Source organism: Mesoplodon mirus (assembly GCF_964341445.2).
Source record: "Mesoplodon mirus genome assembly, chromosome: 3".
NCBI lineage: Eukaryota > Metazoa > Chordata > Mammalia > Artiodactyla > Ziphiidae > Mesoplodon > Mesoplodon mirus.
In genome coordinates, this window is record NC_138978.1 from 174,712,069 (window position 1) to 174,832,267 (window position 120,199).

At 43.4% G+C, this 120,199-nt stretch overlaps 1 protein-coding gene across 2 annotated transcripts; it reads left to right on the top strand.

The window, feature by feature from the left end:
* The first annotated feature begins 9,377 nt into the window (after window positions 1-9,377).
* ILDR2 (immunoglobulin like domain containing receptor 2) lies at window positions 9,378-68,102 on the top strand. Of its 2 annotated transcripts, XM_082614229.1 has the most exons (9): window positions 9,378-9,470; window positions 25,424-25,756; window positions 26,630-26,749; window positions 47,755-47,901; window positions 49,002-49,178; window positions 57,535-57,648; window positions 61,547-61,763; window positions 63,099-63,771; window positions 65,059-68,102. In XM_082614229.1, the coding sequence occupies exons 1-9, from the start codon at window positions 9,425-9,427 to the stop codon at window positions 65,092-65,094; spliced, it is 1,863 nt and encodes a 620-aa protein (XP_082470355.1). In that variant the 5' UTR covers window positions 9,378-9,424; the 3' UTR covers window positions 65,095-68,102. The 2 variants fall into 2 exon arrangements, with proteins under 2 accessions (XP_082470355.1, XP_082470356.1); XM_082614230.1 differs by lacking the exons at window positions 47,755-47,901; window positions 49,002-49,178.
* The last annotated feature ends 52,097 nt before the right edge of the window (window positions 68,103-120,199 follow it).

Below are 120,199 nucleotides of genomic sequence, written 5' to 3' on the forward strand. Positions count from 1 at the left end.
AAACACAGACTATTTCTAGCCCTGTGTGAATTTCAAGGATTGTTCCTTCTAATCCTTTCACGTTGTTCTTTCCCTGGCACTGTATAGTTTCCTCCCACACATGCACTGATCAGTATTCAGGAGCTCCAAGGGAGATCCTCAGCAGATTTCCAGAGCTTTTTCTTCACACTGCTCTCTCTGGTACTCTGCCCTGTAAACTCTAGCCACCCTGGCCTACCAGACACCCAACACCATCTCCTTAACCCAGGGAGACCACAGGACTCTGCCTAGGTTACCCCTCTTGATGCTGCATTCTGGATCCTCTCTCTAGGCAGCAACCTGGGGCAATCACAGGGCTCACCCTGTTTCTGTTCTTTCAAGGATTACTCATCTCCGCTTCCTGATGTCCAGTATCTGAAAACATTGTTTCATATATTTTAACCAGTTCTTTAGTTGTTTCAGGCTGCTGGATAAATTCATTTCCTGTTACTCCATCTTGGCCAAGATCGCTTTATCTTATTTTAAAAATTCAAAATAATATTTGGATTTAACTGTTAAATGTTTAAATAGGTGATCGGAGGCAAACCTCTCTGAGGAGGTGCCGTTTAAAATGAGAAAGGATGCAAAGGTACGGAGCTAGTCATGCGAAGAGCTGAAAGAAGAGCATTCCAGACAGAGGGAACAGCACATGAAAAGGCCTCACGCAATAAAGAATTTGTTGAATCCTCAGAACAAATGGAAGACTGGTTGGTGTTGCTGAAGTGTATCCAGTCAGGTGGAGAGTGGTGCATGCTGAGGATAGAGTGACCAGCAGAGATTTGGGCATGGCCAGTGTCAGGGGTTCAAGTATTACTCTAAGGACGTGGGTGGTCATTTAAGGGATTTTTTTAAAGTGTCATTATACAGTTTACAGTTTAAGAAGGTCACTCTTGATGCTAGTCTGAGAACAGGTTCAAATCAGCAAGAATGTTCACGAGGAGATGAGTTAGGAGGCTTCTTCAGGAGTCCACGTGAGATGATGATGACCTAGAACAGAGACACGGAGCAGACATGGAGAGGTGAGGACGGTTTCAATTGTACTTTGTGGAAAAACAGAACTAGCTGATGGATTGGCTGCAGAAGTAAGAGAAAGGGAGGAATCCTAGGGTTTCGACTCGGGTAACCCAGTGGCAAGTGGTGTCCTTTTGTAAAATAGCAAGGACTGTGCTAGTGCCAAAGGGGGTCCAACGCTCCTCATAATTCTATTACCTGATCCTCTCCTTCTTTGATACAATTGATTTTTTTTCCAGTTTTACTTAAGTAAAGTCCTATGTAAACAGAACAGTTTTTCCCTTTTCCCAACCACATTGATCTTCCTATTCAGAAATTCTAGAGGGGGGGCAGGTTTTTGTTGGGGGTATGCATGGCAGGGGCCAGGGGGATCAAGAATCCAGTTATGGACATGCTAATTTTGAAATGCCTATTATACAGTCAAGTGGAGATGTCAAGCAGGCAATCGGCTAAGTCTGGAGTTCTGGGCTAGAGATAGAATTTGGAAGTAAGCCACATAAAGCTGGTACTTAAATTCATGGAAATAGATGCGATTGCTTAGGCTGAGAGTGAAGACAGAAAAAAGGATCCAGGATGGAGTCCTGAGGAACACCAGCATTTAGAAGTCAGTTAGGAAAAGAAAACCCAGTAAAGGTAAGGAAGAAGGAATGTCTGAGGAAGGAGGGAGAAAACCACGGAAACTAAGAGAAGAGTTTCTAAGAGGAAGTGCTTCATTCATTTAATAAATATTAAAAAGAGTCTGCTGAGTGCTAGGCTCTATTTCAGGCACAATAATAAGTGGAACAGAACAAACCTAATAATGAGGAAGGCAGACAATAAAGAAATAAACAACTATGTATATAATAAGATGTGTGAACATCTTATTGGACAATAAGTCCAATGAAGAAAGATAATACAGGATAAGGGAATAGGGACTGATGGAGGGGACAATTTTAGGGTGGTCAGAAGAGCCTCTATTTGAAGAAATGAAATTTAAGCAAACACTAGAAGTGAGGAAGCAAACCATGAAGATGTCAGGCAAAGAGCGTTCCAGACCAAGGGAGCAGAAAGTGCAAAAACTCCAACGTGGGCACACGTCAGGGGTGTTGAAGGAATAGCAAAGTAAGTCTGTGGCTGGAGTGAAGTGAGCAAGGGGGAGAGCAGAGAGGATATTGCAGAGGGAGCTTGGGCCAAATCATACAGGGCTTATAAGGTCACTGTGAGGATTTTTGATTTCAACCTAAAGGGGTGAGAAGCCATTGGAAATTTGGATGGCTTCTACTTTTTCTTTTTAAATATTAAGTATGAGGTGTGATTTTCAGCTGAGTGTTATGAAACCACCCCAAAAGAAACAGCATTTTAGGAAAATGTTTTTCCTCATGCTATTTTTGTCCTGATGCTAGTTTAAATTAAGGCCCTGACAGTACGGTTAAAGTGCATCCTCCAACACGTGCTAATAATAATAGTAATAATAGCTAACATTCATTGAAAGCTACCGTGTCAGACTCCCTGCTAAACACTGCACAGCGTAATCTCATCTCTCCTCTTCATAACAACCCTATGAAAGAGATTCAATGATCATCCCCATTTTGCAGAGTGAGAAATTGAGGCTCAGAGTGGTAAAGTGCCTTCCCCAGGCCACACAGCCCATGAGCGGCCCTGACCTCTGTGAGATCCCTGCTTCTTTAACATACGTATTCCAAGTTGTTCATTATAGGTGCTCAAGGATGTTTATTACACGGTGCTTTGCCAAAGCAAAAAGGGGAATTTCCAAGTTCCCCATCATCTCTAGATATTGCCTGAATGCACACCACATTCTTGAGTAACTCACCCTGGAGTCTGGTTGATTCCTTGGCTTGCTCAGACTATACACACGCAACTTGTTGTCAGGTCATGTGGATTCTACTTCTTGTGTCTCCCTGTAATGTCTCTCTTACATACTATTTGCTTCTCATTCCTGCCACGCTATAGCTTAGTTCTGGTACTTGTTCCTTCTTGGGCTCTTGTGATGAGCTCTCCCATGGAAGAGGCCTCTGCCTGTTGTCTCTCTTTCCACCAGTACATCCTACATCCTGTGGCCACAATAACTTGGCTGAAATACAGGTCTGATCTTGTTCTTCTGCTTAGATATCTTTATGGGTGGTCCATTGCCTGCAGAGTTCAGTCCAGACCTGATAGCCTGGACCACCTTGGTCCGACCTCAGCCAACTTTTCCAGCCTCATTGCTGACTCATATTCCTGGCAGCTGGCCCCACTCTCATCTCGGCCCGTTGCTTATGCATCTGCACTACCTCCTGCTCCATTTCTGCTTTTAGAAATTCTGCCCAGATCATGTTTAAGACTTAGCTCAGGGGTCACCTTTTCATGAAGACATCTCTGACCAGCACTCCAGACGGGTAACTGACCCCTCTCCCTTTGTTTCCAAACCATACCTAGAACATGTCCTAATATGGGCCCTGTCACACTATCACATTTAAAGGCCATGTGTCTGTCTCTCCCCCACCCCAACACACACAAACACACACACACACACACACACACACACACACACGGCTACAACTCAACTGTAAGCTGTTTGACAGAAGAGGCTGTGACTCATTCATCTTTGAATTCCTACTCATCTTGAATTTCTAGACAGCACAGTATCTAATACAGTAGGTGCTCAGTGAATGTGTATGGAATAAATAAATGAATGCATTCAAGAAAGAGAGAAGATGAGGAAAAGGGAAGAAGGCCCTGGAACAGGTTATAATTAATTAGGCAGAAATACATATTGATCACCTCTGTGTATAGGGCACCCACTCAGAATCGGGTAGGAGTACAGAATTAACGATTCAAGAGAGAGCCTCACCCCACAACTCCAACACAAAGGTCAAGGCTGCCGTTCTTTTCTTTCTTTCTTTTTTTTTTTTGCGGCACGCGGGCCTCTCACTGTTGTGGCCTCTCCCGTTGCGGAGCACAGGCTCTGGACACGCAGGCTCAGCGGCCATGGCTCATGGGCCCAGCCACTCCGCGGCATGTGGGATCCTCCCGGGCCGGGCACGAACCCGCACCCCCTGCATCAGCAGGCAGACTCTCAACCACTGCGCCACCAGGGAAGCCCAAGGCTGCCGTTCTTTAACACTAGCTTTCCGGGGCCCGCAAATGACCCTTCCGTTGCTAGAGCTGCTTCCCCTCATGCTGTTCAGTGTTCTGACTCTGTTGTTCTAGCTGCCTTACCTGCCTGTTTTCTGGGGGTGAGGTCATTGGATGACATTCTGGCTCAGTTCCCTCTCCTGGGCTCTGTCTTTGACCCATGCCAGGGGAGAAGGCCTCTAGGAGAATGCTTAGGGCTGAGAAGCAATCTTCTGGCTTAATCGCCAAGACCTAGGACCCAAAGCCTGGATAAAATACAGAAAGACAGGCCCCCTTCATCATTCCCCCTTTGGGCTAAAGGATGCTGCTTGATCACTGGAATCTGCTCTGCTGCTAATCTGGGGGGCTGTTGATGCTGTGCTGGTTTCCTAAGGAGGCTAACACTGAAACAAAAACAAGAGTGGAAACTGGAGATAGGGCTCCTGAAAGAGAAGCGGCTTTACTTCATCTTTGGCAGAGAAATTTCTTTCACAGAGAAATTATAGGTTGAACTGTCAGTCACTAAGGGCTCCCAGGGCTTCAACTGCTGATAATTAACTTGATTAACAGCTCATGATTGAGACAATGAGTGCAGGTGTACATTTGGGGGCTTTGTATCTGGCTAAAGATACAGGCCTGACAAAACACCCATCACACCTTCTTGGTGACTCTCTCCTTCCTCCAGGGATGTCCCAGAGACTGAGTAAATTGTGGCACAGCTGTATCTTTTGTCCAAGCAACTCTTTCTGCATTGTAGAACTATTAGAGCATGTAGAAAATGTAAAGAAGAAAATATAAATGAATGTCCTACCTGAGATAACCATTATTACTCTTTTGTTGTTTCCATGATCTCTTTTAAATACCTTTTCCATATTTGAGACCATGCCCTAAATATAGGTTGATGTTCTGCTCTTTTTGTCTGCACATTATCCTTGGATAGACCTCTGTGGGGAAAGCTTAGAGAGCTAGCTCAGGTGGGAGCCGCCCACCGTTGGTGGGGTCTGGCCTCAGCACGGGGCAAGTAGACATCACGGAATTCTGCCCCCAATGCACCACCGCAGTTTGATTTGAAGCCTGAGACAGCACATTCTTGCGTTAAATCTGCTTCAAGTATGTGAAATTTTCAGTACATGCTCCCAATCTTTTACTTATTATATACTTACCACTGTTCTTGGCAATGCAGCTTTTTAAAATTCTTTGGCATCATGTGCTTTATATTTGCATTTCCTTTCTTTAAAGCATTTTCTTAATGAAACAATTTATTCTGCAATATGAAACAGCTTCCAGATTGAAAATGTTTCCAGTTTCCAGTACAGGGTGCCTAGAGTTGCCAGTATTTGTTTGTTTGTTTATTTATTTTAGTTTATCGCTTTAATTTAGATTTTTAAAAAAATTATAATTCATTGCAGGTGGTTTTGAAGATATGGGAGATGGGGAACATTAACAAACTGAAAAGGTAGCACAAGGGAAGGAAAGAGGAACAAAACTTAGTTAAGAAACATGGTATCTGTTTTAAAGTCACACCTCATAGATTTCCTCCTGGAAGAACAGATCAGAGAGAAGTAGAAATGTGATGTTATCTGTGTGCTTTAAAAAGATCTACGTTCAGCAGAATTCATGTGCATGCATGCCTATGTGCCTGCAATGAAATCATGTTTTAAAGAGGATTCAGCTGCATTATATTTATAACTATGTGGTTGCTACCAGCTACCAGCCTGTCTCCTTGCGGTGGTTCACTTCTCTTTTCTCCATGTCCTAATTCTGTCCTAAAGGGTGCAACTTTGGCACAGCCGCCTGTCAGTCCACACCCACTCCCCATCATATACAATTCCAGCTGTGGCTTCCTGGGAATCCTGGTCTGGTCCCACACAGGCCTATATTCTGACATTTTGTCTCTGGTTGCAGCAGAAAGTTTGAGGTGCTGGGGATTCGGACCCTTCCCTTGGCGGTGAAAAAGTCATCTCTATGGGGGTCCTGTCCTATTTGGCCAGGATAAACGGACAACTGGAGCTTAACCAGATCTGAATCTGAGGCTCATGTGCAAACATCAACTCAACAGCCTCCCAGAAAAACAAAAAAGTGATTAAGTAATGCTTCTTAAACATTAGTGAGCTTCAGAAGAATGTGAGGAAGGCAGTTAAAATGCAGATTTCCAGGTCCCACCCAGAATTTCTGATCTCGCCGTTTTTAGTAGAGACTGGTAATCTGCATTTAAGCAAACACTTTTATGTGATTCTGATGCCGAAGTTCAAAAACCACACTTGGAAGGGCACCAGGGTTCTGGTGTCATATCCTGCTACCTTCATCAATACAGCAAAATAATACCATTGTCCCACCCTCCTCCTACCTCCATCCTTTAGGCTGCATGTTTTGAATCATCAGGTGTACCCTTAAAGTTCCTCTTAACCCTCCATCACCTTGGTAATAACGTGCATTAGGGAGGGGTACACACCATGATTTAGTCCAGTTTAGCATCTCCTTAGGGATGGCCCAGGCTCCACCCACTCAGGAAGATGCTGATCAACTATCTCTCTAGCTAGAAGATAGACATGCAGGGTGCTACACAGAAAATACATCCCCTGGATGGTGGACAAGTCCCCTGCATTCTATGATTCACTCTGGCACAAGCTTTTCCCCAAGTGCCCTGGCTCCTTGCTGACATACAAACTCCAAGCACACATTCAAAGCTCACTTCTGTGGGCTCTCACTTTCCACTTTCCATGCACATCCAGGTTCCCTTAGCTCAGTCCATCCCCCATTTCCAATTTCTCAACTCTAATGTCCAAGTTTTGCATAAAATACCATCGTTATATATGCTTAAATACTAAACACTGTTCAAACTCTTTTATGCTCTGTGTGCATGGGCACATATGCATATACACACACACATAGTAAATGTGTGTAAATAATTTGTAGATGATACAAATACATCATCATATCAACCCTCTGGTCTAGATGTCAGTTTTATAGTGCAAAGGGAATATGCTTTGGGCCAAAAGATCTCAGTTCAAATCCTACCTTTGCCACCTGCTAGCTACCTGATCTTAAGAAGATAATTAAATTCTCTGGGCCTGAGTTTCCTCATTAGGATTAACCGAGAAAGCTTGTGAAACATCTAGGACTGTGTCTAGAACCTAATAGGAAACCCACAAATGTTAGGTATCTCCTTTATTTCGATTTTCCTCTTCCTTTCTTCCTTCCTCCCTCCCTTCCTTCCTTCCTTCCTTCCTTTCTTCCTTCCTTCCCTCCCTCCTTCCTTCCTTCTTTTGTATATGAAAGAAAATAATCCTCCAAATTTGTCTCACACAGCATATTAGTCAGGGTTCTTAATTGCAAGCTTCAGAAATCATCTCTGGCCAAAATAAGCAAAGAGAGAATTTACAAGAGGATATGGGGTGGCTCACAGAATTGCCAGGAAGGCTGAAGAGCCAGGCGTAGAAAGTGAGCTGGAACCCAGAGAGGCTACACAACCAAGAGCACAGCCCAAACCCACACATCACAGTAGTCTGATGGCCTGACCTCTGCCATGGCTGGCCTGTGAACACTGGACGCCAGCTGCCCACCTCAGCAGCAAAACTGATTCTCCGCTGTCTCTGCTTCTTGCCTCATGTGCTCCAGGTTCAAAAAGCTCTGAGTGAGAGGGTCCCCTGTTGGGGAGACTGCTCTAGACTTTTTGGCTTCCATAGTTGGGATTCCTTGAAAATAAGAAGGGAATTGCGATGTCAGGCAGCCATGAAAGACCAGAGTCAATTCTCACCATTTCTGATGTTCACATCTCATCCCCGTTTCACATATACGTTCATTCATTCCTAAGCATGTAGAGTCTCTCTCCAGGAACTCTCCTCAAGCCTAGAGCCACTCTGTTTTCAGAGGAATTTTCTACCTTTCTGCCTTGTCTCCTTTCTTTCCTCTGCCCAGAATTCCCCCTGCCCTGTCCCCTTTCCACCCCCAATCCCTCAATAGCACAAATCTTGCCCATTCTGCAAATACTAATTGAGATGTTACCCCTTCTTTACTGTGGTGTTGCCCACTCTCCCTCACTCCCCACTAAACTGCTCCTTCCTTCATGTTCTGAGGGCCCTTTCTCCAGATCTCCATCATCGCATTTGCTCTGTTTTACTACCAGTATGTGTTTTGTGTTCAATGTGCTGATCTTCCTCCCTCTCCGGGCCCCAAGATGAGGCAGGCCCTTAATGGCAGGAAGTCTGTCTTCCTCATCTTTGTAGCCTTGGTTCTTAGCACCTAGTAGATGCTTAATATGTTCGTTAACATACACATTTCTCGGTTGTCTCGAAACACATACATTTAGAATCCTTTCCTACACACACAAGATCCTTTTAAGAAATGGAGTAATCCATGTTAATGCGCCCTGCAAACTGTAAACTGTTGTACAAATGCGCCTGATTTTAGCCAAAAGGCCGAGAAGCGATTAAATGTTGGACAAATGTGAGCCGTATAATTGTTCATTTCATTCTAGTTTTACATATTTTCTGTTAAAGAGCTGCATGCCCTTATCTCATACTGCTTTAACCTCGTAATGTTTTAACAGAAAGTTTCGACGCGGGATTCCCGCCTACCTTTTCCAATTCTGCTGAGCCCCTCGGTTCCTTGCACTGTCAAAAAGGGAACCGAACGGAGGGGCAGGGGGGTCAACGAAAGCGCACACCCTTGCCAATAAGTTATGCCAAGTCCCCGCAGGTCCCTCTGTCCCAGTTCAGAATGGCCCTGGCCACGTGCGTACCCAGACTCCCCCTCCTCGAGTCCCCAACCCCGTTTCTGGCTCGGGTCCCGAACGCTGGCTTCGCTGGGAGCAGCCGCGCTGATCGCTCCCGGCTCCGCTCAGCCCGCCCTGCCGCCTCCCCCGCGCCCCCTCTTCCCCCTGTACTTTGTCACTCAGCTCTGACCTGCGGGCCGCAGGGCCGTGCACGTGACCGAGAAACTTTGGTAGCCCCGGGGCGGCTGGCGGCGGGGCCGGGAGCCGGCGGCCGAGCTCCCCCGCGCGGCGCGCTCTGCGGCCGGAAGGCGCTCGGTGGGCCAAGCTGCCTGGGCGTGCGGGTGCGCCAGCCCGCGGGGAAGGCGCCGCCGAGCGCCGCGCGGACCCCGGGAGCCCGCGGCAGCGCGCGTGCCGCCGGCGGCGCGGTCAGCCCGGGGCCCCGCCTGCGCGGCCCGGGCGGCGGCGCCCAGGGACTCCGGGGGCCCGCTCGCGCCCGCCGTCGCCTCCGCCGCTCGGTTACCTCGATCCTCTCGTCTCTGTCGCTTCCCACTTCCCTCACTCCTTAATCTGGATGGGAAGTTGGGGAAAATGGACAGGGTCGTGCTGGCGTGGGTTGCTCTCTTCTGGCTAACAGGTAAGAGGCGTTTTCTACCGAGACGGATAACTTTATATGTATTCCGGTACTGGTACTGTTCTAACCCTAGCCCACCGCACCGCACCCCCAGTTACCCCCCATTGTGCTTAAAGCTGCTTAGCAGGCTGGTGGTAAGTGGGGGGAGGGGTGTGTGTGTGTGTGTGTGTGTGTGTGTGTGTTAGAATGATGGGGGAGGCGGGGAGAAACCCGGTATCAAGTGAGCTGGATCGAGATGCAGGTGTTTTGACTCATTCGAGATATGAGATTGTTCTTTCCGGTGTGCATTTCTCCTTCCATACAACGGTTCTTCCTCGGTCTTATCTTGAGTTTGTAATGCTGTGAGTCCTGGGAAAAGCCTGGTTGGGAAAAAAAATGAAAGCTCGGAGGAAACTGATTAAGAGAACTGGTTTTCTGGGGGTTGGAAGTAAAGGAGTGTCTTCTTAATTCCTTCCCTAGAGAAGCCGGGAGCCCCAGGGGCATTCTTCAGTGGCTCCCAGGTGTGCAGGGGAGCGGGGATGAGGAAGGACATGGGGATGGAGGCTTGATTGGTTGTGGAGTTGAGGGCCCCACTCGCATTTGGTGCCATTTGGGGAGTGGTCCCATAGAAGAGAAGAGCCTTCCTTCCCCCATAAACAGGTGGGAACACCCTCTAATAAAGATAATTTGCAGAGATATTCAGAATGTAGGGCCTTGCCTTAGCATTAGAGTCACTTCTTCTAGCTGAGACCTCCGTGTTTCCCCCTCCCTTTTGGTGAACTTTCTCCCCACCCTCCTGGGGTCTGGAACGGCTCTGGTTCCCAGCACGTGTTCCCACAGGATGATCTGTGAGGTTGAGAGATAGGTGGCCAGGCTGAATGGGCAGCCCTGAGAGAGTCACAGAGCAGCCCTGCCTGGGGTGGAGGTGGAGGGGTTAGGAAGGCTTGGGTAGTCTGGACTGGGTCTGAGGCAACAATTCAAAGCAAGGTGGAACCAAGAGTTGGAGGAGAGGAACAAGGGAGCGGAGAAGTGGTGAAGACAAGATGGGGTAGTGAAAGGCAGGAGAGAAAATGGAAAATAGCACCAAGAACAAAGTAGTGTCCCCTCTGGGAGCACTGAAGACTGGGAAAAATCAAGTCAGTAGGAAAAGAGGAACAAGATAAAAATATCTAAGGCAAATGATTGAAAGAGGATAAAATACATTTAAGAAGAAAGACAAAACCACTGTGTCCCTTAGCTTCAGAATAAGATTATAGATTGCCTCAGTTTTTTTTTCTATTCCTAATGAAAGGTCCCTAACATTGGCTCTTGCCCACTGCGGGGTTTAGGTTTGGGGAGGGGTCCCTCAGCAGTTAGCCTCTTCTCTTGGCTGCTGTGAGTTCATTCCTCCCACATTATTCAAATATGAATCATCTCTAATTTCAGGGATTGCCTGATCCATGCCTCCCCACTCCCCTGGCTTCTTAGTGCCTTCTACTTCCACCCTCACTGATTCTGAATGTCCTTAATTTGCCTCTACTTCTCAGTTATCATATTTGAGGGGAACTTTGGCCTTGAACCTTTATCACCGCCTCCCTGAAGTCAGCTAGGCATCTGGGGAGGGGTCCCCAAGTCAGAGGTGCTCTTCCAGACACCCTGGGGAATACCCAAAAAGAACTCTCTAGGGATTTGCAGGGCATGGGGCAGAAGGGGAACATATAGCCCTTGCTGACAGCTTTTCATGAAATGGTCCCTGGGACCATCTAATTCAGTCTTCTCAGTTTATACAGATGGAGGCCCAGAGAGGCTATGTGCACACAGCAAGTTTGTGTTGGAGCCGGCGCTAGACCCAGTCCTCCCAAACCCCGGGCCAGTCCTGTCTGCACTCTCCTGAGCTCCCTCTCTGAGCTTTGTGGGGTGTGTGTGTGTGTGTGGGGGGGTTGTTTTTGTCTTGAGGGGAGGTGCTGCTTCATCTGGTCTGTGCCTTCTCCCATCCGCACCTGGAGAGGTTGCTCCTGCCTGGAAGCAGGCAACAGGTTAGTTATCAGGGCCATCCCAGCTGTCAGAGAGCTGGGACTTCCAGGCTCTGCAAGTGAGCCTGGCTCCAGAGATCCCACTGGCATCCCCTGGTCCCAGTCCCCCCACCCCCCGCCCCGCATCCCACCGTGGACAAGCCTCAGCAAAGTGCAGCAGCTAACAATGGCGGCTGGGGAGAGGGAGGGAGGGAAGACAGAGGAGCAGTCAAGGATGAGATGGATTCAGACTCATTGTTCACAGAGCAACCAGGAGACGGAAAGGTAAGACATTTTAGTCCAGCCCAATCAATGAATTCTGTCTTGAGGGGGTGGTGGAAGGGGAGGGAGAAAGGAAAGGACACATTAAAAATGAGTCAGAGAGCCAGGAAAAAAAACCACATTCATTCTCCCTCTCCCTCCCTTTCTCTCTCTTCTCTCTTTATCTCTTCCTCTCCTCCCCTTTCCCCCCCACCCCCCCTAGTTTCTCTCTTTTCATGCAGGCTGAGCAATTTCTAATCAACACTTCAGGCTTTTTTCCTCAGACTCTAGCAGCTCCTTCCTCGTCTTTCATTACCAAAATTCTGTATTTTTTTTCTGCTATATATTTAGCCTCATGATTTCTCATTGTCATTGTGATGCTGCTTCCTGTAATAAATTGTTTTGTTGTTGTCCTTGTCGTTTTGCACAAAACAAAATGCTTACCAGCTGCTATTTTAGCAACAGGTGCCATCTAGCAATAGACTTGAGGAGGGTTCACTCTGTCTTTGTTCTTGAATGTGGATGGCGTTTCAGCCCTTCATGGCAGCAGAGGCTGCAAGAAATGCCAGAGCTGTGGCGACACTCTGGGAGCAGGCAGTTCGTTTTCCTGGAGACTCTTTTGGGTCTCTCTGTGACGAAGAGTGCTTGTTCTATTAGCATTTCTTTTGGTACGCTTTTGGTTGTATTCATTCATTTATTCATCCTTTCTCCAAGTCTGTATTAAATTCCTGTGGTTTCTAAGTATTATGATAGGTGCTGAGAATAAAGAGAGAAAGACATAGTCCTTGCCCTCAAAGACTTGTCAGTCTACTCAGTGACTCAAATGAGTTTTTAGGTGATTTTGATATGGAGGTAAGAGGTCCTATGATAGGAGCCACGAGAGCCGCACAGCGGCTACGAGAGCACGGATGAGGCATACGTGCCTGAAACCTGGGATGGGAATGGAGCAGCTCGGAAACAAACTCCCAAAGAGGTGATGGCTGAGTTAATACATTTATTCATGCACAGTCAGCTGCTGAGTTACTGTCACATCCAGGCATTGTGTTGGGGTTAATAAGACAGCCCTGCCTTCAAGGAGCTTACAGTTTGACGGTGGAGACTCCAGTGATGGAAGGGTACAGTTATGGAGTACCCCTTACAAAGGCCATGATAGAGATCTGCACTGACTGGTGTGGGTGCCTCATGGTGGCTTCTGACCCAGCCTGCAGCAGGCAGGGAGGTATCCAGACACAGTGGCTGGTTTGGTTTGCATTCAGGTAGATGCCTGGTGACCATGAGAGGATGGGCTTGAGTATGGAGGGTTAAAGTGTAATTAGCCCTGGAGAAGAAAGAGTTGCTTTTAGAGATTCCTGACACCTTAATTTCCATTATCTCCTTTCCGATCCTTTATACTTTTCAATTTTTCTCCCTCCTCTGTTCTACTTTCCTCCATGGAAGAGACCTTTTTCATACTGGAGCATCTTCTCTCAGCATCTTGTCACAGCCCTCTCCATGTCCCACCATGCTCAGCCTGGGTGCTTCTCTCTGAACTAGGAGAGGGGGGTTGTTTCAGTATCCCCATTACTCTTTAGATTTTAGACTCATGATTCTGCTAAATGTCTAGTTTACACAGATTTAGGTATTAGTTCTAGTAGTCCTAGTGCAACACTATGCTAGTACCATGCCGTGGTCTTAGTTCAAGTGCTTAGTACAGCGTTAGTAATATTAGTACCAGGACTTAGTTAGTGGAAAGAACCCTGACCTGGGATTTGAGGATGGGGGTCCAGTCCCATCTTCTTCACAAAGTAACTGTATATCCATGGGATCTGGGTCTTATGATCAGTTTTTTTATTTTTGGCATGTAATTTTATTTTATTTTTTCATTGAGATATAATTGACATGTAACATTATATTAGTTTCGGGTGTACAACATGAGTCCATGTTTGTATATATTACGAAATGCTCACAACAATAAGTAGTTAAGGGCCTCCCTGGTGGCGCAGTGGTTGAGAGTCCGCCTGCCGATGCAGGGGATACGGGTTCGTGCCCCGGTCCGGGAGGATCCCATATGCCGCGGAGCGGCTGGGCCCGTGAGCCATGGCCGCTGGGCCTGTGCGTCCGGAGCCTGTGCTCCGCAACGGGAGAGGCCACAACAGTGAGAGGCCCGCGTACCGCAAAAAAAAAAAAAAAAAAAAAAAGTAGTTAAACATCCATCACCATTTATAGTTACAAACTTTTTTCCTGTGATAACTTTCAACATTTATTCTGTTAGCCACTTTCAAATATTCAACACAGTATTATTAACTATAGTCATCATGCTGTACATTATATCCTCAGGACTTATTTATTTTATAACTGGAAGCTTGTACACTTTGACCCCCTTCACCCACCCACCACCTCTGGCAACCACCAATCTGTTCTCTGTATCTTTGAGCTCAGTTTTTTGTTTTTGTTTGTAAAGTTTACATGTATAAGTGAGATCATACAGTATTTGTCTTTCTGACTTATTTCACTTAACGTAATGACCTCAAGGTCCATCCATGTTGTCACAAATGGCAAGATTTTATTCTTTCTTATGGCTGAATAATAGTCCATTGTGTGTACATGTATATAAATATAAATTTTATATATATATACACACACACATATAAAAAATATACATGGCACCTTCTTTATCCATTCATGAAGTGATGGACACTTAGGTTGTTTCCATATCTTGGCTATTGTAAATAAAGCTGCAGTGAACATGGGGTTGCATGTATTATAATCTTTTGAATGAGGTCACGTCTTAGGTCACTTTCAGCTCTCAGATTCTATGGTTCTGAACTTTTCTCCATTTAATTTTGATGAGTTGGAAATCAAACTTACAAAGCAATAGATCCTTAGTGAGGAGCCATGGAGGGAGCCCCATTTGTCTTCAGCCTTTCCCTGACCACTAATGATTGGAATGAAAAATGGCAGCTGGGAAGGGAGAGCTCTTGTTAGCATTTTCAGAGGAACAAGTGGAGTAGCACTGAGTGCTTGGTGGACAGCATAGGGTCTACTCTGAACAATTAAATGTAGTCATACTGGGGACTGCTGAAGCAAGGAAAGTGCTTTGGGCCAGATGAGATGAATCGTACTCTAGCCAACATGGCCCTAGAACGTCCCTTCTAGTCTCAACTTTTTGTTCCAAGACACACTCACCTCTTCACCCCTTCCAACTATTTTAGCTCTTATATCAACTTACTGCCAATCAGGAATATAAAGAAAGGTATGATCTGATTGTTGCTCTTGCTTATTTAGATACTGTAATGCTTTCTTTTCTATGTGTTAAATGGCTTTCATGGACATTATCCCTTTTGATCCTTCTAAATAAGTAAGGCTGATATTACCTACCTATACATAAAAGGGAGTAAATGACTGGTCTAAATCTATGGTATCTTACTGATTATAATAAGAAATAGTGTCACTGACTTACATATGACTTGATTGTTTCAAATGCCTGAATCCAAGAGAAACATTATTTTCTGGTTAAGGTGGGTAAAACTGGGACTCCTGATTTAAAGGAACATACATGGTGTCTATTATGGGGCATTGGGGAGTGAGGCTCAGAGTTCATAGAACTCAGGGAAATATGACAGGGAGAAGTGATAAAGAATAGCATTTAGTATTTCTAATTAAATCCTAAGATCTACAGGAAAAGAGTGAATGAGGAGTGCTCTAGTGATGAGGCACAGGAGAGCAGTGGATGTGACCCTGTGACAGCAGAGACTGCTGGCATGTCAGAGCCCCTCTGGGACTAGGGGCTGGTACTGTGCATCCAGGAGCTACACAGGATGTGACTGTGGCATATGTAGGCTTAAAATCTTGGTCTTCAAGACAGCTTTTGGCTTCCTGAGAATGAAAGAAGGCATTCTGGATAACCAGAGTTCTTTATGGGCCAAGAAACAAGGAAGAACTCAGAAGAAGAACATGCTGCTTCCCTGTTCTCCTACAGCAGCTAGAGCCCTGCAGGAAGTGGTTCTCTAAAATAGGAGTAGAACCTTCACATTCACCTGGGATCCTGTATTGTCGCTCCTCCTTTGCCCTTGGCTTATCAGGGGGCTGCTGGGGGAGAGGGATGAGGCTCAAACTGACCTGGATTTGAATACTAACCTAATAGTTTACCTTATTTTCTTTAGCTTTAAAGTGGAGAAGCTAACTTATAGGGTTGTTGTGATAATTAAAATGAAATTGTGTACAACTCCTAGCACAATATTTGGCAAATAGTAAGCTCTCAATACTTATGAACCCCAAATAGGAATATTAGTCAGCATTTTGATGCAGCAACAAGCAACTCCATAATCTCAACAGCTCACAACACCAAACATTTAGTCGCTCATGTTATATGACAGCTGCAGTCAGTTGCAGGTCAACTGTAGCCAATTGGTGGACTTGGCTCAGTTCCAAATGTCTTCTTATTCCAAGGCCCAGGATGAAGGAGCAGCCACTATCTAGGCATGCTGTTCTCATGGTGGAGGACTCAAGGTGGGTAGGGGGAGGGCACAGAGCCAAACCACACAAATGCCTTTTAAGCTTCTGCTTGGACAAGTCTTATGGCACATATACTCACATTCCATTGGCCAAAGCATGTCACATGGCCAAGCCTCTAGTCATTGGAGTAGTAAGTGTACTCTACCTACAGGGAACAATCTAAGAGTGAGGAGGGAAAACTAACTGGGAACAAATAATACAATCCATCAACTGCGTTAAATCATTCAACAAATGTATTGAGTACCTACTACGTAGCAGACTTTTTAAAAGCCTGAAGGAGAGAGCTTGTTATTAATGGCAGAGAGATGACTAAATAGGAACTTCTCAGGCAAGGTGATGTGATTCTCTAGGGTAATATGACTGTAATAAGAGCAAGAAGAAGCTTCTACAGGAAGTGATAGCTGAGGAAGTCCGGAAAGATAAGTAGGAGTTACTAGAGAAAGAGTGGGACGGAGGGAAGGGAAATTTACAGAGGAAACAGCATGTGCAAAAGCCAACAATCAAAAGAGGACATGATGTTTTTCAAAAAGTACAAATATTTTAGTATGGCTGGAGAATTTAGTGGTGCAGGAGGAATGGAAGAGAGTGGCTCCATCTGAAATGAACCCTTGTGCTTCTGAATGCCTAGAGGGAGTCTTTAAAAGGGTGAGAGTAAAGGAGTGCTGCGATCAGATGTGCATTTTAGAAATATCATTTGCACCTCAGTGTGAAGGGTAGATTAGACATAGGCAGACTTGCAGCAAAAACCAGCTAGAAGACCCTTGCAGAAAGAGAAGCAAGATATGATGAGATCCTGCAATCTTGTGGTGCGGTGGAGATGAGAGAAGTGGACAGAGTGACCAGAGATGGAGGAAGTAGTCCATAGTCCTGGGTTGGTTGGATGTGGAGGCTGAAAGACAGGAGTGTCAAAGATGCCTCCAGGTACCTGGCTTGGGTCTGCTGGGGATGCCATTTGTGGACATGAACTAATACAGGAGGAGAAACGTTTAAGGGAGGGAGAGACAGGTTCAGTTTTTTTCATTAGGTTAGTTAGAGTATAGCCTAAGATGCTATAACAAAAAGACCCTAAAGTACAGTAACTCATACAAAACTGGTTTTTTTCTCTCTCTCCTGTAACAGTAGAGATCTAGTGGGACTGAGTCTACCATTCCCCACATTTGGCTCCCAAGACTGCTCCAGTGATAGTTACTCTTCAGCAAGTAGAAGCAAGGAAAGCAGAGGGTCAGGGCAAGTAGTTTATTTTTAGAGAGGTGACATGGAAATTACACACATCACTTCTCCTCACATACCTATATCCTGAATCTAGTCCCATGGCCACAATTAGCTGTAAGGGAGGCTAGGAAATGTAGTATGTAGCTGGCTTGGCTGGCCAGATTAAAACCTGGGAAGTTCTGTTACTAAAAGAAGGGGTAAGTTAGCATCTCCATCTATAGAATGATGAGTTTGGGGTGCTTGTATAACATCCAGATGGAGAATGAAGTTATATATTTGGGTCTGGAGCTTGGGTGAGAGATCTAAACTGGAAATGCAGGTAACAAGTTGATAAAAGTGGAGAAGAGCTTTCATACAGGAGCTTTCTCTGTCCAAATGGCTGATCCATCCTAGAAGTCTGACCCACCTGAATGCATCAGGACAGCTTCCAAAGTACCTCGGCCCTGCAGGGTAGAGACTGACCTCTTTTAGTACTGCTTTAGTCGTACGGGAACAGCATGTGGGCCAGCTAGACATTACCCATGAGCTCATTTCAGATCTCTGGAAGACGAGGCAATCAGACAGAAAGGAGATATGCTTCTTGCTTTCATCTGCGCAGTGGTGGCAGAGAATGGGAAAGCATGGCTCCATGGGACACACAGAACATATGCTTAATGAATGGCAAGCTCTGTGTGCACAAGCACTAGAGTTATTGGCAGCAAATAATAACTAGGCCATGAGCAATGCCCACCTGGGTGAGGGCAGCACCAGTGTTTACTTTAGCCCCATGGAAAGGGGGGAGATACTGATGCCTTTTAGGAGTCTTGGGGAGAAAACATGCAAGAATGCTGTCATATTTTTTATTATCTCAAAATAGTACATCTGGCCACCCTAACCCTAAAATGGATCAAGCCATTAGGTACTATGGTAGCAAACAAGAGAAACTGATTCTGTCCAATTTAAGCAGGAAAGAAACTTATTGAAAGGAAGTTGAGTAACTTACAGGACTAATAGGCAAGCTGGAGAACTAGGCTTAGAAAATAGCCAAACAGCAAGGAAATGTCTACTCTTCTTGGTAAAGGCTTTTTTATTTTACTATTTAACCCAACTATATCAAGAAGATGAATGGTTTCTACTTCTGGGGGAAAAAAGGTTCAAGCTGTGTTTTGTCTTTAAAAATTGAGCCTGTGGGTCATCATTTCTCAAAATGGTTTGCTTCCCATGCTGACATTGCTACTAAGGGATGGACACGCCATGGACCAAACCTAGTGGAGATGCTCGGACACTCCTTATTCATCTCTTACACTTAGAACACCTGCCCATTAATTGTTCCTAAAACAATGTCCTAGGAAATTGGGACAGTATGTTAAAAATGTGAGGACAAAAAGATGAATTTCTTAAAGATCTAGCTTAAAGGCAGGAAAAGGAAGATGTGTATTGTCATACTGAATGAAGAAAAAACTTAGGAGTCTGAAAGCCAAGATATGCTGGTGAATGGGCAATTCTGAGGTCAAATCCCACTTCTGGGAGTTCAAGAGTTAAGGAATGGGTGAGCTTGATACAAAATTTCTAAAGATGCCTGTCTGTGGTGATGATAATTTTCCATGATCTTTAGCAGCAATCTTTGTTTCTCTAAAATGGGGCTGTGCTTATAGATCTGCCTCTCAAAGATGCTGGCAGGAATAGCTTACAACTAGTGGGAAAAAGGAACTTGCTTTGAAAAAAATGAAAGTACTAAAATAAGAACGGCATTTCTGTAGATACTGCTTTTGTTATCCTTGCAGGAACACAATTCGTCATGTATAGAATCCTTTTCTTTACATGAGAATTGGGGCAGGAACTTATTTTGCCACATGCAGTGAGGCATTGTCTGCACTTGGAGCTGATCCTCCCTGGCCTGGTGACTTGGTACCCCTGGTGACTAGCTGAGATGGGAGCTGATGCTCTGAGCTGTCACTCATCACTCTACTTCTAGGCAGCTTTCCTAGTTATTGACCAGAATCCATTCTCTGCACTGAGGACCACCTGCTAAGAAAGGCCCTTCAGATTCACTTGTTCATTTGTTCATTCCACATATTCATTCCCTAAAATAGCGCTTGCTGTATACTGAGGATACAGAATCAACCAATCCTGGTCCTTGCCCTCAGGGACCTTAGAGTTAGAAACCAAGTTTATGTTGAATTTCTCAATCTCAGAGACTGGTCTTTTAAATCTATGTTCCCAGAATGTAACATTGTATTTTAAAACATGTTTTTGAATGAATTTGTATTAGATAGCCAAGGGCAGTTTTCCTGAGGATCAGGGGCACAATAAAAACAGAAGGAATGGTCTGATGGTCTAAGAATGATGATTCCCTCCTCTGCAAATGTAGAAAACCACCTGTAATCTTCAATCTTCAATATGTCTTCTGGTGCTTCTTTCAGGAATCCTAATTTTTACAGATGTGTTCTATATAGTATGATATCGGACATACTTCACTTCACTCTTTCAAGTTTTTTGGGATACTTGCTTTACTTTGTAGGATGAAACATGGATTCTTTCCATACTTCTGTAAATGTTCTTATAAGAGCTTAAAAACACAAGTCCCTTATGGTGTCACCCCTGCCTGGACTCAGAGTCCCAGACTTCCCATTGTGCCAGCACGTGCTTGTTCATGTGTGTGCATGACACACACTCAGTGCTTCTCTCAGTCTACCTCCCAGAAACTCCTCAGTTACATGCCCTGATGTTTCCCCAGGATGGGAGGATAACATATTTATAGTCAAAGAATGGAAAACATCTTAGTATGCCTGGAACTTGTATGGGCCCAAATCATGGAGAAGACCTTACATGCTGTGTCAAGGCATTTGGGTTTTATCCTAAAAGGAATGGGAAATCATTGGAGGCCTTATAGCCTGACATGATTGGATCTGTCTTTTAAAAAAAGAATATTCTAGATAGAAAAAATGTGGAGAGTACATTGGGCTGGAAGTAGGGAGACCACAGAAGAGGCTATTACAAAACCACAAATGTAATGAGGACTTGTGTAAAGTGATAGTAAGAGCTTTGGGGCCAGTCAGCCTGGGTTCAAATCTGTCACTTGCTAACCCTGAGGTGTTTGGCAAGATACATACAGTTTCTGAGGATCAGTTTCTTCATCTGTAAATTGGGTGTAATGATAATACCTACTTTACAGGATTTTTGGAGAGAATTTATTAAGATACTCCATGAATGGCACTTAATACAATTCCTAACATACAGTAAGTGTTTCATAATCACTTCCTGGTAGAAGGAATAGAAACTTGATTTATTCCCACTAGGAGTGACCATGGGAGTAGAGAAGGGTCAAATTTGAGAGAGATTTAGAATTAGTGGCCACTGAATATGGTTAGAGCCAAAGAGGAGATCAAAGCTATGAGTTCTATCTGGGATGATAGGACAGTGAGTATACCGGCAAAAGAGCTAGGGAGACAAGAAAGACTGGTTTATAAGCAAGAGTTGAGGTGGGAAAAGAGAAGATGATGAACAAAGTTTAGATATGTTTAATTTGAAGTATCTGTTAAACGTGCAGATGAGGTTTCATGAAGTTGAGGGTCTGAGACATAACTGGTAGTTGGAACCACGGGAGAATAAGATTTCTTAGATCAAATGCACAGGTGAACATTACAAAGAGGCTGAAAATTTTTAATTTATTTACCTGGCATTCAAAGATATTCTTATTAGCCTGTATAGACTCCAGCATAAGAAGTACTAGGTTTTTGGCATCTGACAGGTGGTAACATAGAAAAACAAAAAAAAATCTATAAGAGGTGGCACCCAAGTTCAGGATACTAACCTAGCCCCAGGGCAGATCTATTGGGAATCGGAGTCAGAGGGAGGGTGTTCCCAGGCCAAATCTCAGTGTCCCTGGGGAACTGTCAATCTTGGTCCTCATCCAAATTAGCTACTATCTCTGAAGGGCCTGATCTGGGGTAGGAGTGGGTGTCCCATGAGAGGTAGTTTCTGAAGTTGGGTGGATAGCAAGATTATAGTTTCAGTTATGGATCAGTCGTGTGTGAGGATATAGGAAACAAAACCTAATCCTCAGGAGAAGGGCTTATATTAGGGCCCAGGCAAGCAGACTGGAACTCAGGGCAAGGCTTTTGTACCACCTGCAAATCAGGTGGAAACACAGTCTCACATAAACACGGGCTGAGGGAAAGACATGTGGCTCAGTGGGTGTAGGAACCCCTGCCCTCGCCCAGAACCCAGGGTTAGGGCCAGAAGAGCAATTCTAGACCTTACCCTCCAGTGGGAATGGGGTTCCTAATAGGTTTGGCCTGGGCAGGCTTGGGACCTGGGTGGCATTCATCCTACATTTTGATGCTTCTAGAGCTAACGCAGGGATTGGCATCTTCAGCTTTCTCTCTAACTCTTCACTTTTATGGTCCTCAAAGATCCAATAAACTGACATTTTCTCAAAGTTCCTAGATCTGTCCTCCCTAGCTATCCAGATCTATCCTTAGCTTAGACTCCCAAGGTTTCCATTATACCTGCATATGTATATATCTCTGTGTATGTGTACACACACTCAGGGTACCCTCTGTTTCCAGCTTCCAGGAGCAGCAACAGCTACATTTATTGAGTGCTTACTGTATACCAGTGTTATCCTAAGTGCTTAGAGTAAAATCTTTGTGTGTGTGTGTGTGTGGTACGTGGGCCTCTCACTGTTGTGGCCTCTCCCGTTGCGGGGCACAGGCTCTGGACGCGCAGGCTCAGTGGCCATGGCTCACGGGCCCAGCCGCTCTGCGGCATGTGGGATCTTCCCGGACCCGGGCACGAACCCGTGTCCCCTGCATCGGCAGGCGGACTCCCAACCACTGCGCCACCAGGGAAGCCCAGGATAAAATCTTATTTAACCCTCAAACAGCTCCATAAGATAGTTACTATTATTCTGGTTTTACCAGTAAGGAAACTGAAACTCCTAAGACTTGAGTAATTTGCCTTATGTCATGCAGCTAGGAAGTGGTAGGGCTTGGATTCTAAATTAGGACTCACTCTAAAATCCATGCCTTTAATTATCATGCTGTAAAAAGGCAGATGTTTCTGAAAACGTATTCTTTATTCTTTGGAACATGAACTTATGTGTGTGTCACAGAAGCTGTGAATTGACTAACCTCTATTAATAATTAAGGGAGTGCACAATTTTAAAAAATAATAATTAAGGGAGCTGAATGGCTTGGTCAAGTAGCTAATCCATTAACAGGGAACAGAGCTGAGGAGGAGGTTACTCTTAGTAATCATCTAATGAAGAAAACCCATACTTAACTCTCTCAAAAAAACCAAAAACAGCCCTCCCCACCCCCCAACACTTTTGTGCTGCACCTGCCTCCTTTGCTGGTTTCATTTATCTTGGAATGCTAAGGAAATGTGATTTCCCAAGAAGAGCCTGAATAGGTAGCAGAGAAGAAAGGTGGTTGGTCAACTACCAAGGCTTGTGCTGGGAACAACGCCTGTGATTGGTTATCCAGTCTCCACTACTGCTAACTGAAGACACTTCAACTCTCTGTCCCATTTTGTTACCTGGAAAACTGGAGTGTGAATAAGGTTTTGAAGAAGAATTACAAGGTTAAAAATGAATGCAATAGAATTTAAGGAGAAACTATTAAAAAAAAAAAAAAGCCTTTTCCTCATCCAGGTGTGTGAGTTAGAAAGAGTGGAATCAGCCACACCAACATTTGGGGGTGGTGAAGGGACGCAGTGGAGCCTGGGAACTAGGGTTCTTTTCTAGGAATTATTTGCCCCTCAATGGGGCTGATCTACATAATTTGGCTATAATCAAACCCATTAGTGGTGGACATTCATCGAGATTCAGGAGCCTTAGAATGGGAGGCGAGGCCAAAGGCAGGAAAGGTGAGGTAGGATTTGCATTTGAGATCTCCCCTCTACTGGTCATGGTCAAGGTTCTCTGTTATAGAGTTCACTCTCTGCAGGCGCCCAGAGAGAGAGAGAAGGTTTGTTAACAACTCTGTTGAGTAAGGAATATGAGGCTCATTTTACAGGTGAGTATTGCTTAAGAGGCTTCATTAAGGTCTCACCATTAGTACAATGGCCAGATGAGATTCAAAGCCCTATCTTTTGATGCCAGCGCTCTCTTCCTATACTATGCTGTTTATGAGTCAATTAACCAGTTTTCTCTGCAAAGTCCTAGAAATTCCCATGTTAATAGTCATTCATTTGCTCACCCATTCCTTCATTTATTCCATAGTAGCTATCGAGCACTTAGGTTCGAAACACTAAATCTCAAATATTCTGTTGCATTCTCTTCCCAATTCCATAGAATGCAGAATCCTTTTCTTCCTAACAGGAATTAGAACCTAGTTTTCACAGTGCTTTCATGGAAGGGAGACACTGGTCTGGAACTCAGAAGTAGGTACAAATATGGTATCTTGCCCTTGTTAAGAGAGCTTCTATAAAGACAGGTTCATGAATAAGTGCATGTTTGAGCTGTGAGAGTGAGTTTGCTTTGTGGGATGTCATTGGGACCATGGGCAATAGTGAAGAACAGTAGGCTTCCCCTGGAAACTAGCCCTTTCTTGTATGTCTCAAGTCCACCTGCAACTCTAGGGTGAAACTCTTTGCCTCAAGCTACCTGAAGCTGGCTTGGCAGCCTCCTGAATTCAACTCTGAACCTCTTTATCATGCCTTTCTATTCATATTCCTTTTTTCTGCCTCTCATTATTATTCTACTTCTGCTTCTAACCTCAGATCAAGCTAGAAACTCTTAACTCTCCCATTCACCTGAAGAAGTTATGTTCTCTTTGCCTGGAATTTCTAGATCTTACCATTAAGTTCATAGAAGCCCTTTGCCTCTCAAACACTCCCCTGGGCTTTCATTCACTGAAATTTCCCTCTCTTTCTTGGACACCAAGCCTCAAACTGATCTTTTTAAACACTTAAACTTCTCATCTGCTTTTTAGTCTCCCCCCACCCTGTTTTGCATTACCCTTCAAAGCTTTTGAACTTAGTCTACTGCTTTTGATCCAAAATTCTCCATTCCTCTCAAAGCCTTCTTTTCCCCTTAATCTCTGTCTCATTTGCTTGCTTGCCAGCTGGAAGGGAAGTCACTTCCTCCTGAAGTCATATGTCCTGGCTTCACTGTCCTCATTTATCAAATAGCTGTTGAGTATCTATGGGTTTCACCCAGGACAGCAAGATAAGACACATTCCTTACCTGACCCGACAAGTCTGATGGAGGCATGAAAATAAGTACAAACTTATTACAAAATTATTATAGTAAATGTCTAGAGAATGCTGGGGATACTGATGGCACAAAGGAGGAAGTGACAAATGGATCGACTGGTCACAGAAGACTTGACAAGAAGCCTTTGAATTGGTTTTGAAAGATGGAAAAGAGTTTCTCAGGAAGAGAAGTGAGGAAAAAGCATTCCATAAACAAGAAATAGCACATGCCAAGATCTAGAGGTGTGATATACCACGTCCCACTTGGGGGAACCGTTAGTTTGGTATCATCGGAGGTTGGTGCTCAAATGGAGGTGCTGCAAGACGTGAGGCAGAGGAGAAATAGTTGATGGGGCACCTTAAGTGCCTTGCCGAGAACTTTGGGTTTTATCCTGAAGGCCATGGAGGATGAGTGAAGGGTTTTAAGAAGGAGAGCCATAACAGTCAGATTTAGAAAGATAACCTGAACTTATAGCAAGGAGAATGGACTGCCTGTGGGCAACTGCCAGCAGGGAGACCAGACGAGAGATTATTGCAAAATTATAAGCAAGAAATGAGGAGAGTGTACACACAAGCAATGGTAGTGGGGTTAAAGAAGGGGAAGGAAATATTAAAGATGTTAAGAGGTCAAGTTGACATGACTTTGTGACCAGTTGGATACTGGGAGTGAAGGCAGGTTTCTGGACAAGGCAACCAGGTAGATATTGATGCTATTCATTGTGATGGAGAAAACAAGGGGAGAGACAGGTTAGGGAGGTCAGGTGGAAAGGCACACCTATGATACGTGAGGTGAGGTCCAGGATACTGATACCATTCGGACATGTTCATTCTATTTTGCAGCCGTAGCTGGAGGCCTTCAGGTCACAGTGCCCGACAAGAAGAAGGTGGCCATGCTCTTCCAGCCCACTGTGCTTCGCTGCCACTTCTCCACGTCTTCCCATCAGCCTGCAGTCGTGCAGTGGAAATTCAAGTCCTACTGCCAGGATCGCATGGGGGAATCCTTGGGCATGTCCTCTCCCCGGGCCCAATCTCTCAGCAAAAGAAACCTGGAATGGGACCCCTACTTGGATTGTTTGGACAGTAGGAGGACTGTTCGAGTGGTAGCTTCCAAACAGGGCTCGACCGTGACCCTGGGAGATTTCTACAGGGGCAGAGAGATCACAATTGTTCATGGTAATAATGTCTCTGGTTTGAATCTAGGAAAGATTGGTTCCATTCTTCCCAGATACAAGAGGATGTCAGCCTTGCACCCTTTCAGTCCCTCAAGACTTTGATTTTATGGGGGATGGGAGTATCAAGAAACCTAGCAAATTGCTTTAATGGGATGGCATGGAGAGGAAGGATGGAGGGTTGTAATATCAAGAGAAGACAGAGATGAGCTTTGGAAATAGTCTTTCATGAGCCTGACCTCCAGTCTGAGGGATTTATTATCAGAACTGAATTGAAATGGGTTCTAGTGAAAGCTTTCTCAGTCAAATACCTCGCACCTTGACACCAGCCTTTATTGCCCTTTCCTTAACTCAGAAAGCAGACTTCCCTAAGAAGTTCCTCTGCTGGGAAAAGGGATGTATGTGTACAAGTTGCAGAGCCAGGTAGATGCCATGGCCCAAGCCTCAGGTAGTTTTACAACAGTTCCACCTTTTTTTCCTGCTCCCTAAAGCTTTGGGCAAGGAAAAGTTCCAAATTTTGAAGAACTCCTGTGAACCCAGCTCATTTCCAGGAGTCCAGGTTAATTCTGGAATTTACTTGGCTTTCAAGGGCCTCTGCAGGCCTGGTTGAAAGCAGTCTTCTATTCCAGAAACCAGACTGGAACTAGACCAGTTTCTGGGGGTGCTCTAATTCTCTCCCCTTAGGGATGCTAGCTTTTCTTATTGTTTCGTTGTTTGTCTTAAATAAAGCAAACGTCTCGTCAAACACCATCCAGGGAAAGAAATAGAACACTACAGACACCCAGAAGGGCTGCGCCCCCCGCCCCCCGCTCCGTTGTTTAGTGTTTTCCTTCAGAGGACAGAGTTTAGGACCCGGTCCTTCTCTTTGTGATAACAGATGCAGATCTTCAAATTGGAAAACTCCTGTGGGGAGACAGTGGACTCTATTACTGTATCATCACCACCCCTGATGACCTGGAGGGCAAGAACGAGGACTCGGTGGAACTGCTGGTGTTGGGTAAGTGACAACCCTCAGTAACATTTTCATCTTAGACTGCTTGCACTGTTCCCTCTTCTCGCTTCTCCTCCCTGCTTGTGTCAGCAGGTTGCATGCACAGGCTTTACCTTTGGTGCACAGACAAACCAGTTTTAGAAATATGTTCTTTATGAGCAGTAGTTGTATTTATTATATTTTGTTCCTTGGTGTCTATGGCCCACTTTTTACCATTTTCCTGAATGTTTCTTCTGCTTTCTTAGTTTTTTTCCCCTCCTTTCCACTTGCACCTTTAACCCTGATTTCTCTCTGCTCTTATTCTTTACATATGCTAATGATTGAGGAAAATGCCAGAGGCCTTTGAGGCAGGGTAGAAGCTGAGAGATAAGAATTCGCTGGTGTACTAGGATCTCCTGAGACAAAGGAATTCAATTATCCCATTCAATTATCTCCACTTAAGACAATCCTAAGGAAAGATGGGTGTAAACTTTTAATAATAAAAGGTGCTCAGTGAAAAGAGCTATGGGGGAGACGTAATAGTGTTTAATTGGAAGGCAAATTTCTTGAAACCTAAAAGTGTCCAAGTTATGCGCAAAGCAAATATAACCTAATCCTTATTAATATTAGTTTCTTCATAAATGAAAACTCATTACTTTTGGCTACTTTTCTCTTTTGTGGACTGGAGGAATATCAGCGGGAGATGACCTCCTTGTATGAAACTGAAAATTGAGCACGTATTTCGTGCTCTATAAATGTTGGCTGGACACGAAAATTAGAATAAAACATACAGAAATTAAGAAAAGAAACAACATTAATTGTAGCATAAAAGGTAAATCCTTGAAGCCATTTTACATTTTTTTGTAGCTTCCAAGAAACCAGGTCTTAACAATTTGGGGGGAATATTTAAGGTGCTTTCTTTTAGAAGCAAATGAGGTTGAAGGTTAATTTTTACCCTCTGTGGGAAACTCAGTGCCCCAGGAGAAAATGGAATTTGCTTAAGATTTTTAGTTTTACTCTATCATGACTTTGGCAAATCAACCGTACTGCTTGCCTTAATTTTATAGTTTACAAAATGGATTAAGGTAATAATTATTCATTAATGATTAACCCTTTAATTAATAATAATTAGCCCTTTTTAGACAGTTAAATTAATTTCAAATACATGTTTACTCAAATACATGAGTCCAGTATATGAAGCTTAACTGCTGTGATCTGTAAAAGAATGGGAAATATGACATATATTCAAAAGGAAATAAAAATGTAAAAGGTTTATATTGACATTGTAAAAGACTACAGGGCAACCAGATTCAGGATCTGCTGTGACTCTGTAGGGAATAAAAAGATAAATTTCTGCCTAATAACACAACTCTAATGGCTAAGTTTGAAGGAACAAGTGACTCACTGAGCCTGCAATTAGCTAATTGTGAACACAGTTATTTGGCCAGTGCAACCATTTGCAGCAAAGTAATTGCCTGTGCAGGAAAAAGAGGCCAGGTAAAAGCCACTTTAAATAATTTGGTCCCAGATCTGCAAATGTGGGGAAACAAAGTGAAAGCCTTGTCATCTGAGGATGTGCTGAAGTGTATGAAGGGCATTGCTCTGGATCGAAACATACAAAGCACCTTGGGCAAAGATGCTGTCCTCAGGACCACAAGGTGGGCGAAGGGAAGACTCAGATGACAATGGTCAACAGTGATGGAAGAAAAGATAAGAACAGAAATCAGTGTTACCCTAAAAAGAACCATAAAGGGAAAGTGGGGATGCTGCAAATCAGCTCATCACAGTAGAAGCAGCATATCTGTGAGATAAACAGATACATACTAGGGGTCTTGGGGAGGAGAAACATGTAATTCTGCTATATTCCATATTAATTAGAAATTTATTATTCTAAATAATTAGAAATGTTCAAAGCATGGTAAATTTGCCATGCTAGTTGTGTTCGTTAATTAAAGGGGTTAGTTTGAAATCTATGAGGATTTTCTGGGTGCAGGAAGTACTGTATTTACCAAATGCAACATTCTGAGTCTTCTTGGTCTTGACACCCCTTTATGGAATTTTTCAAAGTACTGTCACAGTTTCAAAAATGCTAATTATTTGGTGGTTTTATCCTGCAGGCCCATTTGTTAGGTATGCTTTCTGTGTGAGACTGGGAGAGCAACCTGATTTCTGAAGTCATCCTCAAGGAGATTAAGACCTCAGTGGGAAGATAACTGAGTCCACAGTTTGCTAATTACAACCTCCATAAGCCACTGAACTTAATATGAGGAATGGTAGGAGGAATTGGCAGGATTTGGTCTAGTGAAAGAGGACTTGGGAAAGGGAGCATGGGAAGTGTCTCCAGACATCTGAAGTGAAATTGTATAGAAGAGAGATTGGAAACCTACTCTGTCTGTGTGGCTAGGTAAAACTCGAACCAGGAGCGGAAGTTACAAAGGGAGTGAGTCCATCTCAGGATAAAGAAAGAACTGTTAACAATCAGAGAGACATCTAAAGATACAATCAGTGTTCTTAGGAGTAGTAATTTCTGTATCCTTAAGAAGGTGGAAGATTTTTTATGAGTTATTATATCAGGCATTTATGTATAGGAAAAGGTGTTCAACTCAGTTATTTTTGAGTTTTCTTTCAATTTTAAAATTCTTGGTTTAAAAAGTAGATGAATGTGAATGATGTGACTACCTTGATAAATGAGAAAATGACCTCCCGGTAATTCAGTCCTCATGACAGAGATAAAAGAGTTACAGGTTGGTTACAAGAACATACAGGGTGGTGCTCACTCACAGGAAGCCAGCAGGAATGAACTGTGGTCTTTTGCAGAAGGTCAGGGTTAAAAGGACTAATTCCACAAGAAGGAGAATAAACTTTTGATGAAGGCTTGAAGGAGCTGAAACTTGAGCTCTTCTTCAAGGATGATCAGGACATGGGGAGTAGAAAGCTGGTTGGAATTTCAAATGACCAATTAGTAAGGAAAGCTCGTTCAAGGGATAAATCAGAGGCAAAGTTAGGAAGAATTTTGTTTTCTCATTATACTCACAAAGGTAAAGATGAGAAAGTTGATGGAGCAAGATTATGAAGTGTCTTATGTGTCAGACTAAGAAGTTTGCACGTCATCTGAAGACTTTGGGGAACCAGTAAAGAAACCATAACAGAGGAATGAAATTAGATCTCAGGGTCAAAACAATAATTAGCAGCAGGGTGGACAATGCATTAGAGAGGAGTGCTAGAACAGAGGGATGGGTTATGGGGAGGTACAGCAGCACGGGTGAAAGGGTATGAGATTCTGAAGCAGAGTAATGAGAACAAACAACACAGAAACATTTCTAAGATGGAAGTGATGGATCTTGGTGACTAATGCATTAAAAAAAATGAGAGAGAGGGATGAGTCAAAAGGACACCATGGTTTCTAGCTAGCTGGGTAGCCAACCGTTCCGTCAACCGGGAGAGAGGCCACAGTTTGGAAAGCAGGTTGGAGGGGCAGGAGAATGAGTTTGGTTAAAAAAAAAAAAAAAAAAAAAAAGGTACAAATGAACTTATTTACAAAACAGAAATAGTCACAGATGCAGAAAACATGTGGAATATGAGAGGCCTGTGGGACACCAAGGTGGAGATGTCTTGCTGACAATTAGAAATATAGGTCTGGAACTCAGTGGAGAAACTAGGATTAGAGATAATAGATTTGAGAGTCATGAATGAGAGTCACAACCATGGAAGACTAGATGAGTCACCCAAGAAGATTATATAAAATGAAAAGGGTCAAGGACAGAACCTTATCAGTCTTATATTCTAGTTTGACTTCATGTGAGTGGCCACACGGGTACTGCATGTGTATTTGTCTTGATTTCCCCTATGACATCGGACGCTTCTCACTAGCACTGGAACATGAGCTCTTCAGGGGCAAGAACCAGTTCTCATTCATCTTTCTATCTGCAATGCTTAGCAGAGTGTCTAGAATAAAGAAGCTTGAATGACTGTTTTTTTTAAATGATAAATGGGCAGAATCTGTAATATTTACTTTGTGCCTCTTAAATGTTAATCAGTGCTGAGTATATATTTGTTGACTTATGAAGTATTTATATAATAAATGTCTACAGTCTCAAGTGATATATAACATGGTTTAATCATCGGTCATGATTCTTTATCTGGGTATTTTAATTTTTACTAGTGACAGAACCATCCGGGACTATGGTTGAAAGCAACAGAAGTAGACTTTGGCTAACCTAAGCAGGAAAGGAATTCATTGGAAGGATATCAAAATTGAAAGAAAGGCTGGAAAATCAGTCTCCAAAAAGGATAATATATTAGGGTAACACTTACTAGCTTCTGTAAAAACAACCCCTAAATCTCAGTGACTTGCCACCACAGAAGTTCATTACGTCATCTTGTCATAGTCAGATGTGGGTTAGGAGGCTTTTACCTGGGGAGCTCCCTTCCAAGTATGGTGTAGGGGTCTAGGCTTCTCCATTGTTTTAGTTTGCTGTATTGGAGAACTTTGCTCCTGGCTGCACAGAAAGAAAAAGTAAGGAAGGTCATTCATGGGGGACTTTTTAAGGGTCAGGTCTGTCAGTGACATGGGTTACTTCTCCTGTTATTTTGTGTCCAGGAAGAAAGTAAAAATGTTTTGATGAACACAGCACCATTCCTGCCCCACCAGAGATGCTCCAGGGTCTATGTAGCAAGAATTAATAGACAATGTATTTAGGGCTCCATGGACATTAAAAAAATCAACTCATCTCTTTTTTTCTGATCTTACATTTTCTCACTCAAGAATCAGTCTCAGGAGAGAGAGTCCAGCTGGTCCAGTTGGGTAGGTGTCCACTGCTTAGCATTAGGAGATTAGAGGCTCTTGGTGGCTAATCCATCAAGATACGGAGAAGAATTAATTCCCCAAAGTAAACCGGGGCACTGTTACAAAAAAAAGGGAGAATGGATGTGAGGTGCCCCAAAAAGCAATAAATATCCACCAAAGTGATGCCATTACTACATCTACTACTAACATTAATGTACACTGATAATAATTTGACTTCACAAAATTTTTCTATTATAACCTTGTAATGTAGGAGAGCAGGCATTATTTCCCTTGTTTTCCAAATGAAGAAATTAATGTTCAGGTTTTGTAATTATTATCCCCTTCAAAAAAATGTGTCTTTGATCAAACCCAAGTGTTTTGATTCCCAGCCTCATCTCTTTCCACGATACCACACGACCTGTCTATATTAAGAAGCTATAGAATGCTCCCCTGCATAAGTCATGTTTTTAAAAATGTTGTTGCTGCTTTAGGCCATAGGTAAAGGTTTTTACTTGTCCCAGATCTGCTTTAGTATCTCATTTCATTTCTCAGTGAAACCTATAACCAATGCCTGTAACCACTAACCTGGGCCCTCACTTCCAAGACATAGCTGTTTTTGTCCAGATTGCGTACTTCCCCACTGGGCGTGACCCACCTTCTTTTCCCCATACATCTGAACCATCTACAAATCGCTTCAGATGCTTCTTTCAGAGGTTTCAGAAATATCCAGAGATGTGATTCAGAGAAATGGGAGGATAACTGCTGATTCAACACTAAATGCAAACACTATACTGAAAACTCTTTAGTCTCTTTTTGATGATTCAGAGGTAGAGTCATTCTGAAGCTGGAAATGCACATGGTGTTTAGGGTGCTTTGAGATGACAGTGACAGGTACCTTAGAAATATTTAGACAGATGTCTGGGATCGTAGGGCCATACCAGAAGACAGTCACAGAAGGTGGAAGTGTCCAGAAATCTGCCACCCTGAGATTAGACATTGGTCTAGGATCAGTGGCGGGAACAGTCTGTTTATAACCTGGAACCATGCCACTGTTTGGATAGGAATAAAGTTCCCTTGGTCAGCTCCAGCTGGCAGGAAAAGGACTTCACCATTCAGGAAGGCTCAAGTAGGGAAGTTGTTGTTTTAAAATCTGAAAGCAGCTCGCCTTGTTCTTATTTCTTTCTATGCACAATATAAGGGCCTGACCCCTTCTTTCTGATGTGTCATGTGGTAGCTTGTTTTTTAAGGGCCAAGTAGATAAAGGAGGGCAAGGGCCCCAGTGGAAATATGGCTGGATGAACACTTGTGCCTCTGGACCGAGAAAAGAATAACAGGACATGAGCCACGAGTGTTCAGAATTAGAGCTAAGAAAGACTTTCCTAATGGTAAGTAACAAGTTTTGGAAATTATGGTTGGTTGAAGGAGATTATAGAGACTCCATCTCTGATGAGCTTTCAACATGGAACAGGTTCTCTTGTCCAAAATATTAGGATAAACAAGATGGCTTTAGCATTCTTTCTATAATTTTGCCTTTATCTAAAAGATCCACAGATTGCAGAATTAATTCTCTGTATAGGGTGAAGCCCCAAATACTGCTGTCCTGTTTTGTTTTAATATTGTTTCTGTTTTAGAAAAAATGATACGTTTATTATAAAAATTTCAAACCAAATGGAAAAAGAAGAAAATCCCTCTTCAAACTCTCACCATCAGAGCTAACTATTGTGTTCTTCAGAACTCTTTTCATTGCAAGGGATAGATTCTCAAACTGGCTTAGGGGACCTTTTTGGCTCAGGTAACCAATAAGTCCAAGGGTATTCCTAGCTTCAAGCATGGCTGTGTTCAGATTATGTTTTACAGAATCTCTATCTCCTCTGTGTTAGCTGCATTCTTGGGCAGGCTGTCTCCAAACCTGGCCCCTAGCAGGTCTTTAACACCTTTGCTCTCAGGAGGATAAACTGCCTCTCTCCACAGTGTCAGCAAACATCCTGTTGTTGGGGGGTGGCGTGTAGGGTACCACCAGCCCCAAATGAACCATATGAATTGAAGGCAAAAGGGTAAAGGACTAGCTTCCTAAAGAGAAGTTGGACATTTGTTTCCAAATGAAGAAGAAAAGAATGCCAGGCAGGCAAAAACACACACTGTTAATATTTTGTGGAATTCATCAATTTCTGCTTCTTTTTAGGCCAAATGCCATGCTATTTCAGGAGGCCAGAAATAGGCTTGCTCCCAGCAGGTCCTTGTGAGTAGGCGCTAAGTTGGGATTGATTATTCCCTGTGAAGAATAATGCCACAGAATGTGAAGGTAATGCCACAGAATTACCTTTGTTTTCCTGTCGTGCTTCTATTTTTCCTTCCATTTCCTCCCGTGACTTATCCAGAAGTAAACATATATTACCCAGACAAGAGGTGGAGAAACAGGCATGCAGTCATTTAAAAAAAATCACATTATTCACAATACTGCGCCTGAAAGTGTTATTCCGGTCTAAAATTAACCTTTCTGCCCATTAATATTAAAAAGCCATTAAGAACATAATAAGAAATCAGGGAGTTCTTGGGAGGGGACATCTCGGGATTTGTGATGGGCTTTAGGGATTTTTGATGGAAGTCTGCTTCTATGGCTGTGGAGAAATACTCAGGCACTCACCCCCGTGTCATTGCTGCCTCAATTTGAATCCTGTCCTACCCCCACCCCCAGGTGGAGTTCTGGCTGTTTAGAAAGGCTACTTGTTGCCAAGACTCCCCTCCTCTTCCTCTTTACCAGCCCTAGCCTGTGCTGCTAACCAGGAGATTTGCCGATTTAAAGGGCTTCAGCTCAGAGAGTTCCCATGGCAACAGCCTCCTCCTCGGAGGTCTTTGTTGCCTGCTCAAACTTTGATCTCTGAGAGTGGCTGCTGCTGTTTCTCTCAAAGATTTACAAACAGAGGAAGAGGGGGAAAGAATTGGAGGAGAAGAAAGAGAAGTTGACTCCTGGCAAAAGGGAGAGAAGGAATTAATTACCGAGTCACACTCTAGCCATAAATCTGGGGGTTACTCCTTTGGAATATCTTTCAATTTGGGCTGTGCCCACATTTTCCTTTGCAGACTTGATTATACTTCAGATGTCTTGGCTTCACATGAAAGACGTCAAGGGGAGTTGATTCCTCTAGGAGGACGGACCTACCCTATCTATCTTCAGATTTCCTGAAGAGCTGATATAACGGCACTGCCGCCCATGAAAGGGGGGACACAAAACTTATAATGGGAGGGAGCTTTTTAGGCCTCAGCCCCGCTGGCTTTTCTCCCAGCCCTCTCCTAGTTCTGGCCCACTCTGCCCTGAGCTTACCTAGATGCCTCTATTGGTTTTGGTTTTGAGAAGAACCAGAAAACTGTTGAAGGGGTGGAGGAGAAGGCGGAGGCAGAAAAGTCAACCAGGCATCAACTGGCATCTGATTCTGGTTAATGGCTGCCAAAAATGAGCTTTCTACCATCTGAGCAGTGGAGTGGGGTTTGGGGTTGCTCCAAAGACTAGGGATCATGCCTTTTACCCTTTGCAGGAAGCCTCTTCTGGCCTTCAGACCTCTCCACAGCATAATCACAACCTTGCTGTTTGACAGGCACCATGAGATAGAGTCAGTTTTGCTTCAAGCGTGATTTGTATTTGAATTATGATTTCACTTTTAACCAATCTCTTTTGCACACCATGTCCCTAGCACAGTGAGGATACAAAATTTTAAAATGGCACTGTTTTGTCCCTATGAAAATTACTGTCTTTTGGTAAAGATAAGCATTATATTTCTGAAGCAATGAGAGAACGATACAAGAAAAGATTAAAACTATATTTGAGGGCTTCCCTGGTGGCGCAGTGGTTGAGAGTCCACCTGCCGATGCAGGGGACGCGGGTTCGTGCCCCGGTCCAGGAAGATCCCACATGCCGCGGAGCGGCTGGGGCCCGTGAGCCATGGTCGCTGAGCGTGCGCATCCGGAGCCTGTGCTCCGCAACGGGAGAGGCCACAACAGTGAGAGGCCCGCGTACCGCAAAAAAAAAACAACAACTATATTTGATATTAAATATCTAGGCTACTAATTCTCAAGAGGGGCCTCTTTGGACCCCCCCAGGAGATACTTGGCAATGTCTGGAAACATTGTGGTTGTCCCGTCTTGTGGGGTACCATGGCATCTAGTGGATAGAGACCAAGGAGGCTGTTGAATATCCTACAACACACAGGGCAGCCCTCCTACCCCCAACAAAGGATTATCTGGCCCCAAACGTGAATAGTGCCAAGGTTGCAAAACCCTGATCTTGACCAAAGGTCAATCTGGACACTGGATAAGGTCCACCGTGAAGAGCACGGGTTTTGGGGTCAGATATCTGTGGACTCAGTGCAGCAATATAACCTCCAGTAAGTCAATGTTGACGAGTCTCGGTTTCCTCATCTGTAAAAATGGGGGAGGGAAAATGAAAGTCACATGGAAGACCTAGTATGAGGATTAAATAACACAGAATAGGAACTCAGTAAATGTCAGTTCCCTTCTCCTACCGTTTCCTATACCCCACATCTCATTGCCAGGATGTCATCCCTAATTTGAGGGAACCCTCTTTAGGGAATTCTGTGTTCCGGGACTCCTCCTAGAGAGCTGATTTTCTTTTAGCCCATTCCATGGGCAGAGGCTTTAATGAGCCATCTGTTAACTGGCAATCCTATTACTAATAGATTCATGTTTTCTCAGTGACATCTGTGCAGTGCCTTGTGAGTGGTGACCCTAATCAGGCCTGTGGGAATCTTCCTGCTAGTGGGTTTCAGGGTGTTGTGTCCCAGCATGCTGACGTTTGGTTGCCATGTTTTGGTAGCTGTTGGAAGCCCCCGTTTCTCAGTTAATTACAGGGTGTTTACTACCTAACCTAAATACAAGGATTAGGTCACAGAGGCCATTTGATGAAGTCTGGAAGGGTTTGGGGAACATCTAAGACTTGGATTAGGATCTGGATGGGCCTGGAAAGACTTTTGATAGTGTGACCTTATCATTTATTGTCCAAATTAGAATACTCTTGAGAGTGAAAAGGGGAGACTTTTAATAATTTATGTCAAGACAACAGGCATACTGGTATGATGGTCACCCCATCTTTAGAGCTGATCACCTGGAAAGTTCTTTTTTTGATTGAAGAGAACAGAAGATCCAGAGGAGCTGGGATCAAATTAGTTTCAGCTCACCTTCACCTGCTGCACCCTGGATGTTAGCTGGCATTCTAATTATGGGGACCTAGGGATGTGCACATCTCCATTCATTGACTAGAAGCAAAGGGGCCCAGCAAAGAGGTGGTGGTTTGCAGTAACAGTTGTTCACTGAAAAACGTGTGCTGAGATTTCTGACGGGTAAACGATGTCCTTTCAGGTTCTTCACTGCCCTGGGTTGTGAAGAGAAAAAACGAGGTGCTGAAGGCGCCGTTTACCCTCCCCTCACCCCCAGCCACCCAGTCCCGCTCTGCGACTGCTTCCCCCCTCCCGGCCCCCGCTCCCTCGAAGCCTTTATCCCGCCTCACTATTTTTGCTTCACTTGTTGCTCATCACTGTGGGAGGAAACTCGGCCTTCAATTAGTGAGCATTCCTGAAGCCCGCGGTTGCCGTGGTTACCCAGGCGGGAGCTGGAGCAGCTGGGTCAGCCCGCCGGCCGCATTGTAGTCGACAGAGCCGGGAGGCGGCAAAAATGCGAAGCCGGTGCGCGGGAGGGAGGGGACGGGCCCCGCCGAGGGGAGGCCCTGGAGGCCCGCGGGAGAGCGGGTGTCGCCGAAAATCGGCTCAGCCCTGGAAAGAAAGAATGGCAGCCCTTGAAAGCCGGTCAGGAGACAGCCATGGCATTTTTCTCCAAAGCCAGCTGCCGCTCTTCAAGTGTGCAGGTTTGAGTTCACACGGTGCAGAGCCTCAGAATTTGCTCTGGGAAATGCTCCATGCTCAAGCCCCTCACACCGAGAGGGGGCTGGCCACGGAGGAAAGGGCAGGGACTCTGACAATCCGAGACCTACCAAGCTGTGTGCCCCTCCGTGTCTGCCGTGGACCACCTGGGCTTTTTGGGTTAAGGAAACTAGCCGTTCTTGATATCTTTGCATCTGAAGTGTCTGTACTGATGGTCTGATGGTTGGAGCAGAGGGAGCTCAGGAAATCACACTGGGCACCAAGAAACTCAATTTCCTCCCTCCATTAAATCCCACCCTGCTCCATATCATTTTGGAATCAAATCTAACTGTCTTAGTCATTTCATCTCAGGCCAAGTTGAGCACGTTATATTACTAATAACACTTTGCATCCACTCACTCTTGAGGGCTAGGGGGTTGGATCACTATAGCACTTTGCAAAGGCAGAGTGCTTTGCAATCATTTTTATTATTGTTTATTAGTTTATAGCAGCATGGTGAATGCCTTTTAATTAGCTCATACTGTGTTATGATGTATTCAGTAATCATTTTCTGGTCACAGCTTTAAAAGGTGCTGAAATGGTTAACCATCTCCAACACTCCTATATCCAGACATTATACTTTAATTATGTAAGTAGAGCAGTAATGCCACACAAATGTCTGTGTTGCTCACTGCAGATACTAGGAGATTAGAAATGCTGCACATGTCTAACATTTCTAAATTAAGAATAAGCAAAGCTTGAGGGGGAGTGAGATACTGGGGAAAAAAGATAGGGATGGGGGTGAGTAGACCCAGGTTCTACTCCTGGTTTATTAGTCAGCTGTGTGACTTTGGGTAAGATTCTTAAGCTCTCTGAGCCTCAGGTTACTGAAAACATGGAGTGGGTTATGGATTAGATGACCTCCGAGATCCTTTCTGGTAATACAATCTGATTTTAGAATTCTGTGTGAATAGAAGTCAGTGCCTTAGGCCAAGCTTATAATCACTGCTGAAAAGCCTGAAGCATTTATTAACAGTTAATTGTAGATGGTCTGATACTACTCATTTTGTGGAGAGAATTCACTGTAAGAGTTATTCACTATAAAGTGAGCTAAAACGAAAGGGACAAAGAAAAGAAACACACATGAAATGCTTAAATACATAGTTTACATATAAAAGAAAGGGAGGCTATATCCACATTTGTGATGGATAATCATAATCTTTATTTATTGAATGCATGGTTGCCATGGGAATATAGAATAAAAACAGGGATGTGTGTGCCCTTGGGAAATTTCCAATTTGGGGGGTTTCCAAACAGCCATAGAAACAACTTTACACTTAAAAGGGCCAGAGAAAAACATCTGCTCTCCTCAAAGATTTAGGAAAGAAACCTTTTAGAGGGTTAGGATCTGAGAGATCAGGGGTGGATACAGTACATCCCTGAAAATGGATCCAGGGTGTCTTAGGAAAGCCTGGAAGTGGGATGAAGCCCAGATGTCCATTAAGCAGAAGGGAGAAGAAGGGAACCTCAAGAAGCTGGGGAAGGAAAACATTCTAGATCATCCTGAACAGAAGGTTCATTTGTATGATATATTGGCAAAACTGAAAAGGACTCCAAGTTAGTACGTTTCAAAGAAATGAATGGAGAGAACTGTGCTCTCGGCAGTGTTGACATCACAAGGACAAAGGAAGTATTGTTTTCCCTTCTTTTCATAAGGTCCAATGCATTAAATAATGTGGCTTTTGTCATCAAATAATTGAGTAGCAGATCTAGGATCTGAAAACAAGTTTGTCCTACATCTAGAACTTGGACTAATGATCAGAGCTTGGATTTAAGTTTTAAGACTAGAGACGAAAACCAATTTGGGGTGCATATTGTATCTCTCTGTAATGGCTGCCTTGAAAATACCCTAGCCTTGTGGCTTTCAGCTTGTGGGGGTGGAACGAGGTGGTGCTTCAATCCTCTGAGATGGCAAGATGGCATTTGGGGATATTCCAGTGAGTAGAGGATGCTCCTGGCATTGAGCCCTGAGTCCAGGGGTGCTAAACATTCTCCATTACATAGAATAGTGCTGAATGAGTGAATGGTTCCTTCATACGCTCATTAAGAGTCCATTTGAGCTGGATAAAAGGCACTAACGAGCAGTAAATCAGAAGTCCAGCCAGAAGCCCAGCATAGAAAACAATGGGGATTTACTACTGGGAAAAGTTCAAGGTCCTGACGGGTGAGGTGCCTCCTCATGCCACGCTGTTGGGAAGGCAGAGGGGTTTCCATCCTGCTAGTGGAGGCACATGTAAAGGAATCACGGCAGCTGAGAGACAAGTGCTCTCGTGAAACCGGGAACATGGAGGAGATGCAGCCTCTCAGGGCAGTATTCTTACACGGCCCTGGCGGAACATATGTCAGAGTCTTGTAGGCTGTGTGTGGTAAGAATGTGAGTGAAGCAGAAGATTGAGAAGTTCATTAGCTGGTTATCTTAGTAAAGAAGGTAAGTACATCCTGCATTGAGGGCCTGACCGGCCAAGGAAAGGGTACCAGAACCTTGGGGAAATGTCACCAGGACATGGTTTGTTGTGAAATATGTGAAGCTAATGCCATGGGTAGGAGAGGAGTGGGAAACCAGGCAAGGACTGTGTCTCTGGGGGAAGGCCTCATGACTGGGGGAACCTGATGTCAAAAATGCAAAAAAAAAAAAAAAAAAAAAAATCGAATGAAATCGGGATTTGGCACGAAGAAAGTCCTTTGACCTTGGTAAGTCATGTGACCCAGAAGCAGAGAAGTAAAGCCGAATTCTTAGCCTCACACTGCTGGACAAGCTGCGTGGGCGAGCCTGAGGCTTTCAAGCATAGGGGTCAAGTCTTGTTCCTCTCTGCGTCTCCACCAGGCACAATATACATTTCTTTGTTGAATGAATGAATTGGAGACATTCCAGAAGTGAACTTGTTCTCAGGAATATGTACTGAGAGTTCAGTTGGGGATAACTTCAAGGTGTCCGTGGCAGAAAACAGCTGAAACAGGGAATTATATAGGTAAAATCTGTAAGTTGTTTTATTCAAAGTGATTGTTTCCGCCCTCATCATTCAACCCAAAATACATGAATGTTTTGGGCTATGATGTTTGTGACGGTATGGAATGATACTGACACTTGCATGTGTGCATGTACAAACTAGTAGTATGCCTGATTCATTTGGTCTATTCATGTGGAAATTTCTTAAAAGTAATAGATTCTGCAAGGTTTGGGGAAAACTCTTTGAAGTGCTTACGTGAAAACTGTACTTCCTACTCATAGTTTGAGCTGGGGTTTGAAAAGAGTAAATGCGGCTTTCTATTGGCTGGGTCTGTTTTCCATCCTTTTCTTAGACATTAAAGTGACTTGTAATTGCCACTCTAACTGAATCCTGGAAGAATGACAGTGATTCACAAGTGTTGGTAAAGTGCTGCTGAAATCTGGAATGTATTTACTGCAATTGTTTGGACTCTAACATCAGACCTTCATTGGATGTGACAGAATAGAATAGAGTAGAATAGGAAGAAAAGTTAGAGCATTTCTAACTGGCAACAGCATTTTTTAGGAATTGTTAAGCAAGAAGCTGGAAGCAAAATGACTTTTAGAAATATAGGATTCCAGCATAAATTCACTTTTTAAAATGCCTTTAGCTCCAGGAAAATATAGGTCATGGTATAAAAGCCAGAGAGCTTTGCTGTCTCTCTCCCTCTCTACCGTTGACATAACATAGTGGTATAATCTGCTGTCCCCAAACTCCTACTATGTTCTGAATTCTGAAGACATTTAATTTTACCCACTTTACTGCCAAAGTCTGTCACCCACACCACCCTGGGGCTAACACTACACGGGTGCATTATGGGAAGGCTTCACCATCTTCTGAAGTGTCAGCTGTTGGCTGTTGCTTCAGGGAGAATGAGAAGCTTGATGTATGTCTTTCTGATGGAGTGACAAGCTTTGTGAATCTCCTGTCCATGTTTCTTATTTTAACTTTTTCAATTACACGTGTAAAAAAAAATCTAAAAAATGAAAGCCCCTTCATTGTTCTTCCATGATGCCCATTCCAGTGCCCCAGAAATAAGGGCTAACAATTTGGTGTGTCATACTGCTGCTTTCAGGTTTTAATTTGAACATAGGTGCCTAGAATTTATATTCACTAACATTCTGTGTGCAGAAGTAGTGTCAGAACACCATCAAGGTGTTGTTCTAAACAGCATGTGGGGAAATCCAGCTTTTGTGTTTTATCCATCATAATTATATCTGTGTATATACACCCCGCAGTGGTTGCAAGCACATGACCCCTGGGTTCTATACAGTCCCCAAACATATTTTGTATGGCTTGTCCAGTGATTTTTAAAAATCTATGAAGCAGTTGCCAACATTTGAAAATCAGGATATTTCACATAAAAATCTGGGGTCTGGCTAATCTTGAAAAATAGGAAGATTTGCAACCCTGAAGACACATTTCTGTGAGGCAACAATTGGCTAGAGGTACGTAGAAGCAGCCCCTACAGACACAATATGCCATTTGCCACACACCCAGCTGCTCCCAGTTGTATTACATTTGACCAGCTGCACTTGTTTGCATTATCTACTGGTCCGTATAAATACATGGAATTGAGTTTGCAATTCTGATCACTGAGTATCAGATTTGAGAACTGAAAATGTTATGGATAGGATGACCATATAAATAATTGTCCAAATTAGAACACTTTGGAATTAAAAGGGGTGCTATTAATAATTACACCAGGACAAGAGGCATAAACCAGGACTGTCCCAGACAAACCAAGATGTATGGTCTCCCTATTTATGGATCTCTTCATTCAACCGCTTTATTTGACTAATGAGAAAATTGAGTCCTAGAAAGAGGAAGTAATCTGTCCATAGTGGTCACCAGTAAACTAATGTCAAAGCTGCCTTCAGTACCCTGGCTCCCAGTCCACTGCTTACTCCAGTAGAATATGCTCTATATAATATGTGTGAGTACCATATCCTCCTTGAATGTATGGATTTTTTTATAGTTAATTATTATCACATAGCTAATTTCCTGTGAGAAATTGTATGCAAATCGATAGCTTATATCATCAATAACATTTCTGTTATGAATGTAATTAATGATTTGGGCTACAGCACATGTAGGGATGTTTAAAACAGTGGTAGGCTTGAGAACTAGAGAGTAAACACAATAAAAGCTTCTTATTTTACTACATACAATAAGATATATTTAGAAGTACTAATTGTCCATATTAAAAAAAAACACCATTAAGTAAGCATCTGATAACTGCTTTGCTAAAAGCACAGTATACTGACTTTTTTTTTTAATATTGACTTCTTAATCATTGGCTGTTGGCTGTAATTAATACTAATTATGCCTTTAAGAGATGTCCAAGATCCCAAATCCTTGACCACCTGTCTACTGCCTTGTTGAGCTTCCAAGAGATATTTGTACAGAGAACATTCCATGTGAGGCCAATGCATGCTCTTAATCACTTGCTTGGACTTTGGCCCCAAATCCCTGTCTGGTCGCCTATCCTGGGGAAATGGACTAGACCACGTGTGAGCCTTGGGGAACCTCCTAGCCTTTCATGTTGGCTTAGGCCAAAGGCTAGCCCCTCTCTCCTTCAAGATGCCCTTTTCCAAGGACCTACTTGGCGCCCACTTGTCGTTCCAAGAGACCCTGCAAGCACCAAACCACTCTTACCGTGTCAGCTGCACAAGATGGAAGACAGAAAGAAGGAAACCCTTCTTGCCAAAATCTAAAACAGAGCTAACTTCAGGATTTCCCTGGCGGTCCAGTGGTTAAGACTACGAGCTTCTACTGCAGGGGGCACGGGTTTGATTCCTGGTTGGGAAACTAAGATCCCACATGCTGCATGGCGTGGCCAAAAAAATAACTAAATAAAAAATAAAACAGAGTTAACCTAGTGGCCCACTCCATGCTTTCTTTTCCTTGGAATGTACTCTGGTGCTGATTAACTTTTCAAATGTGGGACCATTACCCATGCAGGAGACATGACTGGGACACATTTTACCACACTGGCCTTGTATAGTTGAGGAGAGCCAAGAAAAATCAAGTGAGCAAAGAGCCCTTTTACCTGACTCCCTAACACCTTGCCCCTGCTGCAGCGTCCTCTCCTAGTGCCTTGGAAGAACTTTTTCTTTGACTTTTGTCAGAGCTGCTTTTCTATGGGGTGATTTGATAGAGGAGAGGATCAGTGACCAACTATGACCTTTAGACTCAAAATATAAACCACACACATGAGTAACTTTTTCTCTAATGCACCTCAACAAACTTCAACAGGAAAAGTTGTTTTCTAATGAACCAAAGAGACCAGACCCCTAGAGGTTTGTTTTCTAATGGTGATGTGTGGCTACAGAGCCTTTGAAGTATTAATATTTTGGCTAATTGGTACAAGTAAAAATATTATGAAGCTAATTTCATCTTTTAAAAAAAAAAACTTTTAATGTGATTACTAGAAAAGCTAAAATTACTGGTCGCTCCCATTATATTTCTGCTGGACAGAGCTGTTCTAGAAGCACGTCATGCCCATAAGTGAAGTAAGATTCAGTTGCAGGCTTAGGAACCATAGTGACCTTTTGCCATCACAAGCCTCAAAGGAAGTGAGTTTGCTAGTTGTTTCCTAGTGCAACTTGTTTCTTAGCAAGGCTGCACTGTGATAGAGAGAACCTGGTACAGGGCCAAAGTCCTATTACAGCCTTTATATTTACATGGATATGAGAACATGGTGGAAGCATTCAGCACTTCTTTCTATATAAACCAGGCTAGTTTTTAAAAGGACTAACCTCCTCCCCAACCTCTTCCAGTGTGTTGTTTCCTGCACAGCTCTTTGCTTCTCAGAGCCCCGAGGGGCACCTGTTCTGACACCAGCCCTTAAGCTTCTGTGCCATATCACGCAGAAGGCACTTGGGTCCATACCATGCCAGCTGTGGGTGCCATATGGAAAAGCCATACCATATACATATGTACAGAGTATTTCTGAAGCCAGAAGGAGTGTCGAAGAGTGTATAACTGATCTAGCTTTATCATTTCCTTGCCTTTGAAAACTTTAATCATTGAAATATCTTTAGGCTATAAATAGAATCATGTAGGGAGATAATTCTGAGTTAAAACCAAATATGTACTTTTGTTTTTATATGGACATGGGACTGTGTATGGATGTATGAAAATGTAGGTTGAACGTTTGGATACAGATGGGTTTGACTTTCCAATAATATATGTGGAGTAGGATGTATAAATGAATGGAGATGGTATATGTCAGTCTGCTCAAGCAGGTTTTTTCATATTTGAAGCAGAGATTTCCTCCTTCTGTAATAGTTGGAGAGAAATTTCTGTTTCTGTTTCTGCCTGGTTTAGGTGCAGAGTTCTTAGATGGCTGCCAAAGATTGATGGAGAAGATCATTCTCTTGACTGAGCCCAGCCTTGGTGATGTGCGTCTCATGACACAGACAGCATGGATCAATGGCCCCATGTAGGGATGGTGCTAACTGGAGCTAGGCTTCAGGCTGTGTTTTTCCTCTGGAGTAACCTCTTTACTTCTTCTTTTCCTTCCACTTCTTTTAGGCAGGACAGGGCTGCTTGCTGATCTCTTGCCCAGTTTTGCTGTGGAGATTATGCCAGGTATTCAGTCATTTAACTCTGTATTTGCTTAATTTGCTATCCCTCCATCTGTCTTGCTTCTGCATTAGTTACTAATGGCTCCTTTAGTTTATTTGTACATTTGTCTATATATGTTTGTGGTATTTTCCAGCATGAAATTAAGCCCATTGGAAGAGCCTTCAAATTGTATTTCTTCTGTTACTGGGCCCTAAAAGAATAATAGTAATTAAAACTAGGCTGAGATGGGGACCCAGTCCTTCAGTGTCAGGTATGCAGGCCTTTTCGCAATCTCAGTATCTCAGCTGCACCCAGAGAGCTATAAGTACCCTTAACGAGTGGTTATTAATCTGCATTCCTTATTCCCTAAGTTTTATGTTGACCCATTCATTAGTGTACAACCATGTTACTCTGAATTGCCTTTTCTGACGTTATCAAAACATTTTTTCAAACCTTATGAAAGCTATGCACCCCTCCTCCCTTGAAAAGTACACATTTAGAGATCTACATTGCTTTGTATACAATTTCAGGGGCTTCAGGGGCTTGGCCCCCTAAGTCCCTGGGGTCCATGGACCCTATGTCAAGGACACCTGCACTGAATGTACACCTCTGTCTTTTTATGTAGCTTCTGTTGAACATACCAGCTAGACAAGCCAACATCAGTTTGATGCTGCACTATAGCCCATCATGGAAGGAGGATTAGAGAGAAACAAGAATGAACTATGGGAAAGGACATATCCAAAGGCAAGGAATAGGAAAGGATATGAGTCAGCCTTGCTTTGGAGAGCTTCTGCCAAAGGGTTAAGAGCTGCTTACTAATTGAGAGCAAAAGAGAGAAACAAAATAATCCTGGCGATTGGTTTTGACTTGATTCAGGTTTTAAGAAGCATCCAGAGTCTTCACAGTTGAGCTTCACTAATTATTCTTCCGTGAATTCTCCTGATCCTTTCCCATTAGCTGGCCAACCCAAATACAGACATTCTTTTTACTGATGTTGATCCCAAGGACGTAAATAGATATTTCTTTATAATCCACCTTATCCAGAGTTCCATCAATTTGTACGCATTTGCTCATCACAAAAAAACAATGTTACACTGCATTGCTTCATACTAGATGTTATATCCCACAGTCCCAAGGAAAAGTTACTGTATTTTTCATATCTGGTCCTGGTCTCCTGAATTTCTCTCCCTTTTGACTCCAAGAATCCTTTCATGGATAACATTCTTTGTTTCTCCAAGGTAACCTGCCAGTCTTTTATCCTTGACTGCCTGACCCAAGTTGTAGCCACCATACCACACATCTCATCGAATCCTCAGGGCCCATATCTATCTCAGGCCGCATTGTGTTATGATGTTAGTGCTAAGGCACAGGCCAAAGCCTTCAACTATCTACTGTCCTCAGCAAGAATGCTCTCCAGAACATTCTAGCTCGGTACAAGGCCTTCTCACTTCCTGAATAGAGGGTGACCTGGTTACCTTGAATGTATTTCTGATGGGTGAGTGAGGAGGACCATTCAGGAAACGTAAGTTGTTTGTTTCCTCTCTGAGGAAATTATGTTCTAAACAAAGGTCAAATAACTTCATCATTATCACAAAACCCTTTATGTAACCAAAATATCCTATTCTCAAGCTCCAACTGAACGTTCCATTTCACTGAAGGAATATTCAATAACTGAAATTCAAACAAAACAATGTGTACTTGAAATTGATTGCAAAGGGATTTTTGGTAGATGGTTTTCAATCAAAATGAATTGCTTTAATCTTTTGCTTTGAAAGGAAATCATGGCTCATTCCAGTCCGTCCCAGGCCCCCAGTGGGACATTGGATCCTATAGCTAAGTCCCAAAAGCATGACATCAGGTCACTCCAGGGCCACAGTCATTTTCATCTAAGCCAGGTGGATTTGTTTCCTTTCTCTTAATCTCTTGGATGGGCAAATGAATTAAATGCACGTTCAGCCTCTGGCAGAGCAGGGAAAATAGCAGACGTTAACAAACATGGTCAGATATACACATGAGCGCCTTCCCAGTCATCAGGGTCCTGAGCCACTTTAGTCCATGGTTATGCTGGCTGTGTAGCGTGGTCAACTGGAGTGTGATCAAACCATTCTTGGGGAACAGGGACAGTATCTTCTCTTCGAAGCCTATGTCTCTAGTTTTCTTTAGCAAAGGGTTTTGGTCTCAGCCCTGATGCTGAGTACAGGAAAGATGTTAAGAGGCAGTCAGTAGGGAAAGCGGATGAATACACAAGGGACACGGACCACCTAAATATGTTCTGATTTAGACCATATAGACATAGAGAACTTTTTCTCGGGACTTACACTTTTAGGGACAAGATTAACTTGGCTACAAAACATACGAATTCACAGAACCCACCATTTTATAGCTCAGGAAGCAAAGTTCCCCTCTACCTAGCCAGGGATCTCTGCTCTTGTCCCATACGTGTTCTGACACTACAGTTGGTAAGGTAAGCCCTTTTTCCAGGAAGGGGCCCTAAAACTCCCCCATCACTTTGTACTTGTCCTTATGTGTGCTCAGTATGACCCCGGTAACCTTCCTTGCTCTCCACGCCCTAGCCCTGGGAGGGTCTGCACTTCTCACTCTCAGAGTTCCTCCTTAGTCTGGGGGCTCTGTGCCCTGTTACGAGATACTGTCTTCCCCCAGGTCCCTCCCACTCGCTCATCTCACAGGGAGACGCTGACGAGAGGTGCCTGTCCCGGCAGGGGCCGCCTCGAGTGTGGGTTTCTCTGTGCGTCCTTCCAGAGTGGGTGTTTGTTGGCCTGGTGATCCTGGGAGTCTTCCTCTTCTTCGTCCTGGTGGGGATCTGCTGGTGCCAGTGCTGCCCTCACAGCTGCTGTTGCTACATCCGCTGCCCATGTTGCCCAGATTCCTGCTGCTGCCCGCAGGCCTGTGAGTAAAGTGATGAGTGCGGAGATGTAGAGTGATCAAAAGAAATGTCACCTTTCCATCAGACAGCGATGTGCCCTGAGCGCCTTCTCCACCGCCTTTCCTTCCACCCCAAAAGCGATCGTTCCAGACTCTCCTCTGCTGGGAGCCCCCAGCTTCCCGAGATGACCATTCTTGTTTGCCTTCTCACCTACAGGCACCTCTCCATGCTTCTGATTTACACCTATCACCCCTGCATTTGGAATCCTCACTGACACTATTGCTGAAAGGAAGGGCAGGTTCAGGATGGTGAGGTTGTGGGGTAAGGCTTTTGCCCTCTCCTCGGGCATCCACACTAGAGAAAAGCTTCTCTGGTCATGCCTTGTGCGTGCAGAGAACTCCTCTTTTCTACCAACAGCGTGTGCAAACCACAGCCTTTGGGTCCCGTCGAGACACCGATGAGTTGTATTCACTCCTATGACAAAATGGTCCACAAAGGAACTAGTCCTCCTTTGGGGATTCACAATTTTACCTCCCTGGCCAAGCCCATATAGGCAGTAAGTTTGGCACCCTGCCATAAACATCTTGAAGGACACAATGTGTATCTTTCATATCCTTAGGAACACAACACTTTCCACGCAAAGGAGTCAGATTGTTTGCTCTGCGTTTGAGCTCATAGAGCGGGGCCGTGTGTCAGCACATAGCTGGCTTTGCCTCTCTAGAAGAGGTTAGGAGCCTCCTGGAAGCAGCTCTGGGCAGCCCCAGTGCTCGGCCTCCTCCAGAGGGGCTGAGGCAGCCTACAGCAACATGGTTAAGAGTGGGCTGCTTCTGTCACAGGGGAGGCTGCTGTGACAGCTCCCAGCACTGCTAAATTACTCAGTTGCCAGGTACTACTAAACACTGTAATTCCTTATGTCGTCGCTGGAGGAGTCCAAGAGAGTGGGGGAGAGGGGTTCCGATGAATCAATTCAGGACTAGTAGAACACACACACACACATGCACACACACACACGCCCGCGCATACATCCAGGAGCTCCCTTAAGCACACCCTCAGGAATTTTTGGTGTGAGGGTTGTGGAGGGTGGGATGATGTAATCTCTCTTGCTCTTCATCTCCCTCCACAGTGTATGAAGCAGGGAAAGCAGCAAAGGCCGGGTACCCTCCCTCTGTCTCCGGTGTCCCCGGCCCTTACTCCATCCCCTCTGTCCCCCTGGGAGGAGCCCCCGCATCTGGCGTGCTGATGGACAAGCCGCATCCGCCTCCTCTGGCACCAAGTGACTCCACTGGAGGAAGCCACAGTGGTAAATCTAGTTCCCGACTGCCCTGCCCCATGCTCCTGTCCGGCTTCCACTCTGGTTCCTTGCTGATGAGAACCATCAGTTCGGTGACGCTTCTTTGGACAATGATTATCTCCATTCTGGAAATGGGAGCCTGCCAGCTGTATCAGATATCTCCTGGAATGCATGCCAGGCTTTCCAAGGGCTGCAGGACATAGCTGCCCCTTGCTTTCTTCCCAGGTTCCTCAATAACTAAAATTATAAGAAAAAGAGGCAAGGTGTACCGCTTGCATGTTGATCATTCAATGAATAGTTATCTCTTCCCTCCCTAGTGCTCAGGACTCTACCACGTACTATGAGGAACGCTCAGAAGTGTAGGACAAGGTTTGTCTAACAAGCAGTGTGGCCCAACCAGGGAAAGAAAATGGACCTTTAGTGGGACAATTAGGTGCTAAAGCGTATGGTACTGGGAGTTCAAAGGAGAAAGAGCTGGGATGGTTACAAAGTCTTCAGGGAAGAGGGGAGATTAGAGGTGGGCCTAGAGGAATGAGAAGGATTAGGAAAGCAGAGACACACACAGGCCAGCATGGTGGAAGCCCAGAGCTACAAGAACACAGTGTGTGTATCTGACAGTGTCTAGCTTGTCTGTCTGACTGGAAGACAGTGGAAAAATATGGCGGATCCAGATTAGGGAGGGCCTTGAAACCCCTCCCAGAAGAGCTGGGGCTTGGTGCCGTAGCAAATGAGATCCACTGCAGGCAGGTTCCTGAGTGGAGAGGTGACATGTTGACAAAGCAAGTGGTAAGTAGGAGAGAGTAGAATCAGAGACCTTGAGCTGAGGTGTGACTGAAGTGGGACATGTGAGTGTCTGGATTATGATGGAGACAATGGGCGTTGAAATGAGTGGATGAATCTGAGAGATGCTTTGAAAGAGCGAGCAGTTAGATGTTAGGAGGCTTCAAAATGAGCCCAGTTGTCTAGTGGTGCATCTTCTAGACAGAAATGAGATAACTGGTAAGGAGAGTTTATCTGGATGAAGATTAGCCCCTTTGAGGGCATGATGAATTCGAGGTTGTAGGCAGGGGTAGAGGAGTATAGAGACATTACAATGTAGCCTTCCTGGAGGCATCTGAACAGGACTACAGAGTAGTAAAGGTTAGAACTGTACATGTAGTATGTTTAGGAGGTGATTTTTATTTTTTTATTTATTTATTTTTTAATTTTTTTTTTTTTTTTTGCGGTACGCGGGCCTCTCACTCTTGTGGCCTCTCCCGTTGCGGAGCACAGGCTCCGGACGCGCAGGCTCAGCGGCCATGGCCCACGGGCCCAGCCGCTCAGCGGCACATGGGATCCTCCCGGACCGGGGCACGAACCCGCGTCCCCTGCATCGGCAGGCAGACTCTCAACCACTGCGCCACCAGGGAAGTCCTAGGAGGTGATTTTTAAATCCCTAGGTGTAAGTGAGCCACTAGGGTTGATGAAACAGACATTTCTCCCCTGGAGGTATCTGGACGGCCTTCAGTGGGGAGCAGTTCATTTAATGAACTGTCAGTGCTCCACCCTGGAAGGAGTGGATATCCTCTGTGAGTAACTGGTATTCGTGTTTCTTCTCTCTCAGGAACTATTAGCAGGATTCTGACGTCTGAGACTGGGAATGAGTCACAGACTGAGAAGTAAAAGTTAATGATCAAGGACACACAGGGTATTAGACAGATAAAGACAATACAGTCCATTTCCCCGAAGGATGGAGTGGGCAAAAGAGGCATTAATAGGACTTGTCTCATGCTCTGTTTGCAGCTTGCCTTTTCCCCCCAATCTTCTGTCTCCTTCCTTCCCATCAGAACCCTTTCCCTCTTACTTTTGATTGAATGGATTCTCATAATAAAATGACTCTTATTCATAGAATGGCAAATGCTTCTTCTCTCCTGTTTTCAACCTGTTTCCAGTTCCTGCTTTTGCATGCAGTTCAGTCCTTTTGGCTCCATCCTGCCATACTAACCAACTGCAATTAGAAGTGGCTTAAAAAATAGGGAAAAAAATGATTTCACATAGCAGGAAATTCCAAGGTAAGGTGGTTCTGGGGTTGGTTAATGGAACAGTTCAGGTGGCATCACTGAAGGACCTAGTTCCTTCTATCTTGTGTTCTGGCATCCCGAGTGCATCATCGGTCCTCCCGGGCTGGCTCCCCTCCAGATTCCATAATGACTGCCACAGTCCCAGATACTAAATGCATTCAGAGATGGAAAAGTTATGCTCCTTCCTTGTGCTCCTTTTCTCAAGAGTGAGGAGAACTTTTCCAGAAGCCTCTTCCCCTTCCAGCAGACTTCTCCTTGTAATTTGATTGGCAAGAATTGTGTCCTGTCTCCATTCCTAAACCAGCTTGGCTCGGACCAACCAAGACTCATCTCTTAGGCCAAAACACCTATTCACCTTGGAAATGAACAAAGTCAGGATTCTGTTAGCAGGGGAAAGGGGGAGAATGCATAGCCAGTGCTGACCAAGCTCGTCTGGCTCATGTTATCATTTTCTGGCTCGTTGAGTCAGGAGTGAGTTCTTCATGATCCTCACTGGGCACATTTCTGTACTCATGGTCCCATGGCCAGAATTACTGATGGCCTTTGGCTATTTCTCCTTTAAGAAAAATGGCTTAAGCCACTGTTCCATGTAGATTGTTCTTTAAAGAATGTTAGAAGTGTCAAGAAATGCTGATTTATAAAGATGTAAATTTAGCCTATTGTTTTAGTTTTATGCTACTTCAATTTTAGGGTAATCATCTAGCAACAGTAATTTTTCAGATTACATTTGTACACAGTACTCTTTTGAACACTGTGTAGTTGAAAAGGCATCTTTGATGAGCTACGTATAGTATAGCCAGTTAGTTACCGAATGGGCAAGAGATACAAGGCACCCCGATTCCTTCTCCCATTCTTCATAGCAGTTACCTGCTATGTTTGTTTGTTACCTCTGTTACAAAAAAAGATGACTGTCTCCTCCTGTCCTGCTCTGGAGCCATCCCCTTCAGCTTTGTCAAGGTTCTCTCTTTGCTGAATCTCCATACCCCACCCCATGCCCACCTCACGTCTTTAGCCTTTCCTTCCTATCAGCATTCAAAACACACTCAGATCTCTCCCATTAAAATACAACAATTTGCAAAAACCCTATAGTCCTCTGATGCTACTTCCCTATCCACTTTACCCTCTTCATGGCCAAACTCCTTGATAGAGTTTTGAATCTTTAATGTCTCCATTTCCTCTCCTCAACTAACTCCTGTCTTGCTATTGCTTTCACCACTCCAAAGACCAGCGCTTGCCAAGATCACCTTATGGCTAACTCTAATGGATGCTTCTCAAAGCTTGCCCCCTTGACTTCTCAAAAGCACTTGCCACCCCTGACAACGCACTCATATTTCTTTGCCCTCCTCAACACTGTACTCTATAGTTTTTCCTACCATTTTCACTATATGCTGGCTGTTCTTTCTCTACACATCCCCCAGATGCTGGTGTTCCTGTTTGTGCAGGGTCCTCTCTCTGGAAAATCATATCTAGTCCATGGCCTCAGTCATCATCTATATGCTGATGACTGCCAGTCTTTATCTCCATCCTCCTGTTCCTCAGTCCCATATATCCACCTGCCTTCTGGACATATCCACCTTCATGTATTACAGGTACTTCCAGCTCAACATCTATCTAGGAAATGGAATTAATCTGCTGTTTCTCAACCTCAAACCAACTCCTACATTTCTTATTTTCAGTGGATGGCACTGTTATCTACTTAGTAGCCCAAATCAGAAGCAGGGACTTGATCCTTATCTCTTATCTCCTTATCTCTTCCTCTCCCTCACTTCTCTCATCCAACTGGTCACCAAGTCCTTCAGATTGGACCTCAAAATAACCTTGAATTGGTCCATCTCTACTCAACTATCCTAGTCATTGCCACCATCATCTCCCACCTTGATGAATGCAAGTATCTTGCTTGAATCCATTTTACTTTCACATCTACCTGGTCTCCACTCATCCTTCTTGCAAAAGAATTGAGTAGGCAAGTAGGGTTCTGAAATGTCATTTTTCAAACTAATAAGGATGTGTGTCTATATATATGCCTACTGTATGTATACAGAGAATATGCAAATTTTAAGCATCACTTCTCCCACAGCTGAGCTGCTGTCGCCCTGGGGGTGGAATCTGGCAGCTGTTCCATTCTCCATAAACAGCCTTCCTTAGCTTATTAAGATAGGACAGGAAGAACAAGGCTATATCCATGGATATCTGCCTTACAGACTTCTTTTGCAAGTTTTACAAATTGGATTTGGCTTTAAAGGGGAAATCAGCTGAAAAATAGTTGAGCCTTAATTGGGTCAGAAGTATCAACTCAAATCTTTTAACAATAAGAATTTTTGAAATTATAGGTTGGCATCAAAATGAATATCCCAATACTCCCTCTCCAGTAAAAATCAAAGTTGGCAAGGCTAATAAATGAGAGGAGCTGAAGTATGAAAATCCACACCAACCAAAGGACTTGGACCAGACTGAACTTCAAAAGAGAAATCAATCATCCATTGACCCTACACTGAAATATCACCAGGAAAAAAGTCATTTTCCAAAAAAATGCTGGTCTTTGGCCAATAATGTAGGACATTTCTTATAAAAATATCACCACACATCAGAGAGTTCTCTGATCTTCAGACAAATTACAGATAAAAATGGGCTTGACACCATTCTATTTGTTTTCAAATCAAGAAAAATTTAATGAATGCATACAAATTTTCTCTCAAGGAGTTTACGGTCCAGCAGAGTGGTTTCTGGGGGCTTGTAAATGGAAATCAAATGGGTGAAAAATAGAAAGGAGCATATGATAAGACTGTTCTCTGATGCCAGCTCAGAGAAGGAAAAGTCTCATCTGCTTGGAGAGATCAAGAAAGGTTTTCTGTGCTCCTGAGCATATACGTGACACAGAGCCAGGTTTTACCATGATGAGAGAATTAGTTATAGTGTGCCACCCATCGAATATACAGCTTTCAATTAAAAAAAGGAAAACCAACACCTCTTAAAGGGAGAAGTGCCTAGCTTTTTAGCTACTGAAACCAAACGGATGATGCCTCTAAAGTCTAAACATCAGTACTCTGCCTCTGTCCTTTTTGACAAAGTGGAGGGATTAAGATTTCTGAAGTCATGAGCTGGTGTGACTGAGAAATCAAAGCTGAAAGTATCTAGTACAGTGGTGTCTCTTTATAATGCCAGTACTGAAAGGCGAAGCTGCCATTGTCATTTGAGGCTGTGAATAGTTACTGTAACTTTTCAGGGGCATGATAACTTACACATACATGATCAAATCTGCCTCATAATGAGGAGTGCAATTTGTTATAATGACACAGAAAGCAATCTAAGCGCCGGTCCAAGTTGCAGTTAAGGGAGCAGTTTCCAGCTGTTGCTCAGGACGGCAGCGATCTCTCATTGCCAGGGGACAGCTGGTACATTGTTCCCTAGAGCAATACTCTTCCCCCCTTTATCTCAGTATTACTGAATGTTTGCCATACAGTGCTTCACATATTAAGAACACCTAGATAAAGCCACAGCTGCAGGTAGAGTAGACCCTTCCCTAATGCCTATAAACATGCTCATTTTCTTTACTAAAAAATAATCATCAATAAAACAACAAATCTTACCTAAACCTTGCTGCTCCCTCAAGCTACCATTCAAGCCTTCCCCTTCCTGGTGAAAATTCTCCAACAAACCCATCACATGGCCTTTGCTGCCTTATTTTGTAATTCTTTGTAATTTTTTATTCCTGATTTTCATTCATTCATTCATACAAACACATGTGTTTTGAGTGTCTGCAACGTGTCAGGTTCTATGCTAGGTGCTTAGGATGCAGAGATAAACAGAGAGAACTGGTCCTTGACCTCAGAAAGTTTACAATCTAGACAGGGAAACTACTGAAAATACTCTTTCTAAAGAAAGCATTAACCCTACCCCCAGCCCCAGGCTGGCACCAAGTCAGCTCAAGCAAACATTTAAGTGCATACTATGTATAGAACACCATCCTGGGCTTTACACTGAGCTAGAATGATAAGCATTCTTTTGCCTCAAGAATCTTGGGGAAGATTAGACATTTATACAAATCATTTGAAACCAATGAGACTATATTAAGGGCCATGATGAAAGTTCAAGGTAAATGATTTGTAAGTTAGGAGTGGGATAGAGAGAGAAGGGAAAGAACTTTTCTAGCTAGAGAAAAAGAAAGCCTTTTGGATGAGGTGTCATTTGAGCTGCCCCTAATGATTACAGAGAACTCAAAGTGCTCCACTGATTTGGTCTTTGTTGTCTCCTTTTTTCTTTTTCTTTTTGGTTTATATATTTGTCTTTTCCCTATGAGATTATTTAAAAGGTGAAAAGTATTAGCTGTAGCTTACAGACATGAAAACTGAGTCCTGGATAGGTCACCACTTATATGAGGTCCCTCAGTAAATCCAGCGGCATGCCTACAAGATGCCCAGTTCCCCATTTCCCAGCCCTGTGTTTCATCCATCAGACATAACTGCCTCAGAACAGACATAGCAGTTCCATGGGATAATTGCATTTTAAGTGAACTGTCTGTACTACGTAAACACCTCTGCAGAGATGGAAGAGTGTGTAGCTTGATAAATAAAATCATTTCTGCTAATAATTGCTTCTGCGTAGGGATTATGGATCTAACCTCCAGGAGAAGGTGTACTAAAAAGCGTGTGCTGAGATTCGTTAATTTTTTTTTAAGTAATTCCACAATTGGAGCTGAATGTGGACTGCCCATCCTGTTCTCATATAGAAAACCAGTGCACCTGCAAATGGATGTGTGGGCGTCTTCCCAGTCTTCAATGCCAGGGCTGTGATTAGAGTCTGTGGAAGATGATATTTTAATCTTCCATGTACGTGCTTGTGTGGGGGGCTCTGTCCACAGCCAGGGTAACATGACCAGAGTGCAGAAAGCAGGATTTACTCCAGAGGTGCATGCAGTCATATGGTTTCTTTATGGTATTTGCCCTACTCTGGGAACAGAGAATATTGGAGGTGGGTCATTTGCTTCCATCCCACTGTACAGTCCTGACGGGCTGTAAGGTAGGACCGTGCCTCAGATGACACTGCCTATGGCACACCTAAGAACATTTTCTACTCTGGGCTCTTCCTTTTTGTCTTCCCCTCCTATCTCTCCATACTGTCTCTGCTCCTAGACTCCAGAGAGGCAAGATGCCCAGTATGGTTGGGCTTCAGTCAGACTACAAGGTTCCAGTCCCAGAACTACCACTTATTCCTGAGCAAGTTATAAAACCTCTCTGAGCCAAAGTGTCCTCAACCATGAAATGTGGCTACTAACAGTTAACTTCCTTACGTAGTTGTGAGGAATCAATGTCCATGTAGAGCATTTAGCACAGTACCTCGCACATTTCAGTGCCCAGTTAAGTGTTGTCTATTACCCTTATTGTTCTGTTCCCATCCCATTCCTTTCACTCTTTCTTGTTTTCTCTTTCTCTTATCTGTGAAGATTGGACCTGCCCGCGTCTGGTCACCCTTGGGGCTGGTATTGGACTCGACTGATGCTTAAGTGACATGGGGCTTCAACAGCCTTTGTCCCTGACAATATGAGTGATGGGAATGTAGGAGATGGTATTATCTCTCATGCTTTAGTTTTGTTTTTTATTAAGCCCTGAAAATAACACCTGCCTGTAACCACCTAGCAGCAGGTTGAATTAATCATGTCAAAAATATGGTAATCCCTTTCCTAAGAGGAAAATGCTAAAGAGATAATAATGGAGCCATAATTAGTAATCCATGTATTTTGCATTTTATTTTGTATTAATGTGTATAAAGCCTATAATCTAATATTAGCTCTTATGCGTCACCTAGTTATGGAATTTTTGCACAATCTCCCAAGCAACTAGAGGCTTTTAGGCCACCTGTGTCAAGGTCCCTGACGTTTGGGTATCTGTTTTAAAGCTACGTGTGCTTCCACCAGGTGAAGGTATGATCCTCAGACTGTAGAGTGATCTGCGGCCCTAGTCTAGAAAGTGGTCTTTTTCTAGTGTGAGTGTCCTCCCCCAAACTTTGAGAAGATGAGCTTTAAGTAGAGCTGTAAGAGGTCAGGAGGTAGGAAGCAGAGGTTAACAAATGACTAAAAATATACTGTAATAGAATTTTGTTGTTTACCTGCCAATCCTCCATTCTAATGGAACCATCTGATAAAGGGGATCTCGTGTATGGTTCCATATATAGAACTACAGGTTACTATTTCTGGGTGATTTCAAAAAGAGTTGTTATTAGTGGGACCCATGTTTTCCACTTGGTAAAATAAATGGAAGCTGCCTTCTCCTGATTTTTTTCACCTCACCTTCTTGTCTGTTTCTCAACAGTTCGCAAAGGTTACCGCATCCAAGCTGACAAAGAGAGAGACTCCATGAAGGTCCTATACTACGTCGAGAAGGAGCTGGCTCAGTTTGATCCAGCCAGAAGGATGAGAGGCAGATGTGAGCACCTGTTAGCTTTACGTGATCTGTGCATCGTGCTGAAGGGGATTTGGGGGTGACCATACGTGGGCAGGCCTGAGCTTTCAGGGTCAGAACCAGTACGGGTGCTGGTGATACCCCCCTAAAGAAAGTAGCTTTGAGTACATAGAGGAAAGAAAAAAGGGATTCTGGTATGAAGGCTAGAGCAATCCCAGGGAACTATATTCAATATCCTGCACTAAACCATAATAGAATAAAAAAAAAAAGAATAGAGCAATCATGTACCATCTTGGTTCCTGCTGTGTCTCTCCATGGGGCAGTCAGTACTGCTGGGGCCATGCAATCCTGGGGTTGGAAATATTTTATTAAAACAGCCTTTCTCTACTACTCCCTTTAAAGTATATTCAAAATAATGACTTAGGATGTGGAAGCTTGAGTATCAGTTTTTTCCAACATGAAAGGCCCTAGCATTGAATGACAGTCCAGCTGCCCGACGTGCCCTATCAGTGAAAGTGAAAGAGCAAGTCTGCCAAAGAAATCTCGTAAAAAAGAGGCCTACATTCCTTTGAGATGCCCAGCAGCAGAGGCTGAGGGGCAAGCAAAGAGACTGCCCCCCTAGTCAAAAGAAGGTTTTAATTACTGAGTCTGTAGGTGTCAGGGCCCCAACCCTTAACTCACCCACAGCCCTTGGAGACTTTGCAGCTGACACAGCTGATGATTGATTTGGATTCCAAATTACCATCTATCGTGAGAGGCAACACAGGGCAGGTCTGACACGGACAGGCTAATTATCAGAGGGTGCTGGCAGGCCTGGGAGTGAGGTCACTACGTTTCTCTCTTTGAACCCTCCTCGCCTTGGAATCAACGAGAGACTTGATGGCATTGTTGGGGAAACAGTCCCAGACTAGAGGAGCTTTATTCAGATTAAAGACAACATATTCCTCCCAGTTTGCAATTCTAATTTCATCCTGTCTGAGTTGCATCCATTGCTGCCTCCACCCACCACACTGGTTATAAAAAGACCATCTCCAGATTGGAATGTCAGGAATGCAGATGTCACTGCACTTGACAAGCTAGTTGTAACAGTGTTGTCATGGATCCCTGTAAGGGGACAGAGACAGAGATAGTCAGAGATCAAGGAGAAAGAACCCATGGAGGAAATCTGTGAATCTCACACACACAGAAAAAGTGTAAAACGGAGGTTGAAAATAAAGGGTGGATCCCAGTTTAGGTGATGTCTTCTGTCTGCCTGGATTAAAGTGGTCTCCAAGGGCTGGCTGGCCATAAGGTAATGACCAAGGAATCTTAGAGTCCAAGGGATGGCCTGGGTCGACAGATGAGGAAACAGAAGCCGAGAGGGTTGAAGTGATAGGATCAGGACTAGAACCCAGCTCTTCTGATTCCCGTCCTGTGCCCTTTTGTTAAACTAGAAACTTTGGAGCCAACTGTGGATGGTGCCATAGCTGCAGCGGCAGTTTCTAGTCAAAGACCACAGCCTTCTAACTCATAGGACTTTAGGATGTTGGAGCTGGAAGAGACTGAGGCTGTTGAATCTACCTCCCTCATTTTACGGAAGAGGCAAGGGAGGCAGAGAGGGAAAGTCACCAGTGCCAGTGCTCAGTGTCGGGGCCAGAACCGGAGCCCGGCACTCCTGTACCTGCAGGTTGACATTACCATAACTGCAGAGAGATGAAGTAGGAATCTAGTTCTCTTTAGTTTGAGAGCTTCTATTCCTGAAGAGTAAAGTAAACCCTGGGTGGATCATGGACACAGGACACTCTTGAAGATCTCATCATAAAATGAGTCTCTTAGTTTCAGGTGCGGCAAGGGAGTAATAGATTCTGTAAGAAATAGGAGTTTCAGGGTCAGGCCCATGAATTTCCCAGCCAGTGTGATCCTCATTCGCCTGCCCCTTGTAAACAGGGGGTGGCTCTTAGGATATTTCAGTCTGGAATCAGCAAACTACAGCTCCCAGGGCACATATGTTCCACCTCCTGTTTTTGCAAGTAAATTTTCTTGGAACACAGCCATGCCAATCCACTTCTGTATTACTTATGACTCCTTTCATGTTGCAATGGCAGAGTTGAATAGTTGTGACAGTATGGCTTGCAAAGCCTACAATATTTACTATCTGGCCCTTTACAGAAAAAGTTTGCCTATCCTGCTCTAGAGTTCCATTATTAGGTGCCTGTGAAGTGGGGAATGTTGATGTTCATATTCACTGTGGCAGAAACTTTAGAGCAGCATACAGCCCGGACTATCCATCATATGAATGGTGAAACAAAGCTAGCCCTTAGTATCTGGAGAAATGAAAACTGTCCATTATTCCCTGAAGTTTAAGGAAAGGTCTGAATAAATAATGTCACTTTTCAATAAGCACACTTGGTTCATTTTAAGGCTCTCTTCTGTATGGTTCCTGGGAGATTGGAGTCTGCTAGGATCATAAGAAAAGAACGGCTCTAGATTTGATTAATCAATAGGATCTGAGTTGTTTTCCTTTAAAATAGGCACAGACTAGTCCATTCTCCTTACGGGGCAGAAAAGGCTTATAATTAGATTCTAATTCAAAACCAGCTGATCACATGACCGAACTGAACGGCATTCCTGGTCAGCCTTGTGTCCTGGTAAAACATGACAAGGAGGCTGTGTTTATGCTGTGGGGGGAGACCCTCCCTTCCCTTCATGGGTGGGAACCAGCAAAAATTCTCTGCTCCTCTAAGGACCATTGGGGATATAGGGAGGAGACGAGGTAGAGGGGAAACTGAGACACACATTTGTGCTTCCCACATCTGATCTCGGTTTACCTCTTGCTCAGCAGCCAGGCCCTACACCTTATAAATGTTGATTTTGATAACAGTTTGAAGTTCAAAGGATTTTTGGAAAACGAATGGATTCAGTTACATTACAAATAGATTCGCTAGATTTATTTTTTAAATAATGTGAAATTCAACCCATTTCAAAGTTTTATAAATAAATAGTTTCTTTTTTCTTTTTTTTCTTTCCAGACTGTGACTCTCTGGTCCTTATTCACAAGTGCTTTTGTCAAAAGCTACTTAGGCCACCCTAGGAAATGAGAAGGCTGTGACCATCCCCTCCCTCTTTACATTTTTGGGCTAGGACAAGAGTATAAGTGGAGGCCCAGAAGCCCTGAGTGCAGCCCAACCTTCCCCTTTCCTTTCCGCACCTCCAAACAGCTGCCCTGGCCACCCATGGCCCCATACTCTTTGGGGGAGTGGAAGAGGCCTACTCAGGCCCTGGAAATGGACTTGGTATTGTTTGGGGAAGATAGTCTAGGTTCCTGGATGAACATCCAGAAGGGGGGTGGATGGCCACTAGGTGTGTACACCCCCTTGGCCCTGTGGACTCCTCACTCTGTGGGGAGGGGCACAACTGCAGGAAGCTGGAATGGGGTGCCTCTAAAGCGGGGGTGTAGCACTGACTCCGAAGGCCCCATCTGGGGACTCAGCCAACAGTAGGGAAGATCCTGTGGTCTGTGGCTTCTCTCTCTTTTTGCCCCTTTTGCCTCATGCCTGGGATCATCATGGCTCATCACCAAATTAAACAACAAGAAGAAAACCATTTGAGCAAGGAGGCTGATGTATTAGGAGGAGACCAGCTGTAGAGAGCCCAAGTTCTGGGAAGCCTGCCTTAGGTGGAACAATAACAATTGTTTTCCTATTCCAAGAACAGAGCATGTAGGAAGCCTCCCTCTCTGTAGGCAAGTGGGCTTCTAGCTGGAGCCAGTTCCTGCTGAGCTAAGAACACAAATACCACTAGTTCAGGTCTACAACCCACCCTGGACAGGATTGAGGCCCTCGGGTGGGAGTTTCCCAAAGCCTCTAGTCTCAGCCGTTAACCGAGTTCCCATTCTGTTCTATGGGTAGGAAGCTCTGTCATGCCTGGGCTTTTGTCCCTGCAGATAACAACACCATCTCGGAACTCAGCTCCCTGCATGAGGAAGACAGCAGTTTCCGCCAGTCTTACCATCAGATGCGAAGCAAACAGTTCCCTGTGTCTGGGGACTTGGAAAGCAATCCTGACTACTGGTCAGGTGTCATGCGAGGCAGCAACGGGGCGAGCCGGGGGCCCTCGGCCATGGAGTATAACAAAGAGGATCTGGAGAGCTTCAGGCACAGGTGAAGATGGCTGTGGCAGGGCAACGCTGGTGCTGGGCGTGAGGGGGCAGGAGCTGGGAGGCAGGGTGCATCTGAGGCTGCTGGGACCCGACAGCATCTCTGTCTGCCCTTCTAGGTTATCCTGCCACGTCTCTCTGTTGAACATCCCTTTCCCACATTTATTAAGCAAGGGAACACTTGGGACACCATGTGCAGAAGTAATCACTCAAGGCTCTCTGAAGAGGGTACTCTGGCCCCCTTAATGAACCTTGCTAACATTTCTCTGCTCTTCTCATGTTTTATCCTATAACCTCTAAAAAACCCCACCCATCACCTCCATCATTTTTTTTTTTTTTTTTTTTTTTTTGCGGCACGCGGGCCTCTCACTGTTGTGGCCTCTCCCGTTGCGGAGCACAGGCTCCGGACGCGCAGGCTCAGCGGCCATGGCTCACGGGCCCAGCCGCTCCGCGGCATGTGGGATCTTCCCGGACCAGGGCACGAACCCGTGTGCCCTACATCGGCAGGCGGACTCTCAACCACTGCGCCACCAGGGAAGCCCACCTCCGTCATTTTTGATCATTTGTTTTGTGAAAGGTCAAATGCCAAACGTGTTATACTGTTGCATTTGAGTCTCATAATTCTAAAAAGGAGGTACCATTTTAAGTTGGAGAAACTGAAACTTACAAATGCTAAGGAACTTACCCTGGGTCACATGGCCAATGAATGCGGGGCGGCCAAGTTGTCTGTCCAGTTTTGTGTAGCCAGTGCCCACTGGATAGCACCTTCCCCACTCACCTATCCTGTATCTTGAGGGGCAGTAGATATTGCTTTTCTCTCAGAGAACCAACTGCAGGCTCCCTCTTGCCTGCCACCCCAAGAGGTAACTTGCCCTCGGCTCTGAGGAAGGAAAAGGCCTCTGTTTGTCACCAAATATTACAGGGACTCCGTGGGCCACCGCTGTGTGTACTGCAGGCCCACATCACCCACGCTGGCTTTGAGGGTGTGAGGAGGGAGTCAGGAGGCTGTCAACCAGAGGTCACATCATAATGGCCAAAAGAAGGCCCAACGTGTGTTTCAGCACCGTGTAGATCACGAAGTATTTTTATCCACACAATCCCATCTTGATTCTTAACACTAACACTCGAGATGGGCACGGCCGCCTTGAGCTTGTTGTTTGTTGATTCTGAGGCGTGAGAGATGCCCAAGGTGATTCATCCAGCCAGGAGCGGAGCCGTGGTTCGGACCTCGGTCTCCTGACAGAGGCCCCAGACACGACAGGGGCCCTTAGATCCCCGCTCAAGCTCCCTGCCTCGCGCACGGCTTACCTGGACTGACCAGCGCCTCCTCTGCCCGCAGCCAGCAGCGCTCCAAATCCGAGATGCTGTCGCGGAAGAACTTCGCCACCGGGGTACCGGCCATCTCCATGGACGAGCTGGCGGCTTTCGCTGACTCCTACGGCCCGCGGTCCCGCAGGGCGGACGGCAACAACCACGAGGCCCGGGGCGGGAGCCGCTTCGAGCGCTCAGAGGCGCGGGCGCATGGGGGCTTCTACCAGGACGGCTCGCTGGAGGAGTACTACGGGCAGCGGAGCCGCAGCCGGGAGCCCCTGACCGACGCGGACCGCGGCTGGTCCTACAGCCCCCCGCGCCGGCGGCCGCCCGACGACGCACACCTGCCCCGCCTGGTGAGCCGCACGCCGGGCGCCGCGCCCAAGTACGACCACTCGTTCCGGGGCGCCGGGGTGGAGCGGCAGGCGCTGCCCGAGGGCGCCAGCCGCGGAGGCAGCCTCGAGACGCCGTCCAAGCGGAGCGCGCAGCTCGGCCCGCGCAGCGCCTCCTACTACGCCTGGTCGCCGCCGTCCACCTACAAGGAGGGAACGCCGCAGGGCGAAGAGGAGGACGCGCCCGACGACGCGCTGCCTCCCTACAGCGAGCGCGAGCTCAGCCGGGGCCCGTCCTACCGCGGCCGTGACCTGCCCTACCACAGCAACTCGGAGAAGAAGAGGAAGAAGGAACCCGCCAAGAAGACGGTGAGGCCCAGGCAGCCTCCACGGGGTCTGGGCGGGGAGTCAGCGGGCACGATCCCTGTCCAGGAGCCGCGGGGCTGGGGAGGAGGGAGAGCTGAGAAGGAGGGCCCTACCCCAGATGCCTAGTGGGGCCCAGGTGGAGGGAGCGGGTCCTCCTGCTTGGGGAACGCAGGTGTCAGGCTGGTTTGTCCCCCGCTTCCCTCTATCCAGGACCAGGTGAGGTAAGTGAGTGTGGGCCCCTGGAGCATTGAAAAAAGGCAGAAGTAGCAGGTGCGTAGGTGTAGAGTATTCGAGGGCATTAATGACGAGCTTTAAGTAGCTTCAGGGGTTTTAGCATCAGGGTTTCTAGGGGTCATTACTACCACAGGCCTTTAGGTGGGCTTCTGAGGTCTGCGTGCAGACGATCTATGCTCTATGCATGCTTAGATGTGCCTTCCTCTCCCTCCCTTATCCCCTTTAGGGTGAGGGTTTGTAACTTGCATCAAATGCCCCAAAGAGTCCACATTCCCGAGGTTAGTAGCCATGGGTGATCATGAAGGACAGCTCACTTCTTTTTTCCTTTGACGTTTTATTGAGTGCAAACTATCCTATGCCCTGTATATGTGAAGGAAATCTTTCAGTCCCTGCCCAGCTGATTGTCTCTTCTGTAAATGGCCTTATTTAGACTTTGTTTTCTTTCTAAACGCCAAGAGCAGCCCGTTCCATCCCTCAGCCCCAACATGTGACCTCAGAGGTTGTTGGGGGACAGTCACAGATGTGGGTTTCCTAGGTGCCTTGTACTCCAGAGGCCACTCTCCAAGCCCGGATGCTTATGCCCCCTCCTCAGTTACCCCGCCTCTCCCGCCATTTTGTTTTTCATGATTCCAAGCTGGACGTTTTCTTTAGTGTGTAGTGTGGGGAGAGAACATGAACAGAAAAAGGTTCTGGCATGATGATGAACCCCTCCAAAACAAAAACTGTGATGACCAAAAGTACTGTGTGAAGGGAAGGAACTTTCAAGTGATATCAGGTTTATGGTACACCCTCTGCACTGACTGTTGTGGAACTGTAAACATTTTAGTTATCCTTAAAGGGGTGAGAAGTTATTCTGTGGCCATGGGACTAAGTTTCATGAGATGTGTGTTGTCTTCAGCACCAGTTAAGGCTTAGGGACAGTAGTCACAAGCCTAATGAAATGCCCTAAAAGTCAGGGTGTGCCAGGCTCTGAACAGGTGTGGACTCTGCCCAGGGAACCATCTGTTGTGTCGGGTTGGGTTTCTTTAATCAGGCTCTTCCTGCTCTTCCCCCCAGAGTGACTTTCCAACCAGGATGTCCCTTGTGGTCTGATGTTTGTTTTCAAGACAACTCTCTGGATGACTAGAAATCAGAAGCAGAAAACGGGAACAAGACACAAATCCAAGAAGCAGCAGGCCCGGGACCTTCTCTGGCCACCACCTTGGAAGATTTGTTGATCTTTGCTTTGGCAAGGGATGGGGGGGGCAGCCTTTAAGGGAGGCTGATTGCAAACCTCAGTGCCCATCTAACTAGTTTGAGAAACGTATCAAGAAAACAACTATGTGTGAGCACATTCCCACACATGGAGTTTCTCACCCACAGAGTTCATCCTGCCCGATCTCCTTCCTTAGCCAAACCAGGATTCCTTTTCCAATTCTGAAAGGGAGTTAGCTCTGGACTGCTAACTTCCAGATAATGCCTATACCTACAGTCTGCTTTTCTAAACCTCCTGTGCTGTGCTTAGAGACAGAATTGATTACTCCTGTTAGAAGGGGTTCACTGACAGTGGAAGATAGCTTCAGACAAAGTATACCTTTTAGCCCCATTACCTCCCAGTCACTAGTCAATGACTGTTGTTACACTGAAATCAGGCCTGTGGTGAGCTCAGCGACAGTGACCTGTGGGACAATCACAGAAATGACTTCAGTGTACTGTTCTGAATGACAGTTCCTGAGTGGCTGGAGCAAAGCAAGAGCTGTCGAAGTGGTATTTCTTCTTCCATCCTGAGAACATGAACTGCTTTTTCTCTTTTGGCACAGCGACGTCTGAGTCTTGGACATCAAGGGCTCTACCTGTCCTCCCCTCTCCTGGACTCACCACAGGTTTTGGTGCCACACGCAGAGCCCTGCCTCCCTCTGCACTCTGATTAGTTTGTCATCAGGTGCCTTTTGATAAATGATTAAAATAGACACATGAAAGAGAAGAGGGAGAAAAAGAGGAGAAGACAGTGATGCAAAATAGAGAAGAATGAGAAGGAATCTAAGAAGAAAAGAATATATTGTCTCATTATAATTTGACTATGGGCCACTTCCCTCACAGACTTCCCTGGATCTTCTGTGTGTTTTATACTTCGTTTACCGTGAGTTGTTCCTGCCACCCCAGCTTCGTCATTCCAGGACACCTGAGTGTGGGACCCTGGCCTCACCAGGCTGCCACTCTGGATGCTCTTGGGAGATGAGAGAGATTATCCTTCCTTTCTCAGGAAGGAGCACTTCCTACTCCCACCCTTGCCTAAATGATAGATTTTGCCTAAATCCCAAAGCTAGATCTCTCTGGATTTTGTAATTTGTATAGATTGTGAAAAATGGCCACTCTTCCCTTCTCATCAAGAGGTGCAGTCTGTTTCTCAACCCCTTGAATCTGGGACAGGCCATGTGATTTGACTTGGCCAGTGGCCCAATAACAGATGTGACACAAGCAGAGACTTGACAAGTTCTTGTGCATGGGGCTTGTCCTCTCTTGCTGCTCTTGGGAAACTTGCAGTCACCACCAGGTGAATGAGCCTGGGCTAGCGTGCTGCATGATGAGAGAAAGGGGCCCAGTTACCCCCATCACCCTAACTGGCAGCCTATCAACTCTCAACTGATTGCAAACACAGGAGGAAGCCCAGCCAAGACCAACAGAAGAACTGCCTACCTGAGCCCAGCCCAAATTGCTGATTCCTACTCAAGGCATGAGAAGTTGGTGCACTCTTTAAATGTTCATTTCTCTTCAAGGAAAAACTGGCTTTTTCTTCTTGTCTGAATGTTTAGCCCTAAAACCCTGACTCCATCTAACCTTAGGTATCTCTCAGTCTCCACCTTCTTTGACAGACCTTTGTCAAAGCTTTTCATCCCACACTGTTATGGTGGGATACATGATTGGGTCAAATCACTGGAGGGAAATGATGCTTGGCGCTATCCCTCTGCTCCCAGCAGCGGTCCATCCTCTATCTATGGATCCATGGACAACCTCTGAAAAAGGCTGCTTCTTCAGCATCTCCTTGGTCTCTCCAGAACTGTCTGACCGGAGCTAGGCCCTTTTCTCAGAGTACCATTCCTCTGGTATCCATTTAATTCATGGCATTTCCAAACCAGTCCTATGTGTGCAATGAAATAAAGAAGTGGCTAGGTGAGGGTCAGAAGGATGAGTTGTTATCATTGCCTGCGGGAGAACTGGGCTGCCAAAAGACTTCACAGTGGCCTTGGCCTGTGTGAGTGGAACCAGGAGAACAGTTCAGCCCAGTGCTGGCACTTCCAAGGGCTGGAAGACACAAGCCATAACCCTGGTGCTGAGTTTTAGACTTGCTGGTGTCCCTGGCCTCTGAAAGCTTTAGGTCTAGTCTGTCTTTTTGGGCCCCGATTCTGATGGAAAAGATGATTAAAACATCGTTTCTTAGTCACCAGCTTTGGATTTCAACTTGCTCAGGCAATTTTAGAGAATCTTGGGTAGCTGCAGTAGCTATTATCTCATTATACTGAGCACTGTGTCAGGCTATTCACCACCAAAGAGCCCCATAGCACCAGCTGCAGAGACCAAAAATACTGCTTTTATTAGGGGCATGTATGATTTTGGTGAAGGTTGAAGGGAGCCATGAGAAAGAATCATTAAAATTGGAAACCTGCAGTCCCCAAACAACAGAACTACAGACAGACAATAAAAAATACAAAGATGATAACAGGTTACTGAAATAACCTGGGGAGATGGGACCAGGTTGTCCTCTGAAGGGCTGCATAAATTACTCAGACCTCCAGGCCTCCAGTCGAGAGAGAAAACAGTCATTTCTGGGTATGTGGACAGGAGATAAGGTTGACTGGACAAGTAAAGACAAAGCTGGCCATCCTCGGCACCCCAGCTTTTCTCAACACATCCTTCTGTTTCTTCTCCCCTAAATAGTCTGTCCTGCATAGGAAGTGCTTATACATGTGAGCTTCCTTCCTAGGTGTTATTGGGGGTACAAGATAAGACTTGCGTAAGACTTGGTCTCTGTCCATGGGGACCCTGCCATTGAATAGGGGGAATAAGACATGCCCAAGAAAGAACTGGGAGATTTTATGCATATAATATGAAATATTGCTATGGATAAATTACAACAAACCCAGAGAATTAAAGGTTTTTAATTTAAATGGGTATATTTTGATATTTGTGTTGTGTGTGTTTGTCCACCCATCCTATTTAAAGATATGCTCAGTGATCTGAAAAGCCAATATTAAAAAGTCTGAGCTGAAAGAGGTGAGTTAGGATGGGGAGGGTTGAAAAGCAGAGGCCCCGGTGGGATGACGCGTGAGAGTGTTTGCCTGTGAGTCACAGCTGAGTCAGGGACGTGTTGGATGAGGGGGCATGGATGCAGGTGGCAGGTAGATGAACTTCTCTAGGCCATGCAGAGACTTATGAGGAAGCTGGGGACATTTGCTGGACCTAGTGCTCATGGGGGAGCTCTCCAGGGGTTCAGTTCTGCAGCCATGAGTGTTGCCGTCCACCTCCACTAATGCAGAGAATGTCTTGCAGAGATGATGGGCCACATCTCCATTCTCTGCACCTGGCATGGGACTGTGCAAACTGGGCATGAGAAGTGGCTGCCACTCTAGCCCACGGCTCTCCACGCTGAAAAGACCTAGCCACATCTGTAAATATTTCTAAATAGTCTGAAAGACTTCCTATAGGTAATCTGATGAGACCTTAGGCAGCCTTTGAGAGAGGCTAAGGACACAGATAGTGTTGTAACTCACCCCCTCTTTTCTTTATAGATGGAGAAATAAGCCATCGCTGCCATTAGTGAAGTCAAAACCCTAATTGGGTCTTTTCTGTTGGATCAGTGTTTCCCCAGATTGCCTAACCATATGAATTACTTGATTGCTGTTGGAAATGTATTGTTGGGCCCTGCCTGGGAGATTGACGGGGTGGGTCTGGGGCTAGGATTTGTACTTTTAACACATATTTCTGGAGAGTCCTATGATCACTTGTATTGGGGAAATCTTACACTAGATCATACCTCATCGTGTGCCCGAAAACACTTGGTCGTGAGGCTTCCTCAGGCTTCGAAATTTTTTCTTCAAATGTCCTGGTGAGGTCGCTCGTTCTCCCTTGGGGCTGGCAGTGTCGAACCTCCCAGCAGTCTGGCTACGATGGTGGTGACTGGTTCGCCAGGGTCCAGGGGTAGGAGAACGGTGTAAGGCAGAGAGAAAGGAGGGCTGGGAGCACGCCCCAGAAGGCTATTTCAGTTGTTCCCAGTCCTAGGATAGAGATCCTGTTGTGACCATCTCAGATCTGAGAACAAGAATTACAGGTAGTTTTCTCATTCCCTTGATGTCATTCTGAGCAAAACTTAGATCATGAAGAGAAAGAAAAGAGACCATTGGGGAACTGGCAAAAATAAATCACTTTTTGAAGCATTCAAATCTTCAGCCTGGCTGGTCAACACCTACCTCCGCCTTTAGACCCAAAGTGGGATGGGCGAGAACAATAAATTCTATGTTATATATCCTTCCAACACCAGATTTAAATGCTGCCACAATCTTACAGGGGTTTGAAATTGATTTATAAGATGTACAGATCCAGATTCACCAAAATAGGGGCAGGTACTTAAAGAAAAATGTGCCTAGTTTTTTCCCGCCAGTATCCTTCCTCTCTTCACCTGGGAAGCCGCTCCGTGAAGCTCCAAGTAAGGGGCTTTTAACAACAGAGAGGATCAAGGATAGTGTGGAGCTGCTTTAAGCAGCAGCCTGAGGGTAGTAAGAATAAAGTTTGTATTATTTTTCTGGTATATCGCTGTTTACAGACCACTTTCACATGCATTATCGCATTTGATCCTCACAGTGACCCCTGTGGTAGAGGCAGGGTGGACGTGGTGGTCCCATCAGACAATGTAAAACTGAGGCTGAAAAAGGCTAAGTGATTTGCCTATAGTCAAGTCAGTTTTAAAATCATAGAGCCAGGCCTTCTGACCGTCTGTCAAGGGTTCTTTCCAATTCCTAGAATACCGTGGAGTGGAATCAGCATCTGGGGAGAAGAGTCCTGGATGCAGTGCTCACTCATGGCATCACCGGGGTGAAGCTATGGAGACAGGCACTGTGGCTGCTTCATCCTCCTAAGCACTGGTCCCCAAATACTGCTCTAAGAGGGAGTCAGCTCTACTCAAGGAGACTTTCATTTTCATTAGCCATGCTGGAGAGGAAAAGGCTTTGATAAAAATGTGCTTCCGATGTTAGAGTCCTTCCCGAAGAGGAACTTCTGAGCCAAACTACAAATTCATCTAGACTCAGAATTCCGGGGCTTGGGGGTGACCTGCCTGGAATGAACTATCTGGCATCTTCACTGCATTTGGGGATTTTAGGTAGAACGAACAGGGGCCAGATATAGAGGGAGCCAATACAGCAGTTTAGTTAATAGTTATGTTAGGGTTTCTTGGTGAGGCTGGATACAGGTCCATGTCATCTGGCTCATTTCTTCTAGGGAGGCTAGAAGAGATACAAACTTGCCTCTTACCTTGGCTTTCAGCAAAGCCACTCTATTAACAAAGGTATTGGGCACTATCCAATGAGAATTTTCCTTGTGGGAATAAAGGAAAAGGGAATGGAAGGAACAAGAGGACGAAGAAAGGTCAGAAAGCTGCTTCATGAGCGTCACCTGCCCAGTTCTTTTTGTGCCTTGTCTGTGGCATCAAAACTGAAATATTTGTATCACTGTTGTCCGTGACTTTTCTTCAGTGTCCAACATACAAAGTGAATTTGTAACGTTTAAAGTAAATAAAGCATTTTCACCTACATTGGTTATGAAGAACTCATGATTTAGCACAACTATGCTTAATCATGAGCTGACATTAAATGACCTCAGCAGAGGAAAAAACAGTCATGCAGTACATGAGCTCCTCAGGTTGTTTTAAGCACTGTAATGGGGAATGAATACTGTGGGACTAGAGGCAAGTACTGACAGAGTGTCATGTATGTTTTTATAGATTTTAATAAGCTACGGCCCGGATACATTCTGTGGCCACTCTCACCACTCTCCACAGACTGTCTGACACTCAGGAGTTGAGGAGTGGGAAAGATGATTGGACAATGGGATGGTTCTTAGCTCATTTTCAAGAAGGGTCCAAGCATTTGCCTGCTAGAAATGGCACTTGGGGAAGGGAGGAAGGAAACTATTTGTGGGAAGACATTTTAAGTTCTGAAGAGATTTGAAAAATTCCACAGCATCATAATTTAGAGAAGGCAACTTAAAACTTTTGTTAGCAAAGGAAGTGATAAGTACCCCCAGAGAACAATTAATCCTCTCTTCTTGGCCAGGCCCTCTCAAGGGACTTCCAGACTTTAGGGTTCTGGTTGAATGGAAAATTTGTCCTTGCTTGAAGCATCTGGACTCAATTTTCTTCTTTTAATGGTTAACTTTAAAATGTTCACATGTAGATTTAATTTAAAGTTAGACACTAAAACAGTTTAACTCTGATTACCTCCTCTGAACTTTCTGCGATTTTATCCATTGCTTTAATTCTATCTTGCTTTTCAGCTTTTATAAAATACGGTGTTTGACTTATAAAGTGTTTGTTTAGAATCACCTACATGTTTTTTCTACACATCTTTTCTTCCTGCATTTCAGATCTGCTTTTGAAAACATCTCCATTCTATCCGAAGGAAGTTTTCTTTAGTGATGGTGTATTGGTAGGATACTCTGTCAGTTTGTATTTGTTTCAAACAAAATCTTTACTTCATTTTTGTTCTTGAAAGATAATTTTACTGAGTACACAATTTTAAATCAATAGTTATTTTCTCTTGACACACTGAAGATATTATTCCACTCCCTTCTGCTTTTGTTGTTGCTTTTGAGAAGCCAGTTACCAATCTAATTATCCTTCCTTTGCAAGCAATCTGTCTTGTCTCTCTGGCTATTTTTAAGATTTTCTTCTTTTTTCTAGTGTGTGTTTTTTTGTTTTGTTTTTTTTTTTTTTTGCTTAATCAACATGTGACCAGCTGTGGATTTCTTTTTACTTATTCACATTGGGATTTGTTGTGCTACCTGAATCTGTGGATTTTTCATTAATTATGGAAAGCTCTCAGCTATTAACATATCAAATATTTCTTCTCCTCTTTAAACTCTCTTTTGAGAATTCCAATTGAATGTATGTTAGACCTTTTCATTCTATTCTACATATTGCTTAAATCTATCTTTTGTATTTTTCATCTCTATCTTTCTGTGGTCTCTTCTGGGTAATTCCTTCAAGTTTATCTTCCACTTCATGACTTTTCTCTTTAGTTTCCCCTAATCTCCTTCCTTTGAGTTTTAATTTCAATTAACAAATTTTTATAAATTTTTCATTTATAAAAATTCAATTTAATTCTTTTTCAAATCTGCATGGTCATTGACGATAGTGTTTTGCTCCTTACTGTTGTATACAATTCCCTCTTATTTCTTTGAATATATTAAATGTACTAATTTTATATTTTATACCCAATAGTTCTAATATCTGCAGTCTTTGTGGGTCTAATTTTGAAGTTTGTTACTTCTGCTAACTCTCACTCATGGTTTCTTGTTTCCTTATATGTTTTGTAGTTTTTGATTGTGAATTCATGTTTGGTAAAATGTCATATTGTATTGATGCCAGTCAAGAAAGACCTTTCTTGCTCCTTACCTGTCCTCATTCTCTCCATAATAACTCCACATCTACATACATATACACAGCAACCCTGGAGGGTCCAAGAGGAATAAGTGATTGAGGGAAGAAGCAGTGGAAGTGCTTAGTGGGGAAAATCTAGAAGGTACATGCATTTCTCTCTAATGCAAGCTTCTAGAAACTTTAACTTTACAAATTGTCCAGTTTGATCATTATAAAAGAATTATTATTTTAATTATGGAAGTAAGACTATTTGGGCGAGTTAAAAGTGAACAGAATGCCATGTATTATTCAAGAGTAACCAAAGAAATTATGGATCTAGATTTCATTCAAGAAGCAAGGAAGGAGTAGACCCATAGGATGGATTAGAATTAGGCAGTTGTGGGGAAAAATCAACTATTTTACATTTTAACCCTGCTGATTTCTGTTTGCTTAATGTATATAATGTATTTTTATATACATTCAATTCAAGAAATAAAGAAGTAGGCTGATTTCAGTCTCTGAAAAAAATCTTGGTAGAGACATCCTAATAATACTCATCACACCATTTAGGTGAAAGTTACATTTCTGCTGAATTGGTATTAAGCACTTCCTGAATGTTCATCAGGTGGCCTGAAATGACTCACCAAATATGGCAGGAGGTGTAGAGGTGGCTAGCAAGTTGCTCAGAGAAGGGGAGTGAGTTAGCCTGACACGCCATCTAGTGGCACACATATAAAGGAACGCCTCTAGTGCTAACTTTCCAGGACTCAAGGTATTGAAGTGTGCCTCACAGTATCTAAGAGTTGTATCCTTAAAAAGTTGTGTATGGGGGCTTCCCTGCTGGCGCAGTGCTTGAGATTCCGCCTGCCGATGCAGGGGACATGGGTTCGTGCCCCGGTCTGGGAAGATCCCACATGCCGCGGAGTGTCTGGGCCCGTGAGCCATGGCCAAAAAAAAGTTGTGTATGAATTTACTTATGGAAAATCAAATTAAGTGCATTAGGAGTTCTTTATTTGGAAGTGGTGAGTCCTTCTGTATGTTTTGCAAGTTTAGATCTTTCCATGTTATAGTTTCAGGGTAGACTTCTGTGGGTACCACTTGGGGAAAACCTCATGTTTCTTGCTTGGTACGAAGTGGAAATGAAGCACATTCCTCCCTTGATTTAAAGCTATTTTAATGTGTTCTTTTTTAACACCATTGAAATATAAGTACTGAAGTCAGCTCAGACTCAGATGCTACAGAATTTCAGTGAAGTCAGTTTCTCATTAACAAGCAAAAATTATGTCACTGAACTGTGCAACCAAAGGATTTAAACCGTCCATTCCCTGGCCTTTGACTGTAAAAAGATGAATCAATCTCTCTCTCTCTTTCTCTCTCTCTCTCTCTCTCATTCTCGCTCTCACTCTTTCGCTCCATCTCTAAAAAAAACAAGCAGAGAAGATTCCATAGTCTCTTACATTAAAACACTTTTTATAAAAAACAATCCTTGCTCTCAAGAGATGTTTTCTTATGTTTTTTACATATCTTGTGCTGCAACCCAGCACCAATGTATTCTTGGCTTGTTTTGTTTTTTCCTGAGATGTTCAGTCTCCAGTAGAGCAAAGCCAGAGAGAGAGATATGCCAACTTCTTTTTTTTTTTTTTTTTTTCCGGTATGCGGGCCTCTCACTGTTGTGGCCTCTCCTGTTGCGGAGCACAGGCTCCGGACGCGCAGGCTCAGCAGCCATAGCTCACACCAACTTCTTTTTAGCACTGTTCTTATAAAAGCCCTTTGCTCAGCTGAATGGAATTCACTTATAATGGACATTAGTACCATCCCCTCTCTCCCATAGCCTCTTGGTGTTGCTGCAGTGGTTCAGGCAACTGGCTTTTCTTACTCCTTCATGCCAGAGAGACAGCCACTGAAGTTCCAGCTGAAGTTGCTTTCTTTTTGCAGCATTATTAGTCAAAAATCTTTTGGTTACAAATGACAGAAGCCCAGCTCAGGCTAGCTTAAGAAAAAAAAGGAAGAGATGGAGGTTGTGTATCAGAAAGATCCTGGGATAGATCATGGGATGGAAGTAGAGTTGTAGGAACTGAGGGAAAATCTGGGTTGTGATGTATTCAGATTCTCTCCCTGTCTATCACTCACATCTGTTTATCTTTTTATATCAACATTTTTCTCCCATTGAGGACAGACCTTCTGTACAAGGCAGGAATATAGTCACTAGCAGTCCAAGAGTCACAATTTTCCAGCTCACATGGCCCCAGATAGGTGAAGGGTCTTACCCGTGGGAACAATCTTGGGGAAAGGCTGTGACTGACCCATACTGAGTCATGTGCCCATCTTTGAGCTCATCCTTGTGGCCAGAGAGATGGCAAGTCCGTTTATGACTAGAAGGATGAGACTCAGTGATGGACTGGATGGTGGGATAAGAACATTTCTCCAAAGGAGGGAGGGAGGTGTTATGAATAGAAGTAGGAGAAGGGATTCTGGGCAGACAGAATACCATAACAATGGGCATCCACTACTGCATGCTGAAATATTCTTCTCCTACAGTCACAGGGCCTTGAACACCCCTCCGGTGTAATATCCCTATCCAGGGCATTAGGGGGCTGTTTTCTTTGCAATTCAGTGAAAATTCTCACCAGAGCCTTCCACATACTGGTGTATCTCCTTGCTTACACTCTGCTCATTCTAAGTTGAGAAATCTGTCTCTGCGTCACTGCCTTAGTTAAGACTTTTCATCTCTTTCCTGGGTTAGTCTAATATCCCCCTTTCTTCTCTCCCACCTCCAGTGTTGTCCCCTAATAATTCACCTTCTACTTTGTTGTCAGAAGTTCTAGCTAGTTTCAAGAGAAATACTTGGTGTTCGGCAAAGTGCCTTCTCCTTTCCTCTCCAAGCTCTACAGAACTGGGGACTTCTAGCCTCCCTATCCACCTCTTTATTTTTTTCTGTACTAGCAGGAGAGGAAAACTAACTGGATTCCTGAGAATCCCTGCAGCTCATCGGGCCACATTTCACATGTAAACGTGAGTGTTCACGGACCCCACGCTCTCTTTTCTTGTTCCACTTCCTCGTTCATTTCCTGTCTCAGGGTGGCCAGCACCTCTGTTCTTACTTCCCTCATGGGAGGGGGCAGTTGGGTAGAGTCATCACTAGGCATCTTGGCCTCAGACCAAAGCTGCATTCTCTCACAAGTTTACTGGAAACCCTGCAATTAGGGAGATATTTGTCCCTCGGAGCCCTCATTTGACTTGTACTCTTTATGTACATGTATGTGGCATTGGTCATGGGAAAACAGGGCTGTGCCCCACCAAACCTCTAATGGTACAGAGGACATTTGCTGACCAAAAAATATTTGTACATGCTCTAGAAAGTTTATTGATGTATGTATCTGTACCTATAATTTTTATGTTAGATTATGTGACTTTAAATATATCTTTTCAAAAAAATTCATTAATTCTTCTAGGCAACCAGTATCTCATACCCATCTGACCATAGATTTACACGTTCCATTCCAGCATTTGACACAGAAACTCAAACAAAATAGTGAACAAGTTTTAACAAATTTAGAGCAGCAGTTTCTTGAGGGGAACATATCCATTTATTAAGAGATATTCTCTCAAAGAAAAGCAAACACCATGTCCAAGGCCTCCGCCTGAGGAGAACTTGGAGAGCGCCCATAGAGATTCTTCAGATTTAAATAACTCAATACAACGAGGGTGGATTTTCACAATGATCCAAACTCTCGTCCTTCAGATCAGGCCTTGGGGCGTTTTCAAAAGGAAACCTCTTCTCCAGGCATTTGAGGGCTCTTGCGTCCACTTTCAGTGCTTCAGAAGGAAAAGTCTTCAAGAGCTGGCAAACAGTTCTTCATCACAGCAGATGCATCTCTCATTCCAAGAAACTTATCAACACAATTTTTTTGCTCTCAAGGAAATTTGAAACCAAATAAAATATTTTAAGTTCTTGACTTATGGAGACCTGGGGTTTTTTTGTTTTGTTTCTCACAAAGCTGCCAAATGCTCCTCAGAGCATTAGAAAGAAAGTATTAGAAAGAAAAAAGTCTACCTAAAGACTCTCACTGTAAGAACTGTAAAGGATAAAAGGGAACTACTTAACTCTGGCTTGTGGTAGAAGGCACCCTGACAGTAGGCAGTGCTGACCCACACAGAGGGCTGGGTGCTGGGGCACTGGGCTGTGTGCCATGAACTGGGTGGTTGCTGGAGCCCCTGGATCCAGGCAGAAATTTTAGCAGCACATAGATCATCCAAGAGTGAGAGCTGAACACTCTCACACAAGCTATATCACACCTTGATAATGACCCTCAGTTACGAAATTCCAGATGTGTAAATATTTCCTATTCAGAAAACTGAAATAGATAAATAAATATTTCCTAATCAGAAAACTGAAATTACGATACCTGGCAAGGCCAAAGTCTGACTTTGTCACACCCTGCTTAAAACTTCTCTGGCTCGCCACAGTCTTCTTGACACAAGGTCAAGTGCCTTAGAAAGTACACAAGGCTCTCTGTGGTCCAACCTCTTCCTGCCATTGCAGCTTCACTGCCGATTTCTACTTCAACTTCTCTGTTTTCTTTTTCTTTGCTGTGCTCTCATGCAGAATCATAAGGAGCACGTGAATACACTGTGTTGTTTTGCATCTTTGTGCCTTTATTGCAGAATGCCTTCCTCACCCTCTTTGGGCACCTCCTTACACATGTTTTAAGATTCAGTTTGGATGTCACATCCTCTAGGAATCCCTGCTCCCACCAGGCAGAGCTAAAAGCCCCAGTTCCCTGCTTCCCCGGCAGTGTTCATCCTGTCGCTGCATTCAACGTGAATTCAAAAGAATCCCTTTTTGTGTCTGTCCACCCACTGAAATGCAAGTACTTTGAAAGTATGCTTTTTTTTTTTTTTTGTCTCCTTCAGATCACTATGGTGCGTGGTACACAATAAGTTCTCCATCATTAGCTGAACTAAACCAAAGTGAGATCATGTTATGATATTCTGAAAGCTCTGATCACAGGAAGGCTGGAGAGCAATCACTCCCATGCTGGTTGAATATGCCCAAACCCTTCCATATCCAGGTCATGCTCAGCCAGGACAGATGACCTCAGTCACCTTGAGGCTTTCCTCCTAGCCATACGCTAAAGCAGAGGTTGGAAAACTTTTGAAAGGGACTTACCAAAATACTGGTCCCTTTCTCAGTGACAGGTAAGCCTAGAGGGGTTTGGAGGGCAGGAGATGGGGATTGTGTTCACCTATAAGCCATGGGCGAGAGGCCAGAGATCTTGGAGGTAGAAACACCTGAGACCCTATACTGGCTGCCAACCTCAGCTGTTCACTCCGAGGATTTATATCCATAGAGGGTTTTGATGCTGTTGTGACTGAAACTTGAAAGAAGTTACCAGTCTCTAGGCCACAAGCTGTTTGTGTGTGTTTTCATCAGCACCTAGACCAGCCATGACTATCCCCAAGCTCCTGAGAACCATGAGGATTATAAGCTATGCATCCAAGACAGAGATATCAGGATTGGACAACTCAGTGGGGCCTGGAAGACATCCTGTCCAGGTAGTGGGGGAGATGGAACACTGAGCTACTAGAGAAATCTACTCAATCTCTGACTGCCTCTGGGGCTGCTCTCTTCCTCTCCACCATATCGGAGCCTCAGTTTCTTTTAGTCTAAAAGGCAACAAATCAATGTGATAGGTAGAAAATATCGGTGTTATGAGCACCTCTTAACCTCTTTCTCTCTCAGTGTATACCATATCGGGAACAGCCAGCTCAGCATCTGCAAGTTGTGATATAAAACAAGGTAATGAGTGAAGGCAGAGCCCAGAGGATCCTGGTCTGGCTCAGTGGATTCACATGGAATGAGCAGAGTGTGGGAGAGAAAAGGGTGAAAGATAACGGTCAAGATGAGCTAGGAGATTTTGGAGAGGGGGAAGGAGATTTGGGGTGTAGGATCTTGAGGGAGATATGAAAAGAATATTTTAAAGATTTTATTATTTTATTTGTTATGAATGAAATCCCTTCTGGCATTTTTGAGGAACTTTAGTATGTGTTAAACTGGTTATAACAGAATTTTCAAATCTCCCTTCTTAGCAAGATCTCTGTCTTGTCATCTAGCACAAAGGGATTTTTTGGTGGCTTCTTTGAGGAGGTGTTTCCATGCTTAGCATGAAAACCAGGGGAAGAAAGGACAAGATGCCCTATTGTGTAAGTGAAGGATGGAGGACTGATGGTTTTGGAGATGAGCTCCAGAGAACAGCCCCTGGATCCCCAGCAATCTCCCCACATTGCAAAGCCTCTCCCTGACTCCTGTCCTCGGCCCTGGCTGTCTGGAATATTACTTCCTATTTCATACAATTTTAGATTGTTCCATGGCATGTTTATGTACATTGTTATCTGATTCATAACAAATCTGTGAGGAAAGCATAACAGGCATTTTCCCCTCTATTTTATAGATGGGAAAATGAGATCACAAAGAGGGGAATGACTTTCTGAGGTAATTTTTAAAAAGACAACAGACACTGGAACTAGCAACCAGGTATCTTGAAGCCTGGTTCATTAATCCCCATGACACTTAATTCTTTTTTTTTTTAAATTTCTCATTACTTTTTTTCCCACATCTTTATTGGAGTATAATTGCTTTACAATGGTGTGTTAGTTTCTGCTTTATAACAAAGTGAATCAGCTATACATACACATATATCCCCATATCCCCGCCCTTTTGTATCTCCCTCCCTCCCACCCTACCTATCCCACCCCTCTAGGTGGTCACAAAGCACAGAGCTGATCTCCCTGTGCTATGTGGCTGCTTCTCACTAGCTATATATTTTACATTTGGCATTGTATATATGTCCATGCCACTCTCTCACTTCATCCCAGTTTACCCTTCCCCCTCCCCATGGCCTCAAGTCCCTTCTCTACATCTGCATCTTTATTCCTGTCCTGTCCCTAGGTACTTCAGAACCTTTTTTTTTTTTTAGATTCTATATACATGTGTTAGCATATGGTATTTGTTTTTCTCTTTCTGTCTTACTTCACTCTGTATGAAAGACTCTAGGTCCATCCACCTCACTACAAATAACTCAATTTCGTTTCTTTTTATGGCTGAGTAATATTCCATTGTATATATGTGCCACATCTTCTTTATCCATTCATCTGTCAATGGACACTTAGGTTGCTTCCATGACCTGGCTATTGTAAATAGAGCTCCAATGAACATTGTGGCACATGACTCTTTTTGAATTATGGTTTTCTCAGGGTATATGCCCAGGAGTGGGATTGCTGGGTCATATGGTAGTTCTACTTTTAGCTTTTTAAGGAACCTCCATACTGTTCTCCATAGTGGCTGTGTCAATTTACATTTCCACCAAGAGTGCAAGAGGGTTCCCTTTTCTCCACACCCTCTCCAGCATTTATTGTTTGTAGATTTTTTGATGATGGCCATTCTGACTGGTGTGAGGTGATACCTCATTGTAGTTTTGATTTGCGTTTCTCCAATGATTAGTGACGTTGAGCATTCTTTCATGTGCTTGTTGGCAATATGTATGTCTTCTTTGGAGAAATGTCTGTTTTGGTCTTCTGCCCATTTTTGGACTGGGTTGTTTGTTTTTTTGATATTGAGCTGCATGGGCTGCTTATAAATTTTGGAGATTAATCCTTTGTCAGTTGCTTCATTTGCATATATTTTCTCCCATTCTGAAGGATGTCTTTTTGTCTTGTTTATGGTTTCATTTGCTGTGCAAAAGCTTTTAAGTTTCATTAGGTCCCATTTGTTTATTTTTGTTTTTATTTCCATTTCTCTAGGAGGTGGGTCAAAAAGGGTCTTGCTCTGATTTATGTCATAGAGTATTCTGCCTATGTTTTCCTCTAAGAGTTTTATAGTGTCTGGCCTTACATTTCGGTCTTTAATCCATTTTGAGTTTATTTTTGCCCATGACACTTAATTCTTGCTTCGTAAACAAGTGTAGAGATTGTGGAAGCACATATTAAAAGGGAAGTGCAGTGAAAAAGCAACATAAATGAAAGGATCTGGGAACATTGAGTGTCCATTAACCCAGGGCTGGAGGCTGATGGCCAGCTCACATGGGATGCTGGGAAGTACTTACAGACCCACTGGCAGTGAACAATGCAGAATTAAATCCCAAGAGAGGTCTATAGACTGGGACAATGGGCCATGTCTAATAGAATAAATTTAAGAGGAATAAATGCAAAGTCTTAAATTTTGATCTAAATGATAATTGCACAGGATGAGATGGGGAGAAATTGCTTAGGATCCTTTTATCTTTTTACTCAATTTGTTTTAAAAAGCATTTGTTGGTCACTCATCATGTCTACATGATGTTCTTGACCAAATAACTTCAGTAAACAAGAACCAGACCAATAAAGCCCTATTCTGCTGGAGCTCTGATTCCAGCGAGACAGACAGCCAGTATGGAGATAAAGAAATGATTTCATAAAAGTATCAGTGTAATGAATAAAATAAAGCAGAGTTACAGACATGAATTATTAAGAGGTAGGACAATAGTAGAAAGGTGGTCAGAGAAGGCCTCTCTAAGGAGGAGACATTTTCAAGCTGTTACCGGGAGGATAAGAAGGAGCCTAGATTGTGAGGATCACTGGGCAGCGTTCTAGGCAAAGGGAAAGCAAGTGCAAGAGGATGTAGGTAGGAAGGATTTCAGGATGTTTGAAGGACAGAAAGGAAGCCACTGTGGCTCAGATTAGTGAACTAGGAAGGAAGCAGGAGATGATGCTGGAGTGCCTGCAAGGGCCAGGTTATGTAGGCTTTGAAAGCCACAGTAAGCATGGCACACTGCTAATCATCCTTCCAAAATCTATTCTCCTTTTCCTCCTGGGTAAAAGACTTTAATCTGGACACCTAGCCAGACAGAGTTTCCCAGCCTTCTTTTTGTGAGGTGCAGCCATGCCACCAATGTTATTGCCAAAGGAATATGAGCAGAGGAGATGTGTGCAACACCCACCCCGCTTGATTGAAAGGAAAATGCTTATCTTTAACTTCCTCTCTTTTTCCTTCCCTTGCGTGACCAGCCATGTAAATAAGGACAATACGCTTGCTTAAGGGAGGGTGGAGAAAGAAGATGGAAGGAATCTGGGTCTCTGAAGGACCTCATGGAGCAGAATTGTCTTTCACTCTTATGTGAAAGAGAAATAAACTTCTGTCTTATTTAAGTCACTGTATTTGAGATTTTTTAAATAGTGATGTAGTCTTTACTTTAACTAAATCAATGAGATATTTGGATTTTTTTTCAAAGTGAGAAACCATTAGAAAGTTTCAAACAATGAATAACATGAACTATGTTTCCAAAAGATCATTCTGACTTCTGCATGGATAACAGATTATAGGAAGGTCAAGGTGGGAGGAGGGGAAACAGTTAGAAAGCTATTGTAGATTTTATATGAGAGATAACAGACTAAGATGGTGGCATTGGAGATGGAGGTATAGGATGGATTATGAATATATTCTGGAGGTTAGCTTGATGCTTTATTAAATTTTGGAGGTGGTGCAGGAAAAGAAAAAAACAAATATGATTCCTAAGTCTCTGACTTGAATAACTGATGAGAGAGTGATAGGATTTCCTATGGTGGAGAAGATTAAAGTACAGGGTAGGATGGGATGCTTTGGTAGCAAAAAAACCAAAAACCAAGAAAACAAAAACAAAAAAAAAACCTTGACACAAACTGGCAAAAATAATAAGCAAATTTATTAGCTTACAAAATGTAAAACAAGCTATAATGTTTGGGTGTTTCAATGGCTTAAGTATGTTATCAATGGCCTCTTTCTAACTTTCATCTTTGCCATCCAAGTTTAAGCTTCATCCTAAAGCTAATTCTCTTTGGGGTCAGCCACTGGGACAATGTGTTTCTTTGCTCATAACCAACAGGAATGGAGAGAGGAACCATTCCTCTAAGCGTATAGTACAGGTCCTTCCTGCTAGCCTGAATTTGCTGACTTAGGTCTGCCATGTTCTGATTGGTTTAAATGAATAAGGACCAGAGTTGGAGCCACTGGCATCTGAGTCATGACTGATACATGGAGAGTAGTGAGTGACACCTGGGAAAACTCAAGTTCTTTTGGGAAAGACAGGAGGAAGGATTGATTAAGAGTTTATGTGTGTGAGCTTTAGCTCTTTGTTTCTTTCTCCCCATCTGTGAAGTGGGAGAAAAATATAACTGCAGCCTTAGCAGACAGAGGAGGAGAGATTTTTGTGAAGAAAACTAGAACAAAATTCTCATTTGCACCAAGAGGGAAGGCTTGTTCTAATATCAAAGGACCCATAGAGTAAAACTGCTGCATGGATAATATAATGTGAATATCAGTGACTTCGTTTTTAAGTTTTTTAAATAGAAGTATAGTTGATTTACAATATTGTGTTAGTTTCAGGTGTACATCAAAGTGAGTCAGTTTTATTTATATATATTTACATATATTTTTATATATTTCAGATTATTTTCCATTATAGGTTATTACAAGACATTGAATATAGCTCCCTGTGCTATACAGTAGACCCTTGTTGTTTATCCATTGTATTTTATATATAGTAGTGTATGCCTGTTAATCCCAAACTCCTAATTTATCCCTCCACCACCCTTCCCATTTGGTGATCATAAGATTTCTATGACAGTGCCTTTATTTGGATGATACAATAAACTGAGACTGATGAGTCCAAGCACCCCTAGGGGAGAGCCAGAGCAGAAGACAGCAAAAGAAGACTCTTGCTGGGGGCTTCCCTGGTGGCGCAGTGGTTGAGAGTCCACCTGCCGATGCAGGAGACACGGGTTCGTGCCCCGGTCCGGGAAGATCCCACATGCCGCGGAGCAGCTGGGCCCGTGAGCCATGGCCGCTGGACCTGCACGTCCAGAGCCTGTGCTCCGCAAAAGGAAAGGCCACAACAGTGAGAGGCCCGAGTACCGCAAAAAAAAAAAAAAAAAGAAGAAGACTCTTGCTGGTCCTCATTTTCTGTGTCTTTGAAACCCAGTGTTTTGGTCTAGAAAATGATCATAAAGGATTCTAAAACTGTCTCTCTTTTGTGAGTCAAGCCTCTGGTATTTTCAGAAACCAGGCCTTGAATACGAAAAACAAACTGTGACTGTGCCGTAAGGGGCAAAAGCAGCCTTAGTCCAGGATGAGGGAGGTCAGGGAAGAGAACCAGCAAGAATAATGTGGTATCAAAAGCCACACCTGCTGTCCAGGGAGACTGATTCTGGGTGGGCAGCTTTCTTGCTTGTGAGTCTATGAGTAAGAAACTTGTTCAAAAGGTGCTCCCCATTAACCATGGAGAGGAACTGTCTGAAGAAGTTCTTGGTTAAATTTTATGATAATCCCGGAGCACCCAGTGACTATAAGATTGATGTGGGTCGGGGAAGGGGGCAGGAGTTATCCCAATCATAGGTGTGGCCACCAAGAATCTAAGTAACCAGGGGACATGAAGCACCTGGGCACTACCCAAATAGTTTGCATCAGACACATAGATAGAGTCTGAACCCCCATTAGCCCCAGATTGTACCCCCCAAGCCATCCACTCCAATTGCTAAGGATGGAAGGTGGCCAAATAGATCAGACAAAGCTATGAAGCTATCAGTGCTTCATGTCTGATTTTGAATCTTCTTTGGGTGTGCTCCACCTATCTTTTTCTATTTCTTTAGGAAGAGTTTGGTGTATTGCATTCTAAAAATCAGAGTTAAGAGTTACTACAAAGGCAGAATAAAAAAGGCAGGGAAACAGAAAAGAAGCAATCTCTACATTACCCTTAGAGATAAACTGGGCGTTTTAACATAGGAGTAACGGTAATTTACACTAGCCACACCACCCCAAAAACAAAAGGCCTGCCCTTTAACCTAGTTTTCCTACCTGTGTTGATGGGCTCACCAATCCCAGTTAGTTAACCTGAGTCCTAGAAGATCATCACAGACTTCTCTCAGCCTTCTATTCCAGCACAGGGGTGAAATGTCCAGTTGCCAGAGTCAGACTTCTTGGGTTCAAATCCCATGTTTGCTATTTTCCAGCTCTGTGGATTTAGGCAAGTCATGGAGTCTTTCTGAGGCTTGGTTTCCCCATTTTTGAATGAGCATAAGAACACCGTCTGCTTCATAGAATAGCACAGGCTGTGACACATAGCAAGAACAAAATAAATGTTAGAGTATGTTATGATGAGCCAATCAGTTACGGAGTCCTGTCGATCATACCTTTTAAATATCTCTTGTATTTATCCTCCACGGCCATCTTAAAGTGTGTGCAATGCAATGAGTTGAAAGGCTTATTTGTGGTGGGTGGGCTGCTTGTCGTGAAAGGAGAAATTAGAGAGGGAAATACACTCTCAGTGGGAAGAGCAGGAAGGGGCAGACATGGACAGCCCTGGCTTTTTGGAGGGGGTGATGGGAGAGACAGCACTGGGGTGGAGGGAATGAAAGGACGGCAATCAAGAGAAGAGAAGCTGAGAGGCTAGCACGAGTGTGGAGCTTGGGTGAAAAAGATGTCTAGAGAGAATTTTTAAAGATTTTTTTTCTGTGATGCTCCACACAAACATCTGTATTGTAAGTTCAAAAAAACTTTATAATAAAGATTTACATTATTATTCAAATCATTTGGAGTCAGATCTGGATTTTTTTTTTTAACTTTACACAGTCCAAAGATGGTCTTGGGAGTTCCCTGGTGGCCTAGTGGTTAGGATTCAGCACTTTCACTGCGGAGGCATGGGTTCAATCCCTGGTCAGGGAACCATCCCACGTGCCACACAGTACGGCCAAAATACAAAAAGAAAGAAGGCGGGTCGGGGGGAGAAAGAAAGAAAGAAAGAAGGAAAGAAAGCAAGCAAGGAAGGAAGGAAGGGTGGGAGGGAGGGAGGGAGGGAGGAAGGAAGATACTTAAAAACAAACAAACAAACAAACAAAAAAAGATGGTCCTTAACTGACCCAGTTTTACTTGGACCATGCACAGTGCCCAGATGGAACACACTGAGGGTGTTCTGAGCAGCACAGGACCAACATCTTCCCTGTGGAGACCAGACTTCTGCCTGTGCAGCCCATGACCACAGGGACTGCAGTGGCACTCCCGGCACACTACTGACACTTGTCAACCAAAATCCTTCAAGATGTTCCACATACACTATTAGCTTTGTTCTCCATAATTCACTTTTCACATGGAGGCTTCCAAAAATCTATTCCAGTCATACAGGCCTCCTTTCAGTTTCTTGAACCACCTTATTCGTAGCTTTTCTTCATTTTTAATATCTCAGTTTAAACATCCTTTCTTTGGAGAAGCCTTCCCAGTCATCCTGTCTGGTGCCTCTGTCCGTCACCTTATCTCCTTCATGGAATGTAGCATTATCTAATTAGCTTGAGTATTTATTGGTTACTTCTTTATTGTGTCTCTTCTCCAATAGGAGAGAATGTAAGCTTACCTGGAATGTAAGCTCCATGAGGACAAGAATCTTATATTTTGTTCATTTATCACTGTAGTCCAACACCTTGCTGGGAATTGCATCCTAGACAAATATTTGTTTAAAGAATTAATGTAGGGCTTCCCTGGTGGCGCAGTGGTTGAGAGTCTGCCTGCTAATGCAGGGGACACGGGTTCGAGCCCTGGTCTGGGAAGATCCCACATGCCGCAGAGCGACTAGGCCCGTGAGCCACAACTACTGAGCCTGCGCGTCTGGAGCCTGTGCTCCGCAACGAGAGAGGCCGCTATAGTGAGAGGCCCGCGCACCGCGATGAAGAGTGGCCCCCGCTTGCCACAACTAGAGAAAGCCCTCGCACAGAAACGAAGACCCAACACAGCAAAAATAAATAAATAAATTCCTACCCCCCCCCAAAAAAAAAAAAAAGAATTAATGTAAAAACAGTGAACCATAAGGATGATGTTATTTAAAACACACACACACACACATACACACACACACACACACACACACACTGGAGGGTGTTCCCTTTAATTGTCTTATTCTGCCTAGGGATAGAGGACTCAAGTAAAAGACTTAGAGTCAGAAAATATTAACACTATTGTTAACAGAGATCTCATTTCATAGATGAGAAACCTGAGGCTTATCTTATTTTATAGATAGCTGTCCAGAGCTGCACAGCTCGCTAGGGTCTGCAGTGGTTTGATTTGTGGATCCCTCAAAATAGTCACAGAACCTGTGAATGTAACCTTATTTAGAAAAAGAATCTCTGCAGATGTAATGAAGTTAAGTATCTCAAGATGAGATTATCCTGGATTATCCTGGTGGGCCCTAAATCCAATGACAAATGTCCTTATAAGAGACAGAAGGGAAGACACAGAAAGATCGAGGTGACAGCCATCTGGAGAAGGAGGCAGAGATTGGAAGTGTGCAGCCAAAATCCAAGGACCACCTAGAGCAACCAGAAACTGAAGCGTCAAGGAAACGTTCTTCCCTAGAGCCCTCAGAGAGAACACGACACTGCAGACAGATTGATTTCCAATTTCTGGTCTCCAGAACTGCGAGAGAACAAATTTCTGTTGTTTTAAGCCTTCACATTTGTGGTAGTGTATAAATGAAGGCACAGGAAACAAATACAAGGGCACAGCAAGGAACTACTAGCCATACTTCTTAACCGGTGCACTTTCCATGAGCTCCTGCTTCCCCAGGGTGACTATGAATAATTACAATATGATCAAGTTCCAAGTGAAAACCCAAACCTTTAGCCCCCAAGTCTAAAGGCACTTAACTCAGGACAAGGTACAGATCTCAAACCCAGGCAAACCCCCAAAAGCTGAAACCCAATGAGGGAATGTCTGAATTCTGAATCCAGGGAAAGTTGCTTTCTTAAGCCACCAAGAGAGGGAAACTTTGGGCTCTAAAAGTGTCCCGCCATTCAGTTAGCCATGGGCAGGCCTTGTTGCTCATGGGACCACATTTCTTCCCAACCTCCATTCCAAGAAATTGGAGCATCGAGAAACTGGGCTCAGTTTGCTCAGGTCCACCCCCAATACACAGTCCATCTCTGCACAACTGTGCTGAGCAAAGGTCCCTCTTTCAAGATTCTTCTCCATATCCTAAGGTAGGAGAATGTGCTCGAGCCAAAAGTGGACAATTTTCTCTGCCAGCTCATTAAAAATGCTGGCCAGCACACCAAGGGTCTTTAACAAGCAGTCAGTGTTTACAAGGGGATTGAAATCTAATTTCTCTTGTATAATAATAGCATTTCACAAAACTCCATGTGAAACTCTCTGAGCAGTGTTTTTCAAACTTTTTTGTGCATTTGAATGACCTGGGTATCTTGTTTAAAATGCAGATTCTAATTCAGTAGATCTTGCTCGGACCTGGATTTCTGCGTTTCTAATAGGCTCCCAAGTCATGTTGTTGCTACCAGGTTCTGAATGGTACAGAGTATCAAGGAATAGAGCCAATCCTTGCATAGTCTTTTGACAAGTGGCCGTCTTTGGAACCTCTATGGATTTGTTTTCATTCTGCTTTCGTAGAGCTTGTCTCAAAATAAAATAATTCTTCCTCTTTCCCTAGACCACATGCCCATATTCACAGAAGTGTCAGAGCAAGGGAAAAGGAGGTCGTATATGATATGTAAAGTACATATACATAAATATGAATATATACATATAAAATAATATAGATGTATATGAAACATATATATGAATGAAAGGATATGAAAAGTGCTTTAAAAATCTAGATGTTTGGCATTAATTTAAAAACCCAAAAAGAAGAAATATTTTGTTTTTTAAATCTGGTTTCTTTAATGGACAAAGTCTTGAGGACACAGTAAAAAGACTTACGACTCTTCTTGAATGTATTAACCTCTGTCAGCTCTAAGATGAATTTATATTAGGTTACCTCCTCAATTATAATTTACACAGTCACATTATCAAAAGAATTTGGTTAACATGTAAGTGTTCAAAGTCCTTCAGACTGTAAACAAGTATGTCTTTTCATCTTTATATCTTTAACACTAAGCACATACTAGGTGCTCAGATATTTGTTGGGAAGAAAAATGAACGTCTTTGGCATTTAAAAACATGAACTCTCACCATGTTATATTATGCATGAGTGATAAGACAAACTCCACCTGCAAAGGTTCACAGTTGTGCTCTCTGCATCCAGAAGAAAAGGTAGAAAGGGCAAGAGTCATGTAGGCAGATTATCAGATAAAAATCGGTGAGAGAAGAGGATGAACTGTACACAGGGCAGGGGAAGGTGTGCTTAGAGCTACCTGTTTATCCAGCTTCTCCAGATCATTGGCTCAACACTAGGGCAGGAAGGCAGTTCTGGGGGCCAGTACAGGCCAGAGTGGGAAGAGCATGAAGAGGAAGGAATAACTTGGGTGGGGTAGAAAAGACAAAGACACAGGAAGATCTGTAGAGTGGGAGGGAAGTGGATGGAGGAATAAGGAACCTTAGAGGACAACAAAGCAGAAAAATTCCTATTTCAACCTCCTGTCAATGGAGCACCCCCAAATCTTTACCTCCAGCCCAGACTCGCTCCTGGATTCTAACTGCATTGCTTTATAGACATCTCAACCCTGAAGACAATAGACACCTCAAAGGTGACAGGTGTAACACCAAATCCACTTTCCCCTGCTCTGACTCAGACCTGCATCTCCTGTTGGGTTCTTTATATTTTTAATCTGTGGAGTCATCCTTGACTTGTTCTCTTTCACCCTGCCATACAATCCTGACATTAGCTAGACAGGTTACATTTCACAGGCTAAGGGCACATTCTTCCACAAGACTGTCCTCACTTCAGGTGCCAGCCACAAGCTCAGGAGTAACCACTTCACCTGCACTCCTAACCAACTAGCTATAAATTGGAGGGTCTCCCATGACCGCTTCAGGTTTGATCATTTACTAGAACAACTCACAGAACTCAGGAAAGTGTTGTACTTCCAATTATAGTTCATGATAAAAGGATAAAAATCAGGACCAGCTCAAAGAAGAAACCACAGGACAAGGTCCCAAGTGTGAAGTTTCTGTGTCCTCAGGATGCATCGCCCTCCCAGCACATCAGTGTGCATCACCAACCGTGAAGCTCACTCAAGCCTCAGTGTCCAGAGTTTTTATTAGGGTTTCATTATAGAGGTATGATTGCTGGAATCATTGGCCATGTGACTAAATCACTCTAATCTCTCTTCCCCTCCCCAAAGTTCTCTTCCCCTCCTCAAAGCCCCAACCTCCTAATCTCATGGCTGGTCTGTCATGTGACCATGGTTGGCATGGCCAGTCCCTATCCTGAAACTCAGTGGCCCACCATGAGTCACTGTATTAGCATAAACTCAGTTGTGGTCCAAGGGGCCCATCATGAATAACAAAGACACTTGGGAAAGTCCAAAGACTTCAAGGTTACCTCTTGGAGACCAAGGGCAAAAGTCAAATTCTTCATTGTACAACACACCCCCACAGCCAATCCATTACTAAGCCATGCCAATTTCCTCCCCTACATATCTTTTCAATTCAGCTCCCCCTTTCCATCTCTACTGCCTCTTTGAGGTCCTTATTGGCTTTCATGTGGACTATAGCAAGAGCCTTTAACTGGTCACCTTACTTCAAGGTGCACTCTCCCACCAAGCCATCCTTTGCTCTACTATCAGAACTGTAATTATAAAACCTCAACCCAATCACATTCTTTTCCTGCACAAAAAGTCTCAGTGGCTCCCAACTGCTTACAGCAGCACAGCCCAACAGAAATATAATGTGAGCTTAACACATAAAAGGTTCTGGTAGTCTCATTTTTAAAAAGTGAAAAGAAACAGGTGAAGTTAATTTTAGTAATATATTTTATTTAACCAACACACCTAAAATATTATCATTTCAACATGTATTCTATCCATCTATCTACCTATCCATCTATTTTAGACTACTTCCATTTTTTAATTTACATAAATAAAATGACTAAAACAAAAAATTCTGCCCTTCAGTTGCACAGGCCATATTGCACATACTCAAGAGCCATATATGGTTCGTGGCTATCCTACTGGTCAGGTTCCTGCCCATGATGTAGCCTCCTGACTGCCTTTCATCCTGTCTCCTCCCACCCACCCCTCCTGTCCCCAGCTCAGGTACCTTTTCCTCTGGCCACACCAAATCACCACCCCAAAACAGACCAAGCTCTTTCCCACTTCACACCTTTGCACATGCTGACCTGTGTCTGACTTGTCTGCCTTAAAACCTCTGTCTCTCCCCTGTGCCAGGAATTGTCACATATATTGTTGAGTATTAAGCCCCAATTTTGTCTCCTCTGTGAAGACTTCTCAGACCCTCCAGGCTGAGTCAGTCATGCTCACCACTGAGTTTCTGTGGTGCTTTAATGCCTCTATTCAAGCAAACCATATTTTCTGCATCAAAGATTGTAACACATGATTTGATACATCAACTGACAACTAAGCAGACTCTTTGAAAATCAAGGATAAATGTTTTTTGGGATTATAGTACTTATCATGTTATATTGAAATTTTGTTCGTACATGCCTGGGTGGTTAGCTCTTCAAGGACACAGACTGTTCCTCCTCACCTTTTTTTGTTGTTGTTGTTGTTTTGCGGTACGTGGGCCTCTCACTGTTGTGGCCTCTCCCACTGCGGAGCACAGGCTCCGGACACGCAGGCTAAGTGGCCATGGCTCACGGGCCCAGCTGCTCCGCAGCATGTGGGATCCTCCCGGACCGGGGCACGAACCCGTGTCCCCTGCATCGGCAGATAGACTCTCAACCACTGCGCCACCAGGGAAGCCCTCCTCCTCCTCACCTTTGTATGCCCAGTTCTAGTTCAGTGCCTGCCAACTGTTGGCTCCTTCCCCACTGGTTAGATTAAACAGGACAGATCTCTCTCCCTGGATACAGCAAATACTCCTGGGGGCAGTAGTATGTAGACCAGTTAGTTATACATCCTGTTGTTCTTCCCCTTAACCTTCACTGCATTTTGCTTAATCAAAGCACTCTTAGAACGTTTGTTCCTATTCAAGTTATACATCATTGATGACAATGAAAATTGTTACCAATTGTACAAAGGTTTCCGATTTTGACAGAGTTCAAAGACTCAGACTAAAAAGATGAAACAAGCTTGGAAGGAGAGGCATCTTCCAACTAGAGGCTGATCAGGGAAGTTTTCTGGAGTTTCTGAGAGTGCACCTCATATAGGTACTGCTTGATTCAAGATTAAGTCTTATATATACTACCAAATGTAAAATAGACAGCTAGTGGGAAGCAGCTGCATAGCACAGGGAGATCAGCTCGGTGCTTTCTGACCACCTAAGGGGTGGGATAGAGAGGGTGGGAGGGAGATGCAAGAGGGAGGGGATGTGGGGATATATGTATATGTATAGCTGATTCACTTTTTATAAAGCAGAAACTAACACACCATTGTAAAGCAATTATACTCCAATAAAGATGTTTAAAAAAATTGAAAAATAATTTTAAAAAAGATTAAGTCATTTAAAAAATATACCATAGGATAGCTGATTTTGAAGTTTGGTAGTTTCTTACAAAACTAAACAGTCTGACCATACATTCCAGTAATCACACTCCTTGGTATTTATCCAAAGGAGTTTAAAACTTATGCGCACACAAAAATCTGCACACGGATCCTTGTTGCAATTTTATTCTTAATTGCCAAAACCTTGAGACAACCAGGCTGCCGTTCAGTAGGTGAATGGATAAATAAACTGTGGCATATGCATACAATGGAATATTATTCAGCACTAACAAGAAATGAGCTATCAAGCCGTGAAAAGACATGTAGGGATATTAAATGCATATCGCTAAGTGAAAGAAGCCAATCTGAAAAGGCTACATACTGCATGATCCCAAACACATAACATTCTGGAAAAGGCAAAACTGTAGAGACAGTAAAGAGATCAGTGGTTGCCAGGGGCTGGGGCTTAGGGAGGAGTGAGGGAGGAGTGAATGGGCAGAGCATGGAGGATGTTTAAGGCAGTGAAATTATTCTGTTTGATACTATAATGATGGAAGCATGTCCTTATGCATTGGTCAAACCCCATAGAATGTACACCAAGAATGAACCCTAATGTAAACGTGATAGGAACGAGTCAATGTAGGTTCTTGGATTGTAACTAATGTACCAATCTAAGGCTGGATGTTGATAGTGGGATATGTTGTGTATGTATGGGGGCAAGGGATATGTGGGAACCCTTTGTACTTTCTGCCCAGTTTTGCTGTGAACCTAAAACTGCTCTAAAAATAAAGTCTGTTAAACAAACAAACAACAAACACTGTAGAATGAGGAAAATTCTGTCCATGAGCTTCTATGGTGCTTGAGGAAAAAGCAGCCTTATACACTCTTCAAGGCTCAGAAGCTTTCCTGAATCTCATGCTGGGTGAGGTACGTACTCACTCCATGGACCACCCCCACCCCATGCCTTTACTTGCTCATCTCCTCTCTAGACTGCAAGACCCTTGAGGGCAGGAACTGTGTTTGATTCAGTGTTGCATCCCCATTGCCTGGTATCTATTAGATGCTTAATGCATGTGTACAATGAATCAGAGACTGTGGGCAGCTACGGAGCTGCCCTAAAACATGCTTGACTGAAGCCGTAGGTCTGGATGCCTCACAACACAGCCCTCTGGGAAAGCACCCTCTGAATCAGCAACACTCTCTCCTGAGAAAATGGGGCAACTGCTTCTGGCGGTACTGTGTTGAGTTCTGCTTGAGAGGCCATCTGAACAAAAAGCTGCTATTTCTGAAAATATCTCAAAAACAGAGAAAGTTAAAGCACCAGGTTGGCCTTCTTAACTGAAAGAAGACTCTCTAGATGAGGAAAATATTACACCAGAAAATGGGAAACTGACTAGGATCTGGCTGACCTAGTTTCAGGCCCAACTCTTTCAGTTACTGACTGTAGGAAGGTGGACACATCTGTGAGCCTGGTTCTTTGAGAATAGAACAGGCAAACCCTTGGGTTGGATGAGCCCAAATCTCTCTTTTACCTTTGTGATTTAGTACAGCCCAACAGCAAAGGAAGTACTTTTAGCCTTCATGGTCTATGTCCTCTCTGAAGCAATTTACCAGCTATCCTTGCTATATTTCCATTTGTCAACTTGTTTATAATAATCTCCATTTCATGTATGGTGCTCATAGTCTCAGTTTGCCCTCACCCACACCCCACCCTAGATTAAAGGACTCTTTATGCCCTTTTCTGCAGACTGTGTCTTCTGTGGCTCCCTTGCCATTTGAGTTTGGCCAGTGCAAAGCACTGGCCAAGATCAGAGAGCAGGAAAAGGAGGAGACCAGGGTATTTCTTCCCCATTCCTTCTCTGCTATATTAGTTTCCTATATTAGTTTTCAAAACAAATGACCACAAACTGTGTGGCTTAAAACATTAGAAATTTCTTCCCTCTCACAGCTCTGGAGGACAGATGTCTGAAATTAAGGTGCCAACAGGGTTAGTTCTTTCTGAGGCTCTTGGGGATAATGTGTTTCATGCTTTTCTCCTGGCTTCTGGTGGCTGCTGGTGATCCTTGGCATTCCTTGACCTGTAGAAGCATCACTCCAATCTCTGCCTCCATTTTCTTTTCTTTTCTTTTTTTAAATTTTATACTGGAACATAGCTCATTAACAATGTTGTGTTAGTTTCAGGTGTACAGCTAAGTGATTCAGTTATACATATACATGTATCTATTCTTTTTCAGATTCTTTTCCCATTTAGGTTATTACAGAATAGTGAGCAGAGTTCCCTGTGCTATACAGTAGGTCCTTGTTGGTTACCTATTTTAAATAGAGTAGGGTGTACACGTCAATCTTAAACTCCCAAACTATATCTCCCTCCCACCCTTCCCCCCGGTAACCATCATTTTGTTCTCTAAGTCTGTGAGTCTGTTTCTATTTTGTAAATAAGTCCACTTGTATAATTTTTTTAGATTATGCATATGAGTGATATCACATGTTATTTATCTTTCTCTGTCTGACTGACCTCACTTAGTAGGATAATCTCCAGGTCCATCCATGTCGCTGAAAATGTCTCTGCCTCCATTTTCACATGGCTCTTTCCTCTGTGTATTTCTGTGTTTCAAATCTCCCTCTCTTATCTCTTATTAGGACACCGGTCACTGGTGTCCATCCTAAATCCAGAATGATCTCATCGTGAGATACTTGAAAACATTTGAGATCCTTGAAAGACCTTATTTCCAAATAAGGTCACGTTTTTAGGTACAAAGGATTAGGACTTGGAAATATCTTTTGGGGGCTACAGTTTAACCCCTACACCTACCCTGATGTCATGCCCCAGGTAAAAGCAGAGACTTATGGAGGAGAGATGTTCTGATTCTCCTTGGTCACACTATTTCTTCTCCTTGTCCCTTTCACTCTAGGAGTGGTAATGACTTCTCATTATTGGCTGGACTCAGAGACCTTATTATAAGGGATATAGTTAGTGGATATCCTTCTAGTCCAAAAAAAATGTGGGAATAAAAATTGTATTCCTGGAAAATAACTGGCAAGAAGTAGAAGTGAGCTTGGACAGAATTCATAAGGATGCAAGCTAGGCAGGAAGGTAAAGGGTGAATTTTATGTTTTTCTCTAAAGAAGAATCATCTTATATTTGGTTCATTTTTTTCCAAGTCTTTTTTCAGAGTTCATCGATATAGTGCAGTGTGAAAATAAGAAGTTATAAAAAGTTTAAGTTAAGGACTTGCCTGAAATTAATGTCATCTCCAAAAGGACATTTAGGTCAAGTATATTGGAATGTTTTTAAAAAGTATTGCTTTGGTGCCTTCCCCTTGACCTACTAAATTAGAACCCCCATAAACAGGTTCTAGGTATTTTTACATTCAACTTTCAAACCAGAAGAGATTAATTTGTGAACATTTGGGGTAGAGCAGTCTCGGTTTTGGTTCCCCAAGCAAGGATTTGAGAACACGTGCTTTGTTGGAGAGGTGGTCCTAGGAAAACACTGGCAGGGGAGTGGGAAGTGAGTCAGGGAGAGGAAGGAAGCCAAAAAGAGTTCATTCTCAGGACAGTCACCATTTCCCTCCACTGGCACTCAGTCCTGATGGGAGATTCTGGATGATTGTGTAGGAATGCCCGCATCATCCCGATTGAGACATGAGGAATCTAGAGTATTTACCCCTCAATTCCCTTCCCATCTTCGGTTGAGCTGCTTCCAGGGCATTAACTTCCCAGCGCTTCCTGCTTGTCCTCCTTGCTGGGCTGAAGACAAGTCCTCAGCGTTGTGGATACTTGCAGTAAGCAGCTTTGTCTTGTAGAGGTAAATATTAGGGGTATTATACGTGGGGCATTGAATAGCACCTGTTAAAGAAAATAATATCCTTGAAGAAAAAGACAAAACCAAAAATACAGACATCCTTTCTATTTATTTGTCAGACTAAGCCAGATTGTACATATATCTAAAAGTCTTCCTTCTTCCTCTATCCTTGCCATGGCTGAATGATGGGCAGAGTGTAATTCTCCCACCCTATTGACAGGGTTGCCCACGTGACTTGCCTTTGTCCAATGGAAAGTTAAAAGATGTGATGGGAGCACAGGTTTTAAATCACTTGCATGGTTTGGCTTGACCTCCTGTGTTCCTGTCATCTACATTTTTACCTAGAATTCCACTTTGGGGAACTGGTCCTACAGAAATACACACGTACACAAATAATTATGCAAAATGATGGCCATCGGGGCTTCCCTGGTGGCGCAGTGGTTGAGAGTCCGCCTGCCGATGCAGGAGACGTGGGTTCGTACCCCGGTCCGGGAAGATCCCACATGCCGCGGAGTGGCTTGGCCCGTGAGCCATGGCCGCTGAGCCTGCGCGTCCAGTGCCTGTGCTCCACAAAGGGAGAGGCCACAGCAGTGAGAGGCCCGCGTACCGTGGAAAAAAAAAGATGGTCATCGTAGAATTGATTGTAAAGGCAAAAAATTGGGAGGAACCTAATAGAAGAATGGGTAAATAAGTTATAGTATATTCTTACTGTGAAATTTTATGCAGTATGTCTGGAGAGATGTGAATGGTATATAAAATAAGAAAAGCAAATTGTAGAACTCTATATAATACCATTTTTGTAATAACAAAAATTATAGTTGAGCATATGCAAAGGTGCATATTTGCATCTTTATTATATACATATAGAAAAAACCCTAAAAGTATCTCTGGGCACTGCAGTTGGGAGAAGTAGAGAAAAGGAAACTGTGGCTGACAGTTTTTTAAATGTTGTATATTCAACATGTATAAGATGAAAAATTTAATGAGTAAAAGGTACAAAATGAAGGTGAGAGCTTCTTTCCTTCCCTTAACACCAGCTCCCATCCCATGGATAATAGTTTCCTGTAACTCATTCCAGAAAAATGTTTTAATGCATGTAGTCACATGATATAAGCATCTATTTATTGGTTCTAATAAAAATGTTACACATTGTACTGCTCCTTGTTCTTTTGCTTTTGATGACACAGAACTACCTTATTCTTTTCACAGAGGCATCCTTATTCCATCGTATGGATTTACAGTAATTTAGTTAACATGTCCCCTTCTTTTGAATGCTGGATGTTTCTAGCCTTTTGCTATTGAAAAACAATGTAGCAATAAACATTCTTGTACATACATTTTGCTAAACATTTGCAACTATATGTATTGGGTAAGTTTCTGGCAGAGGGATTACTAGTGAAAGGAGATGGACATTTTAAATTCTGACAGATATTGTCAGAAAGAATGTACCAATGTACATTTCCACCAATGATTTATGAGACTGCTCATTTTCCCTCCAGGCTTGCAGTACTAGTTGTCATCAAATATCTCTATTTTCCAATCAGATAAGTAAAAAAAAAACCTTATCTTTTTGTCATTGTAGTTTTGATTATTTGCATTTATTTCATTATAAGTGAGGTTTTACATCTTATCATTTGTTTTCTCGATGGTTGTGTGCCTTTTTCTATTAACACTAGTTTCTTCTGAACATTTTTCTCCTGGGTTAGTCATTTTTTTTCATACTGACATATATAAACTCTTTGACAATTGAGGGAGTTTAACTTTTTGCCATTTGCTTTGTAAATACATTTTCCCAGTTTGCCATTAGCCTTTTGCTTTGGTTTATGGCATTTTCCTCCAGGCAGCTTTTTAAATTATTTATATGGTCAAATACATTAATTCTGTTTCTTTTTTCTTTTTTTTTTTTTTTTTTCGGTATGTGGGCCTCTCACTGTTGTGGCCTCTCCCGTTGAGGAGCACAGGCTCCGGAGGCGCAGGCTCAGCGGCCATGGCTCACGGGCCCAGCCGCTCCGCGGCATGTGGGATCTTCCCAGACCGGGGCACGAACCCGTGTCCCCTGCATCGGCAGGCGGACTCTCAACCACTGCGCCACCAGGGAAGCCCTAATTCTGTTTCTTAATGGCTTTTGGATTTTGTTCTTACTTAAAATGGCCTTCCTTATCACAAATTATAAATTCTTCTAGAACTTTAGTTTTTTATGTTTAAATCATTGATGCAGCTAGAATTTATTTTGGTGAAGAGAGGACTATTTAACTTTGTAGACATCTACACCATTTGAGTTTTCTAAACTGAGCATGTATTTGATTCAGTAATTTAAAAATTGCAGTAGAGGAAAAAATGAAAGAAGGTAAAGCATAATAACCCAGAGGATAAGGCCTGGAGACAGAAAGCCCAGGTAAGAACTATTTTAATAGTCTTGGTCAGACATGTTCATTCAATACACTGACCACCTATTATTTGTCAGGCCCGGTGCTAGGTCCTGAAGACATAATAAGGGCCTAGGTTGAAAGTTTGACAATGGTAATGGGAAGGAGGGAAAGGATTGGTGGAAGTATTTTAGCTCCTAGAACTATCACCATGGCAACAGGAGCCTGAATCATCACTATGGAGACACGGTGCTTGGAAATTATGACTAGAAGGATACTGTGACTCTGTTGGTGAGGATTTTGAAAAAGGTAGAACAGGTATTTACAGATGTTTCAAAATGACACTGTTTCTTGCTCAGTTGAGGTTATTGCCTCGCTTTCCCCAGTGTTCTGTTTCAGGGAGGCTAGAGATAAAATATTTCAAAGACAACATAGACTAAGACAAAACACAAGTTTATTTGATCACTGCTACTCATGAATGCACCAGCCAGAGAAGAGCCTTTTATTCAAAGAAGTTGCTATCCAATATGACATGCATTACATACAAAGTGACCTGGCATGCTGGACCTCTGATTACCAGGTGCTTGGTTGTAGGAGAGATTGCTCAGAGACACGTTCTTCTCTGCAGCAACATAAAGACTTCTGTCTAACACTTAAAGCCAAAGAGAACTTACATGTGGTGGGGAGTGAGGCTTAGTTTGAATGGAATATTCGACCAGGGCTTGAGCTATACCTTTGAGCTATTTGATTATAGCCAATATGTGATAGGCTTCACCTGCTCATCCGTACAAGTGAGGTCAAATTTATCATCATGTCCAAATAATAATGCCTTTTGCCTGTCCTGCCCATCCTTTCACACAGAACCTCCAGCCTCACTATCAGGGAAACTGGGACCTTGGGCAGTCTTGGGGTCAGAGGGCTTCATGTAGGGTCCAAGTCAGTCTGTGACACCACTGTATTTCTGCCCCTACCTGGCAGGACGCTGTTTCTTGCTCTGCCTGTGGTCACTGCTCATGCCACAGCTGACCCCTTCCTGAAGTGCCCAGCCACTATGTCAGCCTAAAAGAGGTTATTGCTCCTCTTTTACTAGTCCCTTAGACACTTCCTTGATCCCCACAGCACAGCTCAAACCAGGTTTGCACTTTGGGTGTGAGTTTTCTTTTTCTTTTAATTTCTTAAAACTGAAGTATAGTTGACATACAATATTATACTAGTTTCAAGTGTACAGCATAGTGATTTTACATTTACATATATATTACAAATTCATCACCATGATAAGTCTAGTAACCATCTGTCACCATACAAAGTTATAACAAAATTATTGACAATATTCCCTATGCTGTACATTACATCCCATGACATTTTATAACTGGAAGTTTGTACCTCTTAATCCCCTTCCCCTATTTCTCCCAATCCCTCACCCCTCTCGCCTCTAACAACCACCAGTTTGTTCTCTGTATCTATGAGTCTGTTTCTGCTTTGTTTGTTTTGTTTTTTAGATTCCACATATAAATGAAATCATACAGTATTTGTCTTTCTATGTCTGACTTATTTTATTGTACTTAGCATAATACCCTCTAGGTCCATCCATGTTATTACAAATGACAAGATTTCATTCTTTTTTTATGGCTTGAGTTATACCCATTGTGTGTGTGTGTATACACACACACACACACACACATATATATACACACACACATATATATACACGCACATATATATACATATATATATACAAGTGTATATATATATATATATATATGTATGCATACCACATCTTCTTTATTCATCTATCAACAGACACAAGTTACTTCCATATCTTGGCCAATGTAAATAGTGCTGCAATGAACATAGCGTTGCATTTATCTGATACAGGTATTGCTACTCCAGCTTTCTTTTTATTTCCGTTTGTATGGAGTATCTTTTTCCATCCCTTCACTTTCAGACTGTATGTATCTTTAGATCTGAAGTGAGTCTCTTGAGACAGTATATATATATATATATATATATATATATATATATATATATATATATATACAGTTTTTGTATTCATTCAGCTACCTTATGTCTTTTGATTGAAGCACTTAGTCCATTTACATTCAAGATAATTATTGATACGTATGTACTTATTGTCATTTTGTTAATTGTTTTCTGATTATTTTTGTTGTTCTTCTGTTTCTTCTTCTCTTCCTCACTTCCCTTCTGATTTGATGGCTTTCTTTAGTATTATGTTTGTATTCCTTTCTCTTTATTTTTTGTGTATTTATTATAGGATTTTGGTTTGTGGTTACCATGAGACCCACATATAACAACCTATGTACATAGCAGTTTATTTTAAGTTGACAGTTGCTTAAGTTCAAGCACATTCTAAAAGCACTATATTTTTACTCCCCCATCACATTTTATGTTTTGACATCATATTTTACATTTTTTTGTGTATCACTTAGATATAAGTGATCTTACTACTTTTGTCTTTTAATCTTCATACTAGCTTTACAGGTGGTTGATTCACTATATGTTTGCCTTTACCGGTGATATTTTTTTCTTTCATAATTTTCTTGTTTCTACTTATGGCCTTTTCTTTCCATTTAAAGACGTCCCTTTAATGATTTCTTGTCGGGCTGGTTTAGAGGTGATGAACTCTGTTAACTGCTGATTGTCTGGGAAACTCTGTCTCTCATTCAGTTCTGAATGATAACCTTACAGGGTAGAGTATTCTTGGTTGTAATTTTTATTTTTCCCTTTCAGCACTTTGAATACATTGGGCTAGTCTCTTCAAGCCTGTAAAGTTTCTGCTGCAAAATCAGCCGAGAATGTTACAAGGGTTTCCTTGTATGTAACTGGTTGTTTTTCTCATGCTTTTATTTATTTATTTGTTTGTTTGTTTATTTATTTATTTATTTTTGGCTGTGCCACGAGGCTAGCAGGATCTCAGTTCCCTGACCAGGGATTGAACCTGGACCACAGCAGTAAAAACCCTGAATCCTAACCACTAGGTCACCAGGGAATTCCCTCATGCTTTTAAGAGTCTCTTATCTTTAACTTCTGACATTTTAATTATAATGTGTCTTGGTGTGGGTCTCTTTGGGTTCAGCTTGTTTAGGATTCTGTGCTTCCTGGACCTGGATATTTGCTTCCTTCCCCAGGTTAGGGAAGTTTTCAGCCATTATTTCTTCAGCTAAGTTTTCTGTCCCTTTCGCTCTCTCTTCTTCTTCTGGGACTCCCACAATGTGAATGTTAGTACACTTGATGTCATCCTAGAGGTCCCTTAAACTGTCCTCATTTTTAAAAAATTCTTTTCTCTTTGTGTGGTTCTGATTTCCACTACCCAGTCTTTCTGATCACCCATCCATTCTTCTGCATCTTCTAATATGCTGTTGATCCTCTAGCATATTTTTCATTTCAGTTATTGTATTCTTCAGTTCGAATTGGTTCTTTTTTATATTTTCTATCTCTTTGTTGAAGTTCCCACTTCTTCTTCTCCCAAGTTTAGTGAGCATCTTTATGACTATTACTTTGAACTCTTTATCTGGTAAATTGCTTATGTTTGTTTCATTTAGCTCTTTTTCCCCTGAGGTTTCGTCTTGTTTTTTGTTTGGAACGTATTCCTTTTTCTCCTCATTTTGCCTAACTCTCTGTGGTTTTTTTTCTATTTATTACGTATATCGGCTCTGTCTCCTGATCTTGAAAGAGTGGTCCTATGTAGAAGGTGTCCTGTGGGGCTCAGTGACACAACCCTCCTGGTCGTCAGAGTCAGGTGCTCCAGTTGTATCCCTTGTGTGGGCTTCATGTGCTCTCTTGTTGTGGTTGGGTTGTGATTGCTGTGGGTGGGCTGGTGGGCAGGGCTGGCCCTCTGGAGTAGGAGCCTCTTTGAAAGGGCACCTCTGCTGGCCGAGGCAGCCCACCAGGTGGGGCAGGACGGGAGCTGCTTTGGTGGGCGTGAATTTTCCTAAAGCTCTAGGATAACCAAAGGGAAGTTTAAACCTGGTTACCAGATGAGACTTGGCTTTTGGAGCCAAGGTCCAGGCTCAACCTCCTCTATGTGACAGAGGCCCGTTCGCCTCCATTCTGGAATGCCCTCAACATGTCTCTATTTCTTTTCATAAAGTGATCCTGTAAAATCGATTTCTGAGGTGAGCTTAGCAAACATCTTGGAACTTGACACCTTTAGTTCAGTCAGGTCAACATTCAGGTTCACCAGGAATGTTTGGGGTCCCCAACTCACAGGCCTCTACCCTGGCTGGTGCTGTTGGTGCCCTGCACTGTGAATCACTTATTAACATTTAGAGGGAAAACTATGAGGAATGGCTGCACGTTGTAATCACCTGTGGGCTTTGAAAAATACTGGCACCTGGGTTCCATTTCCCAGGCATTCTGATTTAATCAATCTGGAGTGTGCCTGGGCATAGAGTTGTTTTAAATTTCCCAGGTGATTCTAACACCGAAGTTGAGAAACTGCTCTCACCAAAGTTATAATGGGGCAAACTAAACAGAAATTATTCTCTGTTAGAGAAATCAAAGTTCAGTAATCTTTGGCCATATCAGTTTCCAGAAACGGACAGTAGACATCCTTCATGTCTTTCATATGCTCCCCTGGAATCCCCATAGCAACCAGCTGGAATTGACTCCATGGTCCTCATCTGATTGATTCCTAGGTATCCCGTAGGATACCACTGGAAACCATTGGAATAGACTAGACATTAGAATAATTTGTGTGGAATATTAAGTGCTTGGTGAATGCTTATTATCTGATCAGAAGCTGGCTCTGCTGGGCATTTGAACACACTCAGACAGTGTCCTCTTTCCACTGGCACATAGCAGAAAAGGCTGAGGCACTCACTATTGGCATACAAAAAAAACCTGCCATCCCAGCCTCCCAGCAATACAATAGGTACTGTGGGGTGTGAGGCTACTCAGCAGTCCATCATAGTGAGTAAAAAAGTGACCTCCAGTTACTGTTCATTTGGTATTAGACAGGCATTCCTCAGGTTAAAGTCACTGCCATGGAAGCAGACAATTCATGAATCTGGTTTACACAGGCTATAACCCTCTTCACACACACATTTAGTCATAGGTTCCCAACAGAGCATAATGATGAAGTAGCAAAACGTATACTTCTGGCATTTTTTTTTATTTCCTCTCCTTTTCTTTCTTTTCTTTTCTTTATTTCTCTCTCTCTTTCCTCCCTTCCTTCCTTTCTTTTCCCCTTTCTTTCTTTCTTTCTTTCTTTTTTTCCTTCTTTCCTTTTTAAGTCCTAAACCTTAAGAACCCTACTGGGAAACAGTAAGAGTAAAGCCAACTGGAACAGGCTCTACCATAGAGATACAATCCTGCAAAATCCATTTCAAACAACACAGCAAAGTGGCAGTAGTCTTACTTCTATATGGAAGAAGACTGGGTGGGACGTGCCTCATCTTCTTGAACTTGGGTCAACCATTCAGATGTTATTTTCTAAGTTTGGATTCTTCAATATGCTTGGTAACTGGGGGAGGCAACAAACCCAGGCATCAGACATTTGTGGAAAAAAGAAAGAAAGAAGAAGAAAGAAAGAAAGAAAGGAAGGAAGGAAGGAAGAGAGAAAGAGAAAGAGAGAGAAAGAGAGGGAGAGAGGGAGAGAGGGAGGGAGGGAGGGAGGGGGGAAGGAAGAAAGGAAGGAAGGAAGGAGGAAGGAGGAAGGAAAGAGATTATTCTGCCTAAATCTCTTAACCTAGCTGATATGCACCTGATGAGAGGCCAGTGTATTCTGTAGAGGGTCTCTTATAATGTGGACATGGGGCCTGCCTGAGCTCCACCACCACAGTGTGGGTTTGCATGGAGTCGTAGTATAATATATAACACAGATGGTTGAAGGGATGGCATCAGCCACACTGGTTTGAGGGCATCGATGAGTTTTCACACTTTCTCAGTTTGTCTCAGATGCAATCCTTGAGAATAGGTGGGAGGGAGCACCTACAATAGCGTTAACAATAATACATGGTATCTAGCAGTGAGCTCTAGAGTGGGGCTGCCTGGGCTCAAATCCAGCTTTACCAGTTATTAGCTGTGTAACTGTGGGCAAGTTTCTTAGCCCTCTATGACTTAGTTTACCTCCCTGTAAAATGAGAGTGATAATAATAGTACCTACTTCGTAGGGTTTTGATGAGGATTAAACAGAGTACCACAGTAATAATAAGGTACTATATAAATACAAGTTTCCCCCACTATCTGAACGTCGAGCATTCCTATGAAACCTTTTGTAAGCTGAAATGTTGTAGAGGGGAAAAGCAATTACCTTAGGACACACCTTGCTAACAGATGCACAAAACAAATCAAGATAAAGCACAGATGCTCACAGACACAGTTCAAAGCGTGGAGGCTTGATGCTGAGATGCCGAGTGTGGTTCCCAGGGAAGGAGTTTGGTGGTGCTACTCGCCCTGACTGGGGAGTGTGCTGCCTCTCTAAGGGCTCCTGTTGGACTTGATCGTTGCTTTTTGGGTAAAGGCGAAGTCCCTCTTCCAATTTCTTTCAGTTAGTGAAAACAGGTACTAATGCAGGTCTTCTGGAAAAGCCAAGAAGTGTAAAGCAAACTTTCAAAAAGGAAGGGATACCTGTATAAGGTACTGTGATAATAATGGGGTTGTTGTGAGGATTAAATAAAGCATGACAAAAACATTTCACATACTGTTAACAGATATTCCATGCTCAGTGGAGTTCACTTTGATTTTTATGGTTATTACGGCAAAGGGGAGAACACACGGATTTGGTGTCAGTCAGACCTGGGTTTCAGTGTTAACTCTGCCACTTATTGTGTAACCTAGGGCAACCTAACTTTCCTGAGCTCTGGTTTCCTCAGCCATGGCATGGGGACAGCAGCAGCTCAAACCTCACTAGGTTACGGTTTGGACTGAAGGAGGTAATGTAGCAGCTCTAGCTGGCTCCCTCCCAGTAGGCAGTCCATCAAGGGCAGCTATCATTATTGACTAGGACCTGATGGGGACGCCATCTCACAGTGGACTTTCTGCTCTCTCTTCTTCTGGGCTCAAGCTCTCAGGGTTGGGTGACCTCTGTGGGGTCCCTGTATGCCCCTGCCTTCACCACTGCTATGAGGGCCCTTTCGTCCTCAGCTCTCAGATTGTTCCCAAACGTGGAAATTCAACGATTTCTTCCTGTAGGTGACAACCTGGTCCGGAATCTGGCAATGATTTTGAGCCCATCGCTGCCAGGAACCTTACGGTGGCCTAACACCACAGTCACCGTCCACCAGTTAAGCCTGAACACACCAGAGGACGTTGACCTCCAACATTCTTGGAGGGCCTGAGAACTCCCACCTTTGGACGGCCAGGATGTGTGAGTCCGAAGGCCAGGACTTCCCAGGACCTCCTTCTAATCTGCAGGAGGAATGCGCACAGGTTAGGTGACCACCCGAGCCCCGCCAATGGCCAGCCGTAGCATCCCGAGCTGAGACTCCGAGCTGGGTTGCCTGAGCCCCACTGTCCTCGCTGTCAACCGCAGCATCCTGGAGGAAGGATGAGGGCGCATCACCCCCTGGTGGCGGTGGAGCAGACAGAGCCGGGCCAGGCGGTGTAGTGCTCCCGGGGCTGTCTCTTCTTCGTCTTGGGAAGACGGTTAGCGCTGCTGCGGGGACCGCTCGGTCGCGGTGGGGACCAGCTCTGAAATCTCTTTGCTTCTCAGAGGCAGTTGCTGTGGTGCTGTGACGGCACTGCACTGCCTCGCATAAACGTTCCTCTTCCCAAACCCACCTAGCCGCCTCGCCCACACCTCTCTCCTGCCGCAGGCGGGATCTGAAATCCGAGGGGCGTGCGCCGGGAGCCCAGACCCCGGGCTCTCTCCAGGCGCGCTCTGGAGTTGGGCGACAGCACTGAAGGTCCTTCCCGCTGTACAAGGGCCGCCTGCGCAGGTGGGTTCTTGAACTTGTGCGAGCCCAGGACGCATCAGGTCACCGCCCGAGAGATTCAACATAGGCGGAGGCTGCCAGGACCGAAACCAGCAGGTGTGCTTGCCCGCGCGAAGCCCGCTCGATGTCGCTTTCTGTCCATGAGCCCGCGCGCCACCACTGTTAGGCCTTCTCGGGGAGAGGCAGGACCGCGACCGGCCCCGGGATGGGGGATCCACTTTTTAGGCGCAGAAATTATTTGGGGCTGCTCTAGAGCGGCCTTGGCGGGGTACACTTTGGTGGGGCTGAAGGTCAACTTCCCAGGCGGAGGGTAGCTCAGGCTGCCCGCAGGAGACCGGCACGCAACTGGATTTGCAAATCCAAGAATCGAAACTGCCTCTTTACCAAGAAGTGGTGGGAAAGCTGGGACGCAGTATTAGGAATCCGGCCTTTCCTTCATCACGTGACCTTCCTGAGTTTTCTTTGGAATAAAGCCGCTGCAAATTAGGCCAGATGTGGGGGCCATTCTTTAAGGTGTCAGGAAAATAGTAACAATGTATCTTGTGTCTACAGATATGCAACGAAGGGTGGCGGTGTTAATCATGGGGATACCCATCCACCTACAGGAGCCGGCCCTGACCCCAGCAAGATAAGAACGGGTCAACGCTGAGCCGCTTTGGAAAAGTATACAGAAAAACACATCACTTAACAAAAATAGCTCAAGAAAAAATAACCATGGAATAATCCCCGATAACCATGGAATTAAATTTGAAATTAAAAAAAAAACTGTCCTCTTCTCCACCAAAGCAGGCTCAGATAGTTTTAGGAGGAATTTTCTCAAACTTTCAAAGAACAGAGAAGCCTCACTCTCCTTTTTTTTTTTTTTTTTTTCCGGTACGCGGGCCTCTCACTGTTGTGGCCTCTCCCGTTGCGGAGCACAGGCTCCGGACGCGCAGGCTCAGCGGCCATGGCTCACGCGCCCAGCCGCTCTGCGGCATGTGGGATCTTCCCGGACCGGGGCACGAGCCCGTGTCCCCTGCATCGGCAGGCGGACTCTCAACCACACTGCACCACCAGCGAAGCCCCTCACTCTCCTTTTTAAACATTGTTTCAGAGAATAGAAAAAGTGGGAAGACTCCCAACTCATGTCATGATGCAATGCTTATATCCAAAGACAGTACTCAAAAGGTTTAGATTACTGTTTATGACCAGAGATGCAAAAATCCTAAACAAAATATTCTCAAATACAACAGTATATTAAAAATGCATCACAATCAAGGAGGATTTATCTCAGGAATACAAGAGTGGTTTAACATCAGATAAAAATCTATCAGTGTAATTTACCACACCATACAAGTAAAGGAGAAAAACCACACAATCCCCTGAATAGATGCAGAAATGCATTTATGCATTCAGTGATAACTCATGGTAAAACTTTCAGCAAACTAGGAATAAAGGGTATCTTTCCAAGTGTACAGCAAATATCATACTTACTGGTGAAATGTGAGGAGTGCCATGAAAGCCACGTGCAAGGCCAAGATGGCCAGTATTAGCACCACTACTCTGCACTGTAACAGAGGATCTGGCCTTGAGCTGTTCCATATGTTTGCCACTAGCCACGGGTGGCTTTTCAAATTTAAATTTAACTAAAAATTCAGCTCCTGCGTCTCTCTAGCCATATTTCAACTGCTAAATAGCCACATGTGGCTACTGTATTGGACAACCCAGCTATAGAACGTTTCCATCATTATAGAAAGTTCTATTAGGTAGTGCTAGTCTAGCTAATATAATAAAACCACGAAAATGAAATAGGGGAAATAAGTTTCCCCTATCTGCAGACAATATGATTGTCTACACAGGACATTTAAGAAAACTATTAGAATCTGCAGATAAACTATTACTATTAATGAGTTTAGCAATGTTGCTATACACAGGATCAACATAATAATAGCACATATTGACACGTACTATATGTCTGGCACTGTGCCAAGAGCTTTCATATACTCTTACATGTTAAAGTTAATTCTTTTTTTTAAAATACATCTTTACTGTAGTATAATTCTTCACAATACTGTGCTAGTTTCTGTTGCACAACAAAGCAAATCAGCCATATGCATACACATGTCCCCATACCCCCTCCCTCTTGAGCCTCCCTCCCATCCTCCCTATCCCACCCCTCTAGGTCATCGTAAAGCACCAAGCCGATCTCCCTGTGCTATGCTGCTGCTTCCCACCAGCCAACTATTTGACATTTGGTAGTGTACATACATTGATGCTACTCTCATGTCAACCCAGCTTCGCCCTCCCACCCCATGTCATCAAGTCCATTCTCTATGTCTACCTCTTTATTCCTGCCCTGCAACTAGGTTCATCAGTACCATTTTTCAAAATTCCATATATATGTGTTAGCGTACAGTATTTGTTTTTCTCTTTCTGACTTACTTCACTCAGTGTGACAGACTCTAGGTCCATCCACCTCATTACAAATAACTCAAATTTGTTTCCTCTTATGGCTGAGCAATATTCCATTGTATATATGTGCCACATCTTCTTTATCCATTCATCTGTCAATGGACACTTAGGTTGCTTCCCTGTCCTGGCTATTGTAAATAGAGCTGCAATGAACATTGTGGTACATGACTCTTTTTGAATTATGGTTTTCTCAGGGTATATGCCCAGGAGTGGGATTGCTGGGTCATATGGTAATCTATTTTTAGCTTTTTAAAGAAAACTCCATACTGTTTTCCATAGTGTTTGTATCAATTTACATTCCCACCAACAGTATAGGAGGGTTCCCTTTTCACCACACCCTTTCCAGCATTTATTGTTTCTAGCTTTTTTGATAATGATCATTCTGACCAGCGTGAGGTGATACCTCACTGTAGTTTTGATTTGCATTTCTCTAATAATTAGTGATGTTGAGCATCTTTTCATGTGCCTCTTGGCCATCTGTATGTCTTCCTTGGCGAAATGTCTATCTAGGTCTTCTGCCCATTTTTTAACTGGAGTGTTTGTTTTTTTGATATTGAGCTCCATGTGCTGTTTGTATATTTTGGAGATTAATCCTTTGTCTGTTGTTTCATTTACAAATATTTTCTCCCATTCTGAGGGTTGTCTTTTTGTCTTGTTTATGGTTTCTTTGCTGTGCAAAAGCTTTTAAGTTTAATCAAATCCCATTTGTTTATTTTTGTATTTATTTCTGTTACTCTAGGAGGTGGGTCACAAAAGGTCTTGCTGTGGTTTATGTCAAAGAGTGTTTTTCCTATGCTTTCCTCTAAAAGTTTTATAGTGTCTGGTCTTACATTTAAGTCTTTAATCCATTTGGAGTTTATTTTTGTATGTGGTGTTTGGGTGTGTTCTAATTTCATTCTTTTATATGTAGCTGTCCAGTTTTCACAGCACCACTTATTGAAAAGGCTGTCTTTTCTCCACTGTATGTTCTTGCCTCCTTTGTTGTAAATCAGGTGCTCATATGTGTGTGGGTTTATCTCTGGGCATTCTATCCTGTACCATTTATCTATATTTGTTTTTGTGCCAGTACCATACTGTCTTGATTACTGTAGCTTTGTGGTATAGTTTGAAGTTGGGGAGACTGATTCCTCCAAGTCCATTTTTCTTTCTCAAGATTGCTTTGGCTATTTGGGGTCTTCTGTGTTTCCATATGAATTGTAAGATTTTTTGTTCTAATTCTGTGAAAAAATGCCACTGGTAGTTTGATAGGGATTGCATTGAATCTGTAGATTGCTTTGGGCAGTATAGTCATTTTCACAATATTGATTCTTCCAATCCAAGAACATGGTATATTTCTCCATCTGTTTATGTCATCTTTGATTTCTTTCATCAGTGTTTTATAGTTTTTCTCAGTACAAGTCTTTCGCCTCCTTAGGCAGGTTTATTCCTAGGTATTTTATTCTTTTTGTTGCAGTGGTAAATGGGAGTGTTTCCTTAATTTCTCTTTCTGATTTTTCATTGCTGTTGTATAGGAATGGAAGAGATTTCTGTGCATTAATTTTGTATCCTGCAACCTTACCAGATTCATTGATTAGTTCTAGTAGTTTTCTGGTGGCATCTTTAAGATTTTCTATGTGTAGTATCATGTCATCAGCAAATAGTGACAGTTTTACTTCTTCTTTTCCAATTTGTATTCTTTTTATTTCTTTTTCTTCTCTGATTGCCATGACTAGGACTTCCAAAGCTATGTTGAATAAGAGTGGCAAGAGTGGACATCCTTGTCTTGTTCCTGATCCTAGTGGAAATGTTTTCAGTTTTTCACCATTGAGTATGATGCTTGCTATGGGTTTGTCATATATGGCCTTTATTATGTTGAGGTAGGTTCCCTCTATGCCCACTTTCTGGAGAGTTTTTATCATAAATGGTTGTTGAATTTTGTCAAAAGCTTGTTCTGCATCTATTGAGATGATCATATGGTTTTTATTCTTCAATTTGTTAATATGGTGTATCACATTGATTGATTTGCGTATATTGAAGAATCCTTGCATCCCTGGGATAAACCCCACTTGATCATGGTGTATGATCCTTTTAATGTGTTGTTGGATCCTGTTTGCTAGTATTTTATTCAGGATTTTTGCATCTGTGTTCATCAGTGATATTGGTCTATAATTTTCTTTTTTTGTGATACTATAGCTTTTTCTGGTTTTAGTATCAGGGTGATGGTGGCTTCATAGAATGAATTTGGGAGTGTTTCTCCCTGTGCAATTTTTTGAAAGAGTTTGAGAAGGATTGGCGTTAGCGTTTCTCTAAATGTTTGATAGAATTCGCCTGTGAAGCCATCTGGTCCTGGACTTTTGTTTGTTGGAAGATTTTTAATTACGGTTTGAATTTCATTACTTGTGATAGGTCTGTTTATATTTTATAATTTTCCTGGTTCAGTCTTGGAAAATTGTACCTTTCCAAGAATTTGTCTGTTTCTTCGTGGTTGTCCATTTTATTGGCATATAGTTGTTTGTAGTAGTCTCTTATAATCCTTTGTATTTCTGCAGTGTCAGTTGTGATATCTCCTTTTTCATTTCTAATGTTATTGATTTGCATCCTCTCCCTTTTTTTCTTGATGAGTCTGGCTAAGGGTTTATCAGTTTTGTTTATCTTCTCAAAGAACCAGCTTTTAGTTTTATTGATCTTTGCTATTGTTTTCTTTGTTTCTATTTCATTTATTTCTGCTCTGATCTTTATGATTTCTTTCCTTCCACTGACTTTGGGTTTTCTTTGTTCTTCTTTCTCTAGTTGTTTTCAGTGTAGGGTTAGATTGTTTATCTGAGATTTTTCTTGTTTCTTGAGGTGAGATTGAATTGCTATAAACTTTCCTCTTAGAACTGCTTTTGCTGCATCCCATAGGTTTTGGGTCATTGTGTTTTCATTGTCATTTGTTTCTAGGTATTTTTTGATTTCCTCTTTGATTTCTTCAGCGATCTCTTGGTTATTTAGCAGTGCACTGTTTAGTCTCCATGTATTTGTGGTTTTTTACAGGTTTTTCTTCCTGTATTTGATTTCGAATCTCATAGCGTTGTGGTCAGAAAAGATGCTTGATACGATTTCAATTTTCTTAAATTTTCTGAGGCTTGATTTGTGACCCCAGATGTGATCTATCCTGGAGAATGTTCCATGCGCACTTGAGAACAAAGTGTATTCTGCCTCTTTTGGGTGGAATGTTCTATAAATGTCAGTTAGATCTATCTGGTCTATTGTATCATTTAAAGCTTGTGCTTCCTTATTTATTTTCATTTTGGATAATCTGTCTATTGGTGTAAGTGGGGTGTTAAAGTCCCCTACTATGATTGTGTTACTGTCGATTTCCTCTTTTATAGCTGTTAGCATTTGCCTTATGTATTGAGGTGCTTCTATTTTGGGTGCATAAACATTTTAATTGTTATATCTTCTTGGATTGATCCTTTGATCATCATGTAGTGTCCCTCCTTAACTCTTGTAACAGTCTTTATTTTAAAGTCTATTTTGTCTTACATGAGAATTGCTACTCCAGCTTTCTTTTGATTTCCATTTGCATGGAATATCTTTTTCCATCTCTTCACTTTCAGTCTGGATGTGTCCCTAGGTCTGAAGTGGGTCTCTTGTAGACAGCATATATAAGGGTCTTGTTTTTGTATCCATTCAGCCGGTCTGTTTCTTTTGGTTGGGGCATTTAATCCATTCACTTTCAAGGTTATTATCGATATGCATGTTCCTCTTACCATTTTCTTAATTGTTTTGGGTTTGTTTTTGTGGGTCTTTTTCTTCTCTTGTGTTTCCCCCACTTAGAGAATTTTCTTTAGCATTTGTTGTAAAGCTGGTTTGGTGGTGGTGAATTCTCTTAGCTTTTGTTTGTCTGAAAAGCTTTTGACTTCTCCATCGAATCTGAATAGATCCTTGCTGGGTTGAGTAATCTTGGTTGCAGGTTTTTCTCTTTCATCACTTTAAGTATATCCTGCCCCTCCTTCTGGCCTGCAGAGTTTCCACTGAAAAATCAGCTGATAACCTTATGGGGATTCCTTTGTATGTTATTTTTTGGTTTTCCCTTGCTGCTTTTAATATTTTTTCTTTGAATTTAATTTTTGTTAGTTTGATTAATATGTGTCTTGGTGTGTTTTTCCTAGGGTTTATCCTGTATGGGACTCTGTGCTTCCTGGACTTGGGTGACTATTTCCTTTCCCATGTTAGGGAAGTTTCCCACTATAATCTTTTCAAATATTTTCTCAGACCCTTTCTTTTTCTCTTCTTCTTCTGGGACCCCTATAATTCGAATGTTGGTGCATTTAGTGTTGTCCCAGAGGTCTCTGAGATTGTCTTCAATTCTTTTCATTCTTTCTTCTTTATTCTGCTCCTTGGCAGTTATTTCCACCATTTTGTCTTCCAGCTCACTTATTCTTTCTTCTGCTTCTCTTATTCTGTTATTGATTCCTTCTAGTGTATTTTTCATTTCCGTTATCATCTCTGTTTGTTTGTTCTTTAGTTCTTCTAGATCTTTGTTAAACATTTCTTGTATCTTCTCAATCTGTGCTTCCATTCTATTTCCGAGATTCTGGATCATCTTTACTATCATTACTCTGAATTCTTTTTCAGGTAGATTCCCTATTTCCTCTTCCTTTATTTGGTCTTGTAGGTTTTTACCTTGCTCCTTCATCTGTGACATATTTTTTTGCCATCTCATTTTTTTTTTTTTTTTTTTTTTTAGTGGGATTGTGCTCCTGTTTTACTGGTTGTTCGGCCTGAGGCTTCCAACACTGGGGTTTGTAGGCTATTGGGTAGAGCTGGTCTTGGTGCTGAGATGAGGAACTCTGTGAGACCTCACTCTGATGAATATTCCCTGGGGTCTGAGGTTCTCTGTTAGTCCAGTGGTTCAGACTCGGAGTTTCCACTGCAGGAGCTTCTGCCCGACCCCAGGGTTGTGAATCAAGATCCTGCAAGCTGCCTGGGGAAGCAAAAAAAAAAAAAAAAAAGAACAATAACAAAGTAAAAAATAAAATTAGACTACAAAACTAACATATGTTAGAAAGAATGTAGAAATAAAAATATAGATGAATCAACAACTGGAAGATACATCAGTACCACAATATTAAAAAAGAAGAGGAGGGAAAAGAAAAAAAAAAAGGGCAGGGGGGAGGGGAAGGCCTTGGCTGTGGAGGGCGGGGCCTAAGCAAGGGCGAGGTTTGGGTGGTGGGCGGGGCCAATGCTCAGGACCCACAGGGCTGGAAAAGGCCCTGGGGGCTGTGGGGGGTGGGGCTTAGGCTCAAGGAACATAAAGGGCCCAGGCGTGGCCCCCACACCTGGTCTCAGAGGGCAGGGGACCTCACCTGGGCACCCAGCAGGCTTCCTGGGCTCGAGTGGGCAGGGCAGACGCCCTCCTCTGCTGCTCCTCTGGTCTGGGGGTCTGGGAGGACCGCTCCCACCTCCTCTCCTGATTTTCCAGGCCTCCCTCCTATGTCCCCAGGACCAATGTGGGTGGTAGTGGGGGGAGGGGGGCCTTGGAGGGCAGGGGACTGGCCTGCAAGCTCAGCAGGCTCCCTGTGCCTGAGTGGGTGGGGCAGTCGCCCTCCACTCCTCCTGGAGTGCCCCTCCCACCTGCCTCTCCTGATCTCCCCAGCCTCAGGGGCACCGATCTTGTCTGGCCTCCACTTCTCTACCCACCTCGGTCCCCCTACATCCTACCGGCTCACTCTGGGGTTCCTCCCACCTCCTTGGGGGTCAGAGTTCCCCACCAGTGGCAGGCAGGTGCCCTAGTTGTGGGGAGATGATAACTCCGCATCTTCCCATACCACCATCTTGACACTAAAATTAATTCTTACAATGACCCTTAGGTAAGTACTATTCCTATTCCCACCTTGCAGATGTGGAAACGGAAACAGAGTGATTAAGTAACTTGCTCAGAGTCATACACCTAAAATAGGAAAAGTCAGAATTCAAACCTCAGGCAGACTAGCTCTAGAGCTTGTACTTTAACACTATGCTATTTTGCCTCCAGGGCATTCCAATGCATGAACAAAAGAAATTAGATAAAATAATAAAGGAAATAAGTAACAGACATAAAAGATATCTTTATAAGAGCATCAAAAACTTTCAAAGAAATTAGGCATAAAGCTAACAAAAGATATGCAAGACAGAGCTCCTTACTGTGGAGGAAGCCCTGGCTTCCAGCAGGCTTGCGGCTTCTGACAGGGGTAAAGAGTGGGCTCAAGACTCCTGCAAGTAGATAGGATGCTCTGTGTGGTACAACTGTCACTGTAACTTCCGTTAGCAAATCACCTCCTGGATTTCAAACAATGAGCCCTGGCCTAATCTTCTAAAATTCACCTATCAAGTTCCATCCCTGGGGTCTGACTTTTCAGGGCAACAGCAGGGAGCAGTTCCTCTTTCTCGATCAGCACTGTGGCTTTCCCTCCTTCCAGAGGGTGACGCGTGGAGCCTAGTCTCCATCCAGCATAGTCTCCCTATGTTATTAGCAACTCTACAGACAGTGCGTCAGTTTGGAATCTCCACCTGCCCCCCAGTGCCAAAGCTGTCTCCAAAGCTTGACCTCCATCACTATACAAAAATATCTTTTAGCACCTTGGAGAAGTTCTTATCTATAAGAGGCCTGGCCAAAGACTTCAGCCAAGTTTTCCAAATTTCAATTTGGCAGGCTGCTTACAGAGATTTCTTTTTCAACACACATAGTTTAATAATTCATATGCTGAAAAATTTAAAGAATGATCCCATAAATACCTCTGATATTATGCCCAGGACTAACTTCATCCTTAATAGGACCCTGTTTCATAACAGACTGTCTGCAGCATTCTTACTACTAATATAGGACCACTGGGGTCTTTGCTGTCAGGCTCCCAGAGTAAGAAGAGGCAACAGAATGAAGGGAGTTTCTGAGATTCCCTTCAAGGCATAGAAATATCCTGGCGATACCTAGGGAACTGTGCTCAAGGTTGGCTGCCTCTTTGTGTCCTCGGAAGCTAATTAGTCATCCAGCTCGGCCGCATAGTCTGCCCTCTAAGCTGAAAGGTAAACTCTACTGTATCTCTATTCTCAGTTGATTGTCGTAATTCTAAATCTTCTTCTTTTTTTTTTTTTTTTTTTTGCCGTACGCGGGCCTCTCACTGCCGCAGCCTCTCCCGTTGCGGAGCACAGGCTCTGGACGCGCAGGCTCAGCGGCCATGGCTCACGGGCCCAGCCGCTCCGCGGCGTGTGGGATCCTCCCAGACCAGGGCACAAGCCCACATCCCCTGCATTGGCAGGAAGGCTCTCAACCACTGCGCCACCAGGGAAGACCTTTTTTTTAAGTTTATTTCTTTATTTTTGGCTGCGTTTGGTCTTTGTTGCTGCGTGCGGGCTTTCTCTAGTTGCGGTGAGTGGGGACTACTCTCCGTTGTGGTGCGCGGGCTTCTCATTGCAGTGGCTTCTCTTGTTGCAGAGCACGGGCTCTAGGGCACACAGGCTTCAGTAGTTGCGGCACATGGGCTCAGTAGTTGTGGCTCACGGGCTTAGGTGCTCCTCGGCATGTGGGATCTTCCCGGACCAGGGCTCGAACTGGTGTCTCCTGCATTGACAGGCAGATTCTTAACCACTGCGCCACCAGGGAAGCCCTCTTCTTTTAATTGCAACAATACTTATACTTTTACTTATACTCCTCTAACTGGGGGAAGAAAAATTGCTAGGATAATTTAAAAAATAGATTTAAAAAACTAGACTAAGCTAATATTTGTAGAGTTTACATTTTTTAATGTACTGTACAGTTGACTGGCTTCTAATTATCTTCTATCTACATTACAGATCATGCCTCTTCTTTCTATTCCTTAAATGTCTGTTCCTCTATTGTAAGACTCACTAACTCCAGGGAAAATGCTTTCATCAAGTTAATTACAACCATGATAGTGCCAAGACACATTGTAAAAACAGTGCTCACTTTTCAGTATTCTTAGGGGTTGCTTAGGTGTCTTTTATCACTAGAATCCCTAGATGCCTTCCATTTCTCAGAGTCCTAAAACTTTAATCTCCAAGAGCTTCTGAGAAAAGGAAAGAGAAACTATAATTAACTCCCTGTAGTACTATTATGGACTGACTATTTGCCTCACCCCACCCCATCGTGGCTATATTTGGAGATGGGGCCTCTAAGGAAGTAATTAAGGTTAAATGAGGTCATAAGGGTGAAGCCCAAATCCAACAGATTAGTGTCCCTACAAGCAGAGACACCAGAGCACACACACACACACTCTCTCTCTCTGCCCCTCCCCTCTTTCCTTCTCAATCCCCCTCTCCCTCCAAACACATATGGAGGACAGGCCATGTGAGGACATTAGAGAGATGGTGGCCATCTACAAGCCAGGTGAGAGTCCTCACCAGAAACCAGACTTGCTGGTGGCACCTTACTCATGGACTTCCAGCCTCCAGAACTGTGAGAAAATAAATTTATGTTGTTTAAACCACTCGGTCTGTGATGTTTTGTTATCACAACCTGAGCAAACTAAGCACCTATAAAGCTTCAGAGGATTTTAAGCTGGGGCCCATGGATAGTACTGTGTTTCTATAAAACTGTTTTAAATGTAATCATATGTAGTTTATGGATTTAGAAATATTATTCTGAGAAGGGCTCACCAGACTGCCAATGAGGCCCATGGCACAAAATAAAAGATTAAGAACCTCTTTATATCTTATTTGGGCAGACATAAAATAAATATATGTGGTGTCAGTGTGATATGCCTCTCCAAGTGTTTTCAACAATAAATTTTACTAGGACCTAGTACATGCTAGTTTATAACCTTTAAATATATTAATATCTGTAGATCAATATAGATATAGAAGAGGAAGACTATTATATAGAATTTTCTAAAATATTTAATTCTACCAGATATGTTGAGTGCGAGCCACTATGTACTATAGTATAACTGTATATATAGGTACCATATGTCTGTACCATACATACCATAGTGTACTACATAAAAAGTATTACAAATTGTTGTGAACATTATGAGGGTAATTTCAACGGGCAACTAAAATATTATCAATAATATTTTAAAGCTGAACTGTAAGAGTCCTTCCAATAAAGCAGAGCTGGTGACGTCTGAAATGGAAACAACTCACACATTTGCAGTCAGTGCTTCGAGAAGAAAGCTAATGAATCAATGCCAATGAGCAGACTAGGAAAGTCAATCAAATATTTCTGCTGCACTAGGTGGTAGCCAGAATAAAGAATGAGTCAGTGGTTTATATACAGGTCTAAGGAACCTAAATATCATACCTGGGAGAAATCATTATCATCATCATCGTCATCTCCAGAGCTGAGATATCTCACAACTCCATCAACATCAAATCCTACCACCAAAGAAACAAACAAACTAGTGCTTTATAAAGAATTTTTTATAAAAATTTTTTATAAAAATAAAGAATTGGGAAGAATTAAGCAAGCAGAGGCCAAGTTTTCATGGATATGCAAGTAAAATAGCTATGAAAATAGCCTTTTTGAGGGGTTTTCCTTTGCATTGTATTTGTACACAATTATGTTTATAATTTATATAATTATATTTTGAAAGATGTTGCATAAGAATAGGCAATATATGAATAATACTACCAACCTTCAACAGTTCATCCTAACAACATGGAAAAAATATGGATAATATAAATAAAGGGAACTCTTATTTTATATAGTCTGTGCCCAATATCCTATTGAGTTGACTTTACTAGTTACTCTCAGACTAGCCTGCATTTGGGGAAGAGCAAATTGCTATAGAATAATAATTTTAAAAAGATGTAAAAAACTAGATTAAACTAACATTTGTAGAATTCTTTACATTTTATAAATGACTTTCACACACATTCTCTGAAGCTATTTAATAGTTGTCTATATGTGGTATACATTTTTACAAGCATGTTTATAACTAAAAGATTTAAAATTAGTTTCTTTAAAGTAAACTACCAAATTACAAATGGTTTTAGTATTGATTTCTATTAAGTATATTGTTCGGTCGGATGTCTGTTTGTGTTTGTTATATTGTCTAACACTACAGTTTAAGTGGACATTTACCTCAATCACTATATTGAAATTAATGCTAATTGGTATACAAAGTGATGAAGAAGAATGGACTATTTAATTGAGCTAGATGTGTAGAGGTATGCATGTTTTCAAGCATTGATTCCAAGAGATAAGAGTCATATTTTTCTTAGTGGACAGGTAGCCATAGAGATGGGGTAGCCATACAGTGGGGACAGTTCCTGGAACTGTGAGATATACCCAAACATCTGTGCCCCTTCCTAGTCCTATTGAATGGGTCCTTTAATACTTGAATCTGGGCTTCCCTGGGGGCGCAGTGGTTGGGAGTCCGCCTGCCGATGTAGGGGACACAGGTTCGTGCCCCGGTCCGGGAAGATCCCACATGCCGTGGAGCAGCTGGGCCTGTGAGCCATGGCCGCTGAGCCTGCGCGTCCGGAGCCTGTGCTCCGCAACGGGAGAGGCCACAACGGTAAGAGGCCCGCGTACCACAAAAAAATAACAAAAAACAAAAAAAACTTGAACCTGATCGCAAAAAATGTAGGTAGCCAACCATAGGTCTCAAAACTAGCAGAGGGGAGATATATATAAAAGGACTGAATCATGTGGTTTGTTATAGAAAGTGAAGTAACTAGAATGTGGAGTGCATACTAAGGGGTGATGGGGACAGGCCTGGGTGTGTGTGAGGTGGACAGGTCGGCTGAGTCCAGGTCATAAGAAAATTTGAATGCCAGGTTAGGGAGTCTGGAATTTGTTCAGTAGTCAGTGGGGAGCCATGGAAAGCATAAGTGGATAACTACTTTTTAAAAAGTCAAAATTTCTGTAGAGTTTTATGACACAGATAGGAAGACTTTACCTGCCTTGTTCATCTTTGTATCCCCAGGACCCAAAAGATTGCCAGGCGCATAATAGGAATTCACTATATATTTGCTGAAGGAATGGAGAAGCCTGAAGGAGCCTCTGTGGAGAAATTACACAAGATTTAAAAGCCATTTAGGATTATTTCAAATTTGGGGGAGGCAATTTGACAATATGCACCAAGACTCTTATAAATACTCCTGTCTTTAAATCAGTAACTCTATTTATGGGACTCTGTTCTAAAGTAATAATCCTAAATGAGGAAATGCTTTATAAATAAAGTGTATTACAATATTGCTTTTAATAGAAAAAAATGGAAGTAATCAGCCTAACAATTGGGAAACAAGTTACTGTGTGCCTTCCTCCTGTGCGGTATTTAATATGCTGTCGCCAAAATTACGATTATAACGACAATGTAATACCAGAGGAAAACATTTATATTATTAAGTATAAATCTAACAAAACTCTACCAAGATGCACAATTGAAGATAGAGTATGATTATAAATTATGGGAAGGGGGAATCTCTCTCAGTTAAAAGAGTTTTTCCCGGGGTGGTAACATTTTGTTTTCTTTCTTTTCCTCTTATCCTTCTGTGTATTTTCCTGTTTTTCAAAATTACTTCATTCACTCAGCAAATATTTACTGAGAGCCCACTATGTGCCAGGCACTGCTCTAGGAACTTGGGGAAACATCAGTGAACAAAACACAAATCCTGTCCTCACGGAACTTACACATTTTATTGGAGAAGGCAGAAAATTAACAAGATAAGTCAATTAAGTGGCATGTTAGATGATGAGTGATCGGCAAAAAAAATAAGGCAAAGA

What these genes read in the sequence shown, in the direction of transcription:
- ILDR2 (XM_082614229.1), top strand. Translation starts at nt 9,425, where the DNA reads ATGGACAGGGTCGTGCTGGCGTGGGTTGCTCTCTTCTGGCTAACAG. An exon ending in GGTGGAACTGCTGGTGTTGG is followed by an intron (nt 26,750 to 47,754) that starts GTAAGTGACAAC and finishes GCGTCCTTCCAG; the next exon opens with AGTGGGTGTTTGTTGGCCTG. An exon ending in AGGAACCCGCCAAGAAGACG is followed by an intron (nt 63,772 to 65,058) that starts GTGAGGCCCAGG and finishes TCTTCCCCCCAG; the next exon opens with AGTGACTTTCCAACCAGGAT.